Below are 121,896 nucleotides of genomic sequence, written 5' to 3'. Positions count from 1 at the left end.
CTGAGCCTATCCCCCTGAGATTTCTATTCTGTAGGTGTGGGGTGGGGCTCAGTAATCCCCATTTGTTACAATCATCCCTGAGGATTACATTGTAGATGAGCCCTTGCCCACATTTTGAGAAATTCTTGCAGAACTCAGTGCTCTGTGCTCTGCCTTAGCACATAGACTTAGCACCTCCCATCTGGATAATTGCAGCAGTCTCCCTCAGCTTTCAGATCACTGCACCCTAAAATCTATCCTACACACAGCATCTAGAGTTCTGTTTCAGAAACATCTCATGCAAAACTCTTCATTAGCTGCCTATCGTGAAGGAAACTAGATCAAATCCCTCATCCAGCACTCCAGGCCCTTTATTATCATCCCTGACCTATTGACGTGATCAACCAGATCACTAATGACTTCAGCACAACTCTCCTGTCTAGCCTGGCCTGCCTCCTCCTGGGCCTTGGACACAAATTGCTCATTCTTGTTTTCCCGTTGCAGCTCCTACCTCTCCTCGGGTTATTCAAATCCTATGCATTCAACTCAATTTTCACATTCTTTTCCTTCCCTGACTATTAAGATGATATACTGCTTTGCTAGAATTACCAAAGCCCAAGGCTGTGTAGTCTTCCGTTGTGAGTCTTTCCATCAGGTCACACAATTTAGAGGTTGTGGTCTGTACATTTATCCCTCACAACCTCTAATGAAGTCCTAAGGTCAAGAATGTGATTAATGGAGAATCTGGTTAATGGAAGTGATTTTTAAAAAATGTTTATTTATTTATTCTGAGAGAGAAAGTGCTCTTGCACACGTGAGCAGGGGAGGGACAGAGAGAGAAATAGAGGGAGAGTCAGAGAATTCCAAGCAGGGTCCATGCTGTCAGCACAGAACCTGACTCAGGGCTCGATCCCATGAACTGTGATCATGACCTGAGCTGAAATCAAGAGTCAGACGCTTAACCGACTGAGCCACCCAGGTGCCCTTAGAAGTGATTGTAATACATGTTATTTCTGAATGCTAATGCTGTAGCCTCTCAGAAATTTTTTCTTTGGATCAAAATGAGAACATTTGACAAATTTCTAGAGACTTCACCTTGTTGTGATTTGGTTTGCTGATAAGAAAGTCAAGCAAAGGTTATCTCGGTTTCAGCTCTTATTTAATTTAACAATATTGCTTGTCACTTATGACATGTCCATTTATTGACTTTCCAGTTGAAGAGTCCAACCTTTACTATAATATGGGATATTTCTTTCCCCTCTTACAAAGCTAATGATTTCTCTTTTATAGAAGAACATGCTTTATCAGATTAAATAAATATAAAAGGGTTAAAGGCTAAATAATTACATTATAGCTTCCTTAATCTCTTTTCTCTCTTTACCCCTCAGGGGTCTACCTTCTCAAATGACAGACTTGCTTTAAGGAGTTCGCTTGGGTGCTCAGAAAAGTAGGGTTGGGAGTGAGTGAATATATGCCCTTTCCCTTTCAGGTAGACAAGGGGAAGAGTCAAATCAATTCATCAAATATTCATTGAGCTCCTATTAGGGAATCTGACTTTGTGCTAGGCACAACAATGAATGCCAAGATGAGAAACTGATAATGGAGCAAAAGGGCATGGGAAGGAGAAGAAAAAAGAGTGAGGAAAGGAATAAAGCCAGTTATATGCATAACAGGGGACTAAAAGAAGAGAAAGGGAGAAGAGAACCAAAGGTACATTCTCCAGCCTGGTCTCATTTGATAGCAATGTGCAGGCCTAGAAAGCTGAAGCAATGGTTTGAGTTCTAATAGTGCTTAAGAACCACTAGAGTGGTTAGGAGGACCATAAATAGAGTCAAGCATTTACCTACGCAAGCCTTTGGAATGGAAAGTAAAAGTTCTCTCTTTCTCTCTTTTTTTGAAATGGTATATACCCACATATGCATGTGTGTATACATACACAGTATATAAAATTATTTTTGGGTGATGATAGCTAACACTTACTGAGTGTGTACTTACTGTGTTCTAAGTACTTTGCATATATTAACTTATTTCATCTTTATCACAACACTGTGAGGTAGGTGTGATTATTATGGACATTTTTTTCAGATGAGGAAATTGAGGCACTGAGCAATTAAGTAACTTTCCCAAGTTCATACAGCTTATAACTGGTGGGTCTGGGCTTTGAAATTTGGTCTGGTTGACTTAATGTTTGCTGTTATTTGAGGTACTTGGCCATGTTTAACTCACTACTGTACTCACTAGGGCTAATGCCTTGCACTTAATAGGCATGTTATACTTTGAATAAATAAAGAACTGAAATGTTGGCTATAAAGTGCTTTCCAGTAAAGCCCAATTACTATTAAATATAAAAATTGGGGAGCCTGGGTGGCTCAGTCCGTTAGACCTCCGACTTCAGCTCAGGTCATGATCTCATTGTTCTCGGGTTCCGAGCTCCACATCGGGCACCTGTACTGACAGTGTGGAGCCTGCTTGGGATCCTCTGTCTCCCACTCTCTGCCCCTCCACCGCTCTCTCTCTCACAAAATAAATAAACTTAAAAAAAAAACATAAAAATTAAGTGTCATTTAATGTAGATTTACTTTGCTGTAAATCTTAATTCTATTCAAAACAATTTTGTGTGTGCATTCTTCAACGTTCTCTTACTCCTTTGGCTGGGCTCCTGACCTCTGTAAAAATTAGAGGAATCACTGAATGTAGTCCAGGAGCTGGCAAATGAATTAGTGGTATCTAGCTAGCCTCCTTCTGTATTTTGAAGTTGAAAAAACAATTCTTGTCCTGAGGTTTTAGGATTTAATAGCCCTGCGTGGATCCACTTCAGAAACCAGGATTACCTTGTCATAAGAACTTAACACTTTTCTGAAGCAATATAAAATAGGGGAACGAATGCCTGAAAACCATAGGGCCCCTAATAGGGCCGACTTTTACGAAAGGTTGCGATTTGAAGAAACCACCCCGCCCTTCATCTCCCAGTTTTCCAACCCGTCATGGATCTGAGCCCGCAATTTTGGTTGAGTTAAATTGCAAACACCCCAGAGGTGGGTAGCACACTGTTCACACTTATCCAGATCCACCAATGGGGCGAGAAGTGCAGACGGTGGGCGGGGTCGCTGGGAGGGGAGGAGAGGGGACCTAGGGCAGAAACCTTAGGGAGGGCAGGTGGGGGGCAACGGGGCGTTTAGTGATTTTGAGGAAGGTCTCTAGAGAAGTGCCTCGGCAAAGTAGACAGAAGGAGCCCCCCGAAACTGTCTTCCCAGGGCAGGGGCGGCTGCCCGGCGCCTGGGAGGAGCCCCGCGTCCCGTCGCGCACTGCCCCGGGCTGGCTGCGTGTGCGTCGGGAGTCGAGCCGCCCTGCGTACCAGGAAGTGACTCTCACTAGCGGCAGCCATTCAGGCCGTTGGCTGGCTTTTTCGTTCGCCGCCTCAGGTTCGTAAGAGGATTTATTGGTTACAAAGGTATGGTGGGGGGTACGTGGAGAGCTCAGAAAGCCCGATTGAACCCTCACTGTATAGAAAACTGCTTACTGAGCCAGTCTGCCCGCGGGACGGGGCATTGAGCAGGCAGGCATGGACACGGAAGGGACCTGCCTGTACGAGGTTGCGTGCAGCCCTGCGGCAGCCGGTGCTCTGACCTCAGCCCTCCCCTGGCCCTGCACCCCTCGCCCAAATTCAGTGACAGTCTTAATTACAGACAAGGTGGGTAGAACTTGCCCGAAGAAGAGGGGGAGGGAGGGGCTGGTGAAGCGGTTTGGTGGGGGAAGGACCTGATTGAATGTGGGTTGCCGTGAGGACTCAGCACTACACCCTTATGTCCATCTGGTTTATCCAAGAACCGTGTCTGGGACTAGGCCAACTGAAGGAAGAGTGAACAGAGAGTGTAAGCAGGACCCTTGTCTGTGGGTGAACATTTTGCTCCAAGAAGCTCCTTGACCCCACACGGATCAGACCTATCACAGATTGGAACCTCTCTGGGCATCTCAGGCAGGTTAGCTATCCTAGCCCTAGAAACGTAGTCTACCTTCCTATCTGGCAGCTCTGGACCCTGAGTTCCTTTCCGATTAATTCCTGAGGCAGAAACTGAGCAGTTTTCACATTTTTTTTAAAACCCAAGCATTTATTTAAAACAAAAGGTATGAAAAGAAAAGTCTTTTGAGTGGACAAATGCCCCCTGTGACATCAAGAAACAAAGAAATATAATCCACTTTGGTATTATTCTGCCTTGAAAAATATATTTCACTAGAGGAATTACTAAATATGATGAAAGGCTCTTTACCAGGACAGATGACTGGTTGGCGATAGTAGGGTCCTATTTGAGACCATATCTGATGATTTGGAGGAAGAGACCTAGATGGACAAAGGCCCTCCTGCTGAGGGGTACAGGGCAAGTGGAGCACAGTCATGGTGGCATTCATCAGTGAGAGGACCTACACACTCAAAACAAATTCTGATTGTTGTGGGGTATGGATAGCTATCTTCAATTCTCAGCTCTCCTATCCCTCCTCTGGCAATCCCTAAATGGGCCTGCAGCTTCCTTCATCCTTGTCTGTCATCTGGAGGGACCAGTACCACTCCCTTTTCCCTCTCAGTGCCCATTCTTTATTCTTTGTCTCTTACCTCTTCACTCATTTCCTCTCTCTGGCCTTTGTATTTCTTCATATCAAATACATACATTTGTGCCACTTTAGAAAAATGTTTATTGCAGGTTACACACTTTTGATAGTGTTAATAGGTGGTCCAAAGCAGGTCTTAAGCTCACCACACTCTAGCAGGCACTAATGCAGAATGTTATTAAAGTTCTTTTGTTTGTGTTTTGTTTTTTAAGTTTCCTACATAATTTTACTTATCCTAACAGCACTTGCATACTTTATTACATCCCACTAGTTTTGCAGGTCCAACACATGGAACCATGAAGAAGTCAAGTGATGTGCTTCATATCAGAGCCTAAGGAAGGGCAGTGACTCGTGTTGAATGCCTGCCATATTAGGCACAGCCCTGAGCACTTCATACATATGAGCTTGTTTGATTCTTAGCACAACCCTGAAAGATAGGTGTTACTAGTCCTGTTTTTATGAGTGGTGACACTGAGATTCCTAGTGCTTAAGTAACTTGCCCAAAGTCACATAGCTAGTGGGAGGCAGGGCTGAGGTTAGAATATGGCTCCAAAGCTCATGTTATTAATGACTTGCCTCTTCCTGGGAGTAAATTGGATGGAGGGTGCTATGCATTAACACCTGAACTTTGGTACAACTTAAATGTTTTTTTTAGAAATTTGAAATTCCCCCCAAATGCTTCCATGTTGTGACAGTTGCTTTCTTTAGTACTTTGTAAACACACAAAATGGTATATGGGCTAAATATTATAGCACCCATGTTGGCATCCTTTAAGTTACCTAGTGGTCATGGCATACTAACTTTACAGTAATAAGAGGAAGCCATGGAGGAATCTTTGTTAATAAATCTATTATTACATACATTGGAGATGTGTGTGTGTGTGTGTGTGTGTGTGTGTGTGTGTGTATTCCGAATTAGGTATGACTTACCATTGGGATGTAATCCAAGGTAGAGGACAAGGGCAAAAAGGTAATTTCGCAGCTCATCATTGATGTGTCCAGCCAAGTCCATTCACATATTCTTGGTGCTCAAACAAGTTACACAGAAATGATCAGGCACCATAAGGTAAATAGGCAAAACACTGAGTCATGTGTTAGAGGAAAATGGATTCCTTCTTCCTTCCAGAGTGAGGCTTTCACCTGTTCTAACTCTTACAGCTTATGCCTTATAGTTACCCCTACTTTAACTTCCCCGTACCCAGTCCCATACTGTCTTTAAACATCATGACACTTATAGTTAACACATACCGAGTTTTTGCCAGGTGCTAGATGCTGTGCTCAGAGTTTTACAAACATCATCTCTATTTAATCTTCTGCTGAGTACTTTTTATTAATTATCCCTTATTTAAATCTTATAACCATGATATGAGGTAGGAACAGTTATTATCTCCATTTTACAGATAAAAAAAAGGAAGGTGATAGGGAATGATTAACTTGCCAAGTAACTAGTAAGTGGTGGAGCCAGGAGACCACCCAGGTCTGCCTCCCTCTAGGGTCTGCATGCCTAGGATCTGAAACCTTCATTTGTCCCTCCTGTCTGCCACTTACTATTGTCTTCTTTACCTTTCTTTGGCCTCAGACATACTGGGTATGTCAGTGCCTTACTTAAAGGCATCTCCCTTGGCCTCTAAGCCCTGTGTTGTCCTGGTTTTCCTAGGTCACCAGCATCTCTTCTTGTTCTCCAAATATTGCCTTTTTCCTAGGCGTAGTCATTGGACTTTTGCTCTTCTTTTCACTGAAAGCTATTTTTTTTAAAGAATCTTACAGCTTGTATTTTTTATAGACACTCACTCAAATCTCTAGCTCTGACTTCTCTCATGACTTGTAGTACTGCTTCTCTATTTACTTGTTAGATGTTTCCATTTGGACATTTTCCTTACAATTGCAAACACATGCCTCAAAAATGAACTTTTTTAAAAAAAAAGTTTCTCTCTCTCAAAAAGAAATAAACATTAAAAAAAGTTTATTTATTTATTTTTGAGAGAGAGAAAGATAGAATCCCAAGCAGGATCCACACTGCCAGCCAGAGCCCTAAGTGGGCCTCAAACTGTGAGATCATGATCTGAGTCAAAATCAAGAGTCAGATGCTTTAACTGACTGAGCCACCCAGGTGCCCCATGAACTTGCTTTTTATTAACCTCCCCATTTCATCTTTATTTTTCTACATAAAGCCTCCCTCAACTCACTGTTGCCTTCACAATAAAGTCCATGTTTTATTCAGGCATTAAAGTTCTTCCAGATCTCACTTTGATGTAACTTTTCAGCTTCATTTCCTCTGTTCCCTAAAATGGACTATTGTTTTAGCCAGACTCATCTAGCTGTTGTCCTACAAACATCTGATTCACCTACCTGCCATCCTTTAAGACCTGATGCAAGGCTTATCTGCTCTGGGAAGTTTTTCTTGAGCATTTTTCAGGAACTAAGCATATTACATTATTTATTATTGTCGTTTCCTGCATCTGCACTTGATCTTCTCAATTAGACTGTAACCTTTGTGACCCTTCTCATATCTTGTGTGGCACAGTGCCTTGCACATAGTCAGCACTTATTAAATATTAGTGGGATGATTGGTTTTTGGGTGGGAAGGTAGAAAATGGACAGGGATTAGCCATAGAAGTGTATCCAAGTATGTTGATCTCTTCCCTGGAGGACAAAGAATGTATTTTTCTCATCTTTTTATTTTGGGAACCTAAGCCAGTGCCCGGCATGCAGTAATTCAGTTCCTTTCAGCAGGCCTGTTTTTACCAAGTATTGAGTCTGCCAGGCACTGTGCTGGGTGCTGAGTTTCCATAGGGTTTGTAAATGAATGAAGGGTTTTGGGAGTCGTGCTTCTGTTTCCCAACTTCTGTTTGTTCACCTTTCATGCAGGTGAATTTCAGTATTTTGGTGCTTGGCAGGGATTATGAGAAGAGTCCCAATGCATAGCCTAAGGTGTTTCTTCTCCAAGTTTGGTCTCATCTCCAAACGAGGACTGCTCCCTTGGTGTGCCATAAAACCTCCAGGTTGGTCACAGCTCTTTTTGGGCAGAGCATGTAAGGGAAACTTCATGCATATGATAGGCAAGAAGTGTCAAAGAGGACAGAAAAGGCACAAGAAACCAAGCCATCTTGGACCACTCGATGGTTCCTAGGAGGAAAGGTAAGGCCCAGGCTGATACCCTTTCCCTTTAGCAAGTGTGAATCTCTGGGCCTACTAAAATTCTGTATGCCTGATGTAACTAACATGGCATTGCAAGGATTCTAGGGGGCACCCAAGTTAGAATACCCAGGGCAGTCTTGAAGACATTGGAGGAACGTTGGTGGAAATGCTTTGTGATGGCAGAAAATATTCTCCTTGCCTCTAAGTGTGTTTTTCACAGAAATGAAATCTTAAACTGGGACCTTGTCCCTAAAAAGGTCCAGGGAAGGTATGCTGGAAATCAGGGATCCAGAGAAAGAATGTACAAATGAATAGTCCCGTTGCAGCGATGAAAACACAAACATACCTCATTTTATACAACAAATATATTTTCTAAATCAAACTATATTTTAAAAGCATTAGGGAGGTGAGCTATTTAAAGGAACCCAACAGTGAAGCCTTTTGTAATATGATTAATTACCTCCTGATAAATCTGGATTTTTCTTATATTAACTTTGCCCATCTGTTCTGTTTTCTTAAGTAGACAGCACCAAAATGGGCTCTTCTCCCAGACTGTATCTCCCCAGGGACATGAGAGTTAGGTTTTCTGAATAAGTAAAATGCCAGAAAAAATGGTGGCAGAAAGTACTTATGCATAGTAGGAGCTCAGTACATATTTATATAATGAATGAAGTGCTTGATCATTTTATTTAAGGCTGGCTGATGTTGTGACACCACTCTGGACGGCTGAGCTATGAGGAACAGCTCAAGGTTGGTACCCAGCTTAAGTCTTCACTTCTCCATTCCATCAGGATGCATGGTGCCAGACTTGTAGGAAACCTGACTGCACAGCTCTACCCAGATACCCAAGCAGGTGCTTAAAATCAATACCTGCACTTTCTTTTTTTTTTTTTTTAATTTTTTTTTTCAACGTTTATTTATTTTTGGGACAGAGAGAGACAGAGCACGAACGGGGGAGGGGCAGAGAGAGAGGGAGACACAGAATCGGAAGCAGGCTCCAGGCTCTGAGCCATCAGCCCAGAGCCTGACGCGGGGCTCGAACTCACGGACCACGAGATCGTGACCTGGCTGAAGTCGGACGCTTAACCGACTGCGCCACCCAGGCGCCCCAATACCTGCACTTTCTAACACAGTAGCCACTAAGCTACATGTGGCTGTTTGATTTTAAATATAGTCAATTCTGCTATAATGCTTGTTTTAAAAATTGAAATTTGTTCAAGGGATTGATAGATCAGGGAACAATTTGAACATAATGCACATTTCACGTTGGCTTAGGAGTGATTTTGTCCACGAGAAATACCCGATGAAAGAAGGAAACTGCACCCGGCAGAACTGAGCTGCATAAGAATACCTAAAGTGAACATGCACACATACCTCAAACGTCTGCCGCGTACCATTGCGCACTGAGTGTGTTATGAACCACACTCAGCCACTTATGCTGCTATATCTTTCTGTGTGTGACACATAACCCTCCTTTTACCACTTCATGATAACTCACAAGTGGACACTTCCACAAGCAAACTTCAGGTCTTTGTCGGGGTAAAGTGCCATCCTTATTGTGGTATGCATCTATACATTTCTCAACCATTTAAACGTGTAAAACTGTATTACTCTTTTTTGTTAGGCTCCTATCTTTTCTTTTTTTTAAGTTTATTTATTTTGAGAGAGAGAGAGAGAGTGTTGTGTGAGTGGGAGAGGGGCAGAGAGAGAGAGGGAGATGGAGAATCCCAAGCAGGCTCTGCACTGTTGACACAGAGCCCGATGCAGGGGTTCGAACTCATGAACTGTGAGATCATGACCTGAGCCAAAATCAAGAGTTGGATGATTAACCAACTGAGCCACCCAGGCACCCCAGTTCCTATCTTTTCTATATGCATTACTGATAAAGTTTTGGAATGTGTGTGCCTGACCCCATTTTTACCATGAGCCCTGTGTTTTTTTTTTTTTTGAGTTTTAGTTCCAGTACAGTTAACATACATTATTAAATTAGTTTCAGGTGTACACGATAGTGATTCGACAATTCTGTATATTAGTGCTCATCAAGGCAAGGGTACTCTTTTGAAAATTTTTTACATTTGTTTATTTGTGTGAGAGAGAAACAGCATGCAGGCAGGGGAGGGGCAGAGAGAGAGGGAGACACAGAATCTGATGCAAGCTCCAGGCTCTGAGCTGTTGGCACGGAGCCCAATGCGGGGCTTGAACCCACGAATCCTGAGCTGAAGTCGGATGCTTAACCAGTTGAGCCACCCAGGTGCCCCAAGACAAGTGTACTTTTAATACCCTGTGATTTCTTTTGTGTAATTTGCATAGCATAGTGTAGAAATCCATATTATAGCAAAGGTAACTGTATAAGTTAATTAAAATTAAATAAGATTAAAAATTCAATTCTTCAGTCACATGAGCTTCATTTCACATGCTCATTAGCCATGTGTGGCTTGGGGTTACCATATTATATAGAATATATACCAATATAAAACATTTTCATTATCACAACAAGTTCTACTGGACAGCACCGACCTATAGCTTGAGTGTTCAGTCTGAAAGATCAGATAAAATGAAGAGCTTATACAAGAGCTCACTCTTGACCTTTCTCCCAATACCTTCTTAGGTCTGTTACTGTTCCATCATTATAGGTTCCTTATTTGCTCAGACCATGACACAAGAATCTGTGGGACAACCTTCTCTTATCCTGTTTGTTTTCCATTCTTTGAGGTGATATTGCATAAGACTTCTTGTTTCATTATATATATTCCTTTTAGATGAAATTTGAAGCTCAGAAGAAGATTTTACAGAGACTAGAGTCTTACCTCCAAATGCTTAATGGTGTCAATGTGACAACATCTATACCCAGACCTGAGGGGCTCTGTTGTCTTCTCCATCTATTATACCCTTTGTAAGCCACCACTTCCCTATCCTTTATCTACTAAGTCCCCTTATTAGCTATTAAGCTAATAATATCACCGGGCACTTATTGGGCATTTCCTGGGGACCAGGCCCTGTGCTAAGTGATTAGCACACATCACTGTCTAGTTTACTGTTTATAGTCACCCTGAGGGGTAGGCACTATTATTTTACAGACGAGAGATTAAATAATTTACCCCAAGACACACATCTAGAAATTGCCAGAGCTGAAGTTCACACTCAGGTCTATTCAATGCAAAGCCTACTTTCTCAACCACTATAGTATTTTCTCCTTAGAAGGATTTCAGACTTTGGAAACCTAATGAGGCCTCAGAGAGGCAGAACTTAATTTATGGCAGAGGTTGGCAAACTATGGGCCTTAGGCCACATCTGTCCCACACCTGAGCTTTATTTTATAAATAAAGTTTTATTGGAACATAACTGAGCTCACTTGTTTATGAATTGTCTGTGGCTGCTTTTGCACTGCATGGCAGAGTTAAGTGATTGTGACAGGAACCACATGGCCTGCAAAACCTAAAATTATTATCTGGCTCTCTACTGAGAAAGCTTGCTGACCCATACGTCATGACAAGATTGAAACTCCTTTGCACTATGGAGTATCTGGAGTGTCTTGACCTCAGCTATGGACTTTCACATATGCCATACCTTCCAAGCAAGCATCATTTGTTTGCCCTCATGAGAGAACATTCTTACATCCCTTTTACTGCTGTGGTCTTCAGTTTCATTTGTCCTGTTGTGCCTCTCCTGCCCTGCCTTCTCCAGCCTGTCATCAATGGCTACTGAAACAAGTCCACCTTCTCTGTGAACTGAGGTCCAGATGGCAATCCAAAGACTGTGGGGCACTACTTGGGAATCTGGAGAGGTCAGTTGAAGACCATGACTAGTAGAAATAACAAACCAAGGGCTGAGAGGAGAGGGAAGGTTTAGGAACAGTGTCAGTGGGAGTGGAGAGGGGTGGAAAACATGGTGGCCTTAAAGGAGAAGGATGAATTCTTTGATGCAGAACGTGATCACAAAGTTAATTTTGGATTCCTTTTGGTGGGTAGTCATTGTAACATAGTGCTAGGAATCACAACCCTCACCCTTTTTTCCTTGAAAAGTCATATGCCTGAGCCCCATTTAGCACTTAGTAAATGTTAATGTTGCTGCTGCCCACACATTATCGTCATCATCATTTTATGCTACTTTCTGTACTGGGAGCAGTCTCCTTTTTATTACAGAGTTGGCTTTTCTGTTTCATAGTCCTACATCCCTAAAAACTAGAGCTTTCTGTCATAAATCTGCCTTAAAATAATTGGTAGGGGTGAGTGGTAGTAAGGGAAATCACAATGGCGTATTTCTGAGATTTAATCCCAGTACCCATTCCAAGATTCCATTCCTGAACTTTCCATTTACCCATTTTCAACAAATCCACTTGAAACACCATCATTTTATATTAGTCACACTGTTTAATACCCATATGCTTAAACTACAGTTCATTAGGGCAGGCACTTGGCTTTTCCCCCCGTGTGTGCTGAATTAAATGAGTATATGACGTCAGTGTTCTAGTATTCAGTAACAAAAACAAAACCCATTACCTTTTATTTCCCTGTTAAAATCTTAACACAAAGCAGACCTTGTCATACTGTGCATTTGTAGCATGTGAGAAAATATTGCAGACTAGCTCCATTAATAATAAGCTTCATAATGGCTAGACCAGGAAACAGGTTTTCTCTGAAAAATAGCCTTGAGCTTGAATAGGCACTTTGCTGCCTCAAATCTGTGTTTGCCTCTCTGAAGGAGGGAATTTAAATTGCCAGACATTTTCTTTTAAATAATCTTTTATCAAGAAAACAATGTAAATCAAATTATTTTTCTTTCTTTAGACAGAAACATCATCTGTGTGTGGTCTAACCATTTGAAAAACATCCCTGAGAAACACAATCAAGTGGCACAGGTAATGAGGAACAAGGTCTGGTTGAAGATGACCTGAGGCATTGCAGTCTGTAATAGTAGTGTCCCTGACATTTTAATAATAGAGTGGCTACTGGTGCTACAGGGGAGGAGGGGCTCTGTTTTGTAAGCATACCTTGTAACACAGAAAGAGAACATTGCTAAGTGTTTCATTTCCAGAAGGGTGGAGAGCAAGACAGGGAACTGAATCCATTATTGCACATGTCAGGCATCCAAGGAATTTAATAGGAAGGAGGTATTAGGAGAGAGGTACTGATGAGAGCAGTATAACAAGTGGCGAGTGTCTGAAATATTTGGAAGACTAGTGTTTTTGGCAGAATAGAACTGAGAAATATCAAGAGAGATGTAAGTGATACGGCATCTACATCATAAGGTTGGCCTCTAAGACATTTTTATATCCTTTTTTTTCATGCACCTACTATTTATTGAGTGCCTCCTGTGTGTCCAGCACTGTGCTAGGTGCTGGGGATCCAATGATGACTCAAGCAGATATGGTACCTGCCCTTGTGGAACTTAAAAAAAAAAAAGTCAAAAGCCTTGCTCATAAGGACTGAATAGGACTCCCAGCTGACACTCTTGGTTCCCTTTTGCTTCTTACCAATGCCCACCCTCCTAATGATTCAGGTTTCTAACACTTGTGTGGTACCTTCTAATAGGACACATATTTTTTTCTAATTTATTCTAGAGGGAGAGAGCATGTGAATGGGAGAGAGGGGCAGAGGAGAGTAAGAGAGAATCTTTTTTTAAAAAAAATTTTTAATGTTCATTCACTTTTTGAGAGACAGAGACAGAGTGTGAACAGGGGAGGGGCAGAGAGAGAGGGAGAAACAGAATCTGAAAGCAGATTCCAGGCTCTGAGCTGTCAGCACAGAGCCTGACATGGGGCTCAAACTCAAGAACTGTTAGATCATGACCTGAGCCAAAGTCAGGCACTTAACCGTCTAAGCCCCAAGAAAGAGAGAATCTTAAGCAAGCTCCACGCTCGGTGTGGAACACAACATGGGGCTGGATCCCACGACCCTGGTGTCATGAGTCAAATAAAGGCCAGATGCCCATTGTAATAAAAGTAATATTGTATATATTATGGCACTAGGTTGTTCTCACTTTTTTTTATACCTTCATCTCTCTTTCTGTGTTAGTGGTAGTGACATTCCATTCCATTAAGACGATAGGATAACCCTAGTTTGTCCTGATTTGAGGTTTAAATATCTACTCTTGAATATTGAGTCAAAATATGGATTTTATGGGAGTGGACAGCCAGAGCACCAAGACCTAAGAAGCAGTCTTTAAATAAAATACTATCAAAGGGGCACCTGGGTGACTCAGGTGAACATCTGACTCCTGCTTTCAGTTCCAGTCATGATTGCACAGCTTTGTGGATTCAAGCCCCACCTTGGGCTCTGCACTGGCAGCATGGAGCCTGCTTGGGATTCTCTCTCTCCCTCTCTCTCTCTCTGCCCCTCCCCTACTTGTGCTGTCTCTCTCAAAATAAACACACTTAAAATTTTTTTAAATCCTTTAAAGAAATAGAAGTACATAGTTTTCAAAGACAAATACTACTAACAGGTTAGTAAGGAAAAATGGTGCTCTTCTGCCCCACCCTTTCATGCTCTTGAATCTTGCTCCCCAGAAAGAACAGCAATTATTTTAGCTATTTCTTCTGGGGTTTGATATTTCCAAATAGTACATTATTCTCATGTATTTTGATTTATCGAAGTTACATATTATTTGTTGACTTCCAGTTATGGTGTATAAGAATTCTCTCTTATTTTGTCTTTCTTCCCAAATTACCCTTCTTCTTCTATGTTTATAGCACAATTCTTGGTTAAATAAATATTTAGTATTGACATTGTTATAGTTATGTAGATATTCACTCCTGAGCCAAGCACACATATATGATTGTATTTTCCTTTATTGTACAAATTTTCCTTTCATTTTATATTTTGAAGAACTGAAAACGTATAAAAGTAGAGAGTAGTATAATGAACCCTACATACCCATTACCCAGCTTCAACAATTATCAGTATGTGTACAATCTTATTTTATCTATACTCTCACCCACCTCACCTTCCACCAACATATTTGGATTAGTGTGAGGCAAATTCCAGATATTGTATCATATAAAATGTAAATACTTCAGTGTGAGTTCTAGAAGAAAGAACTCAGGGGTGTCTGGGTGGCTCAGTTGGTTAAGCGTCTAATTTCGGCTCAGGTCATGACGACTTCGGATCGTGCGGTTCACGAGCTCAAGCCCCGCGTTGGGCTCTGTGCTGACAGCTCAAATCCTGGATTCTGCTTCAGATTCTGTGTCTCCTTCTCTCTATGCCCCTCCCCTGCTTATACTCTCTCTCTCAAAAATAAATATTAAAAAAAATAAAGAACTTAATTTTTTAAACATAACTTCATAACATTATTACACCTGGAAACAAATATTTAACCCATAATATAATCAAATATCCAATAAATGTTCAGATTTGACACCTATTTATCACATAAATGGTTTGAGTTTTACATTTGGTTTGTTCAAATCAGTATTCAAACAAGGTGTACACTTTGTATTTAATTAACATGTCTCTTTCTTCTCTTTTAATTTGTAAGTACCCTTCCTTCTTAATTTTTTTGTTCTTACAATTTATTTTTTGAAGAAACTGATTGGTTTTCCTGTGGAAATTCTCGTTCTGGATTTTGTAAGTTTATTTTGAGAGAGAGATAGAGACCAAGTAGGGGAGGGGCAGAGAGAGAGAGGGAGACAGAATCCCAAGCAGGCTCCATGCTGCCAGCACAGGGTCTGATACAGGGCTCGAACCTACTAATGTCAGATCATGACCTGAGCCAAAGTCAAGAGTCAGACGCTCAACCAACTGAACTGTACAATGCTCCTCTTGTGCTGGATTTTGCTTATTGAATTCTCATGATGTCATTTAATGTTCTTCCTCTATCGCCAGTATTTCCTGTAAACTGGTAGATCTAGAATGTTGATTCGATTCAGATTTAATTTGAGGTGAGAATATTTTTAATGCATATATGTCTGATAGGCCCTCTTGGTGATGTTAAGATTGAACAGTGGATTCAGTGTCATCAGCTCGATCCACTCATTGAAAAATTTCCTGTAGGGGCCTCTGAGTGGCTCAGTCAGTTAAACGTCCAACTCTGGATTTCGGCTCAGGTCATGATCTCAGGGTCATGGGATTGAACCCTGTGTTGGGCTCCACGCTGGTCGTGGAGCCTGCTTAAGATTCCCTCTCTTCCCTGCCCCCACCTCTGCCTTTCCCCCACTCATGCTCTCTCGCTCGCTCTCTCTCTCTCCCCCTCAAAAAAAATTCTGTTAGCTTTTCACGTAATGGTTTTAGCAGCCATTGGTGATCATTGCCTAGTCTATCATGTTTTCTTCATTTATTAGTTGGAATTCTTCTAAAAATCACTTTTCCTTATTCCTTATCCTTATTTGGTTACCCTGATGTACTGATACAATCAATACAGGCTAAATCCTTGGTTCTTTCATCTTCTTCAAACGATGATTAGTTACATTTGTTTGTTTCAGTATCACTGTAAACTCATGGATATTTAACATACTTGATATGTTTTAGTCTACTGCATTTACTATTATTTTTTGATACTCAAGTTCCATTTTTAACCAATCAGAACCTCTCTACATTGTCTTAGATAAGAGCCTTAGGATGGCCCTGATAGTTGTGTAAAGCTAAGATATTTCTAGCACATCTAATGTGTTTTCTGCTTGAGACTGGGAATCAGCCATTTCTTCAAGGAATCCTTGTCTCTTTTAGTGGGAAATGGTATTTGGAGGCTACAGTATGGGTGCTTAGGGGTGCTTATTTATACTGGATTGGTAATACTTCAAGGCCTTTCTACTGGGCAGAGCTAGGGAATATTTTTTAAAGAGAAAATATTAGTTCATAGTGATATATTCAAATCGAATTTGGAATGACAGAACTTTTACTTAAATCCTTTGATTTTTGTCTTTTGTCTTACAATGAAAATTTTAGTCCTGACAACATTAAAATAATTACTTATTTATTATCTTACTACATATATATATCTTATATGTATCCTAATGTATATATATACACACACACACATATATGTATCCTACTATATATATATATATATAATAATTTCCAAACAAGAGTACCAATATTATTACCAACAAATGATAACTGAAAAGAGCTCAAGATGTATGTCCAGTTCTTTTTTTTTTTAATTATCATGCCTCTTGAAATAGTACCTCTCTATGTTCTTTGTAGTTAAGCCACTAACTTGATACTTGATATATGGGTTCTTTTTAATTTTTTTTCATTTTGCTTGCTTTCAAATTTTAGGGCTTGTAGTTTTTTCATTTTGATTAAATTTTATTTTATATTTGTAAAATATTTACGTGGTTGCAAAGTCAAATCTGCAAAATAAATGTATATTTAGAAAGGTCTAGCTTTCATTTCTACCCAGTTCCCCACCTCCTTCTATATGTAACAAATTTTGTTTTTGCTTATTTTTAAAAAATAAGCTTTTCTTGGCTCAAAGGTAGCTTAATATGGACTCTGTTCTGCACCTGTTTTTTTTTCACATAATACTGCACTTCATCTTTTTTATTTTTTAGCAAGAGAGAGTGAGAGCGCGTGGGGGAAAGGGGCAGAGAGAGACAGAGAATCTCAAGCAGGCTCTGCACTGAGGGAGGCTGATGCGGGGCTCCATCCCACAACCCTGGGATCATGACCTGAGCCGAAACCAAGAGTCGGACACTCAGGTGACTGAGCGACCCAGGCATCCCTCTGTTTTGTGTGTGTGTGTGTGTGTGTGTGTGTGTGTGTGTGTGTGTATGTATATATGTGTGTATATATGTGTGTATATATAGTGTATGATGTGATGGATGTTTATAACTTTTTACTGACATGAATAATTACCTCATTTTTCCATTGGTTTAGTTTTTTATGAACCTGTTGCTAATTTTTTCCACAAATGCTCTAAGAGCTCTGTCAAACATTCATCTATATTCTCCCTATGCTCAACAACTTGAGTTCAGTTTTTTCCCCGGAAGACATTTTTCTGAGAATCTTCCATCCTAGGCTCCTGAGGCCCTCTGCTGCTTTCCTGTCCTGTCTCCCAGAGCCCCTGTCTTCCTTTTTCTGGTTTATATCCCCTTTTGGATGGAATACGACCTCCATTAGCTTCCTGAGGAAGAGTGCCTAGGAGGTAAACTTCTAGAGCTTTTGCGTGTCTGTAAGTGTCTTTTCATTCCTGACACATGGCTTAAACTTTCTCTAGATTTCTAGATTTGTGTTTGAATAATTGGCCTTTATAAATTTGAAGACATGGTTTGATTGTCATCTGGCTGCCAGTGTTGTATGAGTCTAAATGCTACTTTAGGTCCTATAGGTAATTTCTCTTCTCTTTTTTTTTTTCTAGAAACTTTTAGGGAATCTCTTTATCCCTGAAACTTCTTGACCATGTAGGCTTTTTTTTTTTCCCATTCATTGTGGTGGGTACATTTTAGGCCTTGTCAGTCAGGAAGCTAATACTTTCAGAAATTTTCCTGTATTATTTCCTCCTTCCCCTCATTTTCTATATTTTCTTTGTATCTCCTATTATTTGGATTTTGGACCTCGTGGATTGATTCCATAATGTGTTACTCATTCCTCTCCTATTTTCCATCGCTGCCTTTTTGTTTTCATTTATGTGAAATTTTCTTGATATAAATGACAACATCTTCATTGAAATTTTTTCTACCGTGCTACCTTTAATTTTCAAAAGGTTTTTCTTCTTCTCTGTTCCTTTAGTATAACATCTTGTTCTCTTTTTAGTAATATGATTAAGTGTGTGTGTGTATTTTTTCTGTTCTTTGAATTGTCTGTTTCCTTCAGGAATTTTTTTCCTGTTTTTGTCACTGTCTTTCACAATTGAGACTTCAATCAAACAGCTGGTGATACTTGGTTGACTATTCTGTTCATATTTAAGAGTGAGGCCTTGGGGCTCAGTCAGTTAAGCTTCTGATTCTTGATTTCAACTCAGGTCATGATCTCATGGTTCAGTTCCTGAGTTCGAGCCCCACATTGGCCTCTGTGCTGACAATGTGGAGCCTGCTTGGGATTCTGTCTTCCTCTCAAAATGTTCCTCCCCTGCTTGTGCTCTCTCTCTCTCTGAAAATAAATAAACTTTTTAAAAAATATTTATTTATTTTTGAGACAGAGAGAGACACTGTGAGTGGTGGAGGGGCAGAGAGAAAGGGAGACCCAGAATCCTGAGCAGCTCCACGCTCCAGGCTCCAGGCTCCAGGCTCCAGGCTCCAGGCTCCAGGCTCCAGGCTCCTAGCTGTGAGCACAGGACCCAATGCAGGGCTCAAACTCATGAAGCTCAGATCATGACCTGAGCCGAAGTGGGATGCTTAACCAACTGAGCCACCCAGGTGCCCCAATAAATAAACTTAAAAAAAATAGAGTGAGGCATTAAAAACCTGATTGGCAGTTCAGCTTGAGTGGGTTTGTTGATTCTTGGCTTTACTGCTAGTGATTGTGTTGGGGTGTCCCCCATATGTGTCTCAGGAGATCTTTACTTTGGGACTATTGAGTTTCTTGAGAGAATTATCTCCAAGTTTCTTGCCTGGCTGCTGGACTTTTAGAGTTGGAGCATCCCAGAGAAGTGGGATTCCCACCATGTAGAATGCATATCTGCATGGAATGTTCCTGGTTCCACCCCTCTACCACTACAACAGTGCCTGGTATCTCCAAACTAAGAGCTTTTGTGGGTTCATTTTCTCGGGGGAAAAAGATTTCCAGTCTCTTGCTACAGAAAAATGGATGTTCTTGGTAGGATGAAGATGTTTACCAGTTTTGTGTCTAGGCTTTCAATCAGACCCTCTTTTTAGCCTTGTGCCTTACTTGTATCTTCAGGTTTGAGTCTTGCCTGGGTTTTGTGGAGCAGATCAGCCTTGTATCTTATCAGGTCCCCCTTTATAGGCAATCCAGATGTAGTTTCTTTCATCTTGCTCTAGTTGTCACTTCAGCATGTTTTCCATCTTCTTGTCTTTTCTGTTTTGGTCTTGTCTTCTCTATCATTATCCTTGTTGTTCCTTTCATTTATTAATTCAACAAATACTATTGAGTACTTTCAAGTGCCAGACACTATTCTTGGTGCTTAGGATACAATAAGGAAGAAAATCTATCCCTTCCCTGTAGAACTTACATTTTAGAGAGATAGTTTTAAAAAAGCATAATAAAGTATATTGTACGTTATGTTATAAGGTGACAAGTGTGGCTATAATCTGAATGTTTGTGTCACCCCAAATTTTATATGTTGAAATCCTAACACCCAAGGTGATAGTATTAGGAGGTGAGGTCTTCAGGAGGTGATTAGGCCCTCATGATTAGGATTAGTGCCCTTGTGAAAGAGACCCCAGAGAGCTAGCTTGTCCCTTCTGCTATGTGAGGTTGCAGTGAAAAGATGGCTACCAGTGAGGAAACAGGTTCTCATAAGACACTGAATTTGCCAGCGTCTTGATCTTGGACTTCCCAACCGCCAGATCTGTGAGACATAAATTTCTCTTGTTTATAAGCCACTCAGTCTGTGGTATATTTGTTCTAGCAGCTCAGCCAGAGTAAGATAAGTGCCACGGAAAAGTACAGCAGGATCAGGAGGATAAGAAATTCTCGGGTTGGGGGAAGCATAGGTTGTACTTTTTTTTTGTTGTTCTAGAACTTAAAAATATTAACTAAGTTTATTTAGAGGTAAGGAGTTAAATCATGATTCTACAAGTAGCAAATTTTGTGTTTATCCTTTGAAATTATAAAAATATGGAGTGCTTCATGAATTTGTAGCATCCTTGCACAGGGGCCATGCTAAATATCTGTATCGTTCCAATTTTGGTATATGTGCTGCTGAAGGGAGTACTGGCTGTAATTTTAAATAGGGTTAACCTAGGCTTCATGAAGAAGAAGGTATTTGAATAAAGCAGTGACTCTCAACTGTGGGTGTGGGGGTTTGCCTTATGGAGGACATTTGGCAATGTCTAGAGACCTTTTTGGTTGTAATCACTAGGGGATGATTCAGCAGTGCTGCTGGCATCTACTGGGTGGAGGTCAGGGATGCTCTTAAGCATCCTACAATGCATGGGACAGCTCCCTACAACAAAGAATTATCTGGCCCAAAATATTAGTAGTGCTGAGGATGAGAAACCTTGCATTTAAAACTTAGAGGCAGTGAGGGTGTTGGATATGCAGAGGTCTGAGGGAGGAGCATTCTAGGAAAAGAGAAAAGTCATGGCAAAGTCCCTAAGATGGGAATGTGACAGGTTTTTTAGAGAAACTGAATGTAGGCCCAGAAGCACAATAGGACATGAGGTAAGATGAAGAGGGGCAACATTATGTAGTGACTTGGGGGTCATTGCAGGGACTTTGGCTTTTATTCTGAGCCAGTGGAGGTTTTGATGGCGAGGACATGTCATGATAGGATTTAGCTTTCACAGACTCACTCTGGCTGTTGTGTATGGATTATTGGAGGGAAAGTGAGAGATGGTATAGAGCAGTGGTAGGTAGCAGTGGAGATGGATGTATGTTGAAGCTAGAACAATAGGATTTCCTGAAGGGTCAAATGAAAAATGTAAGAGAAAGAGAGGAGTGAAAAATGGCTTCAGGTTGTTGGGGGGAGCAACTGGAATAAGGGAGTTACTGTCAACTGAGGTAGGAAAGACTGGTAGAGCAGATTGGGTGGGGAGAAGTTAGTAGTTCAGTTTTAGAATGGTGTGGTTGAAATCCGTATTAGACATCTGAGTGAATATGTTAAATAGTTGGTTGGATAGGTTAGAGGTTTAAGAGTAGGAATCCGGGTAATGTAAACATGTAGATGTTAATTTTTTTAATGTTTGTTTGTTTGTTTGTTTGTTTATTGAGGGAGAGAGAGAGAGAGAGCAAGCCAGGAGGGACATAGAGAGAGGGAGACAGAGAATCCTAAGCAGACTCTACATGCTGAGCACAGAGCCGAACATGGGGCTCAAACTCATGAACTGTGAGATAATGCCCTGAGTCAAAACCAAGAGTCGGATGGTTAACCGACTGAGCCACCTAAGTGCCCCCAACAGCCCCAGATTTTTAACCCATTCCAGCATCAACCGTAAATCCCTAATCTTATTTGAATACCATCTAAATCAAATGTGGATGAGAGTCAAGGTGTAATTCATCCTAAGGCAAAAATCTTATTCGGCTGTGAACCTGTGAAACCATACAAATTACCTGCTTCCAAAATACAATCTGTGGGACAGACAATAGGGTAGACATTCCTATTCCAGAAGGGAGAAATTGGAAAGAAAACAGATGTCCTAGATTCCAAGCAAGTCTGAAACCTAGCAGGGCAAATTCCATTAGATTTTAAGGCTCAAGAATTATCCTCTTTGGGTTGATGCTCTGTTCTTTGGCCCACTGGTGTGTGTGGCAGGCTCACCCTTGAGGCCCCTGGACGTTGGCAGTCTGGCCCATTGAAACTGAGGATTCAGCCTTTTCCCCCTAGGGCCTCTTTCCTCTGGGCCTATAGTGGTGGCAGCAGCCCTGCTGACTCTGAATTGCCTTGAGGTAATTCTTCCCTCTTCTTGAAGGATAACACCTTTTGGCAGTCACATAGGTCTATTGTCCTGTCCTGTGGAATCCCAGAAGTGTGAAAGCCTTCCTTCATTATGTCCTGTCTCTTTCCCCTTTAGTCTAAGCTGGCAGTGTTTCTGCTGATAGAACTCCATCTCTGTTCCTGGCTTCTGCTGAGTTGGCTGATTAGGATCCGTGAGTCACACCTGTGACCTCTTATTCAAAAGACTGTCCAGCCATAACCTTGGTGTTGCCTCCTGAACATGCTTTCACATTTTGTTATATGGATAGGCTGAGATTTTTCCAGATCTTCAAGTTATGGTTCCTTTTTGCCTAACAATTCCTTCTTCAATGTATCTTTCTCCTCTCACATTTTACTATGAGCAGCAAGCAGAAACCAGGCCCCACCTTCAACATCGCTTAGAAATCTCCTTAGCTAAATATGCATGTTCCGCACTTACAATTTTTACCTTCCACCCGACACTAGGACACAATTCATCCAAGTTCTTTTTTACTTTATATCAGTCAAATTCTGTCCAGTTTCCAATAGCATGCTCCTCATTTCTTTCTGAGATCTCACCAGAATCATCTTTAATATCCGTATTCCTACCAAAAATCTCTGTAAGGCAATCTAGGCTTTATGTAGCATGCACCTCAAAACTCTCCCAGTCTTTGCCCATTCCCAGTTTTTTCCTTAAATTTTTAATATTTATTTATTTATTTGTCTTAAAATTTTTTTTAACATTTATTTATTTTTGAGACAGAGAGAGACAGAGCATGAATGGGGGAGGGTCAGAGAGAGAGGGAGACACAGAATCCAAAACAGGCTCCAGGCTCCAAGCTGTCAGCACAGAGCCTGACGCGGGGCTCACACTCATGGACCGCAAGATCATGACCCAAGCCGAAGTCGGATGCTCAACCGACTGAGCCACCCAGGTGCCCCTTTAATATTTATTTTTGAGAGAGAGAGAGAGAGACAGAGCATGAGCAGGTGAGGGGCAGAGAGAGAGGGAGACACAGAACCTGAAGTAGGCCCCAGGCTCTGAGGTGTCAGCACAGAGCCCCATACAGGACTCAAACTCACGAACCATGAGATCATGACCTGAGCCGAAGTTGGATGCTTAACCAATTGAGCCACCCAGGCACTCCTGCCCATTCCCAGTTTTAAAGCCACTTCTAGGGCCGCCTGCGTGGCTCAGTCAGTTGAGCATCTGACTCTCGTTTTCCGCTCAGTTTGTGATCCCAGGGTTGTGGGATTGAGCCCCGAATTGGGCTCCCCTGTTTAACATTCTGTCTTTCTCTCCCTCTGCCCCTTTCTCCTGCTAGCAATCTCTCTGTATATCTCTAAAATAAACAAAAAAATAAAGCCACTTCCATATTTTTATGTATCTGTTACAGCAACATCCCACTTCTTGGTAACCAAAATCTGTATCAGTGTGCTAGGGCTGCCATAACAAAATACCACAGACTGTGTGGCTTAAATAACAGAAATATATTTTCCCACAGTTCTGAAGGCTAGATATCCAAGTTCAAGATGTTGGCAAGTTTGGTTTCTTCCAAGGCCTCTCTCCTTGGCTTGTAGGTGGCCATCTCACTGTGTCTTCACATGATCTTTCCTCTGTGCATCCCTGATGTTTCTTTGTGTGTCCCAATATTCCCTTTCTTATGAGGGCACATCAGTCAGGTTGTATTAGGGCCCACCCATCTGGTGGCTTCATTTTAATTTAATCACCTCTTTAAAGACCTTATCTCCAATATGGTGGCATTCTGAGGTACTACGGTAAGGTTTCAACATATGAATAGGGCTAGATGCAATTTAACCCATAGCAATCACTCAGCATGAATAATCAGCTGCAGAACTTGTTAGATTTGCCTGCATAATAATCCTGTTTTCTTCCTAGTACTATGAAGTATTCCTTCGACAGTCCCCAATTGAGCCCTGCTTTCTGTTTCATGAAGGTGGGTACTGGTGTGAGTTCATAGTTCACACCAGTAGCTGAGGACACAATGGCCATCATCACTTTCCATCCTCAGGAATTAAGACAGGTGGGACTCACAGAATTAATAAGGGGCAGCTTTTGTAGCAGCCCTTATTTTCACTATCCTCCAGTTGGTTTTGGAAGTTTCAGGGCAGATAGCAGAAACTACACATCCACTGAGTATTTGTGTGGGTTGGGAGGAGGGGTTGGAGGTGAGGATGAGGAGGTGGCAAGGATATTTTTAACCATGCTGCTCGCATAAGCAAACCACAGAGACTGAGGTGGGGTTACCAAGTTAATTATCATGTGAGGACTTCCAGGTATTTTCACAAGAACTTTGCCCATGGAAGTTGGTAGGTACTCTACTGACTCTAAAAGCCAATTCAATAGAGATGAGAATATAGTCAGAATTCCATAACTCAAATAATACTCTACACTTGTAATGCACTTAAGGCTTTCAAATGTTCCCACGTTAAAACATTCCTATACTTAACGTGATCATCTCAACCAATTTGTGAAGTAGGTAAGAGGAGAGGTATTGAAACCCTCATTTCAGATGAGCAAATGGAGGCATAGAGGTACCCAAGGTTAAAGAGCCAGTGAATAGCCAACCTAGGGCTTGAACCCATGTCATTGATTCCTGACCTTTTTGTAATTAAAAAAGTTTGAGTATAGTTGTCACACAGTTCCTAGCCTTTTATTTTTATGTATGTATGTATGCATTTATTTAAATAGATACAACTTTATTAATATCAAAGTAGATTGTGAAACAGGTATTACTAGAGTTAAAAAAGAAGACTTAAAGGTAGGAGGTTCAATGTAAAAGGAAAATAAAACAATTTAAAATTATGTCTATATAATAATATACATATTATATATTATAATTGTATTATGTTTAAAAAGCCTTTAATTCATTTATTTTAATTTTAATTCCAGTATAGTTAACATGCATTGTTAGATTAGTTTCAGGTGTACAATATAGTGAGTCAACACTTCCATACATCACCCTGTGCTTATCACAAGTGCACTCCTTAATCCCCATCACCTATTTAGTCCCCCACCCCCACCTAGCCTCTGGTAATCATCAGATTGTTCTCGATAGTTAAGAGTGTTTCTTGGTTTGTCTCTCTCTCTCTTTTTCCCCCTTTGCTTATTTGTTTCTTAAATGCCACATATGAGTGAAATCATTTGGTATTTGTCTTTCTCCAACTGACCTGTTTCACTTAGTGTTATACTCTCCAGCTCCATCCATGTTGTTGCAAATGGCAAGATTTTATTCTTTTTTATGGCTGAATAGTATTCCATTTTATATGTATATCATGTCTTCTTTATCCATTCAACTATCAGTGGATACTTGGGTTGCTTACAAAATTTGGCTCTTGTAAATGATGCTGCAATAAATATCAGGATGCATGTATCCCTCTGAATTAGTGTTCTTGTAATAAAAAACGGGCAGAAGACATGAACCAGACATTTCTCCAAAGACATACAGATGGCCTTCAGACACATGAAAAAATGCTCAACATCACTCATCATCAGGGAAATGGAAATGAAAACCACAATGAGATATTACCTCACACCTATCAGAATGGCTAAAACAAATAATATAAGAAACAACACATGTTGGCAAGGATGCAGAGAAAGCAGAACCCTTTTGCACTGTTGGTGGGAATGCAAACTGGTGCAGCCACCGTGGGAAACAGTATGGAGGTACCTCAAAAAGTTAAAAATAGAACGACCCTGGGATCTAGTAATCACACTACTGGGTATTTACCCCCAAAATATAATTCTTGGCGTTTTAACTGTAGAGCTCCAACATAGTTTATTGTGATTTATCCTTGTGAAGGGCTAAATTTTAAAAATTTTTTAATGCTTATTTATTTTTGACAGAGAGAGAGAGAGAGACAGAGCATGAACGGGGGAGGGTCAGAGAGAGAGAGGGAGACACAAAATCTGAAGCAGGCTCCAGGCTCTGAGCTGTCAGCACAGAGCCTGACACGGGGCTCGAACTCACAGACTGCGAGATCATGACCTGAGCCAAAGTCAGATGCTCAACTGACTGAACCACCCAGGCACCCCTGTGTCAAGCTAATGTTTAGGCTCTCTTCAGTGATGTAAAAATTTTAAAATGTTCTGAACTCAAAGGAAGAACTTATTTACCATGATCATTCCCTTCCATGACCTCTTTCTTTTCTTTGAGGACTCACATCTTTGAGGTGGTGTTTCCGTGGGTGGTTGGGATATTTGCAGTGGAGATGTATGAAGAGAATTGAAAAATTATTGCTTCTTCATGATGGGGCAGAGGCTTAATTTAGTTCCTTATTTACAACAAGAATAACTCTCACACTTTCTTTAGAAAACTATGAAAAAGGCTCAAACTAGAGTAAGCACTGTGTCTATTATATAGGTTTTGTCAAAACCTGATAAGTAAAGCAGTGCTTCTCCTGAGATGTGAAAATAGTGTATTTTTTGTGATATAGAACATTGCTTTATGTTAAGTGTTATTTATAATAGGATTTGAGAAATGTGCCTTCTTGTCTGACTATTGCAGGGCTGATTACTGTAGGGCTTGGAGAGAAAATTTGTCAGAGAGGAGTCTTTGCTTGATTCCTGATTTTGTGGTCTGGACAGAAGGACCTTCTGTGTTCAGAAGGAGGCTGTAAAGAAGTTTTTCACCACCAGGCCAGGAGCAGTCTGTGACTTGACATCACTTTACTTCCAGGAAAGGTAAACCTGGGATAGCCAAACAGCAAGCAGGAGGCTGATGGCTTGCCATAGTCTGGGTTGTGGATTGCTGGGGCTGGGCTGCTCATTGTGGAGGAACTGAGCTAAGTAATACTAGCCCTTGTACACCAGCCAGGTGTACTGGCATGAGAACGCAGGCCAGATTCAGATGAGGGAGTGTCCGCATAGACCTCCTTCCCCTGAGAGGGAACTTCTACAGACTCCTCAGGGCCATGCCATGGGGCTGAGTCACCTGAGTGAGATGCTGTCCCCTGCCAACCACCAGAGATAGAATGGTCTGCCATCCCAAAATACTTTTTTCAAAAATTCTTTTCCAGCACCATGATGTGTTTCAGCCATCAGCAGTCCCCCTACCAGCTCCTGTTTGGGGATCCCCACCTCTTTGAAGATCTCTTGGGCTTAAAGATCCACATCTCTCCAGATGCCTTTTTCCAGATTAACACTGCTGGTGCTGAGGTGCTGTATCTGATAGTGGGGGAGCTGAGTGGAGTGAACTCTAACACCATCCTCCTTAATATCTGCTGTGGAACTGGCAAGTGACAGCCCAGGGCAGAATCTACATGCTTCTTAGTTTCCAAACCCTATCTGCCTGGCACCCAGGGCCCAGGTGGGGAGGTGGTGGTAGTGGTGCAGGCATAATGCCAGTGGTTCAAAATCCTAAAATACCCTCCACTTATCCTCTTACTTCCTCAGGTGTGATTGGTCTCTCTTTGGCTCAGTATACCTCCCAGGTCCTTGGGATGGAGTTGGTGGAGCAGGCAGTAGAGCATGCCAGGTGGACTGCAGCCTTCAGTGGTACACTGCTCACAGTCTGGAGAGAAATTAAGAGCTGCAGTGTTTCTGTGCTGTGTAAAGGGTTATGTGGGAAAAGGGCATCTGCTAGATCTGTGACCTGCGCAGAGTGAAAGGAGGGTGTCCTGGAGTGGTTGGAATTGGGTCCTGATGGTTTTTCTGAAAGAGGTCCCAATAGCTAATCTCCCCCTGCCTTTTTTTTCATCAAGGTGATGAACAAGCCTCGATGATAGGAAGAGAACTTGACAAAACTTTGGATAATATAGAAGAGCCTTCTTGACATTAAACTCATGAGGCATCATAATATGTGATAGGTTTCAAATAATTTTTGGCAACAGAACCTTTTAGTTGAACAAAATCGTATGCCAAACTACAGTATAGAACACAGATCCCTTTGTTCCCTGTACCCTACCTGCAAACGACTCCTGAGGCTCTGTGAAAATCTCTAATAGAGCAGAAAGAGCACTTGAGTAAAAGTCAAGGTTTTCTTCTTGGTAGAAGTACTTATGTGCTATGTGTCACTAAGTTTTAAAATAACTTAAGATGAAAGGCCTACTGAGGAAAGGAAGGAAGGAAAAGTGCTTTGGCAAAAACAAGGCAAGTCCAAAAGCATTTCTTTCACTGTTATTCAGAGGTATATCAGATCCAAAGGGAAGATGGCAGAGCCCTGACTCCTGTACATTTCTGTAAAGCTGAAGCCCCCCACTTCCTTTAATGCTGGGCTTGAGTTTTGAATTCTGTCACGTGGGCCTCTCTTCTGCAGGCATCACCAACTGTGAATTCCACACTGGTCAAGCAGAGAATATTTTGCCACAGTTACTAAAGTCAAAGGAAGATGGGCAGTTCATTGTTGCTGTGGTGAACTCAGCCCAAGTGGGACTGCGTAAGGATGGATAGCTTTCCTGTTACAGAACTAGTTGGGTATTCTCATGATGTCCACCACTTTTAGTCCCTTATTCCCATACTATGCTAAGGGTGCTCCCAGCGGGCTGGCTCTGATCCTATTTCTCTATTCCCAAGAAATCCTAGGTGCTGGCCAGTTGGTAGTTTCTGATAACCCAGACCATGATAGGTTAATCATATTAATAGCAATGTGTTTCTTCCTTCAGATTACTACGTGGTTCAAGGCATTCAAAACTGCAGGGCTATCTGCATACCGATTTTTGTTTCCTGTAAGCCCCATGGTGAAACCACAAGGAACATCATTGAGTGAGTCTTGACTTCCCTTTTTATTTTCTCCCGATGATAAAAGTAATTTATACTTGCTATACAGATTTAGAAAACATAGAGTAATATAATATGTAACATATATAAAGTAATATAATATATAAAGTAATTCATACTATACAGACTTACAAAACACAGAGTAATATAATATAAAGAAACAGAAAAAAGTCATTATACTATCATCAACAGTCAGTTATAGGGCCAGGTCTTGGGTAAGGCAAGTAAAGCAACTCGCTTAGGGCAAGTTTAGTAACACAAAATTTAGTAAGATGGTGCACAAAATCTCAGTCATTAAGGTACATTTTTAATGCAGTATTTTCAGAAATCAAAATTAGTCCAAGTAATCTATGATGAAAAACATATTAAGTTTTTTTTTAAAAAAAAAAACAAGATCTACTCTTGTGCTTGCTAAACCCTGCCTCAGTGACCTTACTCTAATCCTAGTCCTGGTTCCAATGAAACCTTATTTATCAAAGCAGGCATCCAGGCTGAGGGTTGTTTCCAATTTGATTTTCCAAAATATTGCATTAACGTATTTTTGTCTTGATTACTGAGTTTTTTGGCACCCTCTTAAATTTTTCACCCAGAGTAAATGCCTCTTGCTTCACTCCAGTCCTGGTACTGGTCAATTATTTTGATTTTTCAAATGTTTTCTTCCTTCTCTCTCTCTCCCTCTCCTTTTTACATAAGGAAAACAATTTCTAATATTCAAACAACATAGGTGGGTATGGAGTATAGATGATATACCTGGATGGAACAAGTGAGAGTTAAAAATAAATGAATAGAGCTTTCAAGTCAATGAGCTGGAAAAAGAGTAATAAACCTAAAGGAAACTGAAGGGAAAAATCAATAATGCTGAATAGAATCCAGAAATTAATGAACCTATAGACATGACAAATAAGAAAGTGTTATTGGAAGAAGAAAATAAAACAGATAAATCTAATCAAGAATATGAAAGAATAAAACATGAAAATATAAAGTCTTAAAAGAGAAAAAGAGCATAACTACAGATATGAAGAATTTTTTTAGGTTTATTCATTTATTTTGAGAGAGACAAAGTACGAGTGGGGGAGGGGCAAAGAGAGAGGGAGGATCCCAAAGAGGCTCCACGTGATCAGTGCATAGAGCCTAATGTGGGGCTCAAACTCACAAAACTGTGAGATCATGACCTGAGCCAAAATCAAGAGTCAGACCCTTAACTGACTGAGCCACCCAGGTGCCCCAAGTTTTTTAAAATTATAAGAAAATACTTTGTACAACTCACAATATATTTGAAAACCTAGATGGGCAATTTTCTGGGGAAATGCAAATGGATAATACTAATTTTAAGTAAACCTAAACAGACCAGTAACCATGGAAAAGAATCAAGAAAGTTGTCAAAGAGCTTCTTCTCCCCAAAATAAAAGCAGGAGACCGATAAATTTTCACAATCTTATTTCCTTGTCTATTCTTGCACATTTACCTCTTCCAATTGTCCTTTATTTTAATTTTATTATACTGTTTAAAAATGTTTTTGAGGGGCACTTGGGTGTCTCAGTGGGGAAAAGATGGGCTGTTCAGTAACTGATGGTGGACAACTGGGTAGCCAGGGTGAAAAACAGAGTTGGATCCATATCTCACACTTTATACCAGGATAAATTACAAAGCAGTCAGAGATTTAACTGTAAAAAGGGGAAACCATAAATGTACCCCAGGAAATCATAAAATTTCTTTATAATCTTGGAATGTAGAAACCCTTTCTAACTATGAAAATTTAGAAGCCATGTAATAAAAGGTTAAGTTTGCCTACATAAAAAGTAACTTCTCCCTTTGTTACACCATACACAGAAATAAATTCAAAATGGGTCATAGAACTAAAACATAGGAGTAAATTTTTGTGACCTTCAGTTAGGCAAAACTTTCTTAGATATGACATTTAAAAACCCAAGCAACAACAACAAAATATATACATATACATACACACACACACACACACACACACATATATATATATATCAAATATGTGTGTGTATATAACTGGACATCATCAAAGTTAAAAATCTTTTGTGCTGTAAATGATACCATCAAGAAAATGAAAAGACAACCCATAGAATGAGGGTAAATATTTGCAAATAATTTATCTGATAAGGGACTGATACCCAAACACCAGACACAAAAGGCCACATCTTGTATGATTCCATTTATAGGCAATGTCCAGAGTAGGCAGATCTCAAGAGACAGAAAGTAGATTTGTGGTTGCCTAGGGCTGAAGGTCAGAGGATTGTAGAGAAGTAGAGACTGAGGGCCAAAGAGTGTGTGGTACCTTCTTGGGTTAATGAAAATATTCCAGAATTGATTGTTGTGATAGATGCACAACTTTGTGAATATACTAAAAACCACTGAACCTGGGGCACCCAGTCGGTTAAGCATCCTATTCTTGATTTTGGCTCAGTTAATGATGTCATGTTGATGAGACTGAGGTCCATGTCAGGCTTTGTGCAGGGTGTGGAGCCTGCTTGAGATTCTTTCTCTTCCTCTCCCTCTTTTCCTCCCCTATTTGCACATGCACTCTCTCTCTCCTAAAAATAAAAATAAAATTAAAAACCCCTGAAAAAAGAAATAAAAAATCACTGAACTGTATAAATGGGTAAGCTTTATGGTATGTGAATTACATCTTGATAAAATAGTTAAAAATAAATAACTTGCATGCTAAAAAGCACCAAAATCAAAGATGGGAGATGACATACAAACTGGAAAAAAATTTGTAGTTCATATCATAGACAAAGAGTTTTTTCCTTAAGTTATAACAAACTCCTAGAGATTGATAAGAAAAAAAAATGAACAGCACTGAAGAAAAATGGACAGAAGACATGAAAAGAAAATTTAATGTGTTTATGAACCATGAAAGGATGCTCAGTCTCTTCTATTGTAATGGAAATACAAATTAAATGTACCCTGAGATACCACTTTTTACATCTCAGATTGGCAGAAGTTCAAAAGTTTGATACTACACTGTTAGCAATACTATGAACTCTAAAAAATTACTGGTCAGAGTATAAATTGGTACTATCCCTGGAGAGGGAAATTTAGCAATATAGATTATAAATGTATATATACCCTTTAAGTCAGTAATTCCATTCCTGAATCTTTATCCTGCAAATACACTGACACATATGTAAAATAGTTATTTATTGCAATATTATAACAGCAAACAATGAAATATCTTAAACGTCCATCAGTGGGAAACTAGTTAAACTATCTATGCTATATCCGTACAATGGAATACTGTGCTGCCATAAAAAGGAATGCAGATGTTCTCCATGTGCAGATATGGAAAGATTTCTAAGGCATGTTATTTTAAAAAACAGCTTTATTGAGATATAATTCACATATAAAATTGGTCTATTTAAAGTGCACAATTCTGTGGTTTTTACTATGTTCTCAGACTTGTACAGCCATTACCACTGTTTCCAGAACTTTGTCATCACTTCAAAAAGAAACCCTGCACCTCTTCCCTGTTACTCCCCAGTTTTCCCCAACCCCCTGGCCCTAGGCAACCACTAATCTACTTTCTGTCTTTATGGATTTGTCTGTTCTGCAAAGTTCATACAAATGGAGTCATACCACATGTGGTTCGTTGAAAGTGGCATCTTTTGCTTATCATAATGTTTGCAAGGTTCATCCATGTTGCAGCATGCATCAGTATTTCACTCCTTTTTATGACTGAATAATATTTCACCTCATGGATGTATCGTATTTTATATATTCATGCATCAGTTGATGGACATGTGAGTTGTTTCTGCTTTTTGCCTTTTATGAATAATGCTGCTGTGAACATTCATGTGCACATTTTTGTATGGACATACGCTTTCATTTCTCTTGGGTATCTAAGATACCTAGGAGTGGAATTGGTGGGTCATGTGTAACTCTATGTTAACCTTCTGAGGAACTGCCAGCCTGTTTTCCAAAAAGCTGCCCTACTTTATATTTCTACCAGAGGTTGTATGAGGGTTCCAACTTTTTGATATCCTCACCAACTCTTGTTACTGTCTGTCTTTTTTTATTATTTTCATCCTAATGGGTGAAAAGTGGTATCTCCTTGTGGTTTTGATTTGCATTTTCCCAGTGGCTAATGATATTGAGCAGTTTTTCATGTGCTTATTGTCCATTTGTATATCTTCTTTGGAGAAATATCTATTCAGATCCTGTGCCCATTTTTAATAAGATTGTCTTTTTATCATTGAGTTTTAAGATGTCTTTATATATTCTAGATACAAGTCCTTTATCAGATACGTGATTTGCCAAAATTGTCTCCCATTCTGTGGGTTCTTTGTTCACTTTCTTGATGGTGTCCTTGGAAGCACAAAAGTATTAATTTTGAATATGTCCAGACTTTTTTCTTTTGTGGCTTGTGATTTTGGTTCTAAGGTATGTTACTAAGTGGGAATAGGGAGGTATGCAGAATTGTTTATGTAATAGTAAACTGTCTTTGGAAAAAAGGACAAAATATGAGAATATAGATTTATATTTGCTTGTATAGGCGTAAAGAAACTGGTAAATTATATAAGAAAATGATAATGACAGCTATCTATAGTGGGAGAGAACTGCAGAGATAGGTCCACAGTTGGGAAGGAAACTTCACCGAATACTTTTTTATGTTATTTCATTGTTGAATAAAATGAAAATATTTATTATGTAAGACAATATATTTAAGAATGCAGTGATTAAGAGTAAACCTAGGATTCTGCTAAACACTCTTACTGAGTAAAATAAACATGGCCTCAAAAAGTCAAGAAAAATTTATTTTGAAAAGACAGTATATGCGTATGGTAGGAGAATTCAAATAATACAAAAGAGTATGGAGGGGATAATGAGTCTCTTTCTTGCTCCTGACCCCTAGTCCTTCAGATGTCACCACTCTTACCAGTTTCTTGTGTAGCCTATCAGAGATATTCTGTGATGGCACAAGTGTGTGTGTGTGTGTGTGTGTGTGTACACATACATGTATGTATATATACTATCCCTCTTTTTTTTAACAAATAGAAACAGACTAAAACACTGTTCTGCACCAGGCTTTTCGCTTAACAGTAGATTTTGGAGATTGTTCTACAATAATGTATAATGTGCATCAATACTTATAGGTCTACTTAATTTTTTAAATAGGTAATATAGTTTTAACTTACATAAATGTCATTTAACCAGTTCCTTGCTCCTGAATTTTAAGGTTGTTTCTACTCTATTGTTACCACAATGCTGCAGTGAATATCCTTGTACCTATACCTTTGCACATGTGTGCAGTGTATAGGCATATGTGATGAATAAGTGTAGGTGATAGTATATATAGTAGATAAATTCCTGTTGTCAAGTTACTGGGTTAGAGGATATATGCTTTTGGGGCATCAGTGTGGCTCAGTCGGTTAAGCATCTGACTCTTGATTTCGGCTCAGGTGAAGATCTCATGGTTTGAGAGGTTGAGCCCCCTGTGTTGGACTCTGCGCTGACAGATTCCCTCTCTCTCTGCCCCTCCCCTGTTCTTGCTCTATCTCTCTCTCTCTCTAAATAAACATCTTTTTAAAAAGGATATATGTTTTTAACGTTTTCAGGTATTTTCTAACAGCTCTAAAATCAACTTATCAAAAATATTTTTTTGGGACTGTGATTGGAAGTACACTGAACTTACTAATTTAGGGAAAAATTGAAATTTATACAGTGTTTTTTTAAAAATTTTTTTTAACATTTATTCACTTTTGAGAGACAGAACAGAGTGTGAGCTGGGGAGGGGCAGACAGACAGGGAGACAGAATCCAAAGCTGAGCTGTCAGCACAGAGCCTGACACGGGGCTCGAACTCACTGACCACAAGCTCATGACCTGAGCCGAAGTCAGACGCCCAACCAAGTGAGCCAACCAGGCGCCCTTACAGTATTTTTTATGTCCAAGTATGTGGTATGTCTCTTCCATTATTGTAGTTTTATGTAATTTTGTAAAGGTGTGTGTGTGTGTGTGTGTGTGTGTGTGTGTGTGTGTGTGTATTACAACATGGGTCTTTCTTCTTAAGGTTAATATAAGACATTGTAAACCTTTATTGGTATTATGTATGGGACCTTTTTAATTACTTTTTCTAAAGTTCATTTATTTATTTTGAGAGAGAGAGAGAGCATGAGCAGGAGAGGGGCAGAGACAGAGGGAGAGAGAATTCCAAGCAGGCTCTACACTAGTGGTGCAGAGCCTGACACAGGGCTCGAACTCATGAACTGTGAGATCATGACCTGAACTGAAACAAGAGTCAGACGCTTAACTGACTGAGCCACCCAGGTGCCCCATCATTACTTTTTCTAACTTGTTATTGCCAACCTATGTCCAGCTACCTTATTCTTTTATTAGTTTTATTTGTTTTCTTGTTGATTCTCTTGCATTTTCTTGATAGCTGGCAATATGATCACCATATCAAAATAGTTTTATCTCTCTCCTTCTAATATGTTTTCTTTCTTATTACATCGGATAAGAAACTGTTCCATTACAGAAGCAATAGTGAATATCTTGTCTTGTTCCTAATTTCAATGAGACAGTGCTGTTTAAACTATTCAGAGTCAAAGTCTGGGATTGTGATGCCTCCTGCTTTGGTCTTCTTCAAAATTACTTTGGCTATTTGGGGTCTTTTGTGGTTCCATACAAATTTTAGGATTGCTTGTTCTAGCTTCAAGAAGAATGCTGGTGCAATTTTGATTGGGATTGCATTGAATGTGTAGATAGCTTTGGGTAGTATTGACATTTTAACAATATTTATTCTTCCAATCCATGAGCACGGAATGTTTTTCCATTTCTTTGTATCTTCTTCAATTTCCTTGATAAGCTTTCTATAGTTTTCAGCATACAGATCTTTTACATCTTTGGTTAGGTTTATTCCTAGGTATTTTATGCTTCTTGGTGCAATTGTGAATGGGATCAGTTTCTTTATTTGTCTTTCTGTTGCTTCATTATTAGTGTATAAGAATGCAACTGATTTCTGTACATTGATTTTGTTTCCTCTATGACCTAGCAATAGCACTGCTAGGAATTTACCCAAGGGATACAGGAGTGCTGATACATAGGGGCGCTTGTACCCCAATGTTTATAGCAGCACTTTCAAAAATAGCCAAATTATGGAAAGAGCCTAAATGTCCATCAACTGATGAATGGATAAAGAAATTATGGTTTATATACACAACGGAATACTACATGGCAATGAGAAAGAATGAAATCTGGCCTTGTGTAGCAACGTGGATGGAACTGGAGAGTGTTATGCCAAGTGAAATAAGTCATAGAGAGAAAGACAGATACCATGTGTTTTCACTCTTACGAGGATCCTGAGAGACTTAACAGAAGACCATGGGGGAGGGGAAGGAAAAAAAATGTTAGAGAGGGAGGGAGCCAAACCATAAGAGAACTTAAAAACTGAGAACAAACTGAGGGTTGATGGGGGCTGGGAGGGAGGGGAGGGTGGGTGATGGGTACTGAGGAGGGCACCTGTTGGAATGAGCACTGGGTGTTGTATGGAAACCAACTTGACGATAAATTTCATATTTTAAAAAAGAAGAACTATTCAGAGTCAGCCAGGGAAACAAGAGCTCTTCTGTTTTGTCAGTTTGAGAGTAAATTGGTATAACCTTTTGTAGAACAGTTTAGAGATACATATCTTAGGGTCTTACAAACATACAGGCCCTTCAACTCAGCAATTGTACTAAATAACTAAAAATGTGTGCAAAGATATAACTATTAAGGATATTCAGGGAGGGACTTTTTGAAATAGCAAAAAGTTAGAAACAGCTTACATTTCCAGTAGCAAGGGATTAGATAAAGTGTGTTACACATATTTAATGGAATACCATATAGCCAATAAATGTGAGGTAGCCTTACATATAGTGGAGAGATGGACATGATTAACTGAAGAAACTGGTTGTAAAGCAGTATGTACAATATGTACAATGTGACTCCATTTTAAGAAACCAGTTTAAATATACATATTTAGAAAGATATAACCCGAAAAGTCAGCAGTGATTATCCTTTGTGATTTTAGTGGTGAATTTTTGTGCTTATTTTTGCTTGACTGCCTTTGAAATAAGGGAAAAAGGTAATCTACTTTGAAAAATTTCAATAGAATAATTTAATTCAATAATATTTATTAATTAATTTCCTGTCATATGAATCATACAGAAAAGTATATGGCTTGGGCTGCTTGCTCTATTCACTATTGAACCCCTACTCTGTGTCACAAACTGGGAACACAGAGATAAACAATAAGCACTTTTTGCCTCGTTTCTACCCTTGAAATGATTATACTCCACTGAGGAAGATGGTTAAAAAAAAATCCCAGGTAATTACATTAAATATAATAAATGTTATTGTAGAGAGAAACACAGGGAGCTGTTGGAACACAGGGAAGGGCTTATATTTGTTTTAATGTTTATTTTTGAGAGAAACAGACACAGCACCAGTGGGGGTGGGGCAGAGAGAGGGAAACACAGAATCTGAAGTAGACTCCAGGCTCCATGCTGTCAGCATAGAGCCCAACGCGGAGCCGAACTCACAAACCGTGAGTGAGATCATGACCTGAGCTGAAGTAGGATGCTAAACTGACTGAGCCACCCAGGCGCCCTGGGAAGGGCTTACATTTTTAAAAAAATGGTGTTCCTATAGTTTCTCCTTGGTTTCTAGGAACTGATAATTATCTGTTTCTACAGGATGTGTTGTCCTCCAGACTCTGCTAAGAAGCCCCTCGGTGAGCCTTTTGTCCTCAGAAAAGCTGTGCCTGTGGATCTGTTCCCTCACACCCTGCACTGTGAGCTGGTGCTCCTCTTCACTTGATAAGCAGCCTCCTATGAGACTGCAGGCTCTTTGTTAAGGCTGAAGTTTCAGTAACTTCCAGGTTTGGCATATTGCTACATTGCAGACCCTGAGAGCATTATTGGAGAAACCAGTCTTTGGATAATGATCAGGAAGAGTGTTACAGGTGACTCTTGAACGACACGGGTTAGGGCCACTGACCCCCCCCCCCCCCAGTTGAAAATCTGCATCTAACTTTTGATTCCTCAAAAACTTAACTATGAAGAGCCTACCTTTGACTGGAAGCCTTACCGATAACAGAACCAGTAAATTAACACATATGTTGTATGTTATATGTTATATGTATTACATACAGTATTTGTACTATGAAGTAAGCTAGAGAAAATAAAATGTTATTAAGAAGAGAAAATACATTTACTGTATGGTATTTACTGAAAGAAAAAACCCGTGTGTAAGTCCATCTGTGTAGTTCAAACCAGTGTTGATCAGGGGTCAACCATATCTGATGCAGATTTATAACCTTAGCTTTCAGAGTCCCTTGCTTTCATGTGTGTTTGCCTGGTGTAGCCACTCCTTGGCCCTGAATCTAGATTGTTCCTTTTGCAGTCAGCCTGTCATGGCTCCCTTGGTCGTCGTTTGGTCTTCTCTCCTCTGTTTGTAGTGTGGTGATAACTGAGCTTTTCACTACAGCTGGTAATAATATCAAATTGACTTGGGTCTCTATTTTTGCAGAGATTTTGTTAGATAATGTTCTGCATTTATGAACTAGTCAAGGATTAGAACTAGAAACAAATCTAGCTTTTTTAAAAAGCAGAGGAAGCTATAATGTCATTGCAGGGTAACTTCATGATCTCAGGGCTTTATTCCTTTGGGTTTTCTAGGCTGTGAAGTTCTAGAATACCCTTTAAAAATGTGGTTACCCTGGGAGCAATAGCACCAATGATCTCTCATCTATGGAGAGAGAATTGGTTATAGTAGACACCTTATGGGAAAGAAGATCTTCAAAGAAGAGACCAAATACCTGTAATTGTGCTATGTAGTATGGACACAGAAAGTTCTAGAATCCCCTAATGATCCAGTACATACTATAATAAACTGGATATTGAAACTGGCTTCTCTAGTCCATGATTTATTCAACTCTGGAGTTGTTCTTGGTTACTTGTCCAACAATTTAGATCGTGTTTTGAATCTTTTTAACAGCCTAAGTATGTGTACAAAAATCTGATTTACAAAATGATATTGGGTCAACTACTATTTTTAATTCTCAATCCTAAGTAACTTCTAGAGAAGCCTCCTCAGAAAAGTGTGGCTATTAAAGTTACTATATACATATCCATTTTAAGAAATACTAGAAGGAAATAATGTAAAGTGATTGAAAACAGTGTTGACTTACGGCAGTTAGATAAGTTTTATTTTCATTTCCCTATTTTTCATTTTATGTAATGGGAAAATGACTTTTATTTCTCCTCTTTTGTTCCCCATAATGTAAATGGCAATACTATCTATTAGTTACCTAAGCCAGAAACCAGAGTTATCTTTCTCATTCTCATACCCAACTGCCTGCAAGGGGGATTCCACCTGGATATCTTCTTGATACACCAAACTCAACATATCGAATGCTGCATGCTTCACATCTTTCCCCCAAACTTGTTCTTGCTCCTATATTCCCAATTTTGATGAATATACCAATCTACACACTCAATCCAAAAGCTTTAGAATTCTGAGTCCTTCTTCTCCTGTACCTCCTGCTCCCATCTAACCAAGTCTCTATCTCTGTAGGTCACCACATTATTGCTCAAAAGGCCATCTTCTTAACTGATGCTGCTGTATCCATTCTTGACCCCATGCATTCCATTCTCTACAGCCATAGTGAATTTTCCAAAATGTCAATCTCATTGTGGTTTCCCAGTGCTTAAAATCTGTAATTAACTTCTTATTGCTTTTAAAAAATCCAAAATTCTTGGGGCACCTGGGTGGTGGCTCAGGTGGTTAAGCGTCTGACTTTGGCTCAGGTCATGATCTCACTGTCTGTGAGTTCAAGCCCTGCGTTAGGCTCTGTGCTGACAGCTCAGAGCCTGAAGCCTATTTCAGATTCTGTGTCTCCCTCTCTCTCTCTCTGCTGCTCCCCCTGCTCATGCTCTGTCTCTCTCTCTTTCTCTAAAATAAACATTAAGGGGCGCCTGGGTGGCTCAGCCGGTTAAGCGGCCGACTTCGGCTCAGGTCATGATCTCACGGTCCGTGAGTTCAAGCCCTGCGTCGGGCTCTGTGCTGACAGCTTAGAGCCTGGAGCCTGTTTCAGATTCTGTGTCTCCCCCTCTCTGACCCTCCCCCGTTCATGCTCTGTCTCTCTCTGTCTCAAAAATAAATAAACGTTAAAAAAAATTTTTTAAATAAACATTTTTTTTGAAGTTTAAAATTCTTTTTTTTTAATATATGAAATTTATTGTCAAATTGGTTTCCATACAACACCCAGTGCTCATCCCAAAAGGTGCCCTCCTCAATACCCATCACCCACCCTCCCCTCCCTCCCACCCCCCATCAACCCTCAGTTTGTTCTCAGTTTTTAACAGTCTCTTATGCTTTGGCTCTCTCCCACTCTAACCTCTTTTTTTTTTCCTTCCCCTCCCCCATGGGTTTCTGTTAAGTTTCTCAGGATCCACATAAGAGTGAAACCATATGGTATCTGTCTTTCTCTGTATGGCTTATTTCACTTAGCATAACACTCTCCAGTTCCATCCACGTTGCTACAAAAGGCCATATTTCATTATTTCTCATTGCCACGTAGTATTCCATTGTGTATATAAACCACAATTTCTTTATCCATTCATCAGTTGATGGACATTTAGGCTCTTTCCATAATTTGGCTATTGTTGAGAGTGCTGCTATAAACATTGGGGTACAAGTGCCCCTATGCATCAGTACTCCTGTATCCCTTGGATAAATTCCTAGCAGTGCTATTGCTGGGTCATAGGGTAGGTCTATTTTTAATTTTCTGAGGAACCTCCACACTGCTTTCCAGAGCGGCTGCACCAATTTGCATTCCCACCAACAGTGCAAGAGGGTTTCCGTTTCTCCACATCCTCTCCAGCATCTATAGTCTCCTGATTTGTTCATTTTGGCCACTCTGACTGGCGTGAGGTGATATCTGAGTGTGGTTTTGATTTGTATTTCCCTGATAAGGAGCGACGTTGAGCATCTTTTCATGTGCCTGTTGGCCATCCGGATGTCTTCTTTAGAGAAGTGTCTATTCATGTTTTCTGCCCATTTCTTCACTGGGTTATTTGTTTTTCGGGTGTGGAGTTTGGTGAGCTCTTTATAGATTTTGGATACTAGCCCTTTGTCCGATATGTCATTTGCAAATATCTTTTCCCATTCCGTTGGTTGCCTTTTAGTTTTGTTGATTGTTTCCTTTGCTGTGCAGAAGCTTTTTATCTTCATAAGGTCCCAGTAATTCACTTTTGCTTTTAATTCCCTTGCCTTTGGGGATGTGTCGAGTAAGAGATTGCTACGGCTGAGGTCAGAGAGGTCTTTTCCTGCTTTCTCCTCTAAGGTTTTGATGGTTTCCTGCCTCACATTCAGGTCCTTTATCCATTTTGAGTTTATTTTTGTGAATGGTGTGAGAAAGTGGTCTAGTTTCAACCTTCTGCATGTTGCTGTCCAGTTCTCCCAGCACCATTTGTTAAAGAGACTGTCTTTTTTCCATTGGATGTTCTTTCCTGCTTTGTCAAAGATGAGTTGGCCATACGTTTGTGGGTCTAGTTCTGGGGTTTCTATTCTCTTCCATTGGTCTATGTGTCTGTTTTTGTGCCAATACCATGCTGTCTTGATGATGACAGCTTTGTAGTAGAGGCTAAAGTCTGGGATTGTGATGCCTCCTGCTTTGGTCTTCTTCTTTAAAATTCCTTTGGCTATTCGGGGCCTTTTGTGGTTCCATATGAATTTTAGGATTGCTTGTTCTAGCTTCGAGAAGAATGCTGGTGCAATTTTGACTGGGATTGCATTGAATGTGTAGATAGCTTTGGGTAGTATTGACATTTTGACAATATTTATTCTTCCAATCCATGAGCAGGGAATGTCTTTCCATTTCTTTAAATCTTCTTCAATTACCTTCATAAGCTTTCTATAGTTTTCAGCATACAGATCTTTTACATCTTTGGTTAGATTTATTCCTAGGTATTTTATGCTTCTTGGTGCAATTGTGAATGGGATCAGTTTCTTTATTTGTCTTTCTGTTGCTTCATTGTTAGTGTATAAGAATGCAACTGATTTCTGTACATTGATTTTGTATCCTGCAACTTTGCTGAATTCATGTATCAGTTCTAGCCGACTTTTGGTGGAGTCTATCGGATTTTCCACGTATAATATCATGTCATCTGCAAAAAGCGAAAGCTTGACTTCATCTTTGCCAATTTTGATGCCTTTGATTTCCTTTTGTTGTCTGATTGCTGATGCTAGAACTTCCAGCACTATGTTAAACAACAGCGGTGAGAGTGGGCATCCCTGTCGTGTTCCTGATCTCAGGGAAAAAGCTCTCAGTTTTTCCCCGTTGAGGATGATGTTAGCTGTGGGCTTTTCATAAATGGCTTTTATGATGTTTAAGTATGTTCCTTCTATCCCGACTTTCTCAAGGGTTTTTATTAAGAAAGGGTGCTGGTTTTGTCAAAGGCCTTTTCTGCATTGATTGACAGGATCATATGGTTCTTCTTTTTTCTTTTATTAATGTGATGTATCACGTTGATTGATTTGCGAATGTTGAACCAGCCCTGCATCCCAGGAATGAATCCCACTTAGTCTGAAGTTTAAAATTCTTGATGTAGCTTCAAAGCCCCTTCATAATCTGGGCAGCGCATTTGTCTATACATATTGAATTCCTTCCCCTGAAAAAGAATGTCTTCCATTCTGGTCCTTTTATACTGTTTCCTCAGTTTGTAAGGTGCTTTTTATTACCTCTCCTGGCTAATTCAACTTCTCTTTCTGTTTCTTAGATATTCCACAAGGAATATCTAATGAATATCTAATGAATAAATACAGAATTGGCCAGGGATAATCAGCTTCCTGATAATTTTGTTGGTGTTATTATCTTGTGAGGTGATCTTAGAATCATGCTTCTGTCATTTTTATTATGAAAACTTTCAAATATACAAGAAATTTGAAAGAATAGTACAACGAACACCAGTATATTTACCAAGATTCAACAAAGTTAACATTTTGCCATATTTGCTTTATCTCTGTGTATATTTGTTCTTTGATAAACTATTTGAAAGTAAGTTGTAGACATCATGACACTTCACTTTAAATACCTCAACATACATCTTCTAAGCATAAAGATGTTTTTCCACATAAGTATATGATACATAATACCATAAGTACTGCTAAAAGCAGTTAACAGCTCCTCACTGATCTTCACTAATATTTTTTAATATCTAATCCAGTGCTTCCTGAAGTATGGTTTACAGACTGCTTGATGGTTTACAGGGAGATAAGGAACTTGCACCACAGTGGATCAGTGCACAACATACTTCACTGAGAAAGTTTTGTCACAGAACAATGTCAGCTGAATAAAACAATGTGCTTAGTGACATAGTTCATTTACATCTATTGGATGGCTGAGTAGCAGTGTTCTGTATTCACATTTCCCCAGCTGTCTCCTAAGTGTCTTTTATGGCCAGTTCATATGTTGCATTTGGATGTGGTGTTTCTTTGAATCTAGAACAGTCTCTCCATTTTTTTTAATGGCCCTACCTTTTAGAGACCCACATTAGGAATCTGGCTGGTTGTAGTGTCACCAACCATCCTGGATTGCCTGAGACTCTCCTGGTTTTAGCAGTGATCCTGTATCCTGGGATAGGATGTTCTCTGTTTCCTTATGGTGGTGTTTGGGTCCTCCTTCCAGCTCTGAATTTCCTGTAAATGAGAAGTTCTTGGGTCGAAAGTCTTGGTTAGATTGAAATTAAACCATTTTTGACAAGAATGCTTCATAAGTAATGTCATGTACTGTATGTCACATCTTATTTGGAGGCATGCAGTGTCAGTTGTCCACTCTTAGTAAAGGTGATCAGTTAGGTCGTGGCCCTCAGAATGCTCCATGTAATTTTCTCTTTATAATTAACTAGAAATCTGTGGGGTGTTTCTTTGGTACCATATGATTGTCCTGTTCCCCAGTAACATCTCAACCAAAAATTTTAAAATCTATTGATTACTGTTTCCTGACTCAGTAATTCATTTTTCTAATTTTTAAAATGTATTCTCTGACTTGGTGATTTAATTGGGGGCTGGAAGATGTTGAGAAACTCTGGGTGTGGGGACCAGCAACATGTTTTAACATGTTCCCCAGGTGATTCTGATGCTCACTCAATTTGTGAGCCAGTGGTTTCGAGCCACTGTTCCTCAGCCTTGGTTGCGCATTGGAATCATCTGGGGACCACTTATTTATTTATTTATTTATTTATTTATTTATTTAATGTGTTTATCAAATTTGGAGAGAGAGGGAGAGACAGACAGACAAGAATATGAGCAGGGGAGGGGCAGATAGAGAGGGAGACACAGAATCCAAGGCAGGCTCCAGGCTCTGAGCTGTCAGCACAGAGCCTGATAAGGGGCTCAAACTTGCGGCCTACAAGATATGACCTGAGCCACCCAGGCGCCCACCTGGGGACCTTTTAAAACAAAGGTTCCTGTGTGTCACTCCCTCAGAGATTCCGATTTAATTCATTTTGGGTGTGGCCCTAACATCATTATTTTAAAAACTCCCTAGAGGGCTCTAATGTGCAAGTAAGGATGAAAACCCGGTCTGGGGTTTTTGTCTCCAAGCCCAGTGTTTGGCTTGATGAGTGAACGTGCACATTAAATTGCAGGTAAAAAACTAGCTGTGTAATACATAGGCCAAATAGCTTGCTTTTTTTGCTTCCTCCTTGTCTAGACCCATCCAGGGTCTCTAAGCACTGATTTGCAGTCCTTTGAAAAGATTTTCATCCCTTGAAAGCATTCTCCTTCCCGTGGTTTCAACAGTTATTCTGGTGGGTGTGGTAGAGAGTGGGGCTGAGATACCATCAGTTGCTAGTAACCCTAGCCAAGCCGTAAAATTAACCTTCATATAGGGCAAGAAAAAAGCTCATTTTATTATTAATGTATGACAGTTGTTTTAAGGGTTTTTTCTCAGCCTGCCTCTTATCTGTCTTCCAGAACTGGCTTCTGTTTTTAATGTTTTTATTTATTTTTGAGAGAGAGGGAAAGAGAAAGAGAGAAAGTGCAAGCAGGGGAGGGGCAGAGAGAGAGGGAGACACACAATCCAAGGCAGGCTGTAGGCTCTGAGCTGTCAGCACAGAGCCTGATGTGGGGTCAAACTCACAAACCATGAGATCATGCCCTGAGCCCAGTTTTGATGTTTAACTCACTGAGCCACCCAGGTTCCCCCAGAACTGGCTTCTTCTTGTTAGGCTTGTCTTAGGGTTGCTGAACCTATGAATGAAATTTTGACATTGCCCTTATTGCAGGTGTGGAGTTTTATCTACTGCAGTGGTTCCCAGTCTTAGCTGCACGATGGACCTCCCGGTTCCTGGGGCTTGGGCCCTACCCCCAGATATTCTAATTTACTTGATCCGGGGTGTGGCTCAAGCATCTGGAGTTTTAAAAGATCCTTCAAGGTGATTCTAGTGTGCAGTCAGGGTTATGATCCTCCAATTAGGGCTGTGGTTCCCAAACTTGTCTGCATAAGAAAATTCCCCAGGGATATTTTAAAGGTTCCAAAATCCATGCCACACCCCAGACTAATTAAATCATCACAGCCTCTGGGATGGGACGCACACATTGGTAATTTTGAAGTTTCCCCCAGTAATTCCAATGTGCAGCCAGTTTTGAGAACCACAGGGTTAGGGTATTTGATGGTTTGGGGGTTGGAAGGGAGAAAAGAATGATTGTCATTTGCTGAGATGTAAGTCTTCCAACCCTTCACCTTCAAAATCACATTGCCAATTTATAATTTACAGGATCATCATTGTCATTTTTCTGAGAGATGTATTTCAAAGTGGCATGGCCATAAAATGCAGTCATGAACCAATTGAAGCTCCCTTAGAACTTACCAATTAATTCAAGTCCAAAAGGACAATTGAAATGGAATATAATTGCTACAAAAGGCCATATTTCATTTTTTCTCATTGCCACGTAGTATTCCATTGTGTATATAAACCACAATTTCTTTATCCATTCATCAGTTGATGGACATTTAGGATCTTTCCATAATTTAGCTATTGTTGAGAGTGCTGCTATGAACATTGGGGTACAAGTGCCCCTATGCATCCATCAGTACTCCTGTATCCCTTGGATAAATTCCTAGCAGTGCTATTGCTGGGTCATAGGGTAGGTCTATTTTTAATTTTCTGAGGAACCTCCACACTGCTTTCCAGAGTGGCTGCACCAGTTTGTATTCCCACCAACAGTGCAAGAGGGTTCCCCTTTCTCCACATCCTCTCCAGCATCTATAGTCTCCTGATTTGTTCATATGGTTTCACTCTTATGTGGATCCTGAGAAACTTAACAGGAACCCATGGGGGAGGGGAAGGAACAAAAAAAAAAGAGGTTAGAGTGGGAGAGAGCCAAAGCATCAGAGACTGTTAAAAACTGAGAACAAACTGAGGGTTGATGGGCGGTGGGAGGGAGGGGAGGGTGGGTGATGGGTATTGAAGAGGGCACCTTTTGGGATGAGCACTGGGTGTTGTATGGAAACCAATTTGTCAATAAATTTCATATATAAAAAAAATAAATAAATAAATGTATTTATTTTATTTTTAAAATAAAAAAATATTTTTAAAATATAAAAGGAATTTATATTTAAAAGTGTTGGCATTTACTACTTGTATTTTACTGAGCACCTTTATTTGTAACCAATACAAGGAATACCTGCAAAGAGAGGGTTGTATATCTATACTCAGCTGTTTAATAGTTTTCTCCTCCACCTAGACTGTGAGCCTTGAGGGCATAAGAGCTATAGTGTGTTCACTGTTGTATCTCTGTTTAGCACCCAGTCCAGTGTCTGAAATTTACAGGTGCTCAGAGTGGCGATATAGTATACTAGCCAAGAGGACAGCTTTGGAATCAGTCTGACCTGGCCTTGAATCCTGACTCCCATCACTTCCATGCTGTGTGACCTTGGGTGAGTTGCTTATCCTCTCCAACCCTCTGTTTCCTGCCCCTCTCCCTGTAAAATAAGGGTAATAATAGCATAATAACTTACTTCATGGGATTGTTGTGACCCATTCAGCAAAACAGTATTTGTATAGCACCTTGCACATTGAGTGGCACATAGTTTGTGTGCATTAAGGTGGGAGTTATTCTTAGTAATACCAGTGAGAGTATTCTTAATAATCCCATTATTTTTTGAAGGAATAAATGGATGGCATAGCCTGCTTTCCCTTCCCTCTCTTGAGATTAACAGGCAAAAATAACCTAATCAGTTTGGTTTCTGTAGGATTTCAATACTTAATTTCAGGCAAATAAAACCAAGCACGCATTGGAAAGAGTGTCTTCCCTGTTGGTGTTGGTGTTTCTCAGCATTTATATTATAGTCAAATATTGCAACTTCTAGTAAAAAGTTTACAGTTTGGAGAAAAAAATGAAGCAAAGAAAACAGATAAGGCCATCCCTTTCATTTTGTCACCCTCAAAATATTGTTTGCTAAAATAACCCACTTGTCAAATCCCTTTGTACTTCTGTGAGAAGTGCTAACGTTAAGACATGTTTTCTGAAAATAACTGTGATGAGGTGTCATGAATTAAGGGCTTTGGTGCAGAACTGATAAAGTTCCTTTATGGGTAGAATAGCTCAGGATCATAAATTGCCCAGAACCTCTACTGGCCCACCCTTTCCACCTCCTAAAAGGAAACTTGTTTCTAGGAATATATTTTTTTTCTTAAACTAAATGTACTATAAATGCTGCATAGTATCCTAAATTGGATTCTGAACAGAAAAAGGATATTAGTGGAAAACCTGGCAGAATCTGAATAAAGTCTGTAGTTTAGTAAATTGTACCATTGTTAGTGTCATAGTTTTGATCAATGAATTAGAGTTATGTGAGGTGTTAATGTTAGAGGAGCCTGGATAAAGTGTATATGGGAACTCTGTTTACAACACTTCCACACATCTAAAATTACTTCAAAACAATTTTTTTTTTTTTTAATTTTTTTTTTCAACGTTTATTTATTTTTGGGACAGAGAGAGACAGAGCATGAACAGGGGAGGGGCAGAGAAAGAGGGAGACACAGAATCGGACACAGGCTCCAGGCTCTGAGCCATCAGCCCAGAGCCCGACGCGGGGCTCGAACTCACGGACCGCGAGATCGTGACCTGGCTGAAGTCGGACGCTTAACCGACTGCGCCACCCAGGCGCCCCAAAACAATTTTTTAAAAACTCTAAATGTAGTCTTTTAAAAACAAGACATACTGATTGAAAACTAATTCTAGAAAAACCAGGTCTGGGCAGGTGTTGAGGCCAGGACTCCAGGGATAGAATAGTGCTCACATAGATACCCAGATATGTGCTCAAGCACTACCTGTGATAAGGTGACAAAGGGCATGAGTAGCATGTAGCAATTCTTTTATAATAAGGAATTTTTGGCAGCCTATCAAAAAGCAGTTCCTTTCTTTCAGTATAAGCTAGCCTAATTCAAAACACAGCAGCCTGGCCTAAAAGAGGTCCAAATATAAATGCTGCAATCAAAAGACATAGGGTGTCATAATGAATACAAAACAGATCCGTCTACATACTGCCTACATGAGACTCATTTTAGACCTAAGTGAGATGGGTGAGGGGCGCCTGGGTGGTGCAGACGGTTAAGCGTCCGACTTCAGCCAGGTCATGATCTCGCGGTCCGTGAGTTCGAGCCCCGCGTCAGGCTCTGGGCTGATGGCTCAGAGCCTGGAGCCTGTTTCCGATTCTGTGTCTCCCTCTCTCTCTGCCCCTCCCCCGTTCATGCTCTGTCTCTCTCTGTCCCAAAAATAAAATAAACGTTGAAAAAAAAAATTAAAAAAATAAAAATAAAAAAAGAAAGTGAGATGGGTGAAATGGGTGTCAAAGAGTAGCGATACTTATATTGGAAAATCTAGACTTTAAAACAAAGACTGTAACGAGATAAAGAAGGGCACTATATTGTAATAAAGGGGACAATCCAATAAGAAGACATAACAGTTGTAAATATTTATGCATCCAACATGAAAGCACCCAGATATGTAAAACTGTCATTGATGGACATAAAAGAACTAATTGATTATAATACAACAACAGTAGGGGACTTTAACACCCCACTTACATCAATGCACAGATCATCTTAACAGAAAATCAACAAGGAAACAAGGGCTTTTAATGACACACTGGCCCAGATGGACTTAGCAGATATATTCAGAACATTGCATCTTAAAAGAGCAGAATACATATCCTTTTCAGGTGCACATGGGACATTCTCCAGAATACATTAAATATTAGGTCACAAATCAGGCCTCAGCAAATAAAAAAAGATTGAAGTCATACCACACAACTTTTCTGACCACAACACTGTGAAACTAGAAGTCAACTACAAGAAAACATTTTGAAAGACCACAAACATGGACGTTAAATAACATGCTACTAAACAATGAATGGGTCAACCAAGAAATCAAAGAAGAAATTTAAAAAATACATGGAACCAAATGAAGATGAAAACACAATGGTTCAAAACCTTTGGGATACAGCAAAAATGGTCCTAAGAGGAAGTATATAGCAATACAGGCCTACTCAAAAATCAAGAAAAATTGGGGTGCCTGGGTGGCTCAGTCGGTTAAGTGGCCAACTTCGGCCCAGGTCATGATCTCGCGGTCTGTGAGTTCGAGCCCCACGTCGGGCTCTGTGCTGACAGCTCAGAGCCTGGAGCCTGTTTAAGATTCTGTGTCTCCCTCTCTCTGACCCTCCCCAGTTCATGCTCTGTCTCTCCCTGTCTCAAAAATAAATAAACATTAAACAAAAAAATTAAAAAAAATCAAGAAAAATCTCAAACAACCTAACATTATACCTAAAGGGGCTAGAAAAAGAACAACAGATGAAGCCTAAAGCTAGCAGAAGGAAGGGAGTAATAAAAATTAGAGTAGAAATAAATGACATAAAACTAAAAAAAAAAATCCAGTAGAACAGATCAAGAAACCAGGAGCTGGTTCTTTGAAAAAATTGATAACCCCCTAGCCAGACTTACCAAAGAGGAAAGTGAAAGGACCCAAACGGAATCACAAATGAGAGAGGAGAAATAACAACCAACACCACAAAAACATAAGAGAATATTATGAAAAAGTATACGTCAACAAATTAGACAACCTGGAAGAAATGGATAAATTCCTAGAAACATGAACTACCAAAACTGAAACAGGAGGAAATAGAAAATTTGAACAGATTGATGACCTGCAGAGAAATTGAATCAGTTATTTAAAAAACTCCCAACAAACAAAATTCCAGGGCCAATGGCTTCACAGGTGAATTCTATCAAACATTTTAAAGAAGAGTTGTTACCTGTTCCTCTCAAACTATTCCAAAAGGTAGAGATGGAAGGAAAGCTTCCCAACTCATTCTGAGATCAGTATTACCCTGATACCAAAACCAGATAGAGACTCCCCTAAAAAAGAGAACTACAGGCCAATATCCCTGATGAACATGGATGCAGAAATTCTCAATAACATACCAGCAAACCAAATCCAACAATACATTTAAAAAGTCATTCACCATTATCAAGTGGGATTTATTCCTCGGTTGCAAGGTGGTTCAGTATTCACAAATCAATCCACGTGATACACATTAATAAAGGATAAGAACTATATGATCATTTCAATAGCTGCAGAAAAAACATTTGACAAAGTACAGTTTCCATTCATGATGAAAACCATGAAAAAAGTAGGTTTAGAGGGAACATACCTCAGCATAATAAAGACCATATATGAAAAACCCACAGCTAATATCCTTCTTAATGGGGAAAAACTGAGAGCTTTTCCTCTACAGTCAGGAAGAAGACAGAGATGTCCGCCCTCACTACTGTTATTTAACATAGTACTGGAGGTCCTAGCCACAGCAATCAGACAACAAAAAGAAAAGGCATCCAAATCACCAAGGAAGTAGCAAAACTTCCATTATTTGCAGATGACATGATATTCTGTATAGAAAACCCTAAAGAAACCCCACAAAAAATTTGGCTAGAACTGATCAACAAATTCAGCAGTCACAGGATACAAAATCAATGTACAGAAATTTGTTGCCTTTCTAAACACCAATAATGAAGCAGCAAAAAGAAAAATTAAGGAATCAATCCCATTTATAGTTGCAACAAATACAATAAGATACCTAGCCAAAGAAGCAAAAGACCTATACTCTGTGAAATATAAAACACCGATGAAAGAAATTGAAGATGACACAAACAAATGGAAACACATTCCATGTATTGAATAGCATGGTAATTCTTAGGACTGGGCTCATTTTTCCAAGCAGATATAAAAGGCTTGCTGTCTCTTAGCACCAGAGTTCTATTTTAGTTCCTGGAAGTGGCGACTAGCATGAGCGTGGGATTGCGTGGGATTCTTGAGTCATCATCACACAGCACAGTTTGAGTGCTTTGTTAACATCACTCTGCCCACCACCTGACAGCAGAACCTCCTGGGCTCGCTGGACCTGAGCCAGGCACTTCATAGGCATAGGGATGGAAGTACAAGCCCCCTGACTCCCACAATCCCCAGCTGATACTATTTCTGTGCCAACAGCAGGAAGTTCTTGCTGATTTTTCACTCACCTGGGATAACACCACCTGTGTTTTGCACAGAGATTGATATGAGAGAAAAGGCAAGGAGAGTAGGAGGATGGATTGTTATAGCTAAAGAAATAAGGCATAAGCCAAGGGTGCCATGGCTACAGTTGTTTTAGCAATACCTGTGAAAATAAAGTAGGATGCAGAGATGATTTCCATTCCTGGAAAGCTGGCAATAACTCTCATTCTCCACACCCCTTCCTGTCAGAAATCCTACCTCTGCATATTGAATTCTCTAGTCAGAAAACCAAGGCCTGTCTTGCAAGACAAAATGAAGAAGTACTCAGAGCCACATGGGGCTTGTTGAATGATGGACCAGGGTCTTTTTGCTCACAAAGTGCTATGGCAGGAGCTAAGCTTTAAAAGTCCTGGAGGAGGGAGGCTAAGACCTTGACAATGAAAGAAGAGAAACTCCAAGGCAACCATTCGCCTGAAAGTAAATTTGCCCCACCTAGGGTCAAGAAAGTATCCTTAATCTAGATCTCCGGGCTGCTGTGCTGAGATATGGATTTGTAAGACCTTTTTGGCAGATTTAGGATTTTCAAAGACAAGAATATGGGAGGCAGTGGTTGGCAGTGGTTAGAGTTACCTTAAATTCTCCATGCTCTTTTTACATTAGAATCCAAGACCTCTCTCTTTGGGTTGTTCTTTACAGAAAAGAGGATACCTCTCCCAGAAGGAGGGCATAGCTGTCTAATGATCTAAGCCCCTCCCCTAATCATAATAATAGTAGCTTGGATTTAATGAGCTACTTATTATATGTCAGGCACTATGGTAAGCATTTTTTTTACTATATGAAATTTATTGTCAAATTGGTTTCCATACAACACCCAGTTGGTAAGCATTTTTATATGGACTTTCCCCTTTGATCCTGACAACAACCCTGTGAGGTAGGTGTCCTTATTCCTGTCTTCACTGGGGGAAATTGCCAGGGTTACCCAGCTTGATATGGGATTTGGGAAGTACAGTAACAGCCTGCTGCAACAAAATTAAGGTTCATTTGACAAGTAAATAGAGGTATGCTGACTGTATTGAGGGGATATTCTTTAAATAACTTTGTGATTGATAGACTGTGTATAGGAAAATTTAGTTGACACCCAGGAACACATACGTTATACAAGGGGAAGTGTGCCAATATACTGAAACTGAGATTTATCAGGTTGTTTCAACCTAAATTCTCCAACTTGCCCACATTTATAGGTAGCGCTCCCACCCCCTTTTAACCACACTTCCCTTTTGGCTGAGAAATTATGCCTGTCTCATAAATATACATGCCAGAAAGGCAAATGTAGATGATTCACTTTTCTTAAGAACACTGGTTTGTTGAATTACATTTTCTGTCTGATAAAACCCTTCTTCAGTAGAAATAGTTGAAGAATTCCTGAGTGAGAATGATTGTCAACATAATTCTTGAGTGACATTTATTAGGCAAATTGGAGGAAAGTAGGTGGGTCAGGAGTGGCCAGAGAAGACCCAAGGAGGAAGCAGTACTTTTGGACAGGAAAGATAGAGTACTGGCTTGGGCACACAGGATATTTGGATTTTAAGAGTATCTCTGTCAGTAATTAGCTTTACAATCTTTGCACTTAACCTCTCTGTACCCCAAACTCCTTCATCTGTTTAACAACTGAGGTTGGATTAGAGGCTCTGTCTCAGAACCCTGTCAAAAACCCACAAGGTGCCTGGGGTAGTTCTTTTGGAAACAAGGCCATGTATAATGCATAATAGCAAATGATGCAATCTTAGTGTCATACCCTCTAGATGGGGTTGTAAGACCGATCATTCTGTGCAAGGTTTCTATCCTTCAGAAACAAGTATGGACTAGTAGGCTTAGAAGTTAAGAGCATGAGTTATGGAGTTGGACCATAGTTTGAAAACCAGTTATGCCACTTCCTAATGGGTGCCCTGGAACAAATGATTTCACCTCCCTGAACATCAGTTTCTCCTTCTGTAAGATGATGTAATAAATAGTACCAACCTCATAGGCTTGTGAAGATGAAAGGCAATAGTATGTAAAGCATTTAGCCCAGCACCTGGCAAAATAGAAGTACTCAGTCATCCATGTCTGCTACAACTATTGTCATGCTTATTTCTATCAATGTAATTCTCTTGACTTGGGCATGGCTAGATTTCTGCACTTTTCTGGATATAGCTTTCTCTTTCTGCATGGAATTTGAGAAAAGCATAAGTAGATCTTTCTGGCCTAATGCCAACTCTAGAGTCAGACCTGGATTCAAATCCCTGCTCTGCTTCTTACAGAGTGTGGGACCTTGGGCAAATTGTTTAACTTTTCTGCTCCTTAGTTCCCTAATATGTAAAATGCAGGCAGGTGTACTGCCTACCCCTAAGGGTTGTTGTGAATAAGATCATGAATGTGAAGAACTTAGGCCTGTGCCTAAGGCCTGACATCCAGAAGGCTCTCAATAAATGTTGGCTGTGATACTGATGGTGAAAGTAATAGTTGTAATAATAGTAAATACTACCACTACCCTCCATGGGATGGAAGACTGATTGTGTTCAAGTTTGTACAGTTTTTGCATACCTAACCAAAGTGTTGGGAGAGGCAGTAATTGTTCTTCCTGGCGGGATAGCAAGGGAATTGCTGCCAGGCTTCACAGACCATGGCAGGGAGCTTAAAAAAGACTTGTTCAGGTGCATGACTGAAAATGATTCAGCAGGGCATAATTCTCAGCAGAAAAGTTCTATTTATTTCTGCCAGTCCTCTTACACCCAAGAACCTTAGGGGAAAAAATGTAATCACAAAATGACCCTCCACTTCTAAGACTCGATTTCAGTTGGTCACCCATAGCATGTTGTTCATAGGCTTCATGAGGAACATTTGGGTGCAAAGACCTAAAGCCTCTGTTCTTCTTTGCCAAGGTCATCTTCATTCTCAAACGGATGCCACCTAACTTTTCTTAAGCCTCTCCGCAGGTATAAGCTTCATATGACGGCTAGAACATAGATGTACAGGAACAATGGGAATCCTCAGGGATATGATGTTAGATAGGTGGACTTGTAGGGGGACTTTAGAGGTATTAGTAAGTAGAAGTGAAAAAAACTGAGCAATACTAACGATTCTAGAGATGAGCCCATTTGCTGAGGGAGGGATATGAGATGTTTTTTTTTTTTGGATTTCCCTCCAGTTTTCTCTTTAATACCCTGCTAAAAGTCTAAAAAGAGAAAGAAAACAGCCAGTCAGTGCAAATGAAGCTAAACATCAGATTTCCTGTCATTCCCAGATCACTCCTGGTTGGGAGGGTGTTGGCCCTTATGCACAAGAGGGTGTAAGACTGCTCCCCTCCAGGCACCTGCCCTCTGCCCCTGGCCCCATACTTTCTCTCAGTCTTGCTGTCTCCCCTCTCCCCTTCATATAAGGAATACTAACCACAGGATCCAGAGGAAGCTTCACAGGGATTTTCCAGTAACATCTCCTCTGTGTCCCAGGTATCCAGTTTTTTTTTTTCCCCCTGGGTTCTGAGGTTATAGAAATGAAAAATGGATTTCAATTTTAGACCGAGATTTAGGGGTAGTTTCTGACATCTCAAAAAACACTTCCTCTGCTCTTCTACAAGATTTCTCCCACTCAACTCTCATCCTCACCCCTCATCCCCAGAGCAGTGCCTCTCTCCTCCTCAATGGGTCTGGCCAAGTCTAGGCCCCTCCATATAGGTATAACAACCCAAGGCTCTGGGGTGGCTTGAAGGGCTAGATACTTTGGAGAGCAGAGGCGACATAATATTGACAGTTGACCATCATTGAAAATGGGGTCCCAAGGAACATTGAGAAGGAGTGGCCATTAACAACAATGGGCCTAACAGACACATGAAAAGATGCTCAACGTCACTCCTCATCAGGGAAATACAAATCAAAACCACACTGAGATACCACCTCATGCCAGTCAGAGTGGCCAAAATGAACAAATCAGGAGACTATAGATGCTGGAGAGGATGTGGAGAAACGGGAACCCTCTTGCACTGTTGGTGGGAATGCAAACTGGTGCAGCCACTCTGGAAAGCAGTGTGGAGGTTCCTCAGAAAATTAAAAATAGACCTACCCTATGACCCAGCAATAGCACTGCTAGGAATTTACCCAAGGGATACAGGAGTGCTGATGCATAGGGGCACTTGTACCCCAATGTTTATAGCAGCACTTTCAACAATAGCCAAATTATGGAAAGAGCCTAAATGTCCATCAACTGACAAATGGATAAAGAAGATGTGGTTTATATACACAAGGGAATACTACTTGGCAATGAGAAAGAATGAAATCTGGCCATTTGTAGCAACATGGATGGAACTGGAAGGTATTATGCTAAGTGAAATAAGTCAGGGAGAGGAAGACAGATACCATGTTTTCACTCTTATGTGGATCCTGAGAAACTTAACAGAAGACCATGGGGGAGGGGAAGGAGGAAAAAAAGTTACAGAGAGGGAGGGAGGCAAACCATAAGAGACTCTTAAATACTTAGAACAAACTGAGGGTTGATGGGGGGTGGGGGAGAGGGGAAAGTGGGTAATGGGCATTGAGGAGGGCACCTGTTGGGATGAGCACTGGGTGTTGTATGGAAACCAATTTGACAATAAATTATATTTAATATTAAAAAAACTCTTGTGATTCAGGCAACAACATGGATGACTCTTAAGTACATTGTTCTGAATAAAATAGGCAGACCCCCCCCCCCAAAAAAAACAACAATGGGCCTTCAAGGCCTCATAGCTTTTTTAAATGCCTTTATTGTTTTGGGAGACATTGTAAATGCTTATTATAAAACCTGGAATTTCCAAAAAAGCAAAAATCCAAAGAAAGTCACCTAGGCCTTTTACTTCTCAAAATCACCTAGTATTTTACCCCTAGAGAAAACCACTGCTGGTGTTTTGGTGATTTCCCTCCAGATATTCTGTGCATGTATACACATCATTCTAAACATGCTAGACTCTGATTTACCATATTCTCTAACAAAATATCAGGTTGTGGAAAACTTTCCATGTCAGTAAATATAAGTCAACATTATCCCTTTTAATGTCTACATCATATTCCATTGTATGAATACACCATAATTTATTTAGCCATTCCCTATTGTTAGCCCTTTGCTTGTTTTCAACTTTTAGCTATTGCACACAATGTTGGGTTTCCACATTTTTAAAGTTCTTAATATGTATATATACATATTGAGAGAGGGAGAGCAGAAGAGAGACAGACAACCAAACTACTCACCATAAAGTAGTGAGTAGTACATAAAGGTTGTACTAATTTGTACTTACACCACTGGAAATCATAACCTTTAAGATAACCTGATAGCTGTGCAAACAAAAATCTTGTGTCAGCCAGTGCTGGAGTGCTGGGGCATCATACTGGGCTGCCAGATAATGGTCCCCAAGCACTCTCCCTGTACTTCATTAACTTCTTCTAACTACTAACCATAGTATGAGAAAAGAGCTTCAGACTCAAAATAGGAATATTCTTGTATAAATCATGAGAGAAGGCCTATATATCTTTCCTGACTAACCAATGGTCCAGCATTACCTTTAAAAGGATCATCTTCAATGCAAATTGGTGCAGCCACTCTGGAAAACAGTGTGGAGGTTCCTCAGAAAATTAAAAATAGACCTACCCTATGACCCAGCAATAGCACTGCTAGGAATTTATCCAAGGGATACAGGAGTACTGATGCATAGGGGCACTTGTACCCCAATGTTTATAGCAGCACTCTTAACAATAGCCAAGTTGTGGAAAGAGCCTAAATGTCCATCAACTGATGAATGGATAAAGAAATTGTGGTTTATATACACAATGGAGTACTACAGGGCAATGAGAAAGAATGAAATATGGCCCTTTGTAGCAACGTGGATGGAACTGGAGAGTGTGATGCTAAGTGAAATAAGCCATACAGAGAAAGACAGATACCATATGTTTTCACTCTTATGTGGATCCTGAAAAACTTAACAGAAACCCACAGGGGGGGGGTAGGAAAAAAAAAGAGGTTAGAGTGGGAGAGAGCCAAAGCATAAGAGACTGTTAAAAACTGAGAACAAACTGAGGGTTGATGAGGGGTGGGAGGGAGGGGAGGGTGGGTGATGGGTATTGAGGAGGGCACCTTTTGGGATGAGCACTGGGTGTTGTATGGAAACCATTTTGACAATAAATTTCATATATTGAAAATAAAATAAAATAAAAGGATCATCTTCAATGCGTGGAGCTGGGGGCTGCAAGTCATCACTTCGATTGTCACAAAGCTCAGTAGTGTTCCAAGTTCTGTTTCCCCCAGAACATTCACCTTCCTCCATAGGTTCATCTAAAGCAAATGTTACTGATATGTTCTTTGTAGGCCTTAATCTTAAACCTTCTTTCTGTACAACAAGAAAATGGAGAAAAAAGTCAGTTGGTGCTCTGATAGTTCAGTGATTGGTCCCTTGGACAGTAACATTTAAAGAGCCATTTACCTGTAGGATTGGCTTTAGGGGCCTAGCTTCCATCGAGCATTGTCCTAGATGCTGTCTTTTTTCTTTTGACATTCCCATCCTGGTAGTGTGGCTGGGGAAGACAGGAGAGAAAAAGCAATAGTGCAAACAGACACACTTCAAGCTCCTTAATTGAATGCAGCTATTTCCCCATCCCTGCCATATGCCTTTGGACATTGAAAGGAGGAAAGGACAGAGCAAGAGGACATTTAGACCTTTTATTCCTCAAAACCTTAATCAACTCCTGTTTTCTTTTTTTCCTTTGTGTTCTTCTTTTCCATATTCCTGTTCTCTCTCATCTTTTCTTATCAGGAGGATCAGAGAACTGAAAGCAAAGAATGTGGGGTGGCTCCAAGACTTTCAGCCATAGAAGGTTTCCAATAAATTTCTTAAGTGGTTCCTGCTCCTTTTCTCCTCTGTGTGGCCCAATGAAACAACAGAAACCCTGTTTTGGAGAAGGGCTAATAGGCTAATCCTAATAGGCTGGCTTTACCTTTATACAACTCATCCCACTAACATGACCACTCAAGTTGTGCTGAAGGGAGGGTATACCTCACAGTGTTGGAATGTTTGTGGTCATTGCCCTAGCCCCATTTGGGCCAGTGGATCTTGAGACATTGCTCAGCACTGCACAGAATCCAAACACTACCCAGAAGTTCCTGCATATGTTGAATATGGACTCCTGCATCTGTTCTTATCAGTACACCTAATAGAGGCAGCTCAGTACCTGTCTGATGAGGGTCTTTCCCCAGAGCTTCTGGTGCCCTTGGAGGTTGGGATGCTTGAGGGGAGTGGCTGTCGGCGAGTACACAGCTCTTCATATTTATCCCCAATGGCAGCTAATAGCCAGTGCAGCCCTTCAATTATGGGCTGATGGTTCCCTCTTTGGAGGTTTTTGATGACTGAAGAGGGTTCCTATGATAAAAAAGAGAAGAGAAGGCTGTAACCCAGGAGCCTGGGACCCCGGAGGTCCAAAGTCCTAATTATTATCAGCCAAGAACAGAGGTACACTTAAGCTCTGCTCTGTCTAGAGAGGCTCTAAGACTTCCTAGGAGAGACTTAGCACTCACTCCTGAGAAAGTAAATGAAAGACAAATGTTAAGGTCTTTTAATAAGTTGTGGTGTAATGTCCTGGATGTCTGACCTTGGGCAAGTCACTCATAATCTCTGAGCCTTAGCCTCTTTATCCATAAAATGAAGTATCCAATACTGAAACTTCTAACTGTAAAAAGCTATTTTGAAGTCCTAATGAGAAAACAGATGTGAAGGTGTTATAAGAATGTGTTATTTACTGTCAGTGTCGAGTCAAAAATCATCACTGTAGATGTTGCCTGCGGGGGAGGCTTTGCCTGAGACCTGGCATATGTGGCTGATTATGGAATGGGCCCAGGGATGCATCAACTGGGCTCAAGAGGGTAAGGGAGGGGATGAGGGGGGTGGGTAGATACTTACCACTCGGCACAGGGACTTGTTATCATTCACTAGCCTTTCTAGGAATAGATATTCAATAATATCACAGGGTAGGAGGGCATCCTTCTTGTCCTGTTTGTTTGCCATGCTAGAGCAGGGCATAGGAGAGAAGGAGGAAACAGAAGAGGAAGAGTGTAACAGAAATAGAGTCCAAGGGCAAGCAAAGAAGGGAAAGAGGAGGAGAACCAATTCTAGTACAACTACTACATATCCAGGAACTAGCTTCAAAGACATAACCAATGAGATGAGTCAGAAATTTTTCCAGCCAACTCTCAGTGGAGGAAAGAAGAGCACAAATAATTTTAATTCAAGATAATTCCCAGGCTTCATCTCTCACTTCCTCTACACTATGCCACAAAATTTTAATTAGAATTGCTAACCAGGATATGAACAGATTTGGAGTTTTTACGCACTCTCCCAACCTTTGTTCATGCTTGAGTTAGGGGTGCTAATGAGGAATGAAAAAGGCAAAAATAGAGTGGGGGAAGAGTGAGGATTGATGGGCCACCGGAATTATCACCTTGGAATGAGTGCTAGTTACATAACTCTTGGGTAGTTAGCCAAAGGAGGAGTCCATTGGCATCAATTATACAAAATAAGGATTGTTTTCTGCTATCTTCTCAGGGCTAGAAACTGAAGCCAGAAAAGAAAAAAATTCAGGAAGGCAGACTTCCAGAAGAGTTGAGGGAAGGGGTGGAAGATCCAGATATTACTCTCCATTTCCCTTTGATGCTTGCCTTCAGAATTACCTTTCTATAGGTAGGTAACATGTTCCCCCATGGCAATATGTGATAGAAAGTGGCTCTTAAAAACAGCCCCCAGAGGACTGGCCCACTTCCCTTCACTGAGCCCAAGGGAGGAGAAGGTCAAGCTGGGTATGACAAAGGGACCACCCTTCCTCCATCTACTCTTCTGAAGGTACAAAATGGGAAGGGGAAATTGTTCACAAAAGCAGAGTCTTACAGTAGGATAGGTTTCCCTGCCACTCTTTTATCAGACAGCAGACGCGTTAAGATGATCTTCACTTCCTGCATGCGTCCCAAGTCACTGGAATCCAGGACAAAAACAAGTCCGTGTGCCTGTGCATAGTAGTTCGGTCAGGTTTCTTGGCCCTTCATGTCTCCACTCAAGTCATAGATGGAAACTTCATACTCATGCAGTAGGAGTGTAGTCAATTCAGATTTCATACAATTGTTCATCCTACTTGGAAGTACTATGCATAGGGGAAGAGAGGAGAAGCAACCACAAAGCAGGGGAATTGAGTTAGATGTGAGAATTTGTTAAGCAGTGATTTGAAGCTTGACCAGAGCCTTTCCTGAGGAATCCCACTGAGGCATCCTGCCATCCTGCTCACACTCACAGATTCATCTTCCTAAACCAGCACTTGGTCATGCTACCCTTTCCTGGCTCAGTAACCTTTGGTGAGTGCCCACTGCTCCCAGGATAGAATACACACTCCTTTGCCACCTAACCTCCCAGACCTGACTGGTGTCCACAGTGCTCCTGGTACACACCCAGTTTCTTCCCCTTTCTGCTCCTTGGCTCATGTTCTACCCACCCCCCCCCACCCCCTCCCCGGCCATTCCACAAGAATGTCATGCTTTGTCTTGTTCTGGGCCTTCAGAAGATGCTATTCCCACTGCTTAGAACACTCTTCCATTACTCTTTATTTGGCTAATGCCTTTTAAAAAATATATCAATTTAGGGGCACCTGGGTGGCTCAGTTAATTAAGCCTCCCACATTGGCTCAGGTCATGATCTCACAGTTCATGGGTTCGAGCCCTGCATCAGGCTCTGTGCTGACAGCTCAGAGCCTGGAGCCTGCTTCATATTCTGTGTCTCCGTCTCTCTCTGCCCTTCCCCCACTCATGCTGTGTCTCTCTGTCAAAAAATAAACATTAAATAACTTTTTATAAATAAATAAATAAATAATAAAATATCAGTTTAGGGACACCTAGGTGGTTCAGTTGGTTATGCATCTGACTTGAGCTCAGGTCATCATCTGACAGTTTATGAGTTCAAGCCCCGCATCGAGCTCTCTGCTGTCAGCAGGGATCCTGCTTTGGGTCCCCTGTCTCCCTCTCTCTCTCTGCCCCTGCCCTGCTTGCACTCTGTCTCTCTCAAAATAAATAAATAAACCTAGTTTTTTTTCCTTTTATATCAATTTAGATCTTGTTTTCTCTAGAAAGTTTTCCCTAACTCACACCACCATCCCCTAGTCTAGACAGGTGTCTTTCTTCTGGGCTTAACCACTCTCACAGCACATATTAGTGTTAGAAATTTTATGATTTTGTTATGTGAGTTATAAACTACAACAGGACAGGAACCCTTTCAGTTTCATTCACTATTATACTCATGATGCTGAGCACAGAAGGTGGCATACAGCTAGCACAAATGAATATTTGTTCAATGGATTTTGATGAATGAATGAATGAATGAATGAGTGAGTGAATGAACAAGCGGCCCTTCTCTCCCACCCATTCTTCAAGGCCCAGCTCAAGTAGCACTTTCTTTAGGAAGCCTCTCTGACCTATCCAGCTCTCCCTTCTCTCTTGTTGAGCACGTGGTATATTAAACTTGTTGTTAACCTCATTCTGTGCACGTCCTATGTTCCCAACTAAAATATGAGCTCTGTCATGGCGGGGCTCTGCATTACCTTACATACAGTAGGTGTTCAACAAATGTTTATGGTGCCTGTTACTGTGGATACAAGTATGAAGTTCTCTTCCTCATGTCTCCTCCAAGAAACCATCCTAACTCAGATACATTTACCATTTTAAGGCTATTGCCAGAGCATAGTATCCCATAGGGCATTCCATACCTCTTACAGCTCTCATAGAAATGCAGTTCAAAATGACAATCTTTATACACATTTCAGTCTTTTGAACTGACAGTCCTGGCCTAGCTCTCTCCCCACATTAGTACTAAAGTGATTTTATAGATTCTATACACTCATACCTGGAAGTTCTCACACCAACATTGGTAGCTTATTTACATATAGTCTTAGACCTACCTGTGACATTTTTCCATGGCATTGCAAGAATGAGTCATTTAGCTGAGAAGTTAGTAAGATGCTTTCAGATCTTTGGAAATGTATGATTACACACACATTTACATGTATGTGTGTATGTGTGTGTGTGTATTATTATCATTACATTTTAATGTGATCTTATAATTCCTGTTTTCATGTCAGTCAATCATCTTTTTTTTTTAAAGTTTATTTATTTTTGACAGAGAGAGAGAGAGAGAGAGAGAGACAGAGAGAGAGAGAGAGAGAGAGAGAGAGAGAGAGAGAGAGAGAGAACGAGTGGGGGAGGGGCAGAGGGAGACACAGAATCTGAAGCAGGCTCCAGGCTCCGAGCTGTCAGCACAGAGCCCAACGTGGGGCTCAAACTCATGGACTGCAAGATCATGACCTGAGCCAAAGTCGGATGCTCAACCAACTGAGCCACCCAAGTGCCCCTCACCTTTTTAATTATAGTTTTCAGATAACATAGTTTTCAGTTACAACTTTGGTGTGATATTTGCTATGTCTGTATTAGACTACTTAAAAATAATGAGTGAAACTAAAGGTAATTTTCAAATCTTGTTTCCTGCATCCAAGCAAGCTTTATATTATTTTTTCCCTGTCAGAGCAAATCATTTCCCCTAGATTTTTTTCCCTTTTACTTGAAAACTTACCAATTCCTTCAGTAATGCAATGTATTGTTGGTGAACCTTAGAAGCCATGAGAAGTTGTTCCCTGATAATTTACATTTCTCTTATTTTCTCTATTAATTTATAAACTCCCTGAATACAAGTGCTGAGTGTAATTCATCTCTGTATCCCTAGAAGAGTATTTCATAAAGGATATTCTTGGGACTGTCTGCTTCAGAGTTACATGGGGGTGATTGTTAAGTTCTACTTTATACCAAATGAATCAGAACCTCTGTGTTTGGGACACTGGCATTTGTATGTTTAACAAACTCCTTTAGTTAAGAAAATCCCCAGGTGATTTTTCTGCACTTCAAAGCTTGAGACTCACTGCCCTAGAAAGCAGTGAAACTCATGCCTGTTGTGTCTCAGCATCATCTGGTGCACTTGTTAAGATTTTGAATCTGTGGGTCCACCCAGACCAAAGTAACTGAACCTCCAGGCACCTGGATCAGTAGGTATGAAATCTCTCCAGGTACTTCTGAATTTTGGCTCTCTGTACTCACTATGCTCCATGATCACCTGTGGAGCTTTTAAAACCTAAGACGCTAGGCCTCATTCTTTGAAGGTTTGATGCCATAGATCTGGGGTGGGGCTTAAGCATCCTTTTTTTTTTTTTTTAAGCTCCCCAGGTGACTGAATATATAGCCGATTTGAGAGGCACTGCTCTAAATGCCCTCATCTAGGGCATCTGCTTGTGCTTATGTTGGGGGTTTCTTGCCCCACGTGACTATGCCAGACAAAAAGTTATAGTGAATGGTATCCTTGATAATAATGGCTTATGTCCCAAAATATTTTATAGCTGGAATCATCAAATGTTCACACAAGTTATGACTTGTAGAATGGAATTTCTTTCCTAGGCTGTTGTCTGTTCTTAACAATCATAAACATTTGCAGGAGCAGGTGAGGTGATCTATTGTATTTGGGTACAGAGCAACCTACTAGATTGACTCTGGTTGTCCTGCATGGACAGAGATGGCCTGAGACATTCTTCACAATGTGAAATCAGTAGCACTTTGCTTCTTGACCATTAAAAACTATTCTTTGAATGAAGTTACAACCATAAGCCTATTGGTTTATGAATCAGCCCCCAAGTTAGTCACCAGCCACAAGGCAAGTTATACAGTAACACATTAAATAGACTACAGGCTTTTTCCTCTAGGAATTAGAATGAAAAGCAGGTATATTCTCACAGACAAAATGGTACATGGCTAATTGCAGATGAATGCTTCCCAAAGCTGGCTGGCCATCAGAAACACCTGGGAGTTTTTAAAAAATAGATTCCCAGGCCTCACCCAGAGTGGATGGGAATCTAGGGGTGGGGCTGAGTTGGGGCTCTGAAAATTATCCCCACTTTTATCAGTTATCTTGTGATTTATCTTGGCTCCTTGATTTTCCTGCTACTGTTTACGTTTCATTTTTCTGCCTATCAGAAAGTTGGGAGAGACAGGGAATCCATTTTGCTGCCTATTAGGGGAAAGGATGGGGAATGGAGAAGTTGTAAAGAGGCAATATGTTGCCTGAGGAGAATGGTGGAATGGGGGAGAACATTCATTCCACAAATACTTTTTGAGTGCCTGCCTGACGGTACTAAAAGTACAGACTAAAGATACAGAGCTGAAAAGATCCATTACTTCTCAAGGGGCTCACAGTCTAGGGGATGGATTTGCTGTTGTACAGTGATGTGTCTTAAGTGCATGATAGAGGGAGGCACAGAATAGAGTGGGATCTAGGAAGGAGGTGCTGAGCATTAGGGGTAGCCCAGGTCACACTGGGGTCAAGCTTAAGCTTGTGACTCAGGGCATTTGATTAAGCAGTTAGGTATTGGAGCGAATGAAATGCTAGGTAATGAGATAGCATGTACAGAGTGTGTGCATGTGAACTAGAATGGTATGATCACAGAAGAATGGCAAATAATTTGTTTTGGCTCTATCAGGGAGCATATGCAGAGAGCATGGGAAATGAAATTGGAGGAGAAGTCAGGGGCCAAATCATGGAGGACCTTGTATACTGCTAACGAATTTAAGTTTTGTTTTGATAACATTGGAGAGGAATTGAATGGTTTTGAATAAGGAAGCTCCATGATCAGGGTTTTGCATTAGGTCTTTCAGGCAACCATGTGGATTGAATACTGGGGGTGGAGGACAACTAGAGATGGCAAAATCAGCCAGCAGGCAGTTACTGTGGTTCAAGGAAATTGATGCAGACTTCAAGTAGACTAGTAGAGGAGTCAAGTTAGCCCTTTCCTGTATCTTGCTGAGAGCCCAGGTTATATAAAGTTCAGCCACATCATCATGCCCCTTCTTTAATTTAATAAACATTAATGGAGGGCATCCTATGCTGGGATCCCTGATTGACTGGTTAGCAGTTAGATGGGTCTTCACAACTAGAATAGTAGCTTCCTGAAATTCTGTGTAACTTCTTCTTGAAGTGTCAGGGTATTAAACTGGAGATCTGGTATTAAAGTTGCATGTCTCTGAACTGACAACATTTCTCAAGCTCCAACCCTCTATATTAACTGTCACAAAGAGTTTCATGTTATTAAACTTCTTCATCATCCCACACTTGTCTCTCTTATCCAGACCAAATTCCACTTTAATTGAATTCTGAAACTAGACACTGTTTCAAACATGCTATCCTTTATAATTTTTTTTCTACTTTCTAAATTTTATTTATTTTTTTATATATATATATGAAATTTATTGACAAACTGGTTTCCATACAACACCCAGTGCTCATCCCAAAAGGTGCCCTCCTCAATACCCATCACCCACCCTCCCCTCCCTCCCACCCCCTATCAACCCTCAGTTTGTTCTCAGTTTTTAACAGTCTCTTATGCTTTGGCTCTCTCCCACTCTAACCTCTTTTTTTTTTTTTCCTTCCCCTCCCCCATGGGTTTCTGTTAAGTTTCTCAGGATCCACATAAGAGTGAAACCATATGGTATCTGTCTTTCTCTGTATGGCTTATTTCACTTAGCATTACACTCTCCAGTTCCATCCACGTTGCTACAAAAGGCCATATTTCATTTTTTCTCATTGCCACGTAGTATTCCATTGTGTATATAAACCACAATTTCTTTTTTTTTTTTTTTTTTATATATGAAGTTTATTGACAAATTGGTTTCCATACAACACCCAGTGCTCATCCCAAAAGGTGCCCTCCTCAATACCCATCACCCACCCTCCCCTCCCTCCCACCCCCCATCAACCCTCAGTTTCTTCTCAGTTTTTAACAGTCTCTTATGCTTTGGCTCTCTCCCACTCTAACGTCCTTTTTTTTTTTTTCCTTCCCCTCCCCCATGGGTTCCTGTTAAGTTTCTCAGGATCCACATAAGAGTGAAACCATATGGTATCTGTCTTTCTCTGTATGGCTTATTTCACTTAGCATCACACTCTCCAGTTCCATCCACGTTGCTACAAAAGGCCATATTTCATTTTTTCTCATTGCCACGTAGTATTCCATTGTGTATATAAACCACAATTTCTTTATCCATTCATCAGTTGATGGACATTTAGGCTCTTTCCATAATTTGGCTATTGTTGAGAGTGCTGCTATGAACATTGGGGTACAAGTGCCCCTATGCATCAGTACTCCTGTATCCCTTGGATAAATTCCTAGCAGTGCTATTGCTGGGTCATAGGGTAGGTCTATTTTTAATTTTCTGAGGAACCTCCACACTGCTTTCCAGAGTGGCTGCACCAGTTTGCATTCCCACCAACAGTGCAAGAGGGTTCCCGTTTCTCCACATCCTCTCCAGCATCTATAGTCTCCTGATTTGTTCATTTTGGCCACTCTGACTGGCGTGAGGTGATACCTGAGTGTGGTTTTGATTTGTATTTCCCTGATAAGGAGCGACGCTGAACATCTTTTCATGTGCCTGTTGGCCATCTGGATGTCTTCTTTAGAGAAGTGTCTATTCATGTTTTCTGCCCATTTCTTCACTGGATTATTTGTTTTTCGGGTGTGGAGTTTGGTGAGCTCTTTATAGATTTTAGATACTAGCCCTTTGTCCGATATGTCATTTGGAAATATCTTTTCCCATTCCGTTGGTTGCCTTTTAGTTTTGTTGGTTGTTTCCTTTGCTGTGCAGAAGCTTTTTATCTTCATAAGGTCCCAGTAATTCACTTTTGCTTTTAATTCCCTTGCCTTTGGGGATGTGTCGAGTAAGAGATTGCTACGGCTGAGGTCAGAGAAGTCTTTTCCTGCTTTCTCCTCTAAGGTTTTGATGGTTTCCTGTCTCACATTCAGGTCCTTTATCCATTTTGAGTTTATTTTTGTAAATGGTGTGAGAAAGTGGTCTAGTTTCAACCTTCTGCATGTTGCTGTCCAGTTCTCCCAGCACCATTTGTTAAAGAGGCTGTCTTTTTTCCATTGGATGTTCTTTCCTGCTTTGTCAAAGATGAGTTGGCCATACGTTTGTGGGTCTAGTTCTGGGGTTTCTATTCTCTTCCATTGGTCTGTGTGTCTGTTTTTGTGCCAATACCATGCTGTCTTGATGATGACAGCTTTGTAGTAGAGGCTCAAGTCTGGGATTGTGATGCCTCCTGCTTTGGTCTTCTTCTTCAAAATTCCTTTGGCTATTCGGGGCCTTTTGTGGTTCCATATGAATTTTAGAATTCCTTGTTCTAGTTTCAAGAAGAATGCTGGTGCAATTTTGATTGGGATTGCATTGAATGTGTAGATAGCTTTGGGTAGTATTGACATTTTGACAATATTTATTTTTCCAATCCATGAGCAGGGAATGTCTTTCCATTTCTTTAAATCTTCTTCAATTACCTTCATAAGCTTTCTATAGTTTTCAGCATACAGATCCTTTACATCTTTGGTTAGATTTATTCCTAGGTATTTTATGCTTCTTGGTGCAATTGTGAATGGGATCAGTTTCTTTATTTGTCTTTCTGTTGCTTCATTGTTAGTGTATAAGAATGCAACTGATTTCTGTACATTGATTTTGTATCCTGCAACTTTGCTGAATTCATGTATCAGTTCTAGCAGACTTTTGGTAGAGTCTATCGGATTTTCCATGTATAATATCATGTCATCTGCAAAAAGCGAAAGCTTGACTTCTTCTTTGCCAATTTTGATGCCTTTGATTTCCTTTTGTTGTCTGATTGCTGATGCTAGAACTTCCAGCACTATGTTAAACAACAACGGTGAGAGTGGGCATCCCTGTCGTGTTCCTGATCTCAGGGAAAAAGCTCTCAGTTTTTCCCCGTTGAGGATGATGTTAGCTGTGGGCTTTTCATAAATGGCTTTTATGATCTTTAAGTATGTTCCTTCTATCCCGACTTTCTCAAGGGTTTTTATTAAGAAAGGGTGCTGGATTTTGTCAAGTCCTTTTCTGCATCGATTGACAGGATCATATGTTTCTTCTCTTTTTTTTTGTTAATGTGATGTATCACGTTGATTGATTTGCGAATGTTGAACCAGCCCTGCATCCCAGGAATGAATCCCACTTGATCATGGTGAATAATTCTTTTTATATGCTGTTGAATTCGATTTGCTAGTATCTTATTGAGAATTTTTGCATCCATATTCATCAGGGATATTGGCCTGTAGTTCTCTTTTTTTACTGGGTCTCTGTCTGGTTTAGGAATCAAAGTAATACTGGCTTCATAGAATGAGTCTGGAAGTTTTCCTTCCCTTTCTATTTCTTGGAATAGCTTGAGAAGGATAGGTATTATCTCTGCTTTAAACGTCTGGTAGAACTCCCCTGGGAAGCCATCTGGTCCTGGACTCTTATTTGTTGGGAGATTTTTGATAACTGATTCAATTTCTTCGCTGGTTATGGGTCTGTTCAAGCTTTCTATTTCCTCCTGATTGAGTTTTGGAAGAGTGTGGGTGTTCAGGAATTTGTCCATTTCTTCCAGGTTGTCCAATTTGTTGGCATATAATTTTTCATAGTATTCCCTGATAATTGTTTGTATCTCTGAGGGATTGGTTGTAATAATTCCATTTTCATTCATGATTTTATCTATTTGGGTCATCTCCCTTTTCTTTTTGAGAAGCCTGGCTAGAGGTTTGTCAATTTTGTTTATTTTTTCAAAAAACCAACTCTTGGTTTCGTTGATCTGCTCTACAGTTTTTTTAGATTCTATATTGTTTATTTCTGCTCTGATCTTTATTATTTCTCTTCTTCTGCTGGGTTTAGGCTGCCTTTGCTGTTCTGCTTCTATTTCCTTTAGGTATGCTGTTAGATTTTGTATTTGGGATTTTTCTTGTTTCTTGAGATAGGCCTGGATTGCAATGTATTTTCCTCTCAGGACTGCCTTCGCTGCGTCCCAAAGCGTTTGGATTGTTGTATTTTCATTTTCGTTTGTTTCCATATATTTTTTGATTTCTTCTCTAATTGCCTGGTTGACCCACTCATTCGTTAGTAGGGTGTTCTTTAACCTCCACGCTTTTGGAGGTTTTCCAGACTTTTTCCTGTGGTTGATTTCAAGCTTCATAGCATTGTAAACCACAATTTCTTTATCCATTCATCAGTTGATGGACATTTAGGCTCTTTCCATAATTTGGCTATTGTTGAGAGTGCTGCTATGAACATTGGGGTACAAGTGCCCCTATGCATCAGTACTCCTGTATCCCTTGGATAAATTCCTAGCAGTGCTATTGCTGGGTCATAGGGTAGGTCTATTTTTAATTTTCTGAGGAACCTCCACACTGCTTTCCAGAGCGGCTGCACCAATTTGCATTCCCACCAACAGTGCAAGAGGGTTCCCGTTTCTCCACATCCTCTCCAGCATCTATAGTCTCCTGATTTGTTCATTTTGGCCACTCTGACTGGCGTGAGGTGATATCTGAGTGTGGTTTTGATTTGTATTTCCCTGATAAGGAGCGACGTTGAGCATCTTTTCATGTGCCTGTTGGCCATCCGGATGTCTTCTTTAGAGAAGTGTCTATTCATGTTTTCTGCCCATTTCTTCACTGGGTTATTTGTTTTTCGGGTGTGGAGTTTGGTGAGCTCTTTATTGATTTTGGATACTAGCCCTTTGTCCGATATGTCATTTGCAAATATCTTTTCCCATTCCGTTGGTTGCCTTTTAGTTTTGTTGATTGTTTCCTTTGCTGTGCAGAAGCTTTTTATCTTCATAAGGTCCCAGTAATTCGCTTTTGCTTTTAATTCCCTTGCCTTTGGGGATGTGTCGAGTAAGAGATTGCTACGGCTGAGGTCAGAGAGGCCTTTTCCTGCTTTCTCCTCTAAGGTTTTGATGGTTTCCTGTCTCACATTTAGGTCCTTTATCCATTTTGAGTTTATTTTTGTAAATGGTGTGAGAAAGTGGTCTAGTTTCAACCTTCTGCATGTTGCTGTCCAGTTCTCCCAGCACCATTTGTTAAAGAGACTGTCTTTTTTCCATTGGATGTTCTTTCCTGCTTTGTCAAAGATGAGTTGGCCATACATTTGTGGGTCTAGTTCTGGGGTTTCTATTCTATTCCATTGGTCTGTGTGTCTGTTTCTGTGCCAGCCTTCCTTTATAATTGACTGCAGTACTTAACATAGTTTGAGCTCATTCACACTACACTATGAGAGGACCTTCAATTAGGATATCTTATAAAGGGAGAGGTGACAGACATTACCTAAACAGGCTGATAATACCCAATGAGAGGAGTGTGTATGTGGGAAGTGTTTATCTTCAAAAGAGCAAAAGAAGGAACCTGAGGGCCATGAAATACAGCTGGGAAGGAATGGTTATTTCATTGGTCTCTGGGGCCCATGGGAGACCTAAACTAGTATCTAATGCTCTTAATTCCTAACGTCTTTGGAAAGCCTCCACAAGAACGGTTTTGCCTGAGTTGTCTAATCCAATGATAATGATGGTCACATTCCTGGAAATGGAAAAGAAAAATGAGCCAAGGCCTTAAAAAGCACTGTTCGTTCTCAGGAGAAACAAAGAATTCTACTTTTCCTTGATTGACTGAGGCTCTGCCTGTCGTAGTCCCAATGCATGTACCATAAAGAGCACACCCAAGGCGGTATAAAGTGGTATGGGAACCCCTTCCCAAAACCTCTAAGGATACTTTTCTTCCTTGATTTACTTGCCTTGTAGAATTGGCCATCCTCCCCCAAACTTGTCTCCAGTCTTGCAGATGTTGCTTAATCACTTTCCTTCATAATATATATCATGAATATTTGTCCCCTGAGGGACTGTGGAAAGATATGTTGGAGGAAATGGTGGAATAGGTCTAGAGAAATAACTGCAAAATTACCTTTGTGTCTCTTCAGCTGTCTTTAGCTGAGACCAGCAGGATGTCAATAGCCGGAACATGATTCAGCTTGGTTCTTTAATATTAAGTGAAACAAGTAAATGAAAAATAAGCCCCATTATTAGCACTGAACCTGTCAGCTTATGAGTACACAGGTGCCGATAAACAACAGAAGTCCGTAACTTCATTCTATCCAATCTTGTCTATAAATGTCATAGAGGGAGAAACTGGTTATTCTCAACTCCACAGATAGGTACCTGCAAAGTGGGGGATTTCTTATTAAAGCAACCCACCATGGGCATGATAACATCAGGTGTGGCCTATTTCTTCAGTCATAGTTCATGTCTGTTAGGAATATCTTCATTCAATCCTGGATGGGGACAGGGTATGTGCTGATGACTTGGAAAAGAATCACATTAGATTTCAAGTAGGACCTATTGGGAGACCTAGTCTAAGTAACAACAGTACATTGGGCTTGGTTCTCTTATTGTTTCTGCTTCAAAAATGTGGGTGTTGGTGACCCAGTCTCATAGATTTCATACAATTTCTAGTGCTTTAAGAGACCTTGGAAATCGGGACACCTGGATGGCTCAGTCGGTTAAGTGACCAACTCTTGATTCGGCTCAAGACATGATCTCATAGTCGTAGGGTCAAGCCCCACATCAGGCTCTGTACTGAGGGTAGAGCCTGCTTGGGATTCCCTCTTTCCCCCTCTCTCTGCCCCTCCCCTGCTCATGCTCTCTCTCTCAAAATAAATGAATAAGCTGAAAAAAAAGAGACTTTAGAGATTACCTAGTCTAATAGATTTCAAACATCAGTCCATGTGCCTCACTCTCAAAGATTCCAGAGAGCTGCATAAGCTCCCCAGGTGATTTCAAAGTGCATCCATATTTGGAAGTCATTGCCTAAGTAAAAAGGGCAATTTAGACAATCACTTCAAGGTTTATCCATGTTGTAGCATATATTAGTATTTTGTTCCTTTTTGTGGTTGAATAATATTCCATTGTGTGGATATACTACATTTTGTTTATCCATTCATCAGTTGATATTGCTTCTACTTTTTGGCTCATAGGAATAATGCTGCTGTAAACATTTGTGTACAAGCTTCTGTATGGGCATATGTTTTCAGCTCTCTTGGGTATATACCTAGGAGTGCAATTACTGAATCATATGATAACTTTATGTTTAACCTTTTGAGGCAGTGCCAGACTGTTTTCCAAAGTGGCTGCAGTATTTTACACTCCCACCAGCACTACGGAAGGGTTCCAATTTCTCCACATCTTCACCAACACTTGTTGTCTTTTTGTTTATAGCTATCCTAGAGGGTGTGAAGTGGTATCTAATTGTGGTTTTGATTTACATTTTCATAATCACTAATTACATTGGAGCCTGGAGCTGGGGGAAGTGCTGCTTGGGTTAGCAAATACTTCAGATGGGATTTGCTTAGCTATCTAATGAGCACAGTGCATGTCCAACTTATCAATGGATAACTCAGCAGGGTTCTGCAGAATCATTCACTATTTTGGAGAATTGCTATCCCCAAATAGAGACTCACACTTCATGGCATTACTGAGAGTACAATTTATTCCCTAGGAAAATCACTTGCCTCCCCATAAGGACCCCCTGGAGAATGGCTGGCTTATGCCAAATGAAAGGGAAACCTTATATATGGTCTATGATCAAATCCAGCCTTACTCCTGCTTTGCTTATGAAGCTGATAAGACCTAGAGCCTGAAACACCAGAGCCTGATTGCCTGGGTTCCTTGATCGCTATCTCCCTTTGAGATGAGGCCAGTAGCAGCTTCATGTCTAGTTCCTGATAATTGGCAGAGCTTCCTAGCTTGATCTCAGGCTCTGTGTATTTGTTAGTGCCACCAAGAAAGGTAAAACTGACATCACACAAGTTTTTCCTCAAGGACTCATTCTAAAGAAGGATAAATAAATAGGATAACTGAGGAAGAAAACAATTAGACTAAGGGTTCCCAGTCCTTTCTTTCATTTCCAGTATCTCTCCTATGTATCCTGGGATGAAATCACCTAAATTAAATGTTCAGATCTCTTATCTGTAGAATGGAGATAATGATATATTTTGCTTACCTTGAGGTGGTTAATTATTTATCTGATTACAAGTTGGTTCTTTTTGTATGAAAGACATAAGATGTGTAGAGTAATAGGAAGGTGTATTTAGCTTCATAGCTTTCTTGCCAGATTAATACAGCTCAGTTGCCTGCTTATGAGGGGTAAGGCAATGGCCTAACAATGGCTGTCAAGGTTCTGACATATCTATGGCAACCACTGCCTGGTTCATAGCAACCAAACCCACATCTTCCTATCTTGTATGATTACAGCTTATTACTAAATTAACTTTTAGTCATCATGGGTTTTTTTTTAGTTTACAAAGTATTTATGTATAGTATACAAAGTATATATTTATTTATATAGAACTTAGTATGTGCCAGCACTCATTTAAGCACATTATACATATTAACTCATTTAATCCTCATTACAACATTGACAAAAAGTAGGGGCTATTGTTCTTACTTTTTGGAGATGAGGTTCACAAAGAATTTATTTTCCCAAGGTTACCCAGATAGTAAGTGGTAAAGCCAGAATTCACACCCAGATGTTCTGGCTTCAGGGTCTGTATCTTAGGTTAAAGGTCTCCACAGGCTGTGTGAGTGAGATGATCTCAGGTACCAGAGAAACCGCCTCTGCTCTGGGCCTATCTCTTCTGGTCAAACTATATCTTATTCATTTTTTTAGTGAAGTTTTTAAAAATAAACTTCAGGAGAGGGAAATAAGATGGTGGAAAAGTAGGGGGACCGGGATTTTCCTCGTCCCCCAAATACAGCTGTATTGAGGTCAGATCACTTGAAACACTCAGGAAATTGATCTGATGAGTGGCAGAAGGAGCTGCACAGGTGGGGGGAGGCAGCTTGTTAGGATTGAGGTGCATGTATGTGAATTGGGAGAGATAAAACGGCATAGGAATGGAGGAAAGGGAACACTTTCTGTGGAGAGACAAAAGGGAGAGAAAGAGGGGTTGTGAAAGGGCGGCATTGAGTTAGCACAAGAGGAAAACCTCTCTGGACCATGGACTGGGAAGCAAGAAATATAGAGAGTGCCAGTTTCTTTTTTGCAAACAGCCTTAGGAGCTGAAACTCAGAGGTTTGGAAGTACATGACTTTCTCCTGAGCAAAGCTGGGAGCCTTGGCTCATGCTTCTGGGGAGTAGGGAGCTAGCCTGGAGTGCATAGCACGGTGTGTATCGATCTCAGGGGTGCACAGGGAGAGAACATCCCCCTTCCTGAAGTATGCTTAGGAAAGTGTTAATTGCCCTCCCCCAAGGACAAAAGATCCTGCAGGTGCCAGCCAAAGGCTTTTTATCAGCAGGAAACAGTGGCTCTACTCTGGAAAAGGGGAAAGGAGCCCCACTGAGCTGGGTCCTTTAAGACTTTGGGTTTTGAATCCCAGCTGAGTGCCTAGAAGGCACTGTGGAGTGGGGTAAACTGACCGCTCTTGCGGCTCTGTGAGGCCTGCCTGAACAGTGTGGTTTGAGACGCTGTAACTCTCCTCCAGTCCAGGGAGGAGAGATTGGGGTGTCACCATTTTTCTCAGCAACAACAACATAGTGGGACTTCAGAGAGCAGCACAGTGGCCCCAAGTGGAGGCTGGACCCACTTACACCAAACTCCTCCCCTCCATGCCTGGCAACAGCTTATCTACTAGAGCAAGACTGACCCAACACAGCCTGCCTTTCCTCCAGATCAGCACAGCCATGGGTCCCAGGTACCAACAGACAACTGTTTTTTTGTCTTTTCTTTTCTTTTCTTTTCTTTTCTTTTCTTTTCTTTCCTTATTCTTTCTACCCTCTTCTTTTTTTACATTTGGAATCAGGCTCATAGTTTCTGATTTGGTTTTGGTCAATTCTTATTATATATATAAATTTTGTTTGTTTGACCAGGCATTTTTATTCTATTCTTTTCCAACCTCTCTCTTTCTTCATATTCTTTATTTTCCACTACCTTTCTGTGGATTTAGCTGTATAGTTTTTTTTTTTTTAATTCTGTTTGGTCTTCTTTTCTCCCCTTTCAGTTTTCTCTTATTATGGGATCAGGCTTCCCCCTACGCTTTTCCTTTTTTCCCCAGGGTTACTTCAATAAACAAATCAGGGGCGCCTGGGTGGCGCAGTCGGTTAAGCGTCCGACTTCAGCCAGGTCACGATCTCGCGGTCTGTGAGTTCGAGCCCCGCGTCGGGCTCTGGGCTGATGGCTCAGAGCCTGGAGCCTGTTTCCGATTCTGTGTCTCCCTCTCTCTCTGCCCCTCCCCCGTTCATGCTCTGTCTCTCTCTGTCCCCAAAATAAATAAACGTTGAAAAAAAAAAATTAAAAAAAAAAATAAATAAATAAACAAATCAAAGCACACCTGGTGGAGGGTCTAAAAACTCCACCACTATAATCAAGGAGAAGCTCTGCACAGGACTGACCAGTAGGATAACATAGCCAAATTACAACAACAGAGTGTGCACAACATACACCAAAAACACTTCCTGAAGTTCCAGGCCCTGGATAGTGTATGACCCCTTTTAAATATAGTAGTATTCTTAGATGCAGGATACATAACAAAATTTTAAAACACACAAAAGACAGAAATTGAGCCAAAATGACAAAATGGAGGAATTCTCCCCAAAAGAAAGTTCAAAGAAGAAATCACAGCCAGAGAATTGCTCAAAACAGATATAAACAACATATCTGAACAAGAATTTAGAATAACAGTCATAAGACTAATAGCTAGGCTTGAAAAAAGCCAAGACACCAAAGAAACACTTGCTGCAGAGATTAAAGACCTAAGAACTAGTCATAATGAATTAAAAAAATGCTATAACTGAGATACAAAATAAACTAAATACAGTGACAGTGAGGATGGAAGAAGCAGAGAAGAGAATAGGTGAAATAGAAGATAAAATTATGGAAAATAATGAAGCTGAAAAAAAGAGGGAAATTACTAGATCATGAGGGGAGAATTAGAGAACTAAGTGATTCCGTGAAATGAAACAATATCTGTATCATAGGAGTCCCAGAAGAAGAAGAGGGAGAGAAAGGGGCAGAAGGTATATTTGACCAAATTATAGCTGAGAACTTCCCTAATCTGGGAAAAGAAACAGGCATCCAAGTCCAAGAGAGACAGAGAACTCCATTCAAAATCAACAAAAACAGGTCAACACCACAACATATCATAGTGAAACTGGCAAAATACAAAGATAAAGAGATAATTCTGAAAGCAGCTAGGGACAAATGGGCCTTAGCCTAAAAGGGTAGACACATAAGGGTAGTAGCAGACCTGTCCACTGAAAGTTGGAAGGCCATAAGGGGGTGGCAGGAAATATTCCATGTGCTGAACAGGACAAATATGCAGCCAAGAATCCTTTACCCAGAAAGGCTGTCATTCAGAATAGAAGGAGAGATAAAGGCTTCCCCAGACAAACAAAAGCTAAGGGAGTTCGTGATCACTAAACCAGCCCTGAAAGAGATCCTAAGGGGAGCTCTGTGAGTGGAAAGCTGCAAAGACTACAAAGGATGAGAGAATATCATTACAAGCATGAAATCTATAGATAACACAATGGCACTAAATTCTTATCTTTCAATAATCACTCTGAATGTAAATGGACTAAATGCCCCAATCAAAAGACATAGGGTATCAGAATGGATAAAAAAACATGATCCATCTATATACTGCCTACAAGAGACTCATTTTAGACCGGAAGACACCTGTAGATTGAAAGTGAGGGGATAGACAACCATCTTTGATGCTACTGGACATCAAAAGAAAACCAGAGTAGTCATACTTATATCAGACAAACTAGATTTGAAACCAAAGACTGTAACAAGAGATGAAGAAGGGCATTATATCATAATTAAGGGGTCTCTCCATCAAGAAGGGCTAATAATTATAAATATTTATGCCCCCAACATGAAAGAACCCAAATATATAAATCAGTCGCAAACATAAGCAAGCTTTGGGATAATAATACCATAATTGTAGGAGACTTTAATACTCCACTTACAACAATGGACAGATAATCTGGGCAGAAAATCAATAAGGAAATAACAGTTCTGAATGACACATTGGACCAAATGGAACTAACAGATATATTCAGAACATTTCCTCCTAAAGCAGCAGAATACACATTCTTCTCAAGTGTACATGGAACATTCTCCAAAATAGATAACATGTTGGGTCACAAAACAGCCCTCAACAGGTATAAAAAGATTGAGATCACACCATGTATATTTTCAGATCACAATGCTATGAAACTTGAAATCAACCACAAGAAAAAATTTTGAAAGTCCCCAAATACATGGAGGTTAAAGTACATTCTACTAAGGAATGAATGAGTTAAGCATGAAATTAAAGAAGAAGAAATAAAAAAATACATGGAAGCAAATGAAAATGAATGCAGCAAAGGCAGTTCTAAGAGGAAAATACACTGCAATTCATCAGGCCCATCTCAAGAAGCAAGAAAGGTCCCAAATACACAACCCAACCTTACACCTAAAGGAGCTAGAAAAGGAGCAGCAAATAAAGCCCAAAGCCAGCAGAAGAAGGGAAATAATACAGAGCAGAAATAAATGATATAGAATCCAGAAAAACAATAGAACATATCAATAAAATCAAGAGCTGGTTTTTTTTTTTTGGAAGTATGAACAAAATTGATAAATCCCTAGTTAGACTTCTCAAAAAGAAAAGAGAGAGGGAGGTGCCTGGGTGGCTCAATTGGTTAAGTGGCCAACTCTTGACGTCAGCCCAGGTCATGATCTTGTGGTTCCTGAATTTGAGCCCCACATTGGTCTCTGTGCTGACAGTGTGGAGCCTGCTTCGGATTATCTCTCCCTTTCTTTCTGCCTCTCCCCCACTTGCTCTCTAGCTCTCTCTCAAAATAAATAAAAATAAACTTTAAAAAAATTCCTTCTTAAAAAAAAAAAAGAAAGAAAAGAGAGAGGACCCACATAGATAAAAGCATGAATGAAAGAGGAGAGATCAAAACCAACACCACAGAAATAAAAACAATTATAATCTCTTATAATAATGAAAAATTATATGCCAACAAACTGGGCAATCTGGAAGAAGTGGAAAAATTCCTAGACACTCACACAGTACCAAAACTCAAATGGAAGAAACAGAAAATTTGAACAGACACAAAACCAGCAAAGAAATTGAATCAGTTATCAAAATTCTCCCCAAAAATAAGAGTCCTGGGCCAGATGGCTTCCCAGGGGAATTCTACCAAGCATTTACAACAGAGTTAATACCTATTCTTCTCAAACTGTTCCAAAAAATAGAAATGGAAGGAAAGCTTCAAAACTCACTTTATGAAGCCATCATTACCTTGATTTCCAAACCAAAGACCCCACTAAAAAGGAGAATTATAGGCTAATATCCCTGATGAACATGGATGCAAAAATTCTCAAAAAGATACTATCAAATAAAATTCAACAGTACATTAAAAGAATATTCACCATGATCAAGTGAGATTCATTCCTGGACTGCAGGACTGGTTCAATATTCACAAATCAATCAACATGGTACATCACATTAACAGAAGAAAGGATAAGAACCATATGATCCTGTCAATAGATGCAGAAAAAGCACTTGACAAAATACAGCATCCTTTCTTTATAAAAACCCTCAAGAAAGCTAGGATAGAATGAACATACCTTAACAATATAAAAGCAATATATGAAATGCCCACAGCTAATATCATTCTCAATGCAGAAAAACTGAGAGCTTTCCTCCTGAGGTCAGGAACATGACAGAGATGTCCACTCTCATCACTGTTGTTCAACATAGTGTTAGAATCCTATCCTCAGGAATCAGACAACAAAATGAAATAAAAGGCATCTAAATTGGGAAAGAAGAAGTCAAAATTTCACTCTTTGCAGATGACATGATACTCTATATGGAAAACCTGAAAGACTCCACCAAAAACTTCTATAGCTGATACATGACTTTAGCAAAGTTGCAGGATATGAAATCAATGTACAGAAGTTGGTTGCATTTCTTTACACCAGTGATGAAGCAACAGAAAGAGATATCAAGGAATTTATCCCATTTATAATTGCACCAAAACCCATAAAATACCTAGGAATAAACCTAACCAAAGAGGTAAAAATCTGTACACTGATAACTACAGAATTCTTATGAAAGAAATTGAAGAAGACACAAAGAAATCTCAAGGATTGGAAGAAAAAATGTTACAATGTAGATACTACCCAAAGCAATCTACACATCCAATGCAATCCCTATCAAAATAACACCAGCATTCTTCACAGAGATAGAACAGTCCTAAAATTTGTATGGAACCAAAAAGACCTCGAATAGCCAAAGTAAGTAATGTTGAAAAAGAAAACCAAAACTGGAGGCATCACAATCCTGGACTTTAACCCATATTACAAAGCTGTAATCAAAGAGTATGGTATTGGCACAAAAGCAGACACATAGATCAATGGAAGAGAATAGAGAACCCAGAAATGGACCCACAAATATATGGCTAACTAATCTTCAACAAAGCAGGAAAGAGTATCCAATGGAAAAAAGACAGTCTCTTTAGCAAATGGTGCTGGGAGAACTGGACAGCAACATGCTGAATAATGAAACTGGACCACTTTCTTACACCATACCAAAAAATAAATTCAAAATGGATGAAAGGCCTAAATGTGAGACGGAAAAACATCAAAATCCTATAAGAGGAAATAGGCAGAAACCTCTTTGACCTCTGCTACAGCAGTTTCTCACTTGACATGTTTCTAGTGGCAAGGGAAATAAAAGCAAAATGAACTATTGAGATCCCATCAAGATAAAAAGCTTCTGCACAGCAAAGGAAACAATCAACAAAACCAAAAGGCAACCTAGGAGTGGGAGAAGATATTTGCAAATGACATATCGGATAAAGGGTTAGTATCCAAAATCTGTAAAGAACTTGCCAAACTCAACACTCAAAAAACAAATAATCCAGTGAAGAAATCGGCAGAAGACATGAATAGATACTCTTCCAAAGAAGACATCCAGGTAGCAAACAGACATATGAAAAGATGCTTAACATCACTTCTCATCAGGGAAATACAAATCAAAACCACAATGAGATACCACCTCATACTTGTCAGAATGGCTAACATTAACAACTCAAGCAACAACAGATGTTGGTGAGGATGTGGAGAAAGGAGAACACTTTTGCACTGCTGATGGGAATGCAGACTGGTGCAGCCACTCTGGAAAATGGTATGGAGGTTCCTAAAAAAATTAAAAATAGCACTACCTTATAGCCCAGCATTTCCACTACTAAGAATTTATCCAAAGGATACAAAAATGCTGATATGAAGGGGCACACGCACCCCTATGTTTATAGCAGCATTATCAACAATAGCCAAATTATGGAAAGTGCCCAAATGTCCATCGATGGATGAATGGATAAAGAAGTGGTGTATATATATAATGGAATACTACTTGGTAACAAGAAAAGAATTAAATCTTGCCATTTTCTTTTTTTAAAAAATTTTTTTTCAACGTTTATTTATTTTTGGGACAGAGAGAGACAGAGCATGAACGGGGGAGGGGCAGAGAGAGAGGGAGACACAGAATCGGAAAGAGGCTCCAGGCTCTGAGCCGTCAGCCCAGAGCCTGACGCGGGGCTCGAACTCACGGACCGTGAGATCGTGACCTGGCCGAAGTCGGACGCTCAACCGACTGCGCCACCAAGGCGCCCCTTTTTTTTTTTTTAATTTTTTTTTTCAAAAATCTTGCCATTTTCAACAAAGTGGATGGAACTGGAGGGTATTATGCTAAGCAAAATAAGTCAGATAACGACAGATATCATATAGTTTCACTCATATGTGGAATTTGAGAAACTCAGTAGATGATCATTGGGGAAGGGATGGAAAAATAAGATAAAAACGGAGAGGGATGCAAACCATAAGAGACTCTTAAATACAGAGAACAAACTGAGGGTTGCTGGAGGTGGGGTAAGTTGGGGGGTTGGGTTAAATGGGTGATGGGCATTAAGGAAGGCACTTTTTGGGATGAGCACTGGGTGTAATTTGTAAGAGATGAATCTCTGGGTTCTACTCCAGAAACCAAGATAACACTGTATGTTAACTAGAAAATAAAGTTTAAAAATAATAAAATAAATACAGTCCTAAAAAACATAAAATAAAAAATAAGCTTCATTTTTAGGATGATTTTAGATAAACAGAAAAATCGCAAAGTTACTACACCTGTTTCCCATATACCCTGCACCCAGTTTCCCCTATTTTTAGCATCTTACCTTAGTATGGTGCATTTTTTACAGTTAATGAACCAGTATTCTTTATTGTTCTTTTTCTGTTTCAAGATCTCATCTAGAATACCACAGTACATTTAGTTGTCAATTCTCCTTAAGCTCCTCTTGGCTGTGACAGTTGCTCATATTTTGCTTTTGATGACCTAGACAAGATCTAGGGCAGGTTATTTTGTAGAATGTTCTTCATTTGGTGTTTGATATTTTTCTCATGAGTAGATGGAGTTATGTGTTCTTGACAGGAAAACCACACAGGCAAAGACCTTTCTTATCATAATATTATGACTACATGCTATCAACATGACTTATTAATGATGATGTTGACTTTGAGGTGGTGGTTGTCAGGTCTCTCCACTGTAAAGTTACTCTATTCTCCCCTTTCCGTACGTGACTCTTTTTTTTTTTTATATATGAAATTTATTGACAAATTGGTTTCCATACAACACCCAGTGCTCATCCCAAAAGGTGCCCTCCTCAATACCCATCACCCACCCCCTCCCTCCCACCCCCCATCAACCCTCAGTTTGTTCTCAGTTTTTAACAGTCTCTTATGCTTTGGCTCTCTCCCACTCTAACCTCTTTTCTTTTTTTCCTTCCCCTCCCCCATGGGTTCCTGTTAAGTTTCTCAGGATCCACATAAGAGTGAAACCATATGGTATCTGTCTTTCTCTGTATGGCTTATTTCACTTAGCATCACACTCTCCGGTTCCATCCACGTTGCTACAAAAGGCCATATTTCATTTTTCCTCATTGCCACATAGTATTCCATTGTGTATATATACCACAATTTCTTTATCCATTCATCAGTTGATGGACATTTAGGCTCTTTCCATAATTTGGCTATTGTTGAGAGTGCTGCTATGAACATTGGGGTACAAGTGCCCCTATGCATCAGTACTCCTGTATCCTTTGGATAAATTCCTAGCAGTGCTATTGCTGGGTCATAGGGTAGGTCTATTTTTAATTTTCTGAGGAACCTCCACACTGCTTTCCAGAGGGGCTGCACCAGTTTGCATTCCCACCAACAGTGCAAGAGGGTTCCCGTTTCTCCACATCCTCTCCAGCATCTATAGTCTCCTGATTTGTTCATTTTGGCCACTCTGACTGGCGTGAGGTGATACCTGAGTGTGGTTTTGATTTGTATTTCCCTGATAAGGAGCGACGCTGAACATCTTTTCATGTGCCTGTTGGCCATCTGGATATCTTCTTTAGAGAAGTGTCTATTCATGTTTTCTGCCCATTTCTTCACTGGGTTATTTGTTTTTCGGGTGTGGAGTTTGGTGAGCTCTTTATAGATTTTAGATACTAGCCCTTTGTCCGATATGTCATTTGGAAATATCTTTTCCCATTCCGTTGGTTGCCTTTTAGTTTTGTTGGTTGTTTCCTTTGCTGTGGAGAAGCTTTTTATCTTCATAAGGTCCCAGTAATTCACTTTTGCTTTTAATTCCCTTGCCTTTGGGGATGTGTCGAGTAAGAGATTGCTACGGCTGAGGTCAGAGAGGTCTTTTCCTGCTTTCTCCTCTAAGGTTCTGATGGTTTCCTGTCTCACATTTAGGTCCTTTATCCATTTTGAGTTTATTTTTGTAAATGGTGTGAGAAAGTGGTCTAGTTTCAACCTTCTGCGTGTTGCTGTCCAGTTCTCCCAGCACCATTTGTTAAAGAGGCTGTCTTTTTTCCATTGGATGTTCTTTCCTGCTTTGTCAAAGATGAGTTGGCCATACGTTTGTGGGTCTAGTTCTGGGGTTTCTATTCTATTCCATTGGTCTGTGTGTCTGTTTTTGTGCCAATACCATGCTGTCTTGATGATTACAGCTTTGGAGTAGAGGCTAAAGTCTGGGATTGTGATGCCTCCTACTTTGGTCTTCTTCTTCAAAATTCCTTTGGCTATTCGGGGCCTTTTGTGATTCCATATCAATTTTAGGATTGCTTGTTCTAGTTTCGAGAAGAATGCTGGTGCAATTTTGATTGGGATTGCATTGAAGGTGTAGATAGCTTTGGGTAGTATTGACATTTTGACAATATTTATTTTTCCAATCCATGAGCAGGGAATGTCTTTCCATTTCTTTAAATCTTCTTCAATTACTTTCATAAATTTTCTATAGTTTTCAGCATACAGATCTTTTACATCTTTGGTTAGATTTATTCCTAGGTATTTTATGCTTCTTGGTGCAATTGTGAATGGGATCAGTTTCTTTATTTGTCTTTCTGTTGCTTCATTGTTAGTGTATAAGAATGCAACTGATTTCTGTACATTGATTTTGTATCCTGCAACTTTGCTGAATTCATGTATCAGTTCTAGCAGACTTTTGGTGGAGTCTATCGGATTTTCCATGTATAATATCATGTCATCTGCAAAAAGCGAAAGCTTGACTTCCTCTTTGCCAATTTTGATGCCTTTGATTTCCTTTTGTTGTCTGATTGCTGATGCTAGAACTTCCAGCACTATGTTAAACAACAGCGGTGAGAGTGGGCATCCCTGTCGTGTTCCTGATCTCAGGGAAAAAGCTCTCAGTTTTTCCCCGTTGAGGATGATGTTAGCTGTGGGCTTTTCATAAATGGCTTTTATGATGTTTAAGTATGTTCCTTCTATCCCGACTTTCTCAAGGGTTTTTATTAAGAAAGGGTGCTGGATTTTGTCAAAGGCCTTTTCTGCATCGATTGACAGGATCATATGGTTCTTCTCTTTTTTTTTGTTAATGTGATGTATCACGTTGATTGATTTGCGAATGTTGAACCAGCCCTGCATCCCAGGAATGAATCCCACTTGATCATGGTGAATAATTCTTTTTATATGCTGTTGAATTCGATTTGCTAGTATCTTATTGAGAATTTTGGCATCCATATTCATCAGGGATATTGGCCTGTAGTTCTCTTTTTTTACTGGGTCTCTGTCTGGTTTAGGAATCAAAGTAATACTGGCTTCATAGAATGAATCTGAAAGTTTTCCTTCCCTTTCTATTTCTCGGAATAGCTTGAGAAGGATAGGTATTATCTCTGCTTTAAATGTCTGGTAGAACTCCCCTGGGAAGCCATCTGGTCCTGGACTCTTATTTGTTGGGAGATTTTTGATAACCGATTCAATTTCTTCGCTGGTTATGGGTCTGTTCAAGCTTTCTATTTCCTCCTGATTGAGTTTTGGAAGAGTGTGGGTGTTCAGGAATTTGTCCATTTCTTCCAGGTTGTCCAATTTGTTGGCATATAATTCTTCATAGTATTCCCTGATAATTGTTTGTATCTCTGAGGGATTGGTTGTCATAATTCCATTTTCATTCATGATTTTATCTATTTGGGTCATCTCCCTTTTCTTTTTGAGAAGCCTGGCTAGAGGTTTGTCAATTTTGTTTATTTTTTCAAAAAACCAACTCTTGGTTTCGTTGATCTGCTCTACAGTTTTTTGAGATTCTATATTGTTTATTTCTGCTCTGATGTTTATTATTTCTCTTCTTCTGCTGGGTTTAGGCTGCCTTTGCTGTTCTGCTTCTATTTCCTTTAGGTGTGCTGTGAGATTTTGTATTTGGGATTTTTCTTGTTTCTTGAGATAGGCCTGGATTGCAATATATTTTTCTCTCAGGACTGCCTTCGCTGCGTCCCAAAGCGTTTGGATTGTTGTATTTTCATTTTCGTTTGTTTCCATATATTTTTTGATTTCTTCTCTAATTGCCTGGTTGACCCACTCATTCGTGAGTAGGGTGTTCTTTAACCTCCATGCTTTTGGAGGTTTTCCAGACTTTTTCCTGTGGTTGATTTCAAGCTTCATAGCATTGTGGTCTGAAAGTATGCATGGTATGATTTCAGTTCTTGTAAACTTATGAAGGGCTGTTTTGTGACCCAGTATATGATCTATCTTGGAGAATGTTCCATGTGCACTCGAGAAGAAAGTATATTCTGTTGCTTTGGGATGCAGAGTTCTAAATATATCTGTCAAGTCCATCTGATCCAATGTGTCATTCAGGGCCCTTGTTTCTTTATTGACCGTGTGTCTAGATGATCTATCCATTTCTGTAAGTGGGGTGTTAAAGTCCCCAGCAATTACCACATTCTTATCAATAAGGTTGCTTCTGTTTATGAGTAATTGTTTTATATATTTGGGGGCTCCAGTATTCGGCGCATAGACATTTATAATTGTTAGCTCTTCCTGGTGGATAGACCCTGTAACTATTATATAATGTCCTGTATGCTGTTTTCCAGCCCAGCGATTAATTTTATGACTATTATTCTAAATTCACTTTCTGTTATATTATTTAAATCCTTTTTGATCAGCTCATTAGCTGTTGTTATTTCCTGGAGATTCTTCTGAGGGGAATTCTTCCGCTTGGTCATTTTGGATAGTCCCTGGTGTGGTGAGGGCCTGCAGGGCACTTCCCCTGTGCTGTGGTGTATAACTGGAGTTGGTGGGCGGGGCCGCAGTCCCACCTGATGTCTGCCCCCAGCCCACCGCTGGGGCCACAGTCAGACTGGTGTGTGCCTTCTCTTCCCCTCTCCTAGGGGCGGGATTCACTGTGGGGTGGCGTGGCCCGTCTGGGCTACTTGCACACTGCCAGGCTTGTGATGCTGGGGATCTGGCGTATTAGCTGGGGTGGGAAGGCAAGGTGCACGGCGGCAGGGGGGGCAGGCTTAGCTCGCTTCTCCTTAGGTGATCCACTTCAGGAGGGGCCCTGTGGCAGCCGGAGGGAGTCAGATCGCTGCCGGAGGTTTGGCTCCGCAGAAGCACAGAGTTGGGTGTTCGCGCGGAGCGAGCAATTTCCCTGGCCGGAGCCGGTTCCCTTTGGGATTTTGGCTGGGGGTTGGGCGGGGGAGATGGCGCTGGCGAGCGCCTTTGTTCCCCGCCAAACTGAGCTCTGTCGTCCGGGGGCTCCGCAGCTCACCCTCCCTTTGTCCTCCAGCCTTCCCGCTTTCCGAGCAGAGCTGTTAACTTATGACCTCCCAGACGCTAAGTCGCGCTTGCTGTCGGAACACAGTCCGTCAGGCCCCTCCGCTTTTGCAAGCCGGACTCGGGGGCTCTGCTTGGCCGGCGAGCCGCCCCTCCGCCCCGGCTCCCTCCTGCCAGTCCGTGGAGCGCGCACCGCCTCGCCGCCCTTCCTACCCTCTTCCGTGGGCCTCTCGTCTGCACTTGGGTCCGGTGACTCTGTTCTGCTAATCCTCTGGCGGTTTTCTGGGTTATTTAGGCAGGTGTAGGTGGAATCTAAGTGATCAGCAGGACGCGCGGTGAGCCCAGCGTCCTCCTACGCCGCCATCTTCCTGGACCCCCGAGAGGAAAATTCTTAAATTTATTAAGACTTGTTTTGTAGCCTAACATATGATACATCCTGGAGAATGTTCCATGTGCACTTGAGAAGAATGTGTATTCTGTTGCTTTTGGATGGAATGTTCTCTATGTCTGTTGAGTCCATCCGGTTTAACATGTCCTTTAAAACCAGTGTTTCCTTATTGAGTTTCTGTATGGATGATCTATCCATTAGTGAAACTGAGATACTAAAGTCCCCTACTATTATTGTGTTGCTCTCTGTTTCTCACTTCAGGTCTGTTAATATTTGCTTTATATATTTAGATGTTCTTATGTTGGTTGCATAAGTAATTTACAAATGTTATACCCTCTTGTTGGACTGATGCCTTTATCATTATGTAATGACCTTCTTTGTCTCTTATTACAGTGTTTGTCTTAAAGTCTATATTGTCTAAGTATATCTACCCTAGCTTTCTTTTGGTTGCCATTTGTATGGAACATCTTTTTCAATCCCTTTACTTTCAGTCTCTGCATGTCCTCACATCTAAAGTGAGTCTCTTGTAGCCAGCATATAGACTTTTTTTCCCCATTCAGCCTCTCTGTCTTTTGAGCATTTTGTCTTTTTACGTTTAAAGAAATTATTGATAGATATGTACTTATTGACATTGTGTTCATTTTTTCTGGTTCATTTGTAGTTCCTCTGTTCCTTTCTTCTCTTGCTCTCTTCCTTTGTGATTTAGATGGCTCTCTGTAGTGGTATGCTTAGATTTCCTTCACTTTATCTTTTGTGTATCTTCTATAGGTTTTTACTTTGTGGTTATCATGAAGCTTACATAAAACAACATATTATCATAACAGTCTGTTTTAAGTTGATAACAACTTAAGTTTGAACACATTTTAAAGCCCTACATTTTTATTCCCTTTCAATATGTTTTTGATATCACAATTTACATATTTTTATCTTGTGTATCCATTAACAAATTATTTTTACTACTTAGTTATTTTTACTACTTCTTTTAACCTTCATATTAGCTTTATAAGTGATTAACCCACCAATTTTACATTAGATTACTCTAAATTTCACTATGTATTTACCATTACCAGTGAGATTTGTACTTCCTTTTTAAAAAAAATATTTATTTTTGAGAGAGAGAGCAAGAGAGGGGCAGAGAGAAAGAGGGACAGAGAAACTGATGTGGGCTCTGTGCTGACAGCAGAGAGCCCAGTGTGGGGCCCAAACTCACAAACCATGAGGTCATAACCTGAGCCAAAATGGGATGCTTAACCAACTGAGCCACCCAGGTACCCCAATATTTGTACTTTCATATGTTTTCGTTTCAGCTTAAAGAAATCCCTTTAATATTTCTTGTAAGACTCATCTAGTGGTGATGAACTCCTTTAGCTTTTGCTTCACTGGAAATCTCTCCTTTAATTCTGAATAATAACTTTGCTGGGTAGGGTATTCTTGGATGAAAGTCACTTGCCTTTTCTTCCCACCCCCAGCCTTAGGTAACCACAGGTTTACTCTAGTAATTTCCTAATCTAGACATTTCATATAAGTGGAATCATATAATACTCAATCTTTTGTGTTAGGCTTCTTTTTGTTTTTTGGTTTTTTTTTTAATATATGAAATTTATTGTCAAATTGGTTTCCATACAACACCCAGTGCTCATCCCAAAAGGTGCCCTCCTCAAACCCATCACCCACCCTCCCCTCCCTCCCACCACCCATCAACCCTCAGTTGTTCTCAGTTTTTAAGAGTGTCTTATGCTTTGGCTCTCTCGCACTCTAACCTCTTTTTTTTTTCCTTCCCCTCCCCCATGGGTTTCTGTTAAGTTTCGGAGGATCCACATAAGAGTGAAAACATATGGTATCTGTCTTTCTCTGTATGGCTTATTTCACTTCGCATCACACTCTCCAGTTCCATCCACGTTGCTACAAAGGGCCATATTTCGTTCTTTCTCACTGCCATGTAGTACTCCATTGTGTATATAAATCACAATTTCTTTATCCATTCATCAGTTGATGGACATTTAGGCTCTTTCCATAATTTGGCTATTGTTGAAAGTGCTGCTATAAACATTGGGGTACAAGTGCCCCTATGCATCAGCACTCCTGTATCCCTTGGGTAAATTCCTAGCAGTGCTATTGCCGGGTCCTAGGGTAGATCTATCTTTAATTTTCTGAGGAACCTCCACACTGCTTTCCAGAGGGGCTGCACCAGTTTGCATTCCCACCAACAGCGCAAGAGGGTTCCTGTTTCTCCACATCCTCTCCAGCATCTATAGTCTCCTGATTTGTTCATTTTGGCCACTCTGACTGGTGTGAGGTGATATCTGAGTGTGGTTTTGATTTGTATTTCCCTGATAAGGAGCGACGTTGAGCATCTTTTCATGTGCCTGTTGGCCATCCGGATGTCTTCTTTAGAGAAGTGTCTATTCATGTTTTCTGCCCATTTCTTCACTGGGTTATTTGTTTTCCGGGTGTGGAGTTTGGTGAGCTCTTTATAGATTTTGGATACTAGCCCTTTGTCCGATATGTCATTTGCAAATATCTTTTCCCATTCCGTTGGTTGCCTTTTAGTTTTGTTGGTTGTTTCCTTTGTTGTGCAGAAGCTTTTTATCTTCATAAGGTCCCAGTAATTCACTTTTGCTTTTAATTCCCTTGCCTTTGGGGATGTGTCGAGTAAGAGATTGCTACGGCTGAGGTCAGAGAGGTCTTTTCCTGCTTTCTCCTCTAGGGTTTTGATGGTTTCTTGTCTCACATTCAGGTCCTTTATCCATTTTGAGTTTATTTTTGTGAATGGTGTGAGAAAGTGGTCTAGTTTCAACCTTCTGCATGTTGCTGTCCAGTTCTCCCAGCACCATTTGTTAAAGAGGCTGTCTTTTTTCCATTGGATGTTCTTTCCTGCTTTGTCAAAGATGAGTTGGCCATACGTTTGTGGGTCTAGTTCTGGGGTTTCTATTCTCTTCCATTGGTCTATGTGTCTGTTTTTGTGCCAATACCATGCTGTCTTGATGATGACAGCTTTGTAGTAGAGGCTAAAGTCTGGGATTGTGATGCCTCCTGCTTTGGTCTTCTTCAAAATTCCTTTGGCTATTCGGGGCCTTTTGTGTTTCCATATGAATTTTAGAATTGCTTGTTCTAGTTTCGAGAAGAATGCTGGTGCAATTTTGACTGGGATTGCATTGAATGTGTAGATAGCTTTGGGTAGTATTGACATTTTGACAAAATTTATTCTTCCAATCCATGAGCAGGGAATGTCTTTCCATTTGTTTATATGTTCTTCAATTACCTTCATAAGCTTTCTATAGTTTTCAGCATACAGATCCTTTACATCTTTGATTAGATTTATTCCTAGGTATTTTATGCTTCTTGGTGCAATTGTGAATGGGATCAGTTTCTTTATTTGTCTTTCTGTTGCTTCATTGTTAGTGTATAAGAATGCAACTGATTTCTGTACATTGATTTTGTATCCTGCAACTTTGCTGAATTCATGTATCAGTTCTAGCAGACTTTTGGTGGAGTCTATCGGATTTTCCATGTATAATATCATGTCATCTGCAAAAAGCGAAAGCTTGACTTCCTCTTTGCCAATTTTGATGCCTTTGATTTCCTTTTGTTGTCTGATTGCTGATGCTAGAACTTCCAGCACTATGTTAAACAACAGCGGTGAGAGTGGGCATCCCTGTCGTGTTCCTGATCTCAGGGAAAAAGCTCTCAGTTTTTCCCCGTTGAGGATGATGTTAGCTGTGGGCTTTTCATAAATGGCTTTTATGATGTTTAAGTATGTTCCTTCTATCCCGACTTTCTCAAGGGTTTTTATTAAGAAAGGGTGCTGGATTTTGTCAAAGGCCTTTTCTGCATTGATTGACAGGATCGTATGGTTCTTCTCTTTTCTTGTATTAATGTGATGTATCACGTTGATTGATTTGTGAATGTTGAACCAGCCCTGCATCCCAGGAAGGAATCCCACTTGATCATGGTGAATCATTATTTTTATATGCTGTTGAATTTGATTTGCTAGTATCTTATTGAGAATTTTTGCATCCATATTCGTCAGGGATATTGGCTTGTAGTTCTCTTTTTTTACTGGGTCTCTGTCTGGTTTAGGAATCAAAGTAATACTGGCTTCATAGAATGAGTCTGGAAGTTTTCCTTCACTTTCTATTTCTTGGAGTAGCTAGAGAAGGATAGGTATTATCTCTGCTTTAAACGTCTGGTAGAACTCCCCTGGGAAGCCATCTGGTCCTGGACTCTTATTTGTTGGGAGATTTTTGATAACCGATTCCATTTCTTCGCTGGTTATGGGTCTGTTCAAGCTTTCTATTTCCTCCTGATTGAGTTTTGGAAGAGTGTGGGTGTTTAGGAATTTGTCCATTTCTTTCAGGTTGTCCAATTTGTTGGCATATAATTCTTCATAGTATTCCCTGATAATTGTTTGTATCTCTGAGGGATTGGTTGTCATAATTCCATTTTCATTCATGATTTTATCTATTTGGGTCATCTCCCTTTTCTTTTTGAGAAGCCTGGCTAGAGGTTTGTCAATTTTGTTTATTTTTTCAAAAAACCAACTCTTGGTTTCGTTGATCTGCTCTATAGTTTTTTTAGATTCTATATTGTTTATTTCTGCTCTGATCTTGATTATTTCTCTTCTTCTGCAGGGTTTAGGCTGCCTTTGCTGTTCTGCTTCTATTTCCTTTAGGTGTGCTGTGAGATTTTGTATTTGGGATTTTTCTTGTTTCTTGAGATAGGCCTGGATTGCAATGTATTTTCCTCTCAGGACTGCCTTCGCTGCATCCCAAAGCGTTTGGATTCTTGTATTTTCATTTTCGTTTGTTTCCATATATTTTTTAATTTCTTCTCTAATTACCTGGTTGACCCACTCATTCTTTAGCAGGGTGTTCTTTAACCTCCATGCTTTTGGAGGTTTTCCAGACTTTTTCCTGTGGTTGATTTCAAGCTTCATAGCATTGTGGTCTGAAAGTATGCATGGTATGATTTCAATTCTTGTATACTTATGAAGGGCTGTTTTGTGACCCAGTATATGATCTATCTTGGATCTATGTTCCATGTGCACTCGAGAAGAAAGTATATTCTGTTGCTTTGGGATGCAGAGTTCTAAATATATCTGTCAAGTCCATCTGATCCAATGTGTCATTCAGGGCCCTTGTTTCTTTATTGACCGTGTGTCTAGATGATCTATCCATTTCTGTAAGTGGAGTGTTAAAGTCCCCTGCAATTACCACATTCTTATCAATAAGGTTGCTTCTGTTTGTGAGTAATAGTTTTATATATTTGGGGGCTCCGGTATTCGGCGCATAGACATTTATAATTGTTAGCTCTTCCTGATGGATAGACCCTGTAATTATTATATAATGCCCTTCTTCGTCTCTTGTTCCAGCCTTTAATTTAAAGTCTAGTTTGTCTGATATAAGTATGGCTACTCCAGCTTTCTTTTGGCTTCCAGTAGCATGATACATAGTTCTCCATCCCCTCACTCTCAATCTAAAGGTGTCCTCAGATCTAAAATGAGTCTCTTGTAGACAGCAAATAGATGGGTCTTGTTTTTTTATCCATTCTGATACCCTATGTCTTTTGGTTGGCGCATTTAATCCATTTACATTCAGTGTTATTATAGAAAGATACGGGTTTAGAGTCATTGTGATGTCTGTATGTTTTATGCTTGTAGTGATGTCTCTGGTACTTTGTCTCACAGGGTCCCCCTTAGGATCTCTTGTAGGGCTGGTTTAGTGGTGACAAATTCCTTCAGTCTTTGTTTGTTTGGGAAGACCTTTATCTCTCCTTCTATTCTACATGACAGACTTGCTGGATAAAGGATTCTCGGCTGCATATTTTTTCTGTTCAACACATTGAAGATCTCGTGCCAATGCTTTCTGGCCTGCCAAGTTTCAAAAGAGAGATCAGTCACGAGTCTTATAGGTCTCCCTTTATAAGTTAGGGCACGTTTATCCCTTGCTGCTTTCAGAGTTTTCTCTTTATCCTTGTATTTTGCCAGTTTCACTATGATATGTCTTGCAGAAGATCGATTCAAGTTACGTCTGAAGGGAGTTCTCTGTGCCTCTTGGATTTCAATGCCTTTTTCCTTCCCCAGTTCAGGGAAGTTCTCAGCTATGATTTCTTCAAGTACCCCTTCAGCACCTTTCCCTCTCTCTTCCTCCTCTGGGATACCAATTATGCGTATATTCTTTCTTTTTAGTGTATCACTTAGTTCTCTAATTTTCCCCTCATACTCCTGGATTTTTTTATCTCTTTTTCTCAGCTTCCTCTTTTTCCATAACTTTATCTTCTAGTTCACCTATTCTCTCCTCTGCCTCTTCAATCCAAGCCGTCGTTGTTTCCATTTTATTTTGCATTTCGTTTAAAGCGTTTTTCACCTCCTCCTGACTGTTCCTTAGTCCCTTGATCTCTGTAGCAAGAGATTCTCTGCTGTCCTCTATACTGTTTCAAAGCCCAGCGATTAATTTTATGACTATTATTCTAACTTCACTTTCTGTTATATTATTTAAATCCTTTTTGATCAGTTCATTGGCTGTTGTTATCTCCTGGAGATTCTTTTGAGGGGAATTCTTCCGTTTGGTCATTTTGGATAGTCCCTGGAGTGGTGCGGAACTGCAGGGCACTTCCCCTGTGCTGTGGTGTATAACTGGAGTTGGTGGGCGGAGTCACAATCAGACCTGACGTCTGCCCCCAGCCCACCGCTGGGGCCACAGTCAGACTGGTGTGTGCCTTCTCTTCCCCTCTCCTAGGGGCGGGATTCACTGTGGGGTGGTGTGGCCCGTCTGGGCTACTTGCACACTGCCAGGCTTGTGGTGCTGGGGATCTGGCGTATTAGTTGGGGTGGGTAGGCACGGTGCACGGAGGGCCGGAGAGGCAGGCTTAGCTCGTTTCTCCTTAGGTGATCCACTTCAGGAGGGGCCCTGTGGCAGCGGGAGGGAGTCAGACCCACTGCTGGAGGTTTGGCTCCGCAGAAGCACAGCCTTGGGCGTTTGTGCGGAGCAAGCAAGTTCCCTGGCAGGGACTGGTTCCCTTTGGGATTTTGGCTGGGGGATGGGTGAGGGAGATGGCACTGGCGAGCGCCTTTGTTCCCCGACAAACTGAGCTCTGCCGTCCCAGGGCTCAGCAACTCTCCCTCCCTTTGTCCTGCAGCCTTCCAGCTTTCTGAGCAGAGCTGTTAACATATGACCTCCCAGATGCTAAGTCGCGCTTGCTGTGGGAACACACTCTGTCCGGCCCCTCCGCTTTTGCCAGCCAGATTCGGGGGTTCTGCTTGGCCGCCAGGCCGACCCTCTGCCCCGGCTCCCTCCCACTAGGCCGTGCAGCGTGCATGCCTTTCTGCCTTTCCTACCCTCTTCCGTGGGCCTCTTGTCTGCGCTTGGCTCCAGAGACTCCGTTCTGCTAGTCTTCTGGCGGTTTTCTGGGTTATTTAGGCAGGTGTAGGTGGAATCCAAGTGATCAGCAGAATGCGCGGTGAGCCCAGCGTCCTCCTAAGCCGCCATCTTCCTAATGTTTCCTGTGTTAGGCTTCTTTAACTTAGCATAATATTTTGAAGATTCATTCATGTTGTAACATGTATCAGTACTTTATTATATTTTTTGTATGTAATTTGTCAAATTGGTTTCCATGCAACACCCAGTGCTCATTCCAACAGGTGCCCTCCTCAATGCCCACCACCTACTTTCCCCTTTCCATACTTTATTTTTTAGTGTAAATAGTATTTCAATTTATTGGATACACCACATTTTGTTTATCCTTTCACCAGTTGATGGACATTTGGATGGTTTTTATTTTTTGGATATTAGGAATAATGCTGTGATGGACATTATGTACAAATTTGTGGGGGGGGGGCATATCTTTTTATTTCTCTTGATTACATACCTATGTTTGGATCATATGGTAACTCCTATGGTAACTGAGTCATATGGCAACTCCATGCTCAACTTTTTGAGGAACTTCCAGATTGTTTTTTAAGCAGCCACACTTTCCAATCCTACCATCCTACCATCAGTGGAGGGAGGTTCCAATTTTGCCACATCCTTGCCAACCGTTTTTTATGTCCTTCTGATTATAGCCATTCTAGTAGGTGTGAAAAGGTATCTCATTGTGATTTTGATTTGCATTTCCCTGATGTCTAATGATGTTGGGGATCTTTTCATGTGCTTTTTGGCCATTTGTGTATCTTCGTTGGAGAATATCTATTCACATCTTTTGTCCATTAAAGAAAATTGGTTATTGGTCTTTTTATTATTTGGTTGTAAGAGTTACTTATATATTCTGTATTCAAGTCTTTTATTAGATATATGATTTACAAAAAATTTCTCCTGTCATATGGGTTGCATTTTCACTTTTTTTAAGTCTTTATTTAAATTCCAGTTAGTTAACATGCATGTAATATTAGTTTCAGGTGTACAACACAGCAACCCAAAACTTCCATATATCACCCAGTGCTCATCACAGCAAGTACACTCCTTAATCCCCATCACGTTTTGAACCTATTTTTCCACCCACCTTGCCTCTGGTAACCATCAGTTTATTATTCTATAGCTAAGAGTCAGTTTCTTGGCTTGTCTCTCTGTCTTTCTCTTTTTCCACTATTCATTTGTTTTGTTTCTTAAATTCCACATATGAGTGAAGTCATATGGTATCTGTCTTTCTCTGCCTGATTTATTTCGCTTAGCAGAATACTCTCTAGTTCCATCCATGTCCTTGCAAATGGCAAGATTTCATTCTTTATTATGGCTGAGTAATAACCTTTTCACTTTCTTAATGGCGTTCTTTGTAGCACAAATTTTAAATGTGATGAAGTCACATGGATCCTGAGAAACTTAGCAGAAGACCATGAGGGAGGGGAAGGGGAAAAAAAAAAGTTACAGAGAGGGAGGGAGGCAAACCATAAGAGACTCTTAAATACTGAGAACAAACTGAGGGTGGATGGGGGGTGGGGGAGAGGGGAAACTGGGTGATGGGCATTGAGGAGGACACCTGTTGGGATGAGCACTGGGTGTTGTATGGAAACTAATTTGACAATAACTTATATTTAATAAAAAATGAAAAAAAATGTAATGAAGTCCAATTTATCTGTTTTTCCTTTTGTTGCTTGGGCTTTTGGTATCACATCTAAGAAACCACTGCCTGATCTAAGTTCATAAAGATTTATGCCTGTTTTCTTCTAAGAATTTTAAACTTTTTCCCTTATACTTAGGTCTTTCATCCATTTTAAATTATTTTTTGTTTTGTTTTTATTTAAGTAAACTCTATACCCAACATGGGGCTTGAACTTATGACCCCAAGATCAAGAGTTGCATGCTCTACCAACTGGGCCAGCCAGACACCCCTAAATTAATTTTTACATTATGGTATGAGATAGGGTTCCAACTGTATTTGTTTGCAGGTGGATATGTAGTTGTCCCAAAATACTGTGCAATTTTAACATATGCATAGATTCACATAACTACATCATAATAAAGACTTAGAATTGTTCTGTAACCAAGGTGCCTGGTTGGCTCAAGCATTCAACTCTTGACCCCTATCCTTGATGATTTTCTAATAGTTCTAGCAATTGTTGAGAAAGGGATGTTGAAGTTTCTAAGTATAATTGTGGATTTGTTTGTCTTTTCATTTCTATTAGTTTTAGCTTAATGTATTTTGCAGCTGTGTTGTTTGGTGCCTACACATTTAGATTTGCTATGTCTTCTTGTGGAATTGACTCTTTAATCATCATGCCATGTCTTCCTCTGTCTCTGATAATTTTCTTTAGATAAGTCTACCTTATCCTTTCACTCTTTTTATATGATACATCTTTTTACATTCTCTTATTTTCAATCTATCTGTATCATTATGTTTCAAGTGGATATCTCATAGACAGTATATTTGGGTCATGTTTTTTAAAGCATTCTGCCAGTCAGGGCACCTGGGTGGCTCATTCGGTTAAGCATCCGACTCTTGGTTTCAGCTTGGGTCATGATCTCGTGGTTCATGAGTTTGAACCCCGCATTGAGCTCTGTGTTGGCAGTATGGAGCCTGTTTGGTATTCTCTCTCTCCCTCTCTCTGCCCCTCCCCCACTCACACTGTGTCGGTCTCTCTCAAAATAAAGAAATAAATGTAAAAAAAGCATTCTGCCAATCTTGTTTTTTAACTGGTTTGCTTAGGCCATTTATATTTCATGTAATTGTTGATATGTTAAAGCTTAAGTTTGCTGTTTTATTTTTTGTTTTCTGTTTGTTCTCTCTGTTTTGTGTTCCCTCTCTTCATTTTTCCTGCCTTGCTTTGTGGTACTTGAACCTTTTTTAAGAATTCCATTTTGGTTAATCTATATATTTTTGTGTAGATTATTTTAGTGGTTGTTCTAATTATTACATTATATATAAGTAACTTATCACAGTCCATTAATGCCAACATTTTAGCCTTTGGAAGGCTTTCAGCCATTATTTCTTCAAATACTTTTTCAGCTCCATAGTCTTTCTTCTCTTTTTCTAAGACTCCCATAATATGAATGTTCTGTCCTTTTTTTTCATTTTCTCACAAGTCCTCATGCTTGGTTCATTTCTTTCTAGTTACTGCTGGGAGGGGTTAGGAGTTCAGCACCCTGCTAGGTCCCTCCCACATCAGGTGGGAAAATGGGCGATGGAGGTTCGACTCTTATCAACTCATTGCTGCCAGGTGGGGGTGACTCTATTTGCTACCATGGACACTACAGGGAAGGGGCAGTTTTTCCTTTGGTGTTTGGCTAGAGTAGGGTGGTTATTATCAAAAAGGTTTTCTGTTCTGCTAGGTCTCCCTTTCCCTGATTATTTAACTGAGGGAAACAAACTTGCCTTAGGGCCTTTTTATTGGCCCCCAATAAAAAGGTTTATTGGCAGTTTCAGGTTGAAGGCTTCTCCAGTGCCCCATCTGCAATATATAGGAGGCAAAAAGAGCCCCCCAGACAACTTACTATTGTAGTGTTCCTTACATCCTAAATTCCCTAGAAAGTCCACTTTCTCCTTTCTACTTTTCAGGTTCTTCCTGTGATTGATTGTTATTTTATCCAGGGTTTGTTGTTGTTGTTGTTGTTGTAGGAGGGAGGACTGTTGAAAAATGGACCATTAATTTTGAAAAAAAATATTTATTCTTTCCTTCTGCCCTCCTTGGGTATATTTAGTTGTTATTTATCTGTATTCTTGAGTTGACTATTTAGTTCATTTATTGTCAGCTGAAATAGTTCATATTATCAGTTGAAATATATTTGACTATATTGGAATAAAAAAATGAATTTAATGCTACCACTTTCTTATAAGTACCACTTTAGCTGCATATCATGGGTTATGATGGATGTTGATTTTCCTATAATCATTTATGAACAGTTTATAATTTCTGTTTTGGTTCTGTGTTTAACCCAAGGGTTACTTAGAAGAGTGTTTTTATTTTATCTTATTTTTTATTATTTAAAAAAATTTTTATGTTTATTTATTTTTGAGAGAGAGAGAGACAGAGTGTGAATGGGGAAGGGCAGAGAGAGAGGGAGGCACAGAATCTGAAGCAGGCTCCAGGCTCTGAGCTGTCAGCACAGAGCCCAAGGCAAGGCTTGAACTCACAGACCATGAGATCATGACCTGAGCCGAAGTCAGACCCTTAACCGACTGAGCCACCCAGGCGCCCCTAGGAGAGTGGTTTTAAAATGCCAAGTGGATAGATGGGAGGCAGAGCTGTCCTTTATGCCTGCATATGTCTACACAAGGCCAGGCAAGTCCTCAGAGAGTCAGACTTTTTCTGAGACACTCTAATGGAAAAATGAGATTTGAAATTTGGTCCCCCGCTGTTCTTTCCTAGTTTTTCATTCTTTACGTGTTTATTCTGTACTTATATTCAATAAATCTCAAGATGCTTGGCCTTGACAAATAGAAGAAAATAAAGTTAAGATGTAGTTCCTGACTTCAAGAAGTATAGTATCTAGTGGGGGTGTTGGTATGTATACCCAGATCAGTTAAATACAGTGCCTCACAGTAGTGATTAATTTACTGGTAATGGGGGTTCAGAGGAAAGGGAAATCAGTGTAGGCTAAAGTAGTTGAGGGAAGACCTTTTAGAGGAGGGGGTATTTGAGTTAGACCTTAAAGGAAAGGGACAATTTAAATATGCAGAGAGGAAATGGAAACATGTTTCATGCTGAGAGATTGACATATCACAGGCTACAATTCATGGAAATGGGAAAGTTGAGTTGTGGTGGTAGAGGAAGATGAATTCACTTTTAGATGTGTTGAGTTTTGGATGATTATAGGATATCCAAGAGGGAAATATCCTGGAAGTTATTGATCCTCATTCAGTGATAAACTAATTGAGTTTAGCTTTGTCTAAAACAGTAGTCTATTCTCTTGGCTTGGTCAGAGGAATACAGTGTTCTGGTTTGGATAGTATTTTGGTTGAGTATATGTGTTATAGATACTATACCAGTTATGTTCTGCTTATCCCTCCAGATCCACTCTGCACCTGCTCTTTGCCCTGCGAGACTAACCTATATGGATTATATTAATGAGTTTCCATCCCTGCTTGGCTTCTGGTAGGGTTTAGGCAGTGGAGATCCCTGGCCTGACATCAAAGGGAGGGAAGAAACTAAGGTTAGGGTGTTTATTTCTGGCTTCTGCCTTGTAGGATTACTGTAGGCTGGCTGCTGTCTCTTAACTAAAGCTCACAGTTTCTCTAAAGGGGACCCTTTCTGTGAAACATTCTCCTTTTTTCTGGTATCTGTTCCCTCCCCTAATCCTTTTGGGCATATGGGTGGTAACAGCCCCAAGGTACTGTACTCTGTATCCCTCTTGGTTTTTCTATACCCTGCCCATACCTTTGTAGATAGTCCTTTTGTTAAAATTTCCATAATTATGCTAATTTAGAGTGTGCCATCTGTTTCCTGCTGGGACCCTGACTGATACAGATGAAGTCTCAATTTTCAAAGACTTAGAATACAATAAAATAAGCCTAACATAAAATATGACTAAATATGATTCAATCTGTCTTTCTCTGATTAATCTAGGCTCTTGCAGTGCTTCCAGATAATCATTCTAAACCCACAGTCTGCAGAGTATCATTGGTGTGTAAAAATACCAGTTCATGGAATATTAACAATAGCTAGCATTTTTTAATTCTTTCCATTCTTTCCATACATTGTGGCTAAACATGTTTTACATGCATTATTTCATTTAACCTCCTCAGCAACCCTGTGAAGTAGATAATGCTTTTTTAAAAATGTTTTCATAGGCGAAGAAACAAAAGCACAGAGAGATTGAATAGCTTGTCAGAGATTTCACAGCTAAGAAAGCAGATCTGGGCTATAACATCAGGTCTGTGTGACTTCATAGTTCATGTTCTAAACTCAAAGTGTGGTCCTCAGATCAGCAGCATCTGAGAGCTTGTTAGAAATGCAGAATCTCAGGCTTCACCTCATGACTCTTGAATCATAATTTGCATTTTAACAAAACCCCCAGAGGATTCACATGCACATGAAAGTTTGAGAAATGGCCTTCTAAACCATGTCACTCTGCAGTCTGACTACTGTAGAAAGTTGTATTTGACTGGTGCCAGGTAAAAAGAACATTTACCCCAAAAAAGTAACTATATGCAGTGATAGATATGTTAATTATCTTAGTTGTAGTGATCATTTCACAATGTATATCAAAACATCAGGATATACACCTTAAATACATATAATTTAATTTTGTCAAACATGCTTCAATAAAGCTGGAGAAAAAAGAATGTTTACCATTCTGTCCTCTTTAACATTGGCATCATATGACCTTCTGGCTGGAATCTGCAAAGCCAGTGCTATCATTTCTGAGACAAGAGCATTGAGAGTAAATTAGGAACCTAACCTACTGAGAGATGTCAGGAAGCCACTGGAACTGTTGCTGTTATAGAAAGGAGAACTTGGACACAGGTTGCTGCCAGGATTTTTTTTAATGTTTATTTATTTTTGAAAGAGAGAGAAAAAGAGACAGCGCAAGCAGGGGAGGGCCAGAGAGAGAGGGAAGCACAGAATCCAAAGCAGGCTCCAGGTTCTGAGCTGTCAGCACAGAACCCAACTCAGGGCTCAAAGTCACGAACTGTGAGATCATAACCTGAGCTAAAGTCAGTCACTTAACCAACTGAGCCACCCAGGCATCCCTGCCAGGATTTTTTAAATATTTATTTATTTATTTTGAGAGCGGGTGGGGGGAGAGGCAGAGAGAGAGAGAGAGAGAGAGAGAGAGAATCCCAAGCAGGCTTTGAGATGTCAGCACAGAGCCTGACTTGGGGCTCAATCTCATGACTGTGAGATCGGGACCTGAGCCGAAATCAAGAGTTGGACACTTAACTGAGCCACTCCGGTGCCACACTGCCAGGATTTTTTAATGGTTAGATTTCAAACATGTTGTATGTACATTTTTACGTGCACCTTTACAGCACCTGTAGCTGCTGCTCTTAAGACACTCTCAAATTTGTGTATACCGGCTAGTCCTCAGAAAAACAGGTCCGCTCAGAAAGTTTGATTTAATGCCCTTAGGGCCTCCTTTCCACAGTGTTTGCTTCCCACCCCCATCCCTTAGGTACTCTATGTCCTTCTTCTTACCCCTTTCTTGTCCCTGTCAATATCTGCTTTAAGAAAGTATATCAGGGGGCACCTTGGTGACTCAGTCAGTTAAGCATCCAACTCTTGGTTTCGTCCAGGGTCATGATTTCATGGTTCATGGGTTTGAGCCCTGCATTGGGCTCTGTGCTGGCAGTGCGGAGCCTGTTTAGGATTCTCTCTCTTTCCCACTCTCTCTACTCCTTCCCTGCTTTCTCTTTCTCTCAAAATAAATAAGTAAACTTATGAAAGATTATTAAATGTTTTTCAAATATTTTATTTTAAAAATCTTTACCATCATTTAAAAAAATCTAGATACATTTCAAAACATTTTCTAATGTTTATTTATTTGGAGAGAGAGAGAGAAAGAACATGCACCTGAGTTGGGGAGGGGCAGGGAGAGATGGAGAAAGAGAATCCCAAGCAGTCTCCATGCTCAGCATGAAGCCCAAAGTGGGGCTTAATCCCATGACCCTGGGATTATGACTTGAGCCAAAATCAAGAGTCTGATGCTCAACCAACTGAGCCACCCAGGCACCCTTCAAAACTTTTTTAATTGCAGTAACTAAAGAAAGGATTTTACCATTTTGCCTTAGTACTGATACAGACTGTCAGCAACAAAAGTCCTGTGGTTCACACATGGATTTTTAATCACAAGAAACTCTCCCACGTGTGCACATGCATATGCAGATGTCCCTTGAAGAATTTTATTTGTGATAGTAAAAAATGGAAAACTAAGTGACCATCAACAGAATGAATATATAAATTATGGTGCATTCATCTAATGGAATTCCATAAAGCAGTTAAAATGAATTATAAATATAGGTAGCAACATAGAACTTGAGCAAAATGTATTGAAAACATACTGTTGAGGAAAAATTTGCATAAAATTCCACATAATTATATTTATATACAATATAAGAACACAAAACAATATCCTATAGTGTTTATGGTACATACAGAGATAATAAAAGGAAAAAAGTTTTCACTGAATATTTGCATGTGTACCCCCCCCACACACACACACACTCACATAGAGCCAGTTAGTTGTAGAAGCCAGGACCAGAAGCCAGTATTCCTTCTTGTTTTTTTTTTTTTTATTAAGACCTTATTTTTTAGAGTAGTTTAACGTTCACAGTAAAATAAAGGGAAGATACAGAGATATACCATATTCCTTATTCTTTCTTAACCTAAGTAATGGAGGCCTCAAACTCCAAAGGATCTGTACAATCATTAACCAAGCTCCCTGTCTCCAGTAGCTAAGCTTTGTGTACCTAAGAATACATTATGGGAGCCTGGTGAGTTTGGGAGATCAACAGGGTTGATGGTCTCTTAACCATGAAGTCAGGTGGCTAGGTTTCTATAAGCTTTTTCTTCTACATCTTCACCCTCTGTCTACTGGCCAGGAATGCTGCTTAAGTGTATCAGTAAACAACGTAATGTGAAACACTAATAAGCAGGTGACTGTTCCAACCTCAAGCCAAACTCCTCCAGCACTTCACGGTCTTATTTGACTAGTTCTGGCAGCAGCTACTGTACACAAAGCCCAGCCTAGAGAACAGAAAAGCTATAAATGCTCTCCAGTATAATTAAAATGGACTATTGGCAGAATACTCAAAACAAAATTGCAAGTCCTGAACAACACAGATTTTAATGTTAAGGGCCTACAGGGTATTTAGGAGAAAACAGAATTTTTGAAAGCAAAAGGCAGTACCTGGTCCCTGCTCTCCCTGACCTACTATGGTTACTTTTTTCTCGATTACTTAGTAATTGGCTTTAAATTCCCCAGGCTGTTAAGACCTCGACAATCTACCAGAGTGGCATGTGACACAGAATAAGATAAAGCTTTAGAAAGGCAGGCAAAAAAGAAAAGAGGAGACTCTTGAATGGGTTACTTCTGTTTTTCGATGTTGGAATTGATGGTCTTCCTCTTTGATCTTTGATTTAATAATGACTTTTTTAAAAAAAAAATGTTTATTTATTTATTTTGAGAGAGAGAGAGAGAGCAGGGGAGGGGCAGAGAGAGGCAGAGAGAATCCCAAACAGGGATCCATCTCACAAATTGTGAGATCATTACTTGAGCCAAAATCAAGAGGTGGACACTTAATCGACTGAGCCACCCAGGGACCCCTACTGATGATTCTTAAGAAGAGCCTTAAAAGAGATGTTTGGGTTCTGTTCTGAGCACCACCACTTACTAGCTTTGTGTCCTTGAGCAAATTAATATTCTTCAAACTTCAGATATCTCATCTATAAAATGGCAATTATAATACTATTTACTTAATGTGGTTGTTGAAGTATATAAAGTACTTAGCATGGCAAATGGTAAGAGCTCAATAAATTAATGATGATCATTCCTGTTATTACAATGTCATGGAAGCAAAGGAGGAGAGCATTTCTAGTAGGAGAGGGAAATCTGCTCTATGTAATGCCAAATATAGCAGAGAGGTCAAGGAGAAAGAGAATTGAGAAAAGCCAAAAATTTTGAAACTCGATTAGAAATACAGAATGATATTTACATTTGAGACTTAACTCCTGAGCTCCATTTACTGGAAATGGGAATCAGTTTAAAGGGAAAAATCTATCACTTTTTGTGGTCAGGATACATATTTACTTTAGCTTTAGAGTATGTAAAAAGGCAGCCGTGACAGCAATAAGCTGACTCTTGCCATGCTGTCCATTAGAACTTTCTGTGATGTGGAAATGTTTTCCATGGCTATTGAGCACTTGAAATGTGGCAAGTATGACTGAGGAACCAAAATTTTAATTTTATTTAATCTTAATTAGTTTAAATAGGCACATGTAGGTAGTGGCAGCCATCAGTCTAGTTGAGGAAGCAAGGCATATACTCTTGAAACCAGTTAAATGCCAAAAGGATTGGGGTCAGACAGTAGAGACTTAATTGTTCAGAAAAAGAATGATACCTTTATGGGATGGATAATTTAAGGAGAGACGTGTAGAGCCGGTGAAACTGGGGCTTCACCTTGAAGGATATAGAGTGTTTGAATAGTAGGATAGAAGGCAGAAGGTCATTGCAGATGGGTTGGAGGGGGTAGGAAAAGATTTAGAATTAGAAATACCTCCTATATGAGAAGTTTGAGGACAATAGGCATTCTAGAATAGAGCATTTATATTAGCATTTAGGTGGTTTTGGGTCAGGTCATGGACAACCTTGAATGCTAGAACAAAATATTAGGGCTTTGTCCACATAAGCCAGTGTTTTTGCAAGGCTTGCTTAAAACACAGATTCCCAGGACCCACCCTGACCTACTAAATCAAATTTTGGGGGTTGCAGCTTAGGAAATCAGTATTTTAAGCAAACTCCTCAGGTGTGTATGATGCACATTCAGGTCTGAGATATATTAGATAGGCAGAAGGGAGCCCTTGGAAGCTTTAGGTCAAAGGAGTGACATGATGATAGAGGTATCACAGGAAGCTAGATAATGTGGGAAAGTGTAGCATATAGAAACTAGGTAAAGAAACCAGCCAGGTGACTGTTAAAACAGTTCAGATATGAATTTCACAAATGCAGGTCTTATTTTTGGCTGGTGTCCTTCAAATTATCAAATTGATTCCTAATATTTCCTATATTTCAATTTATCACACAATTTTTTTCTGCTGTTTGAAATGACTAGGGCCCAGGCACTAGAGCCTGCTTCCTGGGTTCAAACCCTAGCCCGACTATCTAAACTGTTTTAGCTTAGAGAAGCCACTTAACTTTTCTGTGCTCCAGTGTCCTTATTCATAAGCTGGAGATGATCCTAGCTCCTATCTCCTAAGGACATTGTGAGTATTAAATGAGATCATAAGCAGCTTACAACTGTACTTGGCATATAGTAGACACTCAGTGTTGTTGTTAATATTATTTAAACTAAAAAGCTCTTTTAGTTTATTCTAACTTGTATAATAAAGTTGAGCAGTTGAATTTCAAAAAAAGTGTTAAAATTTCCCACTTACAATATTAAAACCAGGCCCTAGACTTTTTGCTTATTGAGTTATATTTCAAAGCTTAATTCTTCACTTAATTTAACATATGGGTATCCTTCATAAATTAAATCTCGATAGAGGACAGATTGTTCTTCTCACTGAATGTATTAACCTATGGTTAAGTTACTGGCTATGAATTTCATCTTTTTAAACTTTGTATTTTTTATACTGTTACTAACTTTCAATAAATGCTGTTTATGATATTTATTTGAGAAACAAGAATGACTTCTTTTTGTTCTTCTAGGGGACTGATAATTAAAATTGAATTCAGTTTCTCGTCTGGGTATTGGTATGGTATATGTCCTGCTATTAGTGACCCCATGATATACCATGGCATCAGCCACAGCTTTTTCAAGGAATGAGAAACTCCTGTGTACCTCACTTGGGAGTTTGTGAACTCCTGGTCACTGTGAACTTCTGTCTTCACTCTTCTTTCCAGGCCTCACCCAAACAGAACCTTCTCCTAGCCTCTCCAGTTTCCTTTGTCAGTTAGCTGCCCGAAGCAACTATCAAGATACACCTTCAAGCCTTGAGGGCAGAGAACGAGGGAAATAGCTAGAGACCTGGGATGGCCACATACATACTTCTGAGATAGGCTGAGCAAGAACATTGCCTTAGACTCTTCTTTCAACTTCCAAAAACAAAATCACTCCTAACTTTGTTCACTTAAATTCTATTAGATAGTTGAAAAAGATGGGTCTGTTACATGGTTGGTTAAAGTTCTTCTTAAATTTTCTTTTAATGTTTACTTATTTTTGAGAGAGAGAGAGAGAGAGAGAGAGAGAGAGAGAGGGAGAGAGAGAGAGAGCATGAGCAGGGGCGGGTGCGGGGGTCAAAGAGAGGGAGATATAGAATCTGAAGCAGGCTCCAGGCTCTGAGCTGTCAGCACAGAGCCCGACATAGGTCTCCAACTCACGAACTGTGAGATCATGACCTGAGCCAAAGTCAGATGCTTAACCAGCAGAGCCACCCAGGCACCCCAGGTTAAGGTTCTGTTTTGAACAGATGAATACCTATTTTCCCTGCTGTCTCCCTAGTTGTCCATTTCCCTTCCCTGGAGTCAGTCACTGTTAACCAGAGTTTGTGCGTGTGTGTATCCTCCCAGAGATACTGTATGTATATTTGTATATATACACCCTTAATTTTTATACAAATTGTGGCATACCATAAATACTATTCTGCACCTTGCTTTTTTTTCACTTAATCTATAGACTACTGTTTCATATCAGTACTTAAAGATACTTGCGTATCTTTATGGCTGCATGGCTGCACAGTATTGCATCCTTCTTGTAGATGAGCAGAATGTATTTAAGCAGTCCTTTGTTGGTGGATATTTAGCTTTCATCCAGTCTTTGGCTATTATAAACATGTTTATATATATTATATTTCACATGTGACAATATATCTCTAGGACTCTAGGAGAAATTGGTAAGGGCTCTTTGGTCATTGGCTTGTTTTTGGTTGCTTGATAGCTATAAAACCACAGTATTATGCATGAAATCAGAGATTCTAGGATGTCTAGCCATACCTAACTACACAGATGTCACAGGATATTAGGCTAGAAGGCATCTTAGAGATTCCAGAGAGGGCCAAGGACACACAGAGGTTTAGAAGCAGATCCAGATTTAAAACCCACAGTTTTTTACTCCAGTCCATAATGCGACTCTTTTTACTACACACTGCTACTGTCAGAGAGATTTGGCACAGCCTGATTTCTGTCCTGATAGGCATGACTGTGTATTATCTGGCCCACTGTGATCTCACTAGCCTGTGTTTACCTGATTTCTCTTTCCAGGGTCTGACGTTTCCAACCTAATTTACCCTACTTTTCCTGCTGCTCTGACTTCTCCCAGTAATAAAAACTCCATCTTTAAATTTTTTTAATTAGAGCTGAAGTTTTTTTATGGTTTGGGGACCCTTTAGTAGTGAAGACAAGTAGGAGAGGCAGGAGTACCAGGCAGGTAATTTGGTAATGGCACAAGATTCATGATCTTAACTGTTGCTTTCTACTCTTAACTCATTCATTGACTCATCATGTACTCTAGGGGGAGTCTCTTTCTCCTCTTGGCCCTGCTGGAATATCTCCTTTCCTTGGCCATAAGGTTGAATACCTCAAGGTCCAATGAGTGCATAATGTGTCCAATAAGAAAGAATATGAAAGTGTATGCAGACAGTTTAATTCTTACTGAATTATACTAGGGAGCAAACTACAGGTGACTTTTTGTTTACATGTAGTTATCATATGATCCAGCATTTTATCTGTAGATATATACCTATGTGAATTGAAAACATGTTTATGCAAAAAGGTGTATATGAATATTCCTAAGTGTACTATTCATACTAGCCAAAAAAGTGAAAATGACCCTATGATGGTTAATTTTATGTGTCAACTTGGCTAGGCCTTGGTGCCCAGTTGTTTGGTCAAACAGCAGTCTAGATGTACTGTGAAAGTATTTTTTTTGGATGTGATCAACATCTAAATCAGTAGACCTTGAGTAAAATCTCTTACCCTCCATAATGTGCCTGGACCTCATCCAATCAGTTGAAGACCTTAGGAGTCTGTCTTCAGACTGCAACACAGAAATTCTGCCTGTTTCTTTGAATGACACACTGGACCAGATGTATTTAAGAGATATATTCAGAACATTCTATCTTAATACGCAGAATACATATTCTTTTCAAATGCACATGGAACATTTCCAGAACATACCACGTTAGCCATAAAACAAGCCTCAACAAATATTGTATATATGTATTATATGTACAATGGAATATTATACAGCCATAAAAAATAATGGAATCTTACCATTTGCAACAACACGGATGGAGCTAGAGAGTATAATGCTAAGCGAAATAAATTAGAGAAAGACAAATACCATATGATTTCACTCATATGTGGAACTTAAGAAACAAAACAAATGAACATAGGGAGAAAAAAAAAAGAGAGGCAAACCAAGAAACAGACCCTTTTTTATCTAAATTTTAGTTAGTGTACAGTGCAATATTGGTTTCAGGAGAATTCAGTGATTCATCACTTAACATACAATACCCAGTGCCCATCACACGTGCCCTTCTTAATACCCATCACCCATCTAGCCCATCTTCCACCCACCTCCTTCCATCAACCCTCACTTTGTTCTCTATCTTTAAGAGTCTCTGTGGTTTGTTTCCCTCTCTTCTTATTTTCCTCCCCTTCCCATATGTTCACATCTGTTTACGAAACAGACTCTTAACAATAGAGAACAAACTGATAGTTACCAGAGGGCAGGTGGGTGAAGCAGAATGGGTGAAATAGGTGAAGGGAATTAAGGAGTGTACATTTGTCCTGATGAGTGCTGAGTAATGTATGGAATTGTTGAATCACTATATCATACACCTGAAACTAATATAACACTCTATGTTAATAATACTGGAATTTAAATTAAAAGCTTAATTAAAAAAAGTTCCGTTTGCAGCCTTTGTACTCAAGACTGCAACATCAACTCTTTCCTGAATTTGCATCCTGCTTGCCTGCCCTGCAAAGCAGCCCTCATAATGGTGTGAGCCAATTCTTTAAACTATCTCCCTGCCCTGCCCTACCCTCCTGTTCTGTTTCTCTGGAAAACCCTAATACAAACCCTGATGTCCGTAAACTTATAAATGGATAAACAAAATGTGATATATTCATACAATGGAACATTATTCACCATAAAAAGAAATGAAATGCTAATACATTCTACAACGTGGATGAATTTTGATAACGTTATGCTAAGTGAAAGAAGCCAGACACACAAAAGGCCGTATATTGTATGATTCAATTTATTTGAAATGTCCAGAATAGATAAATCCATAGAGATGGAAAGTAGATTACTGGTTGTCTAGGGCTGGGTGGGGGAGCGGAATGGGTAGCAAGGGCTTAATGGGTATGGGGTTTCTTTTGGGGGTAATGAAAATGTTCTGGAATTAGGTAATGGTAATGGCTGCACAACTTTGTACTAAATCCATTGAATATTACCCTTTAAATGGGTGAATTGTATGGTATGTGAATTAGATCTCAGTATAGCCATTATTTAAAAAAAAAAAACAAGACTTAAAAAATAAATACTATCTATCACACTCCTCTGTCCTGTCCTTCCCGTCTACTAGGCAATGTATGTAGAGCTTGCCATCTGCCTGGCAACACCCATTGTCCCCAAATTCCATGCTACATTTTGCAATAGCAGTTCTTTCCTGACAATGCTAATTTAGATGGTAATTTTAACCAGATTTTTATTAAAAATTTTAAAGTTTATTTATTTATTTTGTGAAAGAGCAAGTGGGGTATGGGCAGAGACAGAAGGGAGAGCGAGAATCTCCCTCAGGCTCCGCACTAATAGTGCGGAGCCTGATGCAGGGCTCGAACCCACAAACTGTGAGATCATGACCTGAGATGAAATCAAGAGTCATGCTTAACTGAGCTACCCAGATGCCCTTTTTTTTTTAATTTTTTTTTAACGTTTATTTATTTTTTGAGAGACAGAGACAGAGCATGAGCTGGGAAGGGTACAGAGAGGGGGGGAATCACAGATTCTGAAGCAGGCTCCAGGCTCCAGGCTCCAAGCTGTCAGCACAGAGCCTGATGCGGGGCTCAAACCCATGAACCGTGAGATCATGACCTGAGCCGAAGTTGGCCGACTAACCAACTGAGCAACCCAGGCACCCCCACCCAGATGCCCTTTAACCAGATTTTAAAAAACAAAAATGCTAGGGAGAAGGGCTTCAGGGAATTCCCTTGTGTTTTAACTCCAGGCCCAGATCTCACCTATGGATGATACTGATGAAGGAGTGGCTCTGTAAAGGATAGGAAAAATTCTCTGTCCTTAAGGAGCTTACAGTGAAAAGAGAAGGTCCAGAGGCTATGTAACTGATTTTGCATTAGATATCTTTTAAATATTCTAACAGTTCTGGGCGCCTGGGTGGCTCAGTCAGTTAAGCGTCCAACTTCAGCTCAGGTCATGATCTCACAGTCCGTGTGTTTGAGCCCCGTGTCTGGCTCTATGCTGACAGCTCAGAGCCTGGAGTCTGCTTCAGATTCTGTGTCTCCCTCTCTCTGCTCCTCCCCTGCTCGCACTCTGTCTCTCTCTCTCAGAAAAAAATAAACATTAAAAAATTATTATGATTCTAACAGTTCAAACTGAGCTTTCTATAGAAGGAAACCATTGTTCCATCCTAGCTACCAGATTCTCTGGGCCTTGCACATCACCTCCCACCAGCTAGTATTCTATGACAACTATCAGCCACTTGCACATTTCACTCCTTCCTTTCCTCTTTAAATTTTTTGCAATGTTTATTTACTTTTGAGAGAGAGTGAGAGAGACAGAGTGTGAACGGGGAAGGGGCAGAGAGAGAGAGAGACACACAGAATCTGAAGCAGGCTCCAGGCTTTGAACTGTCAGCACAGAGCCTGACGCGGGGCCCAAACTCACGAACCAGGAGCTTATGACCTGAGCTGAAGTCAGACGCTTAACTGACTGAGCCACCTGGGCACCTGTCCTTTCCTCTTCTTTCCTGCATGCCAGCTACCTCTTACAAGTCAGCCCTGCCCTCAGTGGCTTTGAAAGCTTAAACCTATCCCAGAGCCTTGTATGGTTCAGAGGCTGAGGCTAATAAAGATGCCAAGAGCTTTTAGACTCTTCCTGCTGAGTTGAGGTTGGAAGTGTTTCAAGGGAAAGTAAAATCTTGGGTCTCCCTTGCCTGCAGAACTTTGGTTCTGCAAGAAGAGGAAATTGACCATGAACACTAGCAAGTATTCAGGGGGCTGCCTAGGGATATCATCTCAGATGACCAGTTTTTGGGAGATGAGTGGTCTTAATTTTGATGGTGTTCCCAGAGCCTCAGTAGTCTCATGACTGTCAACATTTCCAGTGTCTCTACTACTAAGAAGAATAAAGGACTGGAGAGATTGCCTATAAGGAAAGAGAGTTGGACAGAAACAGGGCGAATTCTCAGTTTCTCCCAGCAAGGCAAAAGGAACAAAGAAATGAGACCAGAGGATTTAGTGACCTAAAGAGAGTCCTAGAGCTGAAAATAGAGTAGCTGGTGAGTGAGGAGGATCAGATGGCAGGAAACTTACAGGTCTATATCACCCATGGGGGAATCCAAAAAAAGTGTAACAGTAGAGGCTCTGCCTTTAAGGAGCTTATGGCAAAATGTAGTTGTGGAATAAAAATTAATATACTTGAAATAATTTGTAATTTGGTGTTGACAAAAAAAAAAGTGCTGTAGGAACTCGAAGAAGGGACATATCATGTGGGCTGGCATCCTCTTGTGAGCTGAATGGCTGAGGCAGTAGGTGTCCCAAAGGACTTTATGCCCCAGCTACAGTGGCTACAGCTTTTAGAAAGGAGTGTGCCTGAGTCTTGCATGGTTTCCTGGAGGAAGTGTGGGAGAGGAAGATTCATCATCATCACCATTTTTTTTAATTCTTTAAAAAATTTTTTAAACAATTTTTAAAAAAATTGTTTATTTTTGAGAGAGAGAGAGAGAGAGAGAGAGAGAGAGAGAGAGAATGAGCAGGGGAGGGGTAGAGAGAGAGGGAGACACAGAATCTGAAGCAGGCTTCAGGTTCTGAGCTGTCAGCACAGAGCACAATGCAGGGCTCGAGCACACAAACCAGGAGATTATGACCTGAGCAGAAGTCAGACGCTTAATTGACTGAGCCACCCAGGCCCCCCTCATCATCACCATTTTTAAAGTATTATTGTCATCAACAAGAATCATAATAAACATTAATTGAGCATCCCTCCCTCAGTCTAAACTTCTGTTGGGTAGGCAGGGCAAACACAGAAACAGTTGAAGGCCTAGTGCAAGAAAGCTTGTGCCAGGAGCACAAAAAGAGAAAAGTGAGGGTTGGGGAGGAGAAAGGTTTCCTGGAGGAGGTAGTCATTGAGCTGACCCTTGAAAGAAGTTTAGGGTTTGGATAAATGGAGAAAAGAGTGAAGGAGCCTGTAAATGACCTCAAGACACAGAGGTGGGAGTGAGCAAGGCAAGTATAATTAAATGAGAAAATTTGCTGGACTGGAGCAAAGAATGTGTGGTAGGGTAATGTGGACAATGAAGTTGGAGAGGTAAACAGCATGGTGATAACAGAAAGCCTTTAATAGCATACAAAAGGAGTTGCTTAGGAACAAAGTAGGAAGGCCTTTTAGATTTGTGTATTTGGGGAGTGGTGAGGGCACAGGGAAGGAAGAAAGGCTAAAAGAAAAACTTTGGTCTCCCGTGCTAGCTTAACCAATTTATCCCATCTCAGCAAATTGAGATGAGATTGTCACCCTACTTGAGATCCATCTGAGGAACAGGTTCCTAAGAAGCCCCCAGAAGCTCTTCCCCCTGTACTGTTGGTGGAGAACCCAGTTGGAAAGGTCAAGCCAATTAACACCCTATGTGAAGTGTTCTGCATGTTGGCCTGCCTTGTGAAAAGGAAAGGAGGAAGGATCGGCCTGTTAACCCAGCTGCTAGCACAGGTTCAGACCAAGCTAGTGTGGCTGCTTCAAAGGCAACAACATTTAGACATTGATTTGTCCCCGAATCAGCCCTGGGGAAAGGGAACAGCAATTGCAGAAATCTTCAAATTCAACACCACGCCAAGAATAAATCTTTCTCGAGGCCATCATTTTGGTGGCTGCTAGTTGGCCACTCCTCACATAGATTCTTTTTAATGACTTCCTGCAGCAAAAGGAGATTGGCACAGGAGGCTACATTTATATTATTACCAGGAGGCAGATGTTTTCTCTTTTTCTCTGGGATTTAGAATTATGCAAATGAAGGCATGAAAACAAAAGCTCAGTGAGGTGGGGGAGGGGTGATCTTAAGAATCCTGGCAATATTCTGAGCTCTGTAAGACATCCCTCTCAGTTTTTACTAGCAGTTCCTTTGGCTCGTCTCCAGTCTATTTAGAATTTGGCACGTCTTCAGAACCTTCCAGCCAAAGACCTGAAAGTTCATTTTAAAGTTCCTATCCTGGCCTCATCTTGCAAATGGGGAAATCAAGGCATATGAGTTTTCAGGTGTCTGTAGGCTGACCTTGAGTCCTGACACCCCACTAGCCGTTTCTATCTTACCTTTGCTGCACACAGTCTTGCCCAGAAAGGAAACTATGGCCCAATTGCCTCTCAGGTCTCCTCCGCCCCACCCCACCATGATATTATCTGGAGGGCAATAGGACCTAGGGAAGTTCAACCCTGAGTCAGACAGAGACGCACCTGCCTAACAGCGTGGGTTGAGCAAGTGTGCAAGCGAGCTAGTTCGGGAGGGCGGGGTAGAAGTGAGCGTCTGCTGCTTTTGGGGAAGAGGAAAGCTGGGATCCGGGGTTCGTGGTGGAAAGCGATTCCGAAGACTGGCCCAAGCCCTTTTTTGCCACGCTTCTCCGCCCGGCGCATCCTTGGGCTGCCTGCCCTGGAACTCGCAGGCTGGTTTTTTGCTCGGCCCCAGCTGTCCCTCCCACTTCGCCCGCCCCCGCCATAATTGCCTGAGTTCCTGAAGCCGCCGACGTCCCGCAGCTAGAACTGCAGACCAGGGAGGACCCCAGCGGCAGGCGGCACCCAAGAGTTTGGTGACATCTGCCTTTGCCCTCCGGGGCTGGCGTCCTGCACGTCGTGCTTCTAGCCAGCAAAGTTTCTCTTTAGAAAAGAAGTACGTTTAGCCTTGTGTTGATCCTACCGCGCGCGCCCTGCTTGTCTCCTGGGAGATTGGAGATTGCGCTCGGGGCCCTGGCCTGCTAGCTGCCTTGGGGGCGGGGCTTGGGGAATCCGTGGAGTCCCCCGAGTACCCTCGACTCTTCGCATGTCCTGGAGAGAGCGCTGGCGAGCAGGCAAGCTAATAGCCAGAGCCTAGCGATGGCTAGGATACCTGGGCACTGAAATGAGCCCCCGAAGGGACGCTCAAGCTGCACCCGCTCTTCCGCCCTGGTTCAGTTCTCGGCCGGTTTGAGAGGGCATACTGGTCAGGACTCGTCCGGAGTAGCTGCCGAGTGTTGGTGCCGGGACAGAGTGGCTACCCCCCTCCCTGGGGGGGCTGCGCCAAGAAGCGGCACAGGAAACAGCAGTCCCCATGGCCTTTCACGTGCCTGGAATTGGACTTCGGACTGGGCGCTAAAATGCTTGCTTTTGCCTTGCCCAGGTTTCACAGCACGTAGGTGGACGATTGGAATCCTGGGCCAATGAAGAGTCAAGTTCAAAGTGGTACTTCTGGACTCACCATCCCAGACTCCAACAAGTGTAACTTGAGACTAGGAAGAGGGGTCTCCTGCTCTAACAGATCTCCGTTCTGGGATTGTACTTGACAGCTCTCTTCACCGATACTTGGACTGCAGTGGCTACAGGGTTCCCTTGGGTGGGGTGGGGGTTGCTCTGAAGACCAGACTGCAACACTCAGAACCTCGACAATGGACCGAGTTTTTGAAATTCCTGAGGAGCCTAACATGGATCCAATTTCATCTCTGGAGGAAGATGTCATCCGTGGGGCCAACCCCCGATTTACCTTTCCATTTGGCATCCTCTTCTCTACCTTTTTGTACTGTGGGGAGGCTGCATCTGCCTTGTACATGGTTAGAATCTATCGTAAGAATAGTGAAACCTACTGGATGACATACACCTTATCCTTCTTTATGTTTTCATCCATTATGGTCCAGTTGACCCTCATTTTTGTCCACAGAGATCTGGCCAAAGACAAGCCGCTATCATTGTTTATGCATCTAATCCTCTTGGGACCTATTGTCAGGTGAGCAACTTTTTACTTTAAAAAAATTTTTAATTGTTTATTTATTTTAGAGAGAGCGTGCACGAGTGAGGGAGGGGCAGAAAGAGAGGGAGACACAGAATCTGAAGCAGGCTCCAGGCTCTGAGCTGTCAGCACAGAGCCGGATGCAGGGCTCAAACTCACGAACTGGGAGATCATGACTTGAACCAAAGTGGGACACTTAACCGACTGAATTATCTAGGCACCCCGGTGAGCAACTTTTGAATTTCTCCCCCATCCGATTTATGCAGAGAAAGATGAAGCTAATATTCACAAGACTGAAACTGTGTCTCTGATCTAATCATTTCTCCCATTCCGTTCCACTCTTGGCTTCCCTGCCTACCATCTAAAAAAAACTTTATCTGAAACCTTAAATGCCACCGCAATGAACACGTGCCATGTACCTATGTTGTAAAACCAGGTACGGTACCACTGATTAGACTTCATTAGACAGCGTTTGCTATTTGGATTTGAATTGTGAAAATTGGTATCGGGAGGACCAGCTGATGAGGTCAACCTGTGCACACGGGCCGTAACTTCAGAGTGTGTTAGTTTGACTCTGCCTTTTAAAACACTCTATAAATTGGATCTCACATTCAATTTCTTTACCCTGAGCTGCTTGGGCTGGTGCTGCTGCCATTTCCAAATTTTCCCGAGTTATTTGGCATCCAGGAAATATTTTAAGCTATCTGTGGTTGTCTAGTACCCCAACCCATTGTCGTTCATTTTTTAAATGTTTATTTTTGAAAGAGAGCATGAGTGGGGAGGGGCAGAGAGAGAGAGGGAGACACAGAATCCAAAGCAGGCTCCAGGCTCTGAGCTGTCAGCACAGAGCCTGATGTGGGGCTTGAACTCATGAACCACAAGATCATGACCTGAGCCTGAGCCAAAGGAAGTCGGAAACTTAACCAGCTGAGCCACCCAGGCACCCTGTAGTTCATTTTCTGTATTGGTTCATCAGTCTCCTGTTTATCACTTTGTATCTTTCTGCAATAAAGGTACATGGTTAGAGGAGGCAAAGAAAGATAGTCCATCTCTCCATCTGGATACTGTAGTGCAATATAATAGTATCAAGTCTTTCCATTAAGATTGCCTTGAAGGGATGAGAATGTGCCTTATCTTAGGGAGACAGGCATCTGTGTCAGCAGTCTCATCTGGTTGCTATGAGATTTTCAAGGTAGGGAGACATTGCAAAACTTATGAAGTCAGGAGGAAGGAATGGACTAGGTTTGTCTTGATTGCAAGAGAGGCAGAAACCTGCAATCAGCTGAAGAATGTATCAGAGTGTTGATGTAATTGCAGTGGGAAGATATTTCATCATTACAGAACTAAAAACAGTGTGAAACTGTTTAAGGATGGAACTCCCCTACTTAAAAAAAATTAAGGAGGGATTGATCAGGCTCCATTAGAGAAAATATTGGATATCAACAGAAATAGTAGTCTGGAATTCCAGTGGCTTGGAGTCTAGTCCTGTGTCATTGACTAGTTGCATGGCTTTGGTGAAATTTCTGAAAATGCCATAGGCCCCAGTTTCTTCATCTGTACAATAAATGGGTTGGGCTAGATCATGGGTCTCAAAGACAAATGCTTACAAGGGCCAGGCAGGTCTCAGAAATGAGTGAAGCAGGCCAAGTATGGGAAAACCAGTAGCTTCAATGTGTGATGATAAAGGAAAACAAAATCTCAGTGTTAGAGAAATAGTATAGAGCGGTGAGTAGCAGTGGCAAGCTGGAGTCTGCATGATTTGCCTAAAGGAGGCAGCTGCACTACATTTCCAACCCATTGTTACACTGTTAGAATTTAGACACAATGTTGCCAGATTCCCCAACTTTTCAGGAGGAGATTCCAAGACAGGATATTATATGAAACATCATTTTAAATTTTGGTAATTTGACTCATTACGTAAAAACACAGTATGGGCCAAACCATAGCTGTTGGTGAGATGTGACTCAGCTGGCCTATATGCACCCTTCGGACTAAGGAATCCAAAGGTCCTTTCCAATTCTAAATCTTTGAAGGTAAGCTGCAACAGACCTCATCTTGAACTTGGCAAAGAAATTTATAGATGTCACTAGAGGAGCAAGGAAACCATTCTTCTCTCCCTTTTCAAATGCAGTATATTGAATTAACAGATCAAGCACTGTCAAGATACAAATTTCAGCAAGTCCTGCCCCAGTCCATAGTTTAGACTTCCCTCCTTTGCTTTGTGGGCTCCCAAGCCATCTTTGATGTGGATGCTCCATTTGGAGTGTTGTGTACTATATTTCATTTTTGTTATTTAGCTTTCACTAGAAATGATTGGAAAGCATTTATAATCTCAGCTAACCTGACAGCAGGGAAGAAATATTAAAAGCTCATAAATTGTATCCTTGATATGCTTATTTTCAAGGCAAATTACTTTTTGGTAGAGAGGAACTTGATTAGTGCTATTAGGCACATGGAGGGAGGTATTTAGAGGGCCTGGCTCCCTTATCCGAAAAGCAAAGCTACTTCTGAAAATGAAAATGTACTCTAATTTACTGAAGCTTAGAAGCAAAGCGAACACCCTTACTTAAACTAGTAAATAGCCTTTAGAAGCATAAACAGAATGCTTTGTGTCACTTCCTCCCCCAATATTTTATTCAGGAATAGCACTGATGAGCCTTGGTTAAAAATCTAAAATCTTTTGTTGGAAACGCATTTAGCTTTTTTCTACTCTGTTCTCTCTTCCTTCCATCTTTTCCTCTCCCAGATTTTAGAGTTTGAAACATCATGCTTCAGAATAACACATATGCCCCAGTCTCAAAGGATCCTGTGGAGAATAGCAGCCAGCACATATTCCAAACCTTCCTATTGGGAGCCAAAGGCCTAGAAAGCATATAAATCTCTGAGCTCATCTTTAGCCTATTTTTTCCATTAAATTACATTGCCATTATGATCATCCTCTCCTCCCATCATTTCTCACCCTGCATTCTTTTCTTCCTTCTTACTCTTTCATTTGCTCAGAAAATATTGATCAAATACTCACCATGTGGTAAGTGTGGTGGGTAAGATAAATACAACCCATGCCCTCAATCAGGAAAGATGGCTTAATTTTCACCATAGCTGTTCTTATCATAATTGTCCACAGTTTCCATTCCTGTCAGGGTGAGTGGAGGAAGTGATAACTAAGGTGTTCTGAAACAAAATGTTCTAGTTGCTTTTCTTCTATTCACCACATCAGAATTGCTTAAAGATTTCTGATTTACATGGGGGAGATGGGAGGGATACAGGAGGAAATATTGTCTTATCACTATCACACTTATCACTAAGGTTGGTAGGCTCTCATAAGGATGTTTTCCTCTTGTAAATAAAGAAGTTTAAAAGGTTTTTGGCACCAGATAGGTCAAGAGGCCCCCCTGAAGCAACTTTTAGAGCTTTTGATGTTCCCTAGGTATGGAGCACATTCAGTTCTGAGTTGTCAAGTCTTTTAAGTACCTTTGTTATTGAGTGGCATCACTGTATAGCTGATGTGTTTTCTAGATGTAAGACGTTTTGGCAAGACAGTTATAGTTGTCAGCTTTGTCTTGAAAAAAGCAGAACTCAAAAGCCCCAAGTATGGAGGTAAATGCTTTGCATAAAGAAAACTTTACCTCAGGAACTTGAGGTGTTATGAAAACCAGGGCCTTTAAGAACCTTCATCATTGTGCTCACTTTGGCAGCACATATACTAAAATTTGAATGATACAACGAAGATTAGCATGGTCTCTGCACAAGGATGACCTGCAAATTCATGAAGCGTTCCATATTTTTTGTATGTAATTGATGAATTACTTAATTTTACTCCTGAAATCAATATTGCACTGTATGTTAACTGACTAGAATTTAAAAGTTTGGAAGGAAAAAAAGTCACTCACAGAGTCTTAAAAAAAAAAAACTTTATCATTTTCTCTCACCACATTATTTACATAATATCTTTGTGTTCAAGGCACTTTTCTACCATAGTCCTATTTTTTTATTTAAAAATTTTTAATGTTTATTTTTGATAGAGACAGAGCATGAGTGGGGGAAGGGGCAGAGAGAGAGGGAGACACAGAATCTGAAGCAGACTTCAGTCTCTGGGCTGTCAGCACAGAGCCCGCTGTGGGGCTCAAACCCACAAACCGTGAGATCAGAACCTGAGCTGAAGTCGGATGCTTAACCAACTGAGCCACCCAGGTTCCCCTACCATATACCTGTTCTTGAGACAAAGCAATTCCTTAAATCTTCAAAAAAAAAAAAAAACCCACTCTGAAATGGTGTTCTTAAGTCAGTAGATGACCAACTGGACAAAAAAAAAAAAAAAGATTTAGACTCAAGTAACTTGTAGAAGGCATGACCAACTCTTTGATTCATGACAAATGAGTAGAATGGGAAAAAAGGAATGGTAAAAAGTAGCACAAACTCCCCAAGTTTATGTATTACTCTCCTCTCACCCCCACTACAGCCTTCCTTCCCAGGACAGCTTTAGTTAAGTGCCTGTGATGCTTTACTTCCACAGATGTTTGGAGGCCATAATTAAGTACCTCACACTGTGGAAGAAAGAGGGGCAGGAGGAGCCCTATGTCAGCCTCACCCGAAAGAAGATGCTAATAAATGGTGAGGAGGTGCTGATAGAATGGGAGGTGGGCCACTCCATCCGGACCCTGGCTATGCACCGCAATGCCTACAAACGTATGTCACAGATCCAAGCCTTCCTGGGCTCAGTGCCCCAGCTGACCTATCAGCTCTATGTGACTCTGATCTCTGCAGAGGTCCCCCTGGGTAGAGGTGAGTAGGGTCAGGAGAGGGGAGGGTTCCATTTAAATCAGGGGTCTTAGAACTTTAGACCTGACATGATCTCACGGTCTGTGAGTTCGAGCCCCATGTAGGGCTCTGTGCTGACAGCTCAGAGCCTGGATCCTGTTTCAGATTCTGTGTCTCCCTCTTTCTCTCTCCTCCCCTGCTCATGCTGTCTCTCTCTTCTCAAAAATAAATAAACGGTAAAAAAATTTTAATAAAAAAAGGAACTTCAGACCTGAGCTATCTAATATACTGGCCTCATGTAGTTACTTAAATTAAAATGAAAAATAAAAAAATTATTTCCTCAGTCATACTAGCCACATTTTAAATGTTCACTAGCTGTCTGTGATTAGTGGTTACTGTATTGGACAGCACAGGTATTACACAACATTTCCACCATTGCACAAAGTTCTGGTGGACAGCACTGTTAGAGAACTTCAGGAGCCAGACATTTAGGCCTCCCACATTTCTTAAACTGGGGTAATCCATTTAGACTAACAATAAACTCTCTCTGGGCCCAGAAGAAGCTGACAATACCAGAACTCAGTAGGACATTTTCCCTAGCCCAGGGTGTTTAAGTTATACTAAGGTTTTTTTTGTTTGATTTGCTTTAGAGATGGTCATCTTTTAATAAGAGTTTCCAAAATATTACTGATCATGAGAAAACATATTGCTGAATGAAAGCCCCTTTAAAAAATATATATATATCTCCTACTCAGACCTGATTCACTCTCTGTGGGGAGGCCAGGAATCTGTATCTTTTTTAAATACCCCAGTTGATTCTGAGCAGCTGCATTTGGGAACCACTGATGTCATCACTCCAGTGGGGAGAAGGAAAAGGGGTGTGGAATGAATCCTTATGAGAATGAGGCTTGCTCCCAGTTCTGACCTTCTGTGTGATTTGGGGAGTAAGTTACCCAAGAGGTCACAGTCTTAATTTTCCACTTGTAAAAGAGGGCTCCTGAGATGAGTAAGACCTCTAGGAGAGGAGGAAATGTGAGTCAGTGTTTTCAAAGTCAAGATAAAGTACTGTTAATGAGTTTTAACAGCCCAAGATTAGCTTCATCTGGTTGGGTTGGAGCTTGTACAGCTGTGGGTACAGCTTTGAACTATTTCCTCATTATTAGATACTGATCCTGTGTGGCAAAGCCCCATGCCGCAAATAAATGTAAAGAGGGAATTTGTTCCCTTTTCTCCACTACAAATTGTTCATGATGTTCTGTTGGTCTTGATGCTTTTTACATACCTAGAATTGACAGTAGTGTGAAGAGAAAAGGATATGATGATGTTTTTCCTCCTGAGAATTTTGAAGGTCATCAAATCATCTAATTAAAATATGTATACATTACAAAAGTAATACATGCACAAACCAATTGACCTACAAGTAGTCCTATATGCATAGAAAATTTCTGGAAAGATATGCAAGAAACCATTTACCTCTGGGCAGTGAAAATGAGAAGTCTGTTGACTTTTACCTTTTACTTTATATTCTTCTGTATGGTTTGAAATGTATATGGTTTAAAATTTTTACTATGACCACGTGTTACTGTTTTTAGTCCTTATTTTTTAATTATAAAAATCAGGCATGATTATAGTAAAAATTCAAAACCACACAGAATATATATATGAAATAAGAGATGTAATTTTGCTCCCCAAAGGTAATCTCTGTTAACTATTCAGTATACATCCTTCCAGACTTATTTTTTTACTACATAAACATACATACAATATATACATCTATGTACTTTTGTCAAAAAGGACTGTATTAATCATTTTGTTCAGCAACATGTCTTTTTCAAAAGTATGCCAATCTATTTTTCTTTATTGGTTATTTATATATGTATATATAATGTACATTTTCCTTATATGAATTGGACCAT

The 121,896-nt window shown here is 40.5% G+C and overlaps 2 protein-coding genes and 2 non-coding genes across 5 annotated transcripts in view; 2 read left to right on the top strand and 2 right to left on the bottom strand.

Moving 5' to 3' along the window:
- Positions 1 to 20,389: 20,389 nt before the first annotated feature.
- On the bottom strand, positions 20,390 to 20,492 carry LOC124509770 (U6 spliceosomal RNA). Its single transcript, XR_006961535.1, has one exon. It is a non-coding gene; the product is annotated as a U6 spliceosomal RNA (small nuclear RNA).
- Positions 20,493 to 43,497: 23,005 nt separating this feature from the next.
- ARL13A (ADP ribosylation factor like GTPase 13A) lies at positions 43,498 to 71,409 on the bottom strand. The gene is given in 8 exon segments (XM_047075806.1): positions 43,498 to 43,619; positions 57,738 to 57,867; positions 57,961 to 58,051; positions 58,706 to 58,893; positions 59,431 to 59,536; positions 60,412 to 60,661; positions 70,899 to 70,969; positions 71,351 to 71,409. Coding segments are annotated over 8 exon segments (1,017 nt in total).
- A 42,439-nt stretch (positions 71,410 to 113,848) lies between these two features.
- The window catches only part of XKRX (XK related X-linked), a 16,042-nt gene continuing 7,994 nt past the window's right edge, over positions 113,849 to 121,896 (top strand). The window contains exons 1-3 of one of the 2 annotated variants that reach the window (XM_047076297.1): positions 113,849 to 114,133; positions 114,620 to 115,219; positions 119,736 to 120,004. In XM_047076297.1, the coding sequence (XP_046932253.1) occupies positions 114,885 to 115,219; positions 119,736 to 120,004 (604 nt within the window). In that variant the 5' untranslated portion in view covers positions 113,849 to 114,133; positions 114,620 to 114,884. Of the gene's footprint in view, positions 115,220 to 119,735; positions 120,005 to 121,896 lie in introns of both variants that reach the window. The other variant, XM_047076296.1, reaches the window with a different exon arrangement.
- On the top strand, positions 118,902 to 119,008 carry LOC124509755 (U6 spliceosomal RNA). The gene has a single exon (XR_006961524.1). It is a non-coding gene; the product is annotated as a U6 spliceosomal RNA (small nuclear RNA).

Source organism: Lynx rufus, unplaced genomic scaffold, assembly GCF_022079265.1.
Source record: "Lynx rufus isolate CCGP_SWC_20201006 ecotype Redwood Valley unplaced genomic scaffold, mLynRuf1.p SCAF_14, whole genome shotgun sequence".
Taxonomy (NCBI): domain Eukaryota; kingdom Metazoa; phylum Chordata; class Mammalia; order Carnivora; family Felidae; genus Lynx; species Lynx rufus.
The sequence above is the reverse complement of the archived record's forward strand: the minus strand, read 5'-3'. Positions and strand labels throughout refer to the sequence as shown.